The sequence below is a fragment of the Misgurnus anguillicaudatus genome, chromosome 21 (assembly GCF_027580225.2).
Source record: "Misgurnus anguillicaudatus chromosome 21, ASM2758022v2, whole genome shotgun sequence".
In the NCBI taxonomy this organism is placed as follows: Eukaryota; Metazoa; Chordata; class Actinopteri; order Cypriniformes; family Cobitidae; genus Misgurnus; species Misgurnus anguillicaudatus.
In genome coordinates this window covers 24,816,221-24,926,100 of record NC_073357.2, presented here as the reverse complement: position 1 = coordinate 24,926,100, position 109,880 = coordinate 24,816,221, and the positions used below count along the sequence as shown (strand labels likewise).

At 38.9% G+C, this 109,880-nt stretch overlaps 7 protein-coding genes and 2 long non-coding RNA genes across 14 annotated transcripts in view; 3 read left to right on the top strand and 6 right to left on the bottom strand.

Moving 5' to 3' along the window:
- LOC129430398 (uncharacterized) overlaps nucleotides 1-3,873 on the bottom strand; it is a 5,540-nt gene extending 1,667 nt beyond the window's left edge. Inside the window, exon 1 of the mRNA XM_055187557.2 lies at nucleotides 1-3,873. This exon is cut by the window's left edge and continues 1,366 nt beyond it. Coding sequence (XP_055043532.2) covers nucleotides 1-3,636 — 3,636 coding nt within the window. The 5' untranslated portion in view covers nucleotides 3,637-3,873.
- Nucleotides 3,874-35,734: 31,861 nt separating this feature from the next.
- Nucleotides 35,735-48,975, top strand: LOC141352823 (neuroligin-2-like; the record flags this gene model as incomplete). Its single annotated transcript, XM_073858831.1, has 4 exons — nucleotides 35,735-36,046; nucleotides 37,988-38,147; nucleotides 39,752-40,118; nucleotides 40,617-48,975. Coding segments are annotated over 4 exons (1,662 nt in total), but the record flags the coding sequence as incomplete, so codon positions are not given.
- A 127-nt stretch (nucleotides 48,976-49,102) lies between these two features.
- Nucleotides 49,103-61,918, bottom strand: LOC129439761 (interferon-induced very large GTPase 1). Of its 3 annotated transcripts, none has more exons than XM_055198552.2 (8): nucleotides 61,780-61,918; nucleotides 60,398-60,503; nucleotides 59,372-59,413; nucleotides 58,016-58,090; nucleotides 57,821-57,881; nucleotides 54,597-54,854; nucleotides 54,245-54,505; nucleotides 49,103-54,136 (listed from the first exon to the last, which is right to left on the bottom strand). In XM_055198552.2, the coding sequence occupies exons 4-8, from the start codon at nucleotides 58,034-58,036 to the stop codon at nucleotides 49,431-49,433; spliced, it is 5,307 nt and encodes a 1,768-aa protein (XP_055054527.2). In that variant the 5' UTR covers nucleotides 58,037-58,090; nucleotides 59,372-59,413; nucleotides 60,398-60,503; nucleotides 61,780-61,918; the 3' UTR covers nucleotides 49,103-49,430. The 3 variants fall into 3 exon arrangements, with proteins under 3 accessions (XP_055054527.2, XP_055054538.2, XP_055054533.2); XM_055198563.2 differs by having other exon boundaries at nucleotides 58,016-58,076; XM_055198558.2 differs by having other exon boundaries at nucleotides 61,773-61,869.
- A 904-nt stretch (nucleotides 61,919-62,822) lies between these two features.
- On the bottom strand, nucleotides 62,823-63,869 carry ufsp1 (UFM1-specific peptidase 1). Its single transcript, XM_055198485.2, has one exon. The coding sequence runs from the start codon at nucleotides 63,817-63,819 to the stop codon at nucleotides 63,067-63,069; it is 753 nt and encodes a 250-aa protein (XP_055054460.2). The 5' UTR covers nucleotides 63,820-63,869; the 3' UTR covers nucleotides 62,823-63,066.
- A 336-nt stretch (nucleotides 63,870-64,205) lies between these two features.
- LOC129439755 (uncharacterized) lies at nucleotides 64,206-72,798 on the bottom strand. 2 transcript variants are annotated; one of them, XR_012360408.1, is made up of 3 exons: nucleotides 72,201-72,798; nucleotides 67,957-71,858; nucleotides 64,206-65,801 (listed from the first exon to the last, which is right to left on the bottom strand). It is a non-coding gene; the product is annotated as an uncharacterized lncRNA (long non-coding RNA). The 2 variants fall into 2 exon arrangements; XR_008642909.2 differs by having other exon boundaries at nucleotides 71,586-71,858; nucleotides 72,201-72,570.
- Nucleotides 72,799-74,506: 1,708 nt separating this feature from the next.
- On the top strand, nucleotides 74,507-82,904 carry epoa (erythropoietin a). Its single transcript, XM_055198497.2, is given in 6 exon segments — nucleotides 74,507-74,728; nucleotides 74,731-74,754; nucleotides 77,651-77,781; nucleotides 78,253-78,336; nucleotides 80,878-81,042; nucleotides 81,478-82,904. Coding segments are annotated over 6 exon segments (606 nt in total). The 5' UTR covers nucleotides 74,507-74,679; the 3' UTR covers nucleotides 81,631-82,904.
- A 2,629-nt stretch (nucleotides 82,905-85,533) lies between these two features.
- Nucleotides 85,534-87,376, bottom strand: pop7 (POP7 homolog, ribonuclease P/MRP subunit). Of its 3 annotated transcripts, none has more exons than XM_055198508.2 (2): nucleotides 87,253-87,376; nucleotides 85,534-86,965 (listed from the first exon to the last, which is right to left on the bottom strand). In XM_055198508.2, the coding sequence occupies exon 2, from the start codon at nucleotides 86,945-86,947 to the stop codon at nucleotides 86,501-86,503; it is 447 nt and encodes a 148-aa protein (XP_055054483.1). In that variant the 5' UTR covers nucleotides 86,948-86,965; nucleotides 87,253-87,376; the 3' UTR covers nucleotides 85,534-86,500. The 3 variants fall into 3 exon arrangements, with proteins under 3 accessions (XP_055054483.1, XP_055054493.1, XP_055054491.1); XM_055198518.2 differs by having other exon boundaries at nucleotides 87,211-87,350; XM_055198516.2 differs by lacking the exon at nucleotides 87,253-87,376 and adding an exon at nucleotides 87,112-87,251.
- mettl3 (methyltransferase like 3) lies at nucleotides 87,371-96,625 on the top strand. Its single transcript, XM_055198473.2, has 11 exons — nucleotides 87,371-87,788; nucleotides 88,124-88,311; nucleotides 88,423-88,875; nucleotides 88,962-89,137; nucleotides 90,924-91,137; nucleotides 92,750-92,937; nucleotides 93,250-93,288; nucleotides 93,372-93,480; nucleotides 95,952-96,017; nucleotides 96,152-96,264; nucleotides 96,357-96,625. Exons 1-11 carry the CDS (start codon nucleotides 87,686-87,688, stop codon nucleotides 96,466-96,468), a joined length of 1,761 nt encoding a protein of 586 aa, XP_055054448.2. The 5' UTR covers nucleotides 87,371-87,685; the 3' UTR covers nucleotides 96,469-96,625.
- A 1,129-nt stretch (nucleotides 96,626-97,754) lies between these two features.
- On the bottom strand, nucleotides 97,755-108,289 carry LOC129439752 (uncharacterized). The gene is made up of 3 exons (XR_008642907.2): nucleotides 108,110-108,289; nucleotides 99,706-99,801; nucleotides 97,755-98,098 (listed from the first exon to the last, which is right to left on the bottom strand). It is a non-coding gene; the product is annotated as an uncharacterized lncRNA (long non-coding RNA).
- Nucleotides 108,290-109,880: the final 1,591 nt, after the last annotated feature.

Genomic DNA, 109,880 nt, shown 5'->3' with positions numbered 1-109,880 from the left:
AGACACTACTTTGCTGCATCCCACAATCCAGTAACCATTTGATCGCAGCTCATTAATTGTCATTCCTCTTCCCTGGTGATACACTCGTTCATGATAATGTTTGATGAGTAACAATGATATATGACTATGTTGTGGGAGTATTGCTGGATGTTTTACATGTGGGTGTAACGCAGCATGTGCTAAGCGACCTCCCACCCTGAGGATACCATGCTCGTCTAAGAAGGGATTCAGGTGATGCAGTTTGTTTGTGCTGTTGTTGGAGTCAATCTCCTTCTGTTGTTGGAGTCTCTGGATCTCATCATAAAATGCTGATTGTTGGACCATTTTGATTATGGTAAGCTCTGCATTCTTTCTTTCTTCAATACTGGTGGCTTCATTAACTCTTGGACTTACATCTTTGAGTTCCTTGGCACGTCGCTGAAGTCTTGCAATAGCTTTTATCACTCTTGACCAATCCGAAAACTTTTGAAGTCTATCCAGCAATGAACTTTCTTCCTTTGTTTGAGTTTTGTGAACTTGAGCTTTTCTCAACTCTGGGTCATTGTCTACGATCTCTTCCACCTTGACATCTCTGGGCAATTCCTCTTGCCACAGAAATTTTGGTCCTGTAAACCAGTTGGAGGATATGAGTTCTTCTGCTGTAAGGCCTCTGGATGCATAATCCGCAGGGTTTTCTTCAGAAGTCACATATCTCCATTGTTTTGCATCGGTACTTTGTTTAATGCGTTGAACGCGGTTTGCTACAAAGACATGAAATCTCTTTGCATCATTATTAATATACCCAAGGACAACCCTCGAGTCTGTCCAGAAGTACTCATCTAGGTTGTTTATCTCAAGCTCTTTCCTGAGCAAGTCACTTGTTTGTACAGCAACTACTGCCGCTGATAACTCCAGCCTTGGTATTGTTGTAATCTTAGTAGGAGCAACTCTGGCTTTGCCCATAACCAAGGAACAATGAACATTTCCTGATGTATCAATGGCTTTGAGATATGTGCATTCTCCATATCCAGATGCACTAGCATCAGAGAAATGATGAAGCTCATAACGCCGAACTTCCTGAAAGGTTGACGGTAGATAACATCGCGGGATCTTCACATCAGCCAATTGTTGTAGATCTGAAAGCCAAGCTTCCCACTTTGGTCTCAAATTCTCCTTAAGTGGTTCATCCCAACCAGCTTTATCTTGACACATCTGCTGTAGTATTTGTTTACCAACAAGGATAAAGGGTGCTGCAAAGCCAAGTGGGTCATACAAAGATGCCACAGTGGACAGAACTCCTCTTCTGGTGAGTGGTTGTTCCTTAATGAATATTCTGAACTGGAAGCTATCAGATCTGATGCACCATTTCACACCAAGCGCCCTTTCCACGTGAAGCTCACCCAAAGCCAAGTCATGATCTACAGCACTCTGTGCACATTCTTCCTGCGGAATAGATGCTTTCACTTCTTGACTGTTCGTTACAAATTTATGCAAATGAAGCCTTCCTGTGCTACAAAGTTCTCTTGCTTCCTTTATCAGCTTGACAGCTTCATCCACAGTTGAAACACTTGTCAATCCGTCATCGACATAGAAATTCCTTTCTATAAATCGAATGGAGGTTTCGCTGAAGCTGCCATGACCTTGAGCGGCAATATGCTTGAGGCCGTAGTTGGCACACCCGGGTGAGGAGGCTGCACCAAAGAGGTGTACTTTCATCCTATAGATCTGCGGCTGGGATTCTAGATCTCCTTTCTCCCACCAGAGAAACCGTAAGTAGTCTTGATCTTGTTCCTTCACATGGAATTGGTGAAACATGCGCTCTACATCGCACATGATTGCCACCGGACCCTTTCGGAAACGACAGAGAACACCTACAAGGGTGTTTGTTAACTCTGGACCAACTAACAAATGGTCATTAAGGGATGTACCTTGGAACTTTGCCGAGCAATCAAATACTACACGGATCTTCTCAGGTTTTTGAGGATGGTAAACCCCATGATGGGGAATGTACCAAGCAGGGTTCTTGTCAGCTTCTTCAGCTGGGACTTTCTCAGCATCTCCTCGAGCAATTGTCTCATTCATAAAGTCCACATAGTCTCTATAATATTTTTCATTTCTTTTAAGCCTTTTTTCCAAGCATTTTAGGCGATGGATAGCACATCCTTTATTATTGGGCAAGTTTGGTCTGTCTTCTTTGAAAGGCAAAGGCATTTCATAATGACCATCTTCTTTCTGTCTGATGCTTGTTTTCATTTTTGACAGAAAACGTAGGTCTTCTTGAGAAATGCGACTGTCCTCTGCCACCTTTTCATTGAAGTCAGACTCAAGAGCTTTGATGACATTTGGTGGAGTAATGATTTCTTTAATTTGTGTTCTACAGATGTAATGAACTTCCCCTTTAAGATTGAGAGAAGACTGTAGACTTGGTATTACTTGTTTCATTATGATGTGATGACTCACTCCAATAGCATCCCCGTAGTCTACAGAGGGATTTCCACAGCCAACAATGCTCCAGCCTAGATCTGTTTTTTGGGCAAATGGCTGATTTTCTTCACCAGACACTATTTTTCTAGGAAGGAGAGCTTGAGGGCAGTTGTAGCCAATCAGAAGGCCAATATCACAAACTTGTTGAGGAGCAATCTTCTCAGCTATGTGCATTAGATGAGGCCACACTTTTGCCGTTTTTGGTGTAGGAATGTGAGTTCTGTTTGCAGGGATAAACTCTCTTGAATAGGTTACTGGCAGCGCAATCTTCTTATCTGAATAAAATCCTCTCACAATTAAACCAGTTAGCTTCTGGCATGGAACAATGGTGCTCTTTGATACCATCGTTGAGAGCTTCAGCTGCACAGCTTCTTTCTTAGTGTCAAGAGCTTGAGCTATTTCCTCCAGGATGAAGGTTGTATCACTCTGGGTATCTAGAAGTGCGTAAACCAGAACTTCATGATTTGGTTCATTGGTAGTAGAGACCCATACTGGTACAATTGTAGAGGTATGAGTGTTAATCACATCCTGTATTACACGGTTGGATGTTGCTTCACTTGTGGTCTCTTTCATTTGCATTGACTCTGGTTTTCTTTCCATCAACTTGTCCTTTGACTGATCTGATTGTGGGGTCCTCTTTGCTTCTTTGGTACGATCCTCATGTAGACATGAGGGGTGTTTCTTCTGGCACTTCTCACATGCACTTCTATTTTCACAGTGCTTTGAGCGATGACCAGGTTTTAAACATCCAAAACATAACTTGCTCATTTGAACAAACTTGATTCGCTCTGCAACATTTTTCTCCATAAACTTACGACATTTGTGTATACCATGTCCTGATCTCTCACAGAAGGCACATTTTGAAGCATCTGCTCTCTCACTGGACTGGACTGTTAACACTTTTGCTCTAGTGTCTTGATTTCTTGAAACCTTTCCCTTTCCAACCTCATTAGACTTCAGTGCATGAAGTGATGTCACTGGGTTGCAAGCAATTTTAGCTTCTCGTGTTAGAAACTTTACAAACTTACTGAAGGTAGGAAATGTCTTAGTTTCTTCTTCAATTTCTATGACCTGACGATTCCACATTGAGGCTAACCAATCAGGAAGTTTGGAAAGGATTTTCTGGTTCTCATTACAATCATTAAGGACTTCAAGGCTTTTAATCTGCGACATAGCGGCTTCACAGCCTCTGAGAAAGTCAGTAAATTCTCTCAGCTCAACACTGTCCTTGGAACCAATCTTTGGCCATGAATTAAGCTTGTCTCTGAAGGCTTTAGCAATAACAAATTGGTTTCCATATCTTTCTTCTAGTACAGCCCATGCTGCATGATATGCTGACTCTGTGCCTAACAGGAAGTAACTTTCAATGGCCTTCTTAGCTGATCCTTCCACGTACTTGCGTAAGTGTCACACCCAGGGGCTGGCTATGTTTAGCTAGAGCCACGCCCCTTCTCTACTTCCACCTCGAGGAGGTCCCCAAAGCCAACCCAATGACCAGACAACACGAGAACAGGTAAGTATAAAATAATCTTTATTTATTAAATATTTAAAATGTACTGGGGAAATGGGGAAATGGGGAATTAAAACTAATATTAGGCTCTGCCCTCCAGGTGGGCCACGGCCAAGAGTGTGACAGGGAGCAAGGGGGCAACGGGGGTCTAGGGGGCTGAGACCAAGGGGAAGACTTGAAAAGCAGGCTCCTGCCTGTCCCCGTTATCCGTGGCGTCTCCTCTTCTTTCCTGGAGGCAAATGTAAAATAGTGTGAGTATTTTGGGGTTAACTCTCTCCACCTGCGTACCTGAATTTCGCTCTGCAGGGACTTCACCGCTCAGGTTTACACAATGCTTATGTTCAGCTCACTCTCCTTCCTTCCTCGGTCCTCAGGCGGCAGCTAGAACACAAGACCCAGTTAGCTCGTCGCTGGTTACAGCTCGTGGTACGTATAATTTCCCACCGTTCGTTCTCCTGATGTTCACTCTTGTTCTCCGTTACTCCACAGGCAGCAGCTTGGACACAAAGACACTGTTAATTTGGACTTGGGGTGCTTCTCACCTTTCTGCTGTTTACAGCTCTTGGTAGGTATAACTTTCCACAGTTCGTTCTCCTAATGTTTACTCCTCTTCTCTCTTGCTCCACAGGTAGCAGCTTGGACACAAAGACACAGTTAAGTTGAACTTGGGATGCTTCTCACCTCTCTGCTGTTTACAGCTCTTGGTAGGTATCACTTTCCACAGTTCGTTCTCCTAATGTTTACTCCTCTTCTCTCTTGCTCCACAGGTAGCAGCTTGGACACAAAGACACAGTTAAGTTGGACTTGGGTGCTTCTCACCTCTCCGCTGTTTACAGCTCTTGGTAGGTATAACTTTCCATAGTTCGTTCTCCTGACGTTCACTCTGTTCTCCTTTTCCACAGGCGGCAGCTTGGACACAAAAGCACTGTTAATTTGGACTTGGGGTGCTTCTCACCTTTCTGCTGTTTACAGCTCTTGGTAGGTATAACTTTCCACGGTTCGTTTTCCTGACGTTCACTCTCGTTCTCTCTTTCTCTACAGGCGGCAACTGGACACAAAGGCACTGTTAATTTGGACTCGGAGTGCTTCTCACCTTTCTGCTGCTTACAGCTCTTGGTAGGTATGGCTTTCCACCGTTCGTTCTCCTAACGTTCACTCTCGTTCTCACTTTCTCTACAGGCGGCAGCTGGAACACAAGACACAGTTATTTCTGACTTGGTTGTTTCTCACCTCTCCGCTGTCCACAGCTCCAGGTAAGTGCCGCTTTCCCACAGCACACCACACTACGTTCTAAGGTCAGGGATGGATTGACACGTAACGGGGGCGGACTTACGACGGCTGGCATGCACAGGGAGTCGAACGGGCGATGATTTCCCAAAAGGCGCCGGGGGCAAGACCCTCTCGGCGAGTCCGCTGGTCGAACAGAGGGGCGAAAATGACACACCGTCTCACCGGGTCGAGCGCTGCCCTATCCTCGCTACCCGTAGGGCGATCGAATACCGGACAGGGGCGCCCTTTTGTAGAGACCACGGGGCGGCGGAACTCCTTCGCCTCTAACTCTGCAACAAGGGCATACACACAGGTAAGATATCAATGCAAATAGCTCGTATTCGTACTCACACACACTACCAGCTTCCAAATCTTCACCGCCGTTCTTCGAAACCTGCCAATATGCCGACGGGGACGGCTCCCAAAGGCCCACGTCGTCACTTCACACTCCAAACAGCACACTACGTGTAATAGATGGTTCTTCCTAGGACCGTAAGCCTCTCCGTCTCTTCCTCAATGAAATGGATGATGCGGGGTTACGTCTGACAAGACACACAGCACTTGCACAGCAAACCACAGCAAATACACAGCACCACTTCAACGTGAAAAGTTTGCAAAATACAAGGACTCACCCACCACACTACCGGTGAACACAAAGAGACGCCCGACGTCCTCCACTTCACTAGGGTTGGATGAGGGCGATGATAATACGACCTGGAGGTGTTAGTCCGTTGCTGTGGCTGCTTGAAGGAAACATTCCTGCGGCTCGCCTACCACGCTGGTTCAGGGGTAGGGCCGCCCTCCTTCTCCTGGAGGTACTCAATGAATGCACAGGTTAATTTTCTACTTCGTTTTAATACAGGAGCTGATACAGCGGTCCGTAGGGATGGGCAATATAAACAATATGCAATATAAACGATAGAAAATTAGCATACGATAGAGATTTTAAATCTATTGCACTATCGCGATAATGCGTGTTGATGACACAATCTACCCGCGAACTTTAGAGCCACGAGCTGCAGCCGAATAAACATGGATGAAAGCGTCAGCGAAACAGAGGAACTCGTGAAAAAGACTGATGCAACATCTATTTTTTGGATTTAAGCCATAAGTTACATAAGTTAACTGCTGCTCCACGCGCGAAATTGGCATTATGGTCTAGTAATTGTGAAACATGCAGTATATTTATATTTAAAGTGTTTAGTGTTATAAAAATAATTAACTGTGTTTTTTATCAGATAGATCTTGTCGGCTTTATCATTTTAAAAGTAGATCACCACACAAAAAAGTCTGGACACCCCTGCTGTAGAGTGTGTCAGGCAAAAGTTCCAGCTAAGAGTGGTAACAAGACTAATCTGGCCATAACGGTTTAATTTTACTTACTTTTTTAGCAGTTTGGCTTTTGTAAGGGTCTATATAACCTGTTCTGAAACGAGTCTATTGAAATTATTATATCGCAATACATATCGCTATCGCAAGAGGCTGCAATGTATAACGCAATATGGATTTTAGGCCATATCGCCCATCCCTAGCGGTCCGCCTTGTTTACGTTGCAAAACACAATCCGTTTCCTTCCTCCTTTGTTCCTCTGAATGTGTCACTTAGACTGATGTTTCTTCCACTTGTAGGGTTTCCTATTACTCCAGCGTTTCCACCGCAGACTACGAACGAGAGAGAGAGAAAGTATAGACGGCCACCAATGCGTATCGAACGAGCACAGCTCCGCACCTCAACTCACACTAAGCACCCCAAACTGTGATTTAAACTGCTCTTAAATACTCCTCTGTGTGCTTCAGTCTTCCAATCACCCGGCGCTCCTCTTAATAACGCACAGCTGTGCTTGATTTGCTGATTACAGCACTCGCGATGCTACCGGATGTCCGGTGTTTCCTCTTCCTGGTCTGGGCGGAAACATCCGGGCGGAACCAAACTTTCCTAACTTTTGGTTCCGCCCAAAAAGATCGTCACCTTGTGACATAAGTAGTAAAGCTTCTCATTCACTGGTATGTTTTTTCTGTCAATCAGAGTTTGAAACGAGATTTTCCAGTCACTAAATCTGAGAGGGTCTCCATAGAATGTTGCAGGTTCAGGTATAGGAAGACGACTTGAGCTAATAGACTCTGCTAACACCCTAACAAGATCTGCAGTACATTCTTCTTGATGTGATTTTGTCACACTTCCCTGTGAAGGTATGCTCTGTAACACGGAGCTGCTTAACTTTGGTATATTCTTTATTACAGATGTGCAGTCACGAAGTAGCTCTCTTGTTTCTTCCTTGGAGTCTTTGGTCTGCTCATAAACTTGCATTCGTGCTTTTGCAGCATTTAACCTTTTTATTGTCTCCAAGCGCTCAAGCTCTCTGCGCTTGTCTTCCAACGCTTTCCGTCTAGCAGCATTTTCAGCTTCAATCTTAACACGTAGCCGTGCTTCTTCTTCTTCTCTTTCTAGTCGTCGCTTCAATGCTTCAGCTTCTTGTTCTGCTACTCTCTTTTTATCTTCAGCCTCAAGTCTTTGAAGTTCTTCCAGTTCATGCTCTTGTTGCTGTAATATTTCCAAAGTTGCTTTTGTTGCAGCAATTTCTGCAGCAGCCTCTTGTTTCTTAGCAGAAGACAAACTTGAACCTCTGGAGCAGTGTTTCCCAACCACTGTGCCGTGGCACACTAGTGTGCCGTGACAGCTTGTTTGGTGTGCCGTGGAAAAATTAAAAATCACAACTGCGTGTGTCAATGTCACCAATTCCAGCCAGGATATAATCTTTGTGTTCATCAAAACAAGTGTACTTGCATTGAATGTGAGTACTACATTTAAAATATTCCAGTTAAAAAAAATCATCTAAGCATTGCAATAGAGGTCTGTGCGTTTCTTTTAATGCTTTTTGGTATAGTGGTGTGCCGTATGAAAAAAGGTTGGGAAACACTGCTCTGGAGCACACACTTGAATTGTTCACAGACTGAGAAAAGGACCTGGAATGTCCATGACTTGATTTGGAGGCTATGGATGAGAACACTGAACCTGTATCAATACAGCATGCTTCTGGTCTAAGAAGATCTTGACCCTCAGCTTCCTCCCCGAGACGGCTCCATGCAGATTCAACAATCATTTTTGTGACTGCAACACATGTGTCTACTCTGCGGCGAATGTCACTGTCTGGGCTTACATTTTGCCGTAAGTCAACATAAGCAGTATCTACATCCTTTGAAGCATCACTGATGGTATCTATGAGGCTTTGAAGTATGTCATTAGAGAGACGGCCCATCAGTCTTTGTCTAGCATCTCTAGCAGTAGCCTTCCATTTCTCATAAGAACTTTGAAAGTGATTTTCAAGCTTAGTAAGCTTCTCAACATGTAATTCTCTGCCTTTCTCTGTAAACTTGCGTGCTCTTTGACTTCTTCGTGGCTTTTGTTCTGTTGTATTATCAACAGCTACTGATATTTGTGTGTCTACACATTCTTGGGATTCTAACTGCTGCTGTGATTGCACAGTCTCTGTTATATCATCTTTGGCACCTTTAGCAGACTGACCACCCTCTGCCATTTTCTGTATCTCTTAGTTATAATGACTACTATAGTTGACAAATTGCATATGAAACATAAATCATACTGAACTTGGGAATTTAGATTATTAACTCTAGTTAAAGTGGTACTTTAACAGTTCAATCAACAGAAATTTAGCAACACTTAGATTGGATTATTTGTAGGCTTTGCACTTTGCTATTCTTCACAATTATTATCTTATTTACAGCTTGATTCCTGAACCACAATTACTTACACTTAAACCGGTAAGTATATAACATCAGCACTTCTTTAAACACTGCACTGCACAGTTAAAGAGTCTCCTTTCAGCAAATGACAAAATAAGTCCACTTTAAGCACCTTCACTTAAACTTGGTTGTGCTTATCTTCTTGTTGGCCTTAACTTGACAATGCCTTTAAACTCTTTGGATGTACATGTCTCTAGTTTCTTGATTACCGGAGTATGCAGTAGTTGTAGAATGCAGAATTATGGAACTTGGAGTTAACTTAATACTTTGTAGACTGCTGCTTGGAAACTTTTCTTCTTCTACCCGTGAAGAGCAGATGAATTCTCACTGTAGCTCCCCCCAGATACTCTGATGACAGGCTATTAATGGCGCTTTTCCATCGCATAGTACCCCACGGTTTGGTTTAGTTTGGGTCGGGTCAGCTTACTTTTGGGAGCTTTTCCATTGGGATCACTTCGTAGTACCCGATACTTTTTTTCGTACCACCTCGGTTGGGGTTCCAAGCGACCCGAGCTGATACCAAACGTGATGCGTAAACACTGTAGTTCACTGATTGGTCTGAGAGAATCGTCATCGGCGCCGTCATCCTATTATGTAAAATATTAGCTTTAGCTTGCTGCTAGCTTGCGCTGTCTCGAGCAAACATGTTGTCATCTTTGCTCTGTTTTAAGTTTCCAAACACCCTTTTAGCGATTAAAAACATCCACAGGTTGTGAATCAGGAACACATAAAAGTTTTTTCCAGACTTGCAGTTGGTGGCGGCACATTCGCGACGTGCACGTCAGTATTATTTATGCTTTAATGCAACTTCATTGAGGCTCAGCCTGAGCGCCGTCGACAGACGCCACGGGTGTTTGAACAGAAACTGTTATGTGAGACAGAGTTAGTTATAAACGCGATGTGCAAAGTAAACTTCTATTTGTGGTGGCCAATTTTAATTTTGTGGCGGCACATTCGCGACGTGCACGTCAGTATTATTTATGCTTTAATGCAACTTCATTGAGGCTCAGCGGAGCCGTCGACTGACGCCACGGGTGTTTGAACAGAAACTGTCATGTGAGACAGAGGTAGTATTAAACGCGATGTGCAAAGTAAACATCTATTTGTGGTGGCCAATTTTAATTTTGTGGCGGACTAATAAATAAATGTATGGGAATGTACAGGACGCTCTCTCTTGTATGATGTCACAGCCGTATGCAGCGCAAATATAACGACACGCCTATAATTCCTCCCACTGCGAAGTGATACTAAACTCAATGGAAAAGCTAACCACGCCAAAGTGAGGTGAGCTGACCCGACCCAAACCAAACCAAACCGCGGGGTACTATGCAATGGAAAAGCGCCATTATTGACTGCTTCCAACTTAGGATGCCGTGAGAACTAAATACACAAAAAATAAAGTTAAAATAAAGACTGTATAAAGACATAAATAAATAAAACAAATAAACTTTGTCTTTGTAACACTTTTAACAGAGTTAAATTCAATTTAAACAGCACAACTATAGTCTTTGCACAGATATTGCTCTTTTCCAGATAGCAAACAATCCACATCAATCACATACAATATAAATGAAAACTTACTTCATTGGCTGCTTATTACCAAAAGGAGAACTTAATCTTGCATCTGATGGCCTTTTTAACTCCAGATGGATAAAATATAAACATTTAAACATAGAAAAGCTTCATCTTCCATGTGGTGCTGCAGACATCTTTTCTTCCTGAGTCACTTTGAGCTTTTTCATAATAAAAGTCTCTATTCACACAGCACTGGTAAAGCAGTTTCAAATGAAAAGTTCTTTAACATACATTAATAAAAAATGATTAAATAAGCATAAAACATAAACTGACTTCTCTGTCAGTTACACAAGTCAATGGTTTCTTGTTTAAACTTTATGTAAATATTTGGTCCAAAAAATAACAATCCTGAGCACAGTGATGAAAAAATATCAAATCATAACTTCCTAAAATACATAAAACCTGACAGAAAAGACAGAAAACCTGACAGTGGTGACATCTGACGGTGGTGACAAAAACCTAATATAGATTAAAAAAATAGATGAGTTGTTCACATTAGCCATCTTGTTTCCACTCTGTTGCTAGTTACTTCAGACCTCTTCTTAAAAATGATAAATTTATTTCATAATCTAATATAATTTTTTTACAAAGATGACGGTGTTGACATGTTATGGTTGTCACAGTAGCAGTGTCCAAAAATATGAACAAGTTTAAGAGAAAATAGCAAACATACAGGAGCTTGAGTGATCTTGAAGCATGCAGAATATGGAGCGAGATATGTTTCTTTGTTACATGCGATAAATTAAATGATCTGAGAGAAATAAAACTATTTGAAAGAAAAAGTTATCACACTGATAGCAAAGAAGCATTTCATGAGAAAAAAAAGAATATTTGAGAGAAAAAGTTTTCATACCAATAGCAAAAAATAATAATATTTGAGACTAAAAAAAAGTTTTGAGAGAAAGTATTTTCTCATGATAGAACATAAAAAATATAAATTTGAAATTTTTTAAATTATTTCTGAGAAAAAAATATCTCAAGTATATGTTTTTTGCTATTAGTGTGAAAACATTTTCTCTAAAAAAAAAAAGTGTTTCTATCAAAACGCTTTTCTTTGCTCTCGATGCGGTTTCTTGCTCTCGTGTCGGGATTTTGCTTTCTCTGTGAAAATTGTGTCATGGGCGGGGCCACGTTCCTATTGGCCAGTCGGGTAAGCATCGTCTTGTCTTGGGGAATCGAACTGAATCATTACACCGTTGTTCGGTTCACCTAGATAGATGCCGGTGTCATGAGCAATCCAGTCCCCCCGAGCAATTCGGTCTCCCCTAGGACCCCGATTGGTATCTACGCTAATGCCTGCTCAAAAATGTGTCATTGCAATATCTCGTCTGCATACGCGGCTAGCAAGCTAATTATGCTGTACAAAATAGAAACATTACATTTTTTTTAAATAAAAGTTAACTAAAAAAACAATATAATAAACTAATATTCATGTTGCAGACACGTCAGTACTTTTGTGTCATCATCTGCTTTACAAAAACAATACTTTTATTTCTTGTAAATTATTAACATACCTTACGGAATATATATTTTTAATAGTAAAAGTGTAGTAATCATGGCTTATAATTATAATTTAAATGTGTGATTCAACTATGTAGTAATCATGTTTTGTATAAGTAATGAATGAGTAAGTAATTGTATAAGTAGACAGTCAAAAGTGGAAATGGTACAGTATAATAATCTAAATAATAAAATGACACAAGCAATGTGTAGATCTCCCGCCTATAGCCTCATTTATATACTACTATATGAAACATATCATTTAAAATACATCAATTGTAATTTTAACAACGTTCTAACTACATAAATCATAACGCGATTTTGTAGGAATTGTAATAAGGCGCTAAGAAAACTACCCATGAGGAGTTTTTTCAGCCAATGGAGTCGCGCGGGGTCCTAGGGGAGACCGAATTGCCCGGGGGGACCCAATTGCTCACGACACCGTCTCTGCTTTTAGTTGAGCACGGACACTCTAATGTTTGAGTAAGATGATGACACACAACTCGACGGACAGCCGGCTGAGCAAGCCCACAGCACCGAAGATTAAACGTTGAGGAATGGGATGGTGCTCTTGTTCATGAATGAATGTGTGTTGTATTGTTGGCTTGCTGATCGCTAATTAGCCATCATGCTAGGTAAACTTGCAAATGCCAAATGAATGTTTTGATTCACTCCTTATTTAGTGAGTAGTGATCTAGTTTCTACCTTTGCACTTGCTAGCCTCAAAGCACCTGAAGAGTAACTGCTTGTTCATCATATACAACCTCCTGTACAACTTTCAACCAACGCTAGCGCGCATGGAAGGTGGCAATGCCACCCGTCCAGTGAAACACGGAATCGCCCTGTATTTACAGGCAAAATGACGCGTATCAAATCAATACGGGACGCGATTTGTCCCGTATTTTACATACACTCTTAAAACGAATGTATTAAATTGAGATATCTTATAAGGACAACACATCTAGTGTTTTATTTACATGAACTCGAAATCAATACGAAATAACACATAATGTGTTTAATAGTTTAACACAAAACAATGTGTTAAAATTAACACACTTCCAAACATAACACAATGATGTGTTAAATTGTGACAAGTGACAATGTGACAAGAATTACACTTATAAAAAAAAGTAGGTCTGACATGCTCCAATAGTCATCTCTAGTCCTTTCATTTATTTCAGAAAGCCTCGTCTATTTTCCTTATAGTTTCAGGTAAGCTTAAGCTTCTGATTGCAAAGCAGTTGGGGAGTTTTTGAATAAATCAAGTCCAAGTGAATGACATCAGAGGAGGGCAAGAAGAAATCGAGACAGCTATGAACTTGACAGAGAACCTCCCTGCGCCTCGTCCATTAATTGTATATAGCAGGAAAAGTTAAGTCTTCTCAGCGTGAGAAATACAAGGTGTGTGACCATGTGAACTGACTGAAATGCGCGTGTATCACTGTGAATGCGTGAGACTGGATTATTTTTTCCCCAATACTTTTTTGAGTATCAAAGCATATGTTTAATCTATAATTACTAAGTTATGGATCTGTTAATTTAATAAGTTAATAAAAATATGGTTCACATCTCACAAGTTCCTCCAAAGCTTATTTTTTGTGGTGGTGGTTGAGGAGATTCCCCCTTTTATATGTAAAGCGCTTTGAGTGTTGCAGAAAAGCACTAAATAAGTGTAACAAATTATTATTATTATTACTTTGTTGCCCTATTTATTATTGTCATAGCTGTGCATTCAATATGACCACTTAAGTTGTGATATTGAGAGACTGAGTGCATCTGTTCACACTGATTTCAATAGCAGCTATCTTATTATAATTGTATCAATGTTAATATTTTTATGAAAACAAAAAAACACATTTAAGTTATGATATACCACCACTGGCACGTACGACAGCGGGACTGTGGTCACCGGCGTAGCCCCGACGCGTGTGGCCCCCCGCGCTGCGGCAGCTAGGCGTCCCTTATTTTTCTGTACTTCCTCCATGCACACTGGCGTTGGTTGGGGGTTGTACGGGAGGTTGTGTGTGATGGGCAGGCGGTTGCTCTTCGGGTGCTTTGGGGCTAGCAATTGCAAAGGTAGAAACTATCACTACTCACTATATAAGGAGTGAATCAAAACATTCATTTGGCATTTGCAAGTTTACCTAGCATGATGGCTAATTAGCGATTAGCAAGCTAATAATATAATACACATTCATTCATGAATAAGAGTACCATTTCATTTTTTAATGTTTAATCTTCAGTGCTGTGAACTTCCTCAGCCAGCTATCCATCAAGTTGTGTGTCATCATCTTACTCAAACATTAGAGTGTCCGTGCTCAACTAAAAGCAGAGACGGCATCTATCTAGGTTAACCGAACAACGGTGTAATGATTCAGTTCGATTCCCAAGACAAGGCGATGCTTACCCGACTGGCCAATAGGAACGTGGCCCCGCCCATGACACAATTTTCACTGAGAAGGCGAAATCCTGACACGAGAGCAAGAAATTGCATCGAGAGCAAAGAAAAGCGTTTTGATAGAAACACTTTTTTTAGAGAAAATGTTTTCACACTAATAGCAAAAAACATATACTTGAGAGATTTTTTTTCTCAGAAATAATTTAAAAAATTTCAAATTTATATTTTTTATGTTCTATCATGAGAAAATACTTTCTCTCAAAACTTTTTTTTGTCTCAAATGTTATTATTTTTGCTATTGGTATGAAAACTTTTTCTCTCAAATATTCTTTTTTTCTCATGAAATGCTTCTTTGCTATCAGTGTGATAACTTTTTCTTTCAAATAGTTTTATTTCTCTCAGATCATTTAATTTATCGCATGTAATAAAGACACATATCTCGCTCCATATTTCATCACCTCTAAATTGGAGAGTAAGAACAAGAGTAGCATCATTTTCAAACGCTGTTATTTAGGTTAAAGATTTGAAATGGGAACCAATACCTGCTCTCTACTCTCCTATTTTACTGGAGTTGCGCTTTCAGCATCTCTGACCTTCAAAAGTTGAAAATATAAAGTCTCATAAAGACAGTTTGTTCTTAATGACATCCCTTAGGACCATAATTAAATCCACTTGTTTAGATTGATACATGTAATGAATTTATAATTAGTTAAAAACATTTATTTTAAAATGCTAAATTTAAAGGGATACTTCACCGATTTAGCATTCAGCTTTGTATCTGTAGAAACCCGGCAGTATTACTGAATGACCATGTTTCCCTCCATCATTTCCCCCTGAGAGGAGAGATATCTGCATTTTGGTTCTGCAAAAAAGTCCTCCGATGATGCAAAAATCGTCATATTACATCATCGGAGGACTTTTTTGCAGAACCAAAATGCAGATATCTCTCCTCTCAGGGGGAAATGAGGGAGGGAAACATGGTCATTCAGTAATACTGCCGGGTTTCTACAGATACAAAGCTGAATGCTAAATCGGTGAAGTATCCCTTTAAGCATTTGGTAATTGAAGCTTCAATGAACAGTATGTATTAAAAAAAGAAGAAAACAAACAAACAAACCTCAAAGGATGAATTCTCCAAAAGCAGCAGACACTAATGCAAGGCATGACAGGCTAAGTTAAAAATTAATATTAAGTTAGTTTACTTTTAATAATATGGGGGTTTCTATTACATAGGCTATTTCACTAACCTCTGTAAAATCAAAGGTCCCTGTTGTCAGAAAGCTCAGTGAATACTGAAATGGTTTCCTGTTCAATAAAAAAGTATACTTATCAATAACATATCAAAATAGTTTACATTTAAAAATGTATTCTTAGAAAAAAGTCCTATTATACCATGGTCTGTTTAAATACTCAATTCTGATTGGCTGGAAGGTGTTCATTAAAACCGTATAATACGTTACGACACTCACATAGACATCCGTTATAAGAATGGAATGCGGAAGTAACAGCGTTTCATGTAGTGACCGGTAGTGACGCATAGTTCCAAACGCAGCACTGAAGCCTATCACTCTAAAAACCGTTGGGTTATTTGTTTTACTCAACAGGTGGGTTAAACATATTGGGTTGTTGTGTTGGGTTATTCGTAGCTTTTATTGGGTTATTTCTATAACAACCCAGACCGATGGGTTAAAATCGGGCTCACGTCACGCATTTTGAATTTTAATGATCGACAGGTGCCACTGCTGAGTGCGGACAGACACGAGAGGTACGTTTTAAAATATATATCTCTGTGTAATGTTTTATTTGCTACAAAGTGTCTTTAAGCTCTAACACACAGTAAACTATCAGCCACGTTTTCTACAAATACTTGTACAAAAACACTGTTGTCTAGTTTTTGTCCGTTACACCTGTTCCATTAATTAACTGTTAGTGTTACCGATGCCAACACGCGTTTTTAAGCCATCATAAAGGTAGAAAAACATCGCAAATTATTTTAACACTAAACAGCACCAACAGCAACACCCTTACGAAAATGAATCATGTCTTTTTTTAGTAGTATAACGTTAGTTTCATGACGTATTGATTTCCATATTGCTTTAACCATGGCTTCTAACAGACAATGCTTTTTTGTTTAAAGTGTAGTAAAAACCGTTTTTAACTTTTGTAAGGGATGCAACCGGCTGTTTTTTTGCTCCAAATATTTTTTTAGTCGGTCTGTTATAGAAACAGAGCTGTAATATAAATGTGCTTCTGAATGAAAATGTTTTAAGAAATGACTCAATGGCATTTTATTGTCGTTTTACCTCAGTATAATCCCCTGATAAAGCGCTGTTTAATCCTGCACGTCTGTTTACGGTTACCCCGGTAACGGTTGAATTTGCAATTCAGCGCCATCTACTGTCAAAGTAGAGTATTTATTCAGCGTGCCAGATGTGTTTGCTTTGAGATTTAATACATTATTCTTTTCTTTAAATGTAGACATTCTTGGAGATGTTGCATTAAAAACCCTACAAAATGGCCAGCAAGATGATTCAGCCTTCCTACAGTACAAAGAGCCAAAGCAAACATTTATTAATTTTCAACCTGTAAGTATCATTTATGACACTTGTTTTTTTATCCTGTTTATGTGTGCATATTTACATTGTGAAAATTCTGTCTTAAGGTCAGAAAACAAACATAATTCAGTATTTGGAGGAGGACGAAGACCCCATGTCCTGCTATGGGATGAATTCGACTAATCACAAGTCTTTGTTATTGTGGGTAGGCATGGCCCTGGAGCAAGACCAGCAGTTGACACATGCTTTAATATTCCCAAGCCTTTCACTACTGTTAGGTAGTTTCTGTAACACACAATACATTTTGTACCAGGTGATGTTTCCTTAACACACTGTCACCTGCTTAAAGGGACAGTTCCCCCCAATGTTGCGAATTCATTATGGTTTATCTATTATTGTACGTAACTTATCTGGTTAATGTGTTGGGTTACGTGAAATGTGCAGTGCATTGTGTAAAGCATATACGTTTCTAGCGTAAGTGTGGTATTCTCTGTTACGAAAGTATACTAGCTGGAGTTGACGTAGAGTTCGCAAGCTTTTCACTCGTGTGCAGCATCCTTCAGTGCAAGTTAAAGTTTATGACACAGTAAGTTCATATCATTATACCATGTTTAATGATTAATGTTTGTGTGCACTGTAACTATTTCTGGCACTAAGCCAGTTTTGCAGCTGTTTCGTGATCGCTATAATTATCGGTGTAATCGCGCTAACACGTGCGCTAGCACGGGTGCTTATAACACTAATACCTGCAATATATGTTTAGTTCTTCTCATTATGGGCATAATCCTGTATTTTATAGTTTGTTATCTGTTGCTATAATAATGCTGCATAACGTGATTTATGCTATTATATTTCTTTCTGTAGTTTATATCCTTGCTTAGTGTATATATGAGAGTTCATGATGTTTCATTTAAAATACGGTTGAATCCGTATATAGACAGGTTATTTATTATGTCTTATTTGTTTATTACAGAAACTACCTCAGTTGTATACTGACCTGTGTACAAGGTTGAAACTTGCATAAATAAAAGTGGAAACGAAATCTGATGACTCCTCCCTAATCAGAGTACTGAAGTGGTTAACAGCCTTTAAAACTAGCAATCAGTGGGGTAATACCCAACAAATGGTCCTTCGAGCCGGATGTTGACTGCTTCAGAATGTCATCAGATGACAAACCAACGTCACTTCTCCATGCTGATACACGAGCAAGACCATCACGGCAATGTCAGACCCCCAAGCGCCTTGAAGATTACATCCTTGACTTCCATCACCGACCTGCCCTTTCCTCCAGTCCTGTTCAGAGGGACTCAGAGGAGCAGAGAGGAGCAGCAGCCGCAGTGTATAGCAGTCAAGCAGATGCAGCCTTTAGCCAAGGTAGACAACGAAACACGCCCAGTCCAAGTCAAGCAGATGTACTGAGTATGGACTCATTGTCTAAACTCATGGAATCCATGAACGCGAGGGAAGAAGAAGAGACAGTTGAAATGGACAATCTTCTAAGGAAGCTAGGCCGACTTAAGAAACGTAAGCACCGCCGTAACGAAATGATGGAACACATTAAATCTTTCTTGAGGGAAGAGGAGGAACATGATGACGATGAACCAGTACAAGCTAATGCATCATCACCGCCATCTCCAACACCGTTTAGTACATTAAATCCTCTGCCCATACACCCACATGACACAGTGTCACATGTCAGCACACAGGCTTCTGTATGCATCCCAGTGAGCAATGAAGAACAGTCACGTAAGACAGATGCTATTGCTAAAGCAGAGGTAGAGAGTCGCAATTTTGGATTCACTCCAATCCATCCACAGCAATCAAAGACTGCAGGTCTACTGTATTCTCCAATCTCATCTGGCACAGCATCTCCAGTCTCACATCAACCACTACCATCTGAGCCTATTCTATCTCATTCTGCCAGATTTCTGCCTCTTCAAGAACGAATTGTAGTCAATGAGGCAGAACGATCATTTCAGCCTCATGAGCAGAAGCTGATGTCACCAATACCGGTCTGTCAGCATCCCATGACACCTCACAGCTATCTTGCAACATCACATTCACAGATACAGCCAGTGAATGCATTTTCTTCATTCAGTTATGTCCCTCCTTATCAGATGCCATCAACATTACCCTCTCAAGACATGATACCTGGCTTACTTCCCTCCATGAGCCCTGCTGCAGTCCCTCATCCACAGTTGTTACCAGCCCAGACAGCAGCTCCACTGGGGTCAGCTCAGTGGACATTGTATAGCCCCCCTAAACCTAAAATTCCAGACTTCACCAGTGACAGTGAAAGGGAATTTGCGAATATGAAGCTGGCATTGGACAATTTGCTTGAGCCTTACCCGGAACTAACAGAGAAGTATAAATATCATGTACTGTTAGAACACCTTAAATTGCCTGAAGCTCAGATGATAGCACAGTCCTGCCGACATCACCCATATCCGTATTCAGCGGCTATGCAAGCACTTCAATTACAGTACGGCCAGCCACATCAACTGGCACAAGGTGAGATTGCAGCCATCCTCACATCACCAGATGTCAAGCCCAATGATAGCCACAGCTTTCAGAGCTTTGCTTTGCAAGTTCATCTCCTAGTCAGCATGCTGCTGTCCCTAGAGGGACCTAGAGGGATGGAGCTTAATTGTTGCTCACATGTAGACCGCCTACTTAGCAAGCTGCCAAAGTACCTACGAGATGGCTTCATTGAGTTCCTTCAACAGCAGGGAAAGCTTAACTCTATTAGTCTTAATCCCTATAATCTACAGGACTTCGCTGGATGGCTGCAGGTAAAGGCGCAGCAGCAGAGACTGTCCATTCGATTAGTACAGCGTTACCAGCATGAGAGACCTCCTGGGGTCAGTAAAGAGAAAACCCAAGCTAAAACAAAGGGTTCGAGTTTAATTGTTTATCATGGTGCATCCCAAGCCGAGACTGCGCTCCCTACTCGTCCCAAAGAGCTCAAACCGAAGAAACCATTCAAGGTACACTGCCTCTTTTGCAACAGTAAGGAGCACTACATTACTCGTTGTGATAACGTCAAAGAGCAATCGGTTGCTGACCTGCAGAAGTGGATTTCTGATGGAAAGAGATGCTGGCGATGTGCACGATTACATGTGCCCGAAATATGCAACCTCAAAAAGCCATGTTGTGACTGTGGTGGAATACATCTGCAGGTGCTTCATCGTATAGCACGTGATGATCCAACAAACTGTACATCAAGCACATCAGAGAGTCGAATTTACCTTACCCCTGCTAGCGCGACCAGCAGAGTGTTTCTCAAAGTGGTACCAGTGCTGCTACACAGTGGGTTCAGATCTGTGGAGACTTATGCTATACTGGATGATGGAGCACAGAGAACCATGATCTTACCAATAGCCGTCCACAAGCTTCAGTTGGAGGGTGAACCTGAAACACTGGCTCTACGTACAGTACGCTCCGATGTCACCCATCAGTCCGGGCTCAAGATTAACTTGGAAATTTCCCCTAAGAGTGAACCAGGGAGGCGCTTCCAGATACATGGGGCCTTCACAGCTTCAGGTCTGGACTTAGTAGAGCAATCGTATCCAGTGCAGAGACTTCAGAGACGATATGCTCACCTCAGAGAGCTTCCGTTACAGTCATTTCACAATGTGCGTCCATTGGTGCTGATCGGATCAGACCACGTCCATCTTATCACAGCAGATAGGCCGGTCCGTCGGGGATTAAAAGGTGGTCCAGTTGCAATGCACACAGCCCTGGGATGGGCCCTACAAGGGGCAGAGGATTGCATGCCAAGCCACGAATCAGTGCAGCAGTGTCTTTTTGTTTCAACTGACTGTCCAAATGACTTGCTCTGTCGTAATGTTGAGAAGCTATGGCAACTTGACATTCTGCCATACCGGAATGAAAAACTGGTGGTTCGATCAAAGGAAGATCAAGAAGCAATTAAACTTCTCGAAAGCCGAACGCAGAGGATTAAAGTTGAAGAAATCCAACGGTATGCCACACCCCTCCTTCGCAGACCTGGAGCTCCAAAACTCATGAGTACAATTCAATCGGTTATGCCTAGTCTGAGGAGCACAGAGAGGAAACTTCAGAGAGACCCAGATAAAGCTGTTGTCTACTCTGGTGAGATTAATAAGCTCATTAAAGCAGGCTATGTTACCAAGCTCCAACCTGAAGAAGTTGCTAAGTCAGAGGAGGCATGGTACATTCCCCACCACCTTGTGTACCACAATGATAAACCAAGAGTGGTCTTCAACTGCTCGTTTAAGTATCAAGGTCTTTCTCTGAATGATCAACTTCTGCCAGGGCCTGCTCTTGGCCCATCATTGTTGGGGGTCCTTTTGCGATTCAGACAACACCAGGTGGCTGTGAATGCGGACATCCGCGGAATGTTCCATCAAGTCCGCCTGTTGCCTGAGGACAGACCTTTACTCCGCTTTATATGGCGAGATTTACATTGTGAGAACTGTCCAGACGTCTATGAATGGCAGGTTTTGCCGTTTGGTACGACTAGCAGCCCATGTTGTGCCATTTTGATCCAAACTTGCCGCCTGATCTTCGTGCGGCCTGCAGCACCTGGGAAAGTGAGTTACAGCATCTTAGTGCCATAACTATTCCTCGTTGTTACTCATCAGGTCCCAAAGATGATCTTCAAAAGTATGACCTCCATGTGTTTTGTGACGCATCCGAGAGGGCGTATGGGGCAGTAGCTTACTTAGTAGAGTCCACCAAAGATGTTACTCATACTTCTTTTGTTGTGGCCAGATCGCGAGTGGCTCCCAAGAGGCAACAGTCCATGCCTCGCTTGGAACTATGCGCAGCATTAGCGGGAGCACAGCTAGCAAAGCTTCTGAATGATGAAATCACTCTCACTATCCAGCAGACAATTCTTTGGACAGATTCTACAACTGTGTTAGCGTGGCTTCAGTCTGACTCTTGTAGGTTCAAAGTCTTTGTTGGAATGTGAGTCTCAGAAATACAGGAGTTGACAGAGCCCAGTGCTTGGCGCTACGTGGACACGCAGCAGAACCCAGCAGACGATATTACAAGAGGTAAATCACTCTTCAGTTTTACCGAGCCTGGTCGTTGGAGTCAGGGACCATCATTTTTAAAACTGGATTCTGAGCATTGGCCAAAGAGACCTGAACAGGCAACGTCAGATGGGCTACCTGAACTGAAAGGTTTCACTGTATGCTGCCTAACCATTACGGTACCAGATCAAACCCTCCCAGATGCTGCTCAGTTCAGTACATGGAAAGATTTAGTGGAGGCAACTCGACAGACATGTCGAAAGGTGACAGATGATTCTGATAACACCCAGCTCATGGATCACCGTGAAGCAGAATTGGTCCTACTGAGAGAGTGTCAAGCTCAGAGCTTTCCTGAGGAAATAGCAGCTCTTAAAACAAACAAACTCATACCAAGCCACAGTCGACTAACGTGTCTTGCCCCAGAGTGGGATCCAGAAACTAATGTAATCAGAGTCGGAGGGCGATTACGGAGACTGGAGAGCCCAAGTGTAGAACAAATTCATCCGATAGTGCTGGATCCGCAGCATCCAGCAACAAAGCTTCTCATTAAAGACTTTGACGAGCGCTTGTTGCACCCAGGTACAGAACGGGTGTATGCAGAAATACGGAGCCAATATTGGATCTTAAGGGGACGACAAGCTGTTAAACACCATCAGCTTAACTGTGCATCCTGTCAACGATGGGGAGCTCAGCCCAAGGTACCACCAATGGCAGATTTGCCACCTGAACGGCTCAGGCTTCTCTGCCCCCCATTTTATTCTACAGGAGTGGACTGTTTCGGCCCGTATCATGTCAAAATAGGCAGAAGGGTTGAGAAACGGTGGGGTGTCATTTTCAAATGCCTCACCACAAGAGCTGTCCACATAGAGCTTCTCAACTCCATGGATGTGGACGCTTTCCTGCTTGCTCTTCGGCGATTCATAGCCAGACGTGGCAGACCAAAAGAAATCAGGTCAGATTGTGGCACAAACTTTCGTGGTGCCGAACGAGAACTGCGAGAAACCTTTGCAGCTATGGAATCCCAATTAAAAGAGCAACTAGCCGATTATCAGATCCTCTTCAAGTTTAATCCGCCTAATGCTCCTCATTTTGGTGGTGTTTGGGAGCGAGAGATCCGCTCCATTAAAGCTGCTCTCCAGGTGGCAGTTGGAAGCCAGTCTGTCTCTGAAGATGTCCTGTCTACAGTTTTAGTAGAGGTAGAGGGCATTTTGAATTCAAAACCCCTTGGATACGTCTCAGCAGATGTTGCAGACCTTGATCCCATTACACCGAACCTTCTCCTTATGGGGCGGCGGGATGCATCACTCCCTCAGGTGGCATATGCCTCAGGAGAAATGGGGCGGCGCAGATGGCGCCATTGTCAAAATATTGTGGACCAGTTTTGGTATCAATTTACAAGGAACTACTTACTTGGGCTCCAGGTACGTCATTGGTTAATGTGTTGGGTTACGTGAAATGCGCAGTGCATTGTGTAAAGCATATACGTTTCTAGCGTAAGTGTGGTATTCTCTGTTACAAAAGTATACTAGCTGGAGTTGACGTAGAGTTCGCAAGCTTTTCACTCGTGTGCAGCATCCTTCAGTGCAAGTTAAAGTTTATGACAGTAAGTTCATATCATTATACCATGTTTAATGATTAATGTTTGTGTGCACTGTAACTATTTCTGGCACTACGCCAGTTTTGCCGCTGTTTCGTGATCGCTATAATTATCGGTGTAATCGCGCTAACACGTGCGCTAGCACGGGTGCTTATAACACTAATACCTGCAATATATGTTTAGTTCTTCTCATTATGGGCATAATCCTGTATTTTATAGTTTGTTATCTGTTGCTATAATAATGCTGCATAACGTGATTTATGCTATTATATTTCTTTCTGTAGTTTATATCCTTGCTTAGTGTATATATGAGAGTTCATGATGTTTCATTTGTAATACGGTTGGTTATTTATTATGTCTTATTTGTTTATTACAGAAACTACCTCAGTTGTATACTGACATGTGTACAAGGTTGAAACTTGCATAAATAAAAGTGGAAACGAAATCTGATGACTCCTCCCTAATCAGAGTACTGAAGTGGTTAACAGCCTTTAAAACTAGCAATCAGTGGGGCAATACCCAACACCCAAAATAAAAATTATGTCATAATTGTCTTCCTCTCCTGTTGTTACTTACAAACCTGTACATTTCTTTGTTCTGATGACCACAAAGGAATGTTTGAAACCAAGCAGATCATGAGCCCCATTGACTGTCATAGTAGGAAAAAATAATACTATGAAAGTGAATGGGGCTCATGATCAGTTTGATTTCAAACATTCTTTGAAATATCTTCCTTTGTGGTCATCAAATTAAGACTTTTATACAGGTGAGAGGATGAAAATGATGACAAATGTGTGAACTATCCTTTTAAGCAGTTTTTACTTGGATAAGATGGAGTATTTGTTCTGTTCTTATATGTTTTTGTATATTTATGTATGTGTGTATGTATGTATTTATGCTTCTATACATGTATGTATTTATACATTTAAGTGCAGGTGCAAATGACTAAATGGAAATAAAGCATTATAAATGTATTTGTAAGTTTTGTATTATTTATTTATAAAGAAAATAATAGTAATAAATATTAAATAATAATAATAATAATAATAATAATAATAATAATAATAATAATGGGGTTAAAACAGCATTGCAAAAAATAACCCAACAAATTGGTTATTTCATAACCCAACTAATTGGGTAAAACTTTCTACCCAATGCATTGGGTTAAAATAACCGAACAATGGGTCGGTGCTATAGTAACCCACCATTGGGTTATTTATTGGGTTATTTTTAACCCAACTGTTTTTAGTGAGTGTGTTTCTGTTATGCTTCACTGTTACAAATAACCGCGTTGGCGATCTTTTTTGTGATTTTAATATAGTAAAAGTGTAGGAATTATGTTTTTAGCAGATTGATAGCCATTTATATAGCCATATTTTTGCTACAAAAATAAATGATAAACTGTGTTGCTGTGGTTGCTATAGATAACCACAGTTATCTTTGGGTCACCATTAACTGTTTATCTTTATTAACTGATTTACTGTATTTCCATCACTCCCTAGTAAAAAAACGTTATAAACATAGTAAGTATAGTGATCAATTCACATTACAAGCTAATATTTACCTAAAATAGCTGAAAACCTATGCAAACAGATTGACAGCCCTGCTTGGTTTGGAACTGTAGAACGTTACATGAATCACGTGACCGCGCGGCGGCGAGATCAAAGCGTTTCGTAACTCTCTTATTATACGACTCTGATTAAAACCATTTAATGCACAGGTAGTTCCAGTCAGTTTGATTACAGTTAGAAATTAATCTGCTACTATAAACATTGGTAATCATAGTAACACAGTTACACTTGCAGAGAGAGCGAGCGAGACATAAGTGCGTCTCTCTTTAAAGTGCGCAGGTTTTATTTCAGCACTACTTTATTTAAAGCGGATGGAGTGCGAGCCTTAACTTAAAGGAGCATTTAATCCATAGAAACATGAATCTTTATTGAAAGCGTGTCATATTTGTAGTCGAAATGTAACATACATTTAGAATTTGGTGCCTATTTGACCGACAAAAGGGGTGTTTGTAGTCTCACCCCCTAAACAAAGATATTGCACTTCCTTCTTTCAATGATGCAAAATGATGATTTTTACATCATTGAAAGAAGGAAGTGCAACACTGAAATCTGTATTTCTCCTGTCTCAGCGGCAACTGAGGAAATGATGCATGACCATTTAAAAACATGACTGGGGTTCCAACTATACAAAGCTTAATGCAAATGGGTTAAGTGTCCCTTTAAGAAAATCTTACGCGTCTGTTAAAAAATTACACTGTAAACATTAATTACAACTTTAACTTGGCAAATAACCAAGGTATAAGCAGGATAATCCACAGCTAGCCGCTACGTGTCAGGTGGTTCTTCGCCTCTACGTCGTGCATTAAAACCCTTTAATGCATGGCTAACCGTGGATTATCCCTTACGAATATAACTTTGTATGTTGTTCCTATTAACTCTTAAATGCTATATTTCTTCTTTTGGTTCAGTTTTGCCTTGTTTTAACCATAATCACACCAACCCTTACGAAAATTACCCATGGTTGTATTGTGGTAAAAGTGTAGTAACCATGTTTTTTTGGTGAATTGAGTACTATGAGCAAAACCATGGTTTTACTACACTAACCATGGTTTTCACTCTAAAATATTTGCTGTAATTTTGCAGCTGGTTGCCAGTAACTTACTGTAGAAGATAAAGTCAAAAAATGTTTCATGTTCATTTAACTTTGAACAAAATGTTGCCAGTAAATAACATAAATGTAAAATCTACAGTAAGTTACTGGCAGCTAGTTGCCAGTAATACCCAATAATACTGTAATTTCTACAGACATTTTTTACAGAGTATGTTTTTTGAAAACCATGGTTGTCAAAACCATGGTTATTTTGTGGTTACCATGGTTTTACTACAGTAACCATGGTTTTTTGGTTTGAACTGTAGTAAAACCATGGTTAATTTTTGTAAGGGAAACCGCACGCACGCGCGCGCGGTACTAGTTAAGGGCGATTTATAGTCGTGCGTAGGTTCTACGCGAGGGGCAACCGTCCGATCTCTCGAAGGAACCCAAGACCGCAGTGACCTAAACTGCAATTCACCGACTGGCCGCTTGAGACTGGCCAAAAAAGGGAGCCAATCCCACAGACCCCCATGTCAAAAATGCCCAACTTTACAGCAGAAAATAATATGTTTACAGCCTGGTACAAAACGTGTTTTTGGCCTATATAGCTAATTTTGCCCTTCATGACAACTGTGAGGGGGGTGAATTTTTTTGTAACTCACCCGTTTAGATTATATTAAGCCTTAAACTTTTGCATAATTAAGGGCGTGGCCGCTTGAGTGTCGGTTGAACAGCCACTGCTGTCACTAGACTCACGATAGGCGTGCGTGGTTTCACCTCAGCTTCACCCATGTCCCGCCTCTTTACCCATTTTCGGTTTTCCGCGAGTAATTCGCGGAGACGCGCGGCCAAGATGGCGACGGCAGGCAACGCCTACTTTAAGATTCAAAAGCGATCTTCACAAACCAATGGGTGACGTCACGGACACTACGTCCATATTTTTTTACGGTCTATGGTTCGGCGTAGGTTATCCGTAGCCAGTGCGTAGCTCTGCGTAGCCTGACGCGCGCCTCACAAAAAAATTAACAGCGCGTCAGAAAGACCCCATTTCGCGTGACGCTGTGCACGGCATTTTTTGTAAAACTTTCCGCGCGGCTCCGCATCCAAAAATGACCGAACTCGAGACGATTCTGTCCGAGCAGGCAAGCCTGTGACGTATCTCTTTGATAAATCCAAGCAAAACAATGTATATATTTATCTGACACTCTGGAAGTAAAGTTTGGAAACTTTGCAGTTTAAAACACAAATTATTTTACATGATTCAGAATGTTTGGCTTATATTTGTATTGAATGAACCACTGGATGAGGAATAAAATATAAACCTTAAGATGTCTTGTGGCGGTCTGTAGGCTGCATATATCGATAAGGTGCAACATCGTCTGAATAACTTGTGCCATGTAGTTGTCTATGTGGTGACAGTTTAAGGGGTGACTTTCTGAAAAGAAGTGAAGGATTGCATAGTGCCCTGAAGCACTTGTGGATGACCCATTGCTGTTCACAGTTTGACCAAAGTACATCATCTTATGACGTAGTAGCCTACGTTTCTAACCTATGCAGCTTATGCTTTTAATTTGATGGTAGGACAAAGTGTAGCAAAGGTGCCTTTTAAAACTTGAATGTGCCTTAGAGGAGTACTGCTAAAATCTAGCAAAATATGTAATATTGTGTAGAGCTCTGTTCTGCTGTATACATTTTGTACCATAAACTATAATATGAATTGCAGTGAATATAGTCACCTAATTGATTTTTTTCTTACATTTTACAGGTGATTTACATTCATGTGTTACTCTGCAGAACAGGGTATGAGTCTATGTCTTTATCAACCTGTCATACAACTTACAGTCATTATGACAATAATTGATATCACATTCTTGAAATCTCTCTTAATTTGCTGTGCGTTTATACATTTAAAACTTCTCACAACATACATGTATCTCTATCCTCATTCTTATGTAACACATCCACTTTCTCAGCTACTCATCCTGTAAAATGTCATTGGAGAATGTGTTTTCTCTATTTTGCACTTGCATTTCCATAGCTCAGCAGTGCCTTCAGGTAAACATGACACATCTGTTCATACTTTATGTACTACCTAAATGTCTAATGCTCTATATTATTTGGTGTACCACTCTATGCCAAACAGTTGGCGTTTCATACTGTGTTAGTGATGGTCGTTTTTGAAGCACTGCTTCATGAGGCTTCGAAACATTTACGAATCAGTGGTTCGGAGCGTGTTTCAAACTGGCCCAAGTCACGTGATTTTAGCAAACGAGGCTTCATTACGTCTTAGGCCCTGTCCCAAATGGTGCACTTCATGTTGACTTTCGGTCTCGTGGACTTAAATTGCGCGTGCTCGCTTAGTCCACGAGTCCGTAGGGGTCCCATCTGTCATTTTTACGCTTTGAAGTGTGCTCATTAGCGCCTCCTTTGCCCCCTTGATGCGGTCTTCAGCGAAGCCCGCACTGCAGCAGGCTTTGCGCACTTTACCAACCCAGAAGTCCTTGTGAAAGAGCAATCAGACCAATCAGACGACGGAAGGGAGGAGCTCACACTGACGGGCAACTTCTCTACCCATTTCCGGTGTGACGCTCGAGTCTGTCCCAAAATACGACTTCGTTGCACCCACGTGGACTCGCATTAAGGGTCCCCAAAGTTTGGACTACGTGATGTCATCAAAGTGTGGACTCTGAGGAGGACCACAAGTCCGGAGTGTGCCATTTGGGACAGGACCATAACTGTTTCGAAACGTCTCGAAAATCCAACGATTCACCACTAGGGGGAGTTGATCACATGACCAGTGTCTAATATGTTTCGGTGAACTCGGGTCAGTTTTATTATAAAAGTTCATAAAACATTTATCCTTCTGACTAATTACGCTGCCATTTTGTCTATTTATTGTTTATAGACAGATTTAATGACAAAAATGTGCATAATTAAAAGGGTAGTTAGTTTTAATGATTTGTTTGCCCTAAATAAAACTAAAAACACATAATACACTTTTAACTATGTCTTAATTAAGTTAAATAACTTTTTTAAACACATTTTAATAAAAATCTTGCTATTATTTTGTAAAAAAGTCTAAAAATTTTCATGTATGTATCGCTGCAGCCCGGAGACTGCAAGTGGGAGGAGCTTACACCGCAAGTGGGAGGAGCTTACGCCGCAAGTGGGAGGGATTTCAGAAATGTGCAAGTAGGAGGAGTTTACGCCGCAAATGGGACGGCGGTGAATGAGAATGACAGGAAGTAGCGACAGTAATGAAAATAAACGATCAAATATCACGTTCCTCATCATGGTCTGATTTCTTACAGCTTTGTTATTATTGTGTGTGTCCAATACCACTCACTGTCAATGATGAGGTCACGTTTTACACCTTTTTTTACACTTAAAGTGATGGCGTTTTAAATTCATCAGGCTGTAGGCCTTATTCAAACACATTTCTGAAGCTCCATATATCAATATCAAGTAAATGAACATATTTAAATGTGATGCAACTGGACTTAGTGAAGTGAATGTGTAAATACATGAAAAACATGTGGCTAATGTAAAATAAAGTTACCATCCATATTTACTGCATTTTTTTTAAATAGCAGACTAATGTTTTTCTGAACGTGTTACACATATATTACATTTAAATTATTTTTTCAATGAATAAAATCATGTACAAGTCACTCAGAATTGTTTGCAAAAGTGTTTGTTTTCCTTTGTAAGGAAACTATATCAGCTCACTAGAACTGATCTGCATGCAGTCAAATCTGCAAAATCCAGGATGGAAGGTTTTTGAATAAATGCCCTGGAGTTCATCTCGCTTTCCCTTCCCAGCATAACCTGATGGATACACAAGAAGCACAATAAGAACTAGGGTTTATAGTTGACAGTGAACATTTACAAACATTAGGAACAATTTCTCAGCACTGTAGGTCCATGCCATGCAAGTGAATGGTGTCCAGAACTTTTAAACTCCAAGGGATGATATAAGTAAATTAGATTTTTAGCTTTCCTTTAGACTAACAACTAGTTTATTCATCACCAATTTACACAAAAAGTACCAGGTGTGCAGCAAACACGTGGAGAATGAGTACATCTTCCAGAAGAGCTGTTTGTAGTGAGATGACTTTTTTCCAGCATGTAACACCTGAGGTGCAAAAAAATTCACATAACATTTAACATTATCAATGATGTTCTTGTTATGCATTTTATTTTTTAATGTCAATATTTACTTTCTAGCCATAAGAAGTGTGCCTGATTCTTGAACTTGTCATCCCCAACTATGTCCCTGAACCTTGAGCAAGCCAATGACAGGGTCGTGTAGGCAGCATCTTCTTCTTGAAGAACAACTTCAAGCAGTATGTTCTTCAGCAACGCTCCTGATAACTGAAAAGTTAGCACAGGCCGTTACATTTTTTTTTAAAAAGCACATTATATAACATTCAACTACCTTGAAGATGAAGCATGATGGACGGTCATCATCTTTTAACAGTTTATCCTTAAAGAAAAATATAAGTGGATTAAAATTGTTCTATGATACACATTTTAAATCATCATTGCAATTGATTATGCAAAACAGAGGGCACAACTGGGGTTTGGTCTGCTGAAATGAATTATAGTTACATAATTTGAAACCCAGCAAAGTATATGTATTTTGTTTTATAGCAAAGTTCTTACTTTCATATGCAAGTTCAGTTTTTTTCTTCCCCTAGGTTTCAGGGAGTGCAGAGCATTCTTCTTCTTCTTCTGAAAGAGAATTAGAATAAAAACGTGATAAAATTATCCATTAATTTTTTATTTGACATAAAATATCAGCAAAATATAAAAAGCTGACAATACCAGCTACAACAGCTCATTTTCTCTTTCTCCCATGTCCTCCACAATTTGATTGTCATGCAACAAAAACAAATAAAGTAAGAAATAGAACAAGTTCAATATCAAAATTAATTAACTGCAAGGATGTATTACATTGATTACAAATTACAGTAAAGACTTTTGTAAATATAGAAACAATCGAATTAGTGGTCCAATTTTAAATTATTCACCAATGAATACAACAACATTTCAAAATCTTGCCAACCCCTAATAGTATTAAGAACAGCTATTAAAGGAGTTTGATAGAGCAAGTAGTGTTTACACCTGCTGATTTTTATCATCACTGAAACACTCTTTTCACTCAAAGTGTCTGCAGAATATATTTTTACTGAAATAGTGTTATGAGCGAGTCACTAAATCATTCCGTTCCATGTCTTCCCAAAACAGTTTACAGACTGAACAAGATTTCTTCACTTCTTTAAGAGTGTCTTAAAACACCACGAGTGCTAAACACAAACATAACCCTCTCACTAAAATAAAAGTATAACTCTTACATAAATATAAATATAAGGAATGTCAAAATGCATTAGATATGAACCTTTTAAATATATTAACTAAAGCACACCACCTGTTGCCAGAAAGCTGTTTTTATCTATCCGTGTGTCTCAATCAGCTCCCTTGTTCAGTAGTCAGGGCACTGATCAGGGAGTCAGCCATTTTAAGGGCTGTCTCAATCTCAAAATCCGTTTAGTGCACTGGAACGTTCGTTCCCTAAAAATTCCCACAATGAAACGCAAAAACCAGTAAGCATCAATGGTCCCTATGTTCCCTTACCGGAAATCACATGACCTTTTCTGAAGCTCGCCAACCGAACATCACGATCCAACTCAATAAACTTTATGAAATGTTACAGAACTTTTATAAAAGACAAACATTTGTTTAGTTGTAAATATAAACACACATTGCTACACAGTAAGGGACCACAATCTACTCAATATTTAAAATAATAATATTGATTTAAAATTGTAAATATATTTATTACATTTAAAATGTAATTGCTTCCAATTTTAGGCACAGATATGTAAGAGAATAATGACAGCATTTTTCACAATGTACTGTTTTTAAAATTAAGTCGGAGAGATGTTGGTTTTGCTGGTTGTTGATGAGTAACAGCTGTGAGAGATTACAACGCGCTTAAGCAGCCACGTGACAGAAATAAGTGAACATTGTCCCAATGTGAAGTGAGCTAGGGTCCTTACCAGTGCACACATTATACTGATTCACGACCTCGGGAGCTAGGGAACGAATTGAGACACACGGTATATAATTTACATTCAGATGTAACAGTTACACTACCAATGTCTGTGAAATTGTCTGTAGGCCTACACGTTATTTTTCTAGAACAGTAATGACTAATTAGGCTTTAAACAAACTAGACAGCAAGAAACGAATGCAAAATATATTAAATATTTTAAACTTACTTCTAAAACCCAGTCCCGGCGCCATGGGCGGGCTTTAGGGGGCCGGGCCCGCCCTGTGAGTCACCAGTGCCCGCCCTGGACGAGCCTGCGGTCTCCCTTCACCTGTTCATCAGCTCCATGTTTTTATCAATAGGCTACTGTTATTAATTAAAAGTTATTGTTTTGGACATATATAACTCCTGAATAAAAAATAAAATGTGTTTGGTCTAATTTAAAAAATATTTATTTTAAACGTATTTGATTGGTTTGTCAATAGTGAGCGCGGAAATGTTTGGTTGTTTGCTAAGCGCGCCCCACCGCTTAACGTTAAGACACGATTTGTAGTGAGACTGACACGTTATAGTTCTGCTGTTATCTTTCAACTATTTTCGCTGCTGAAACAACAAAATCACAGTCAACATTGCGTCTAAAATGTAAGTGGCTTAATATTAATTACTTGTTTGTTGTTGTCATGAAATCTGTCACATTTTCAACTGTGATGTGATGCTGCTTAACTGTATCATGTTATTAAAAACTCCACATTTTTACCGCAGTATGTTTAACCCACTTTGTTAACACACTTTGTGTTTGCTGCGCTTATTTGTTTAACTTTGCGTTATTACATTATGCATATTCTGTCGCCATTGAGACTAAAGGATGCAGAATCATTATCGTGTTTTGGTGATTGTTATTGCCGTTTTTAATCAGACTAGGCTACTTTTTCGGTCGGGCAAGTAAAATTCTCTTTCACTTGGCCTTTAAAAAATCAACTTGTCTCTGATATTAAGCGGACAAGCGTTGATGTCAAGCCCTGCGACGTGTTTTATTTGCGTTTAGACTGCTTCAGTAGGCTGGTCCAATCTTTACGACTTCTCCGTTGTATTTCGTTAATGGAGAGGTATGTTAGTTCTTCCTCGCTTTTTGTCCATTTAATTCATAATTAATGATATTATGCATTGCAATGAGGTTGATCTCATTTGTGCCCCCCCTGAAAAATGAAATGCCCGTCCGTGAATTTGTGTCTGGCGCCGGGTCTGCTAAAACCCCGCTGTGCTGTTATCATCTTCTCACTTCTGTCAGATTTTCCCGGTCATTTTTGTTCTTCTGCGCTTTTGGTTTGAGTGGCGGTTGGCAACTGAAGGGTCATTAGCGCCTCCTACTGGACTGGGTGTAGCGCATTCAATAGGCAGTGGATGAAATTTTTATTATATGCTATGTTCTTTTGACTATTTATTATTAATTAAGCAATACATTTAACACGATTTAATAATAATAATAATATGTAAATTCGATAAACAAACACTATAATAAAAGATATAAAAGCAACATTAGGTTATTTATTTATTTATTAACTTTACAAATCCCTGCACAAATAAAATAAAAAACTAAACTAAATTAAAATAATAAAATAAAAATTAATAATGTAATTGATTTGTGATTATTAATAATAATCAACTTATCACTGTTTGTTAATATACACAGACTTAGTTGGCAGTTTTCTGATGATGGTAAACTAGATAAAATAGCCGTTGATTCCCCATAATGATCATACATTTCAAATCTTCTTGAACACTCACTTACATATTTAAAGATTATCTGACCAGATATTTTTTACTTGCTGTATAAAAGCAAAAGCTTGTCTGATGGTGATCCTGGGGGGGGGGTCTTTAGGTCACAAAACTAACAGGACTTCATAATATAGTATTTTTAATACAATAATGCAGTGTTTTCTTTGTCATTTTTGACAAATACATCCACAAAGTACCATAACCATATGCCACAGCTTTAAAAATGCATCAGTATCACATGCATGTATGTTTACATACATTTATTAAATATGTGGAAAACAAATATGTATGTCACATATTTATAATTAATGTTGTCCATATATGCGAGAAACCAATACTATACTGTAATATATGCAGATATATGGTATCATATATTGATGACCCCAAATATTTTATTCACATGTTTGGACATATAAATGTTCATATATGTTGCAGGCATATATTGTGTTCTCAGATAAGTCAAAATATATGTATAGATATGTGGAAAACAAATATGTATTTCACATATTTATAATTAATGTTGTCCATATATGTGAGAAACCAATACTATACTGTAATATATGCAGATATATGGTATCATATATTGATGAAACCAAATATTTTTTTCACATGTTTGGACATATAAATGTTCATATATGTTGCAGGCATATATTGTGTTCTCAGATAAGTCAAATATATGAAGAGATATGTGGAAAAACAAATATGTATGTCACATATTTATAATTAATGTTCCCCATATACGTGAGAAACCAATACTATAGTGTAATATATGCAGATATATGGTATCATATATTGATGAAACCAAATATTTTTTTCACATGTTTGGACATATAAATGTACATATATGTTGCAGGCATATATTGTGTTCTCAGATAAGTCAAATATATGTATAGATATATGTCATACTATGTAAAATATAAGTACATATATGGCCATATATTACATTTTTGTATGGGATAACAACCACTACCCCTGAAGAGACACCCATCATGTATATGGGTAAGAAAATAAGGTTGTGTTTTATGAATAAAGCGATGAGGTAATTTTATTGATGAGAAGCAAAAACAGTAGACTAGTTGATAGATGGGTGCATGTTACATGTGGTAATAATAACAGACAGCTTAACTGTGTGCGTGCGTGTGCGTGTGCGTGTGTGTTATGATTGTTAGAGGGAAAAGCGCAGGCGTGTTAGCAGAGACAAAGCTACAATAGCTACATATTGATTTCTCTGGGAGCAGTAACATGTTTTCAATAATTAAAAAGACAGAGAGGGCAGACCAAGAAAGAGAAGAGACCTCTGGTAATGTCTGTCTATTCTTCACTGGAGAGTAAACACTTTGTAAAGTGCTTGTAAGAGAAAGAATACAAGAGAGAGAAAAAGCTTCATTTGGGGTGGAGCGAGACTCTGTGTCAATTAAAGCTGGAGTTAACAACATATTAGCTTTATAATATAGAAAGAAATGTTGTTTTGCATGGATGTGTGGCTCTTTGTTGTATTAATAAAATCTCATATTCTTTTCATCTCTTCTTTGTCTTTGTATTGATGCAATGCCAGCTTTGTATTAAGTTGGAATTGAGATAAATGCTCTCATAAATTCCTTATTCTTACAAACATCCCGATTATCTAATAGTTAATAAAAAAAAATTTGTGTATGTATAACAGTCATCGGTTTGCTTCTGCTCTCTTCCAACGCAGGCCTATTTCAGAGAGCTATTGCTCAGAGCGGCTCAGCCATCTCTAGCTGGTCCATTAATTACCAGCCCTTGAAGTACACCAAGATTCTGGCACGTAAAGTGGGATGCACATACGGCGAGACGGCAGACCTGGTGGACTGTCTCCGCAGGAAAAACTTCCGAGAGCTGGTGGATCAGGACATCCAGCCGGCTCGCTACCATATTGCATTCGGACCTGTTGTGGATGGAGATGTTGTGCCAGATGACCCTGAGATCTTGATGCAGCAGGTGATCATGAGATTACAATTAATTAGGTTGTTACTAGGTTCAAATTCTTTCAAGGATGTTTCAAGGTAATTCTCCATTAATCCCTAAAGCCTAGATTTAGGCTTAAACAATGGCTAGTAAACCACCATAACTGGTAGTAACAAAAAATGTTTCATCTCAAGAAGCAGATGATTTTCAATTAAATAAATCCTAGAAAAAGCAAAGATGTTCCATAACATGGTCACCATTACAATAAATGTTATAACCGTATATACCCGAATATAAGACGACCCTGAATATAAGACAACCCCCCATTTTTCAGACTTATTTTTGGGAAAAAGGAGAAATCTGGTTTTCAACAGAAAATAATTTTATTTGAAAATTCTATGATACTTCATTGGAAAAACATTTTAACACCATTCATTAAATATTTGGAATAATTTGTCACAAAATAAAGTGCACTCTGTCTATGAATAAGTTCACAAATGAATGAATGAGTGACAAAAATGAATAACCTTCTCACAAAAATGCAATAATTATGTAGGCCCATGTAACTGTGGTACTGTAAAGATAGATAGAAAATAACCATCTGCTTTAAATCAAACACATCTAACCTTTCGCGTTGGCGCCCCCTACTGTTTTCCCGTGACTTTGTCTATATCGCGAATATAAGACGACCCCCCCCCACCCATTTTCAGTCTATTTTTAGTACAAAAACCTCGTCTTTTATTCGGGTATATACGGTATATGGTAGACATAGTCTACACTTAAAGGGACAGTACACAGAAAAATGAAAATTCTGTCAGCATATACTTAACCTCAACTAAATGAAAATATTTTGAAGAATGTTAATAATCAAACAGAGTAGGGGCACTTTCAACGTGATCTCACAAAGGGGGATATCATTTTTCCGTGGCATTCTCACGGATTGGTAACTCAACTGCTTTTTCCTATTTTCAAACCATTGTCGCTTCGGTTTAGGGTTAGATTTGATGTTTGTGTTAGTATGTTTATACTATTTTTTCTGATTTATTCTTTTATATTTTCTAAACAATTGTCGCCTGGTGTTGGGGTTAGAGTTGGGTTTAGTTAAGGATGTCATTTTATGTAAATCTAACCCTAAACCGAAGCGACAGTGGTAAGAAAATAGGACAAAACAGTTGAGTAACCAATCCGTGAGAATGCCACAGAAAAAGACAGTCCGTGGCAGGACTACGGAAAAATGCGGAGATCCGTGAGAATGGCACTGAAAAATGAGCAAAAAATTCCGGGACTATCCCACGGAAATTCGTGAGATCTGCCCTGCGTTCCAGTTCGTTTTTTTATGAACTTCCCTCGCTAACTTCCCTCAGTCGCGTTCACTCGGATGTACGTCATTGCTTACGTTGTACGAGTGCCCACTACTGCTAGAACACTTGAAGTGGGTTCAAATGGATCGCCCTAAGCTCTTGATCACATGGAAAGTGGAGACCGCCCCTCCATGTGCAAAGCGCGAGTTGCTGAAGTGACGTCACAATCATGTTGCATTGTGAGATATGAAGCTGCATGAAGTGTACATATGAAGCAGACTCGCTCCCTCGGTCAAAATCGAGGGAGCGAGGGTCTGTCCATACAAACTTCCCTCGTCCACTTGACAAAGTGGAACGCACTTCAAAATGGCGACAGGGATTCCCCCGAGGGGAAGTGCTTAGGGAAGTTTGCGAGTGTGTGTCTAAAACTGGAGTGGAACGCACCCCAGGTTTGCACTATTCACTTCTATAGTATTATTTTTCCCTACTATGGAAGTCAATGGTGCCCTAGATCTGCTTGGTAACAGACATTCTTTAAAATATCTTTATTTGTTGAACAAAGAAATTCATACAAGTTTGAAACAACTTGAGGGTGAGTAAAAACTATCTGTTTAACTGTCAAATTGAACCATGGGTCGGAGTTGGTAAATAAATACATTCCTTTTTCCACTAGGGGGAGTTCTTAAACTACGACCTTCTTATTGGTGTAAACCAAGGTGAGGGGCTTAAGTTTGTGGATGATGGTGGCACTGAGAGTGAGGAAGGAATTTCAGCAGCAGCTTTTGACTACACCATCTCCAACTTTGTAGACAACCTCTATGGATACCCTGAAGGTGAGATCTTCAATCCCAGAAAATCATTTTAAGTAAAAGTATTTTTGTTGAAAACATACCTACTGGATTGTGTCACAATATAATTTATATAATAGTTTATAAATACAGTATAACATAATGTCATTTTAAAATATGTTAGATTTTCAAGCTTTATCACAATTAGATTTATGTGTCCCAGGTAGAAATTTGAAAACAAGTCCATTGTCTGCTTATTTAAGTGCTATTTTCACGTTTTTCCACAAGAGGGCGACAAAAGCCAAGTTATGGCATTATCACTCTACTGAAAAATCCAGCTAAGACCAGCATAAATAAGCTGGTGAGCTAGTTTTAGCTGGTCTCCCAGCTTGGTTTTAACTTGTTTTGCTGGTGTAGCAAGCTGGTCTAGCTATGTTTTGGTCACTTTTTAAACTGGTCTAGCTGGACCTAGCTTGTCAGATCAGCTGATCCACCAGCTTTTCCAGGCTGGGAGGACCATCTTAAACCAGCTACTGCCACCTTAAACCAGCTACCAGCTTATGCTGATTTTAGTGCCTTTATGCCATTTCTTATGTACCTGGATTAGAACAGTTTCAAAAACTGTGAAACCTTTGTATTCTTACATCCCCTTCATTAAGCAAAATCGTATTATACTGGATTTCACTTAGCTTTAGCATTAATATTAATATTTAAAGGAATAGATCACCCAAAAAGTAATTCCTCTAACATCTGTTCATTTAGTTCATTTAGTTCATTTATTTATTTATTTATTTATTTATTGTTAATGCCAATCCAGCATCTATGGCTATATTCATGATGGCGAGAACCAATTATTCCATACAAAAGTTAAATTAAAGGGATAGTAACCCAAAAATGAAAATTCTGTCTTATTCATTCTCATGTTGGTACAAACCTGTATACATTTCCTTGTTCTGCAAAACACAAAGTAGGATATTTTGAGAAATGTTTAACAAACCGTTCGTGGACCCCGTTAACTTTCAAAGTAGGAAAAAGAATACTAAGTAAATGAGGTCCACGAACGGTTTGTTACAAACATTTCTTAAAATATCCTCCTTTGTGTTCATCAGAACAAAGACATTTATGCAGGTTTGTAACAACATGAGAGGGAGTAAATGATGACAGAATTTCCATTTTTGGGTGAACTATACCTTTAATTTGGCATCTCTATTTAACCCAACCTGCATGTTTTTGGAAGCCACTGTGGCTTATTTGCAACTCGTGTATAAGTAAAGCAAAAAAAATATTCTTGTATGGATTGGTATTGAATGTCATGACATTGACACAACCAATGGTATGTGGGCTGTGCAGTTACATTCTGTTCATCATACATAGATTATTACAGGAGACTTAAACCACTTTTACTTTTATTCTTTTTTTTGTCTTTTTGGAATATAAAAGTACTGGACCCTATTGACTTTTATTTTAAGAAATATAATGTGCTTATGTATGTATCAAACACAAATAGGCCTATACTTCACATGTCAATTTCTGATTTCTATTTGACTTTTTACCATTGCTTACTAATAATTCTCACAAATCTGTTTCAGTTGTGCCATCAACTTTAGTCTAGTGTCTTTTACATAAACATTTTTTATGTCTTTTTCTAGGTAAAGACATTCTAAGAGAGACCATTAAGTTCATGTACACAGACTGGGCAGACAGAGACAATGGGGAAATGCGGCGCAAGACTCTCCTTGCATTATTCACCGATCATCAGTGGGTGGCGCCAGCCGTCGCTACTGCCAAGCTCCATGCAGAGTACCAGTCACCCGTCTACTTCTATACATTCTACCACCACTGCCAAACAGAGACACGACCCGAATGGGCAGACGCGGCACACGGGGACGAGATTCCGTATGTGTTCGGCGTGCCCATGATCGGAGCCACAGACCTTTTCCCGTGTAACTTTTCCAAAAATGATGTCATGCTTAGTGCTGTAGTCATGACCTACTGGACCAATTTTGCCAAGACCGGGTAAGTCTGAATGTGCAAGTATATATATTTATTAAAGGGGACATATCATGAAAATCTGACTTTTTCCATGTTGAGGTGCAATAATTGGGACCCCAGTGCTTCAACCAACCTAGAAAATGTGAAAAAGATCAACCCAGTAAATTAGTTTTGGTAAACCATTCTCTGCAAGCATGTGAAAAAATAGGTTATTGAAATTTGGCTCCCCTTGTGATGTCAGAAGGAGATAATACTGCCACTTAATCTGCACTATCCAACCATGGCACTTGTGTAGACATCAACTCATTTGCATTTAACAGTACACACCTAAAAATGGCAAATGTTTGCTCACACTCACAAAGTGGTAATTTTAGCATGCTATAATAAATTATCTGTGGGGTATTTTGAGCTAGAACTTCACATACGTACTCTGGGGAGACCAAAGATTTATTTAATATTTTTAAAAAGTTTTGTGAAATGTCCCCTTTAAATCACCCTGTTTACCTGATTTTTTTTCTCCAGGGATCCCAACTTACCCGTTCCTCAAGACACCAAGTTCATCCATACCAAGCCCAATCGCTTTGAGGAAGTAATCTGGACCAAGTTCAACTCTAAAGACAAGCAGTATCTCCACATCGGCCTCAAGCCTCGCATCCGTGACAACTACCGTGCAAACAAGGTTGCCTTTTGGCTGGAATTGGTTCCTCACCTTCATGACGAGTTCCTTAGCTCCACCACAACTCGGCTGCCTCCGGGGACCACCCGTACCCCACCCTGGAAGGGCACGGGAGCCCGTACGACGCGCCATCCGTTCCCTACCTTCCCTTCGGAAACAGATCCAGATGGCTCGGAGCCTCCCAGATTTTCGCCCTTCCCGGGTGACACTCGCGACTACTCCACTGAATTGAGCGTGACGGTAGCTGTTGGCGCCTCTCTTCTCTTCCTCAACATTCTCGCCTTCGCTGCACTTTACTACAAGCGCGATAAACGGCACGAGATGCGACGGCACCGGCTGTCCCCGCAGCGAGGCGTGCCCGCTAATGATTTAGCGCACAGTCAAGAAGAGGAGATCATGTCTCTCCAAATGAAGCATTCGGAGCACGACGCGCATCACGACATGGAGCCCTTGCGACCGCATGATATTTTACGCCCGGCGTGCCCGCCCGACTACACGTTGGCACTGAGACGGGCACCGGACGATGTTCCGCTAATGACCCCGAATACCATTACTATGATTCCTAGTACCATCACCAGCATGCAACCCCTCCATGCCTTTAACCCTTTTCCCACAACCACCGGCCACAACAACACCCTTCCCCACCCCCACTCTACTACCCGTGTATAGTACCGCTCCCAAAACAAGAGGACTTGCTCTCTTGCATATCCGGTTTTCTCTCTCTGTCCACATTTTGAACTACTCCTGCATACGTTGTATACAGTATGGATGTGTGTTTATTGACTCGACAGCGAGCAACGGTTTTGGCCGGCATACCGGAATTCAACGTGCCGTTTGTTTATCCACAATGCCCTTAAATAGCCAGGGCGACTGACTGGTTAATGATAGACTAATGATCTGATGTCATACAAGGGAAAAAATACACATTTTCCCCACTTTTCTTCTCGTACTGAAGTGGCAGAGTGCCAATATCATCTCTCCATCTACTTTCTTTCATTCTTTTCTTATCCTTCCTTGTTTTTCATTACAGTGCTGTCACAACCAAACCATGCGTCTCTCCTCCTGTGAGCACTGCTTAAATGTGATCTGTAAGCTTTGATTATGTTTTACATGAATTGTAGGGGCATTCGATAAAAAAACAAAACCTGGATATGTTGTGTTTACCTGCAGTCTTGTGTCAAGTATTAAATTATACCTTGTAACAACAGATACAGAGAATGAGAGAACATGACAATGTCTGACAGAAGACGAAAACAAAAGTGCCAACCTGCTCTCTCTATCTCTCTCTTTCTCCCCATCTTATGGTTTGCCTATGTGTTGTTTCTTAGGAAGATTTTTGTATGTACAGATATATAGACAAATATATAAAGAATGATATATATTTACATGGTTTGCTCAGTGGGATCTATGCATGAAATGTTTTTAAAACAAGAAGGACACTGAGCTGTAAACTCTCACAGCACATTATTTGTTTATCCACTTTAGTTTGCGTGCTTAAAACAGGTACAAAAATGATGTCAACATCAGTCAAGCTATTCAAGCGATATTCTCTCGTTCAATCCCAAGCAAATCGAAGGTTACTGACAAATATTTTACTCGTACAGAGTTGTATTACCAGTGACCTGGATAGTGCTGTACAATTTAGTGCACAAGTGAACTACCAGAACTACCAGTTACATACATCTTACATCTCTTTTAAAAGGCCTGTGACGGTGTACATATATAGCATTTAGCTTTTAATTGACATTTTTCAGGAGGCGAGGCAAATTCAAATGATGTTTTTTCACCTGCTCTTTTCATTAAAAACATTTTTGGTATTTGAGGAACCAGCTTAGTATGCATCTTTATATGAATTTGTGTGTACACACAAGAAGAGTGAATTTTTCAGCAACGGTCTCTTGCCATGAAGCGCGTACATTTGTTTTAATGCAATTATGTACAGTAAGTGGCTGATCACACAGAACGCGTTTTTACCCAGTTTCCACCGAAGCAGCTTTCCTGTCAGTCAAATATGAAAGCCTGAAGGCTCTAAACTTTGATTTGCTGTTAACTCTTTCCCCGCCAGCGTTTTTAAAAAAGTTGCAAGCCAGCGCCAGAATTTTTCATGATTTTCACAAAAGTTTAATGCCTTCCAGAAAATGTTGTTCTTTTAATATATAAACAAACAATATATCAATTGCTTTCAAACAAAAAAAGTTTCATCCTTCCTTCATTAGTTCTCTTTTTCTCACCTCTCAAATAGGGCTGTGACGATACATCACGTTCCCCATTAAAAAGACCTGCCTGAAATCGATTATGAATCGCAAGGCTCCGATTCAGTGTTTCATGCACAGCTTGTGCGTGTAGCCGTGTACTACGGCTCTGTGATCAGTAGGAAGTCCTTATCAATCTTTCGTTTATAATGTGAATTTAAAAAAGCAACACTCGTCAAACACAATCATTCAAAATATTTTTATTATCATGAAAATATCTGAAACAATCTGAAGAACAGCGATAGAAATATTCCTTTAGACATTTCCTGAAATATCGTTTGTAATGCTACTTCTTCTATGGTACAAATGGCGTTTCTCAGCGCCCTCTGGCTTTTGGATTTGGCGTAATTCATTCAAATTCATTCATAGAGAAAACGCGCATTTGCACGATTAATCGTCACAGCCCTACTCTCAAATATGGGTTGGTTTCTTCAAAAACACCAAATTTTGAGCAAAAAGCTGAGATAATTCCATTTTTGTGGAGGACTTTTGAGAGCGATCTTTAAAACATACACTGAGTTTTTTCTCTTTCACGTGAGGCGCTATTCCGGGTTGTATAAGTTGCGGAAGTGTGGTGGATAATAGCGGTATTGCGGAAAGCCGGAAATTCTCGGCATTGGCAAGGAAGCGTTTTCTCTTAATTGAGGAGTTATCTCGTCAATGGCGGGGAAAGAGTTAACTGTCATATTAGCAGAAACTTTAAAAAGAGGACGCTTGCTCTGACCTGGATCGAGGTGCACTTACACACAGGAGACTGTGTCTGCGTCCGAAACCGCCTACTTCCATACTATATAGTAGGCGAAAAGCAGTAGGCAAGGCGAGTAGTATGTCCGAATTCATAGTATTCCAAAAACAGTAGGCGAAAAGTACCCGGATGACCTACTACTACTGGCGAGACCCCGCAGTGTTCATGCGATGGACACTTTGCTATCCCATGAGCCCCCAGGAGAGGAGTTATCCAACGAAGAAGATGACGGAGGGGCGTTGTTTTATTCAAAACTGTCTAAAAGCGGTAACGCAGCTCTATTCAAATGCAAGTATGTAGATTAAACAGCTGTCCCTTGTGGTTAAATTGCGGTAGTTTAACGTCATTCCAGTTAATTACTAACTTCTGGTAATGACGACGTATGTCACGTGATGTTTCCAAATTTGCATATGTAGTACGTCTGAATTCATTCATACTATCCATTTTCATACTATACAGAACGTACTGTTTTAACTGTCGATGAGTAGGTACTTCATCTAATTCAGTACCTACTGTCACAGTATGCAATTTCGGACGCAGCCAGTGAGTGAGTGAAGTCTCCGGTTATTCCAAGCCAATGTAAGGTAGCGTGTACACCGAAGCATTTACGCCGGCAGCCGGCGTATGTTTTCAACTGTTTCCAATGGAAGCATGATGCTTTTCAAAAACACCAGCAGCTGGCAGGTTTTGTTTTTCTGTGCTCAGCATTGAGCACTGAAAGTTGAAAAATGTTCAACTTTGAGTGAAACGCTCAGCACGCCTGAAAATGCCTGGCGGACGCAGACTGTAGGTGCTTGCCAGCTTTTTCAACTGAGCATTTTGGTTGCTATAATACTTTGTTTATCAGTCGTTAAATGATGCACCAGTTGGTTGTTGTAATATTTGTCCCACCCCTCCCACAGTGTGATTGGACGGCAGAGAGAGAAGTGACATTGACGAGCAGATTTTTGAAAAGCTCTGCACTTCCTTTGGAAACCTAAATTTCTGTCACCATAACGGAAGGCACGCCTCTTCCACAATTCGCTTGGACAATGGAAAAACGCGAATGACGTCAGACGCTTTATAGCTCAGAGTTGACTTTTTTCAAAAACACGAGGCGTTTGGCACACATTAACAATTAAAAAAAAGGCACCTGCCACTGCCATAAAAGCGTTCTGTGTGATTCGCCTCTCATGTGAGTAGATTTTTTGTGGTAACCAGATGAGTAGATGTGACAGACAGAGAGAGATAAACAATAGATAATTTGGACAAGGACATATCTAGTAAAAAGTCACTTGTTTTTCTGTCTCTTTCTCATTTTTACAGGAAATATCTACCCAGTGTTAGGCCACGAAACATGTTTGTAAGATGTTCTGGGGGTTCATGGTAAGCTCATATATCAGTTTGGTGGGTCTCACGTCTATCTGCACTGCACACCTGACTTTTTTGGTTATGACAAGCACAGCAAAAAGAGGGGCAGTGAACCGGATCTATATACTGTATAGACAAATATAGACAAATTGTGTTTAGAGAATTTCTCTAAAATACATCTTCAGGTTAAAGAACTAATGGTTTCGAATCAGATCACTTCTTTTCATGCCTTGTTAGTCTTAGTTTTCTGTCACCTCCGTGTGTCATGGGAGGACTTATGAGGAAAAGCGTCTCACTGTTGGCTCAGCTGCCAGTGTATTGAGTCTGAGATGGCCGGGATGTTTCTCTCAGCCATACACAGGACAAATATGATGGAGCAAGAAACAATATCGGTATGCTGCACAATACATTACAACATGAAGAAACTATTGAAATTGCTGATCAGGCATATTGGAGTTAACTTCAGTGCATTCAGAACTTTATATGACTTAAAACCAAGTGGAAGACACAACATGATGAAACTGTGGGAAACTACAAGATATTCTTTCTTGATGTCTGAGGTTACAGACGGGACCTCTGAAACTGTACCACCTGTGAACTTTTATGTGGTTGTAGGTATCACTGAGCTCCATTTTAATCGAACTATGAGGAGATACAGAAACTAGATTTGTGTACAAAACAACCTCAATTCTAATAATCCGTACTGATTTAAGAGACAAGTTCAGAATCGTTTGTTATTTTTCTGGTTGGTTTTTGTATGCACATTCATGTTGTTGTACATACAAAATAAACACTACATCCATAATGAGCCATTCATTGGGTCTGCAGTAGGCATACAGTGAGCGAATGAGAAATAGAAGTTATCTGTACATTTTATGTGTAAGAACAAATCAACTGACATTTTTGTAAATATTCAGTTACTTGTATGTTAAACACGTTTTGTTTTTCCTTTATTTCTGGTCCAATGAATTATGAAATACTTTGTGATCATGAAAACAGGTGCAAGTTTTAATTCAGTCACCAGCAAAACTGAAGATATCATTCACAAGAGGTTAAATTATGTTTCTGCTGCTTCATTTATTTTTGGGGTGTTTGGGTGAAGATGGATTTATTGTTCTTACTTAAATGGACACTTTATTTTTTTGAAGATATGCAAATTTTCCAGCTCCCTTGGAGTTGAACATTTGTTTTTTGCTGTTTTGGAGTCCATTCGGCTGATCTCCGGGTCTGGCGCTGGCACTTTTGGCGTGGCTTGGCATGATCCATTGAATCTGATTAGACCATTAGCATTGTGCTAAAAAAATAACCAAAGAGTTTGGATATTTTTCCTATTTAAAATTTGACTCTTCTGTAGCTACATTGTGTACTAAAACCGACAGAAAATTAAAGTTGCGATTTTCTAGGCAGATATGGTTAGGACTATAGTCTCATTCTGGCTTAATAATCAAGGAGTTTGCTGATGTAACATGACTGCAGCAGGCGTAGTGACATTATGCACTGCCCGAAAATAGTCCCCTGCCATTGAAAGTTACTAAGGGGACTATTTTCGGCTTCTGCACGATGCTTATGGTCTAGTCGGGTTCAATGGATTATGCTGAGGTATGCTGGGGGTGCTGGCGCCGGACCCGCAGATCGGCCGGATGGATTCCGGAACGGTGGAGATCAAATGTTTGACTCTAGGGGAGCTGAAAAAATTTGTATTTTTTTTATATACTCTGTATCACGTAGCATAATAATGTCACTAGCATCATCAACTTCGCTCATCTTATTTTGCAGATAGTAAAGCTGACAGTTCACACAAAATATCCTTGGAGAATTCTTTTGATGAAAAATCTGGAGATGGACAGTAAATTCCATTTTATTTATGCAATAGAAACCGAAGGCCATCTCTACTGCAATAACTTCATTGTAGCGTTAAATTCTTACCAAAAGCAGTGGAGACTTTCATATATAGGAACAAGTATGCTTTTATGGTCAAGTTTTTACATCTAGGTAGGAATTTGATCATTTTGAAAGAATTAAAGGGGCAATGTGGGACTTTTAGCGACATCTAGTGGTGAGACTGTAACCATTGCAACCAACGACTCAGTCCGCAGCTCACCCCTTCACTTTGAAATGCATAGTGAAGCTACGGTAGCTGCCACAGGACAAAAACGTCCTCATCGAAGACCAAGACCCTGTCCCAAATGGCACACTCTGAACTTGTGGTCCTCCTCAGAGTCCACACTTTGATGACATCATGCAGTGCAGACTTTAGGGACCCTTGATGCGGTCCACGTGGGTGCATCGGAGTCGTATTTTGGGAAAGACTCGAGCGTCACGCCGGAAATAGTAAGAGAAGATGCCCATCAGTGTGAACTCTGATTGGTCTGATTGGGTTGGTAAAGTGCACGAAGCCTGCTGCAGTGCGGGCTTCGCTGAAGACCGTATCAAGGGAGCAAAGGAGGCGCTGATGAGCACACTTCAAAGTAAAAATGACAGATGGTACACCCTACGGACTTGTAGACTAAGCGAGCACGCACAATTTAAGGGCATGAGTTCGAAATGTAGTGCGCCATTTGGGACAGGGCCAATGTAGTGACAAAACATGCTCTATAGAACAGTTTGTCCATTTAGGGCTACTGTAGAAACATGATGCCGACTTCCATGTAAGACAGGGGTGGGCACTTCTGGTCCTGGAGGGCCACTGTCCTGCAGAGTTTGGCTCCAGCCCTAATCAAACACACCTGAATGTCATTTTCAAGTAATCCTACAGCAGGGCTATTCAAATCTTAGGCCCTGTCCCAAATGGCGCACTTCATGTGGACTTTCGGTCTCGTGGCCTTAAATTGCGCGTGCTCGCTTAGTCCACGAGTCCGTAGGGTGTCCCATCTGTCATTTTTACGCTTTGAAGTGTGCTCATCAGCGCCTCCTTTGCCCCCTTGATGCGGTCTTCAGCGAAGCCCGCACTGCAGCAGGCTTCGCGCACTTTACCAACCCAGAAGTCCTTGCGAAAGAGCAATCAGACCAATCAGACGACGGAAGGGAGGAGCTCACACTGACGGGCAACTTCTCTACCTATTTCCGGTGTGACGCTCGAGTCTGTCCCAAAATACGACTCCGATGCACCCACGTGGACTCGTATTAAGGGTCCCTAAAGTCTGGACTACGTGATGTCATCAAAGTGTGGACTCTGAGGAGGACCACAAGTCTGGAGTGTACCATTTGGGACAGGACCTTACTCTGGAGGGCCGGAGCACTGCATAGGGTAGCTCCAACCCTTATCAAACTTACCCACCTGTGATTGTCTAGTGATCATGAAGACCTTGATTAGCTTGCTCAGGTGTGTTTGATCAGGGTTGGAGCTAAACTTTGCAGTGCTCCGGGCCTACAAGGTAAGATTTGAATAGCCCTGTCCTACAGCCTTTGATAAGGATTTTCAGGTGTGTTCGATTAGGGTTGAAGCTAAACTTGGCAGGAGAGTGGCGCTCCAGGACCAGGAATGCCCACCCCTGATGTAAGGGGACCCGCATTGTATGGAGATAAAAAATACAGTTCATATTGTACACCTCTTATAATATAGTTGTGCAATTGTATTGCATTTCTGTCAAGAGATCCTTCTAAAAGTTCCACATTGCATCTCTTAGCATCTAGTGAAATAAGGCCATAAGAAGATGTGAATTTTTATGGTTTCAAAAACAACAAAATAAATGAAGCACATGCTATTCCTAACAATGCTAAACCATTTCACTGGGTCTTAAAAGTTAATTTACACCTGTTGCCCTGTTTTACTATATGTGTTCAGAATCAGCCACATTTCAGAAGAAGAACATGTTAATAATGGATTTTAAAGAAAGATAAAAAGCTATAAGGTGATGATAGTTCTTATTTAGAGGTTATTAAATACTGTATGCTGTGACTCTGATCTGGGGAATATTAAAGACATTCATAGCCAGACATCAGACTCTGTTTCCTCTCTGCGTAAAAAAGAAAACCATTGAGAATTCAGAATTAACTTTTTATTCATGGTTAACCAAGAAACAAGTATTGACCAGATTTATAATGAAGTAATGTTCTAAGAATACAGTAATGTTCTACAATCACAAACAAAAGAGTACATTTTCACAAAGCACTACTTCTACAAACATTCACATATGAAACATTTTACTATATTGTATTCATTTTTCAAAAGCTTGAAATGGTACATATTATATATTTCAATCAGTTTCGTTTTACATAGGCACAAACAACATCATCTATCACTTTGGTTAGCACTGTTCCAACATGTTAACAATGTGTCGAAAGGAGGTAGTACCTCCTTGAAAAAGCATGGTTTATTTAATGCTAAAAGATTCTTTCAGACTGTCCAATGCTTGACTCTTTGTGATTGTTTTCCATCCAATGGGTATATCAGCAGGGACAGCATTGTATTTTTCAGCAAACTTGGTGCTGAAGCGTGTCATGACATACTTCCAGTAGTCTGAGGCCTGTATACTAGGATCTGCAGGGATGTGCCAGTCAGGAAATATCTCTCTGTATCTTTTGTAAGGATGATATACATAATTGGTCTCAAAACACCTAAAGCTTGCTTCACTGTGGACATCTGTTGAGCAGATGTTAGTCACCAATTTGTTATCGGTTTTATATCTGTATCTGCCGAGTCCCTGAGGTCTGTGTACTGAAGCACAGTGATCAGTGTGCGCCTCTCCACCCGCCTCACATGGAGCTTTGCAGAACGGACATTGTTTGCCACATCCAAACACTCGCTTGAAGAGCTCATCCTGGGGTTTCATTTTGAGCTTGGTCAATTTTAACTGTATGCTGCCTCCTTTGAATTGTTTCTTCAGTGACTGTTCCAAGTCCTCTACAGATTTAGTTAGCCAGCAAGCAAATGGTTCCTGAGAAGCATTGTTTAGGACAGTTACTGTTTCAAGGGCATCTTTGGGTATTACAAGTTTCTGTCCAAGCTTCCTACATATGCAATGTATAAATCCTTTGATGCCATCCTCATCTGTTTCACTCAGTGCAGTTTTGATTGCTTCTTGTATCTCCTTGACGATTCCTCTTAAGTGAAATTCCTCCAAGTCAGACACCTCATTTCCACTAGAAAACTGTTCAGTGATTTGTTCCGAAATCCAACCTTTAACAAAATGTTCATAGTTCATGATGTATTTCACATACTGTGTGAAATTGTCTGTATTTAGAAGTTGCTTTAAGAGCGAGTACTGGAAAAATGCACGAGTACTGAATTGAAAGGCATTTTTACCCTGAAGCATTGCATCAACAATGTCTGGGCCCAATGAGTTGCAGATGAAAGTTTCAACTGCCGGACTCAAGCACAGCTGAGTGAATTCTTCAGCTTTTCTCTGACACTGGTCACGATCATGGAAAAGGTCTTTGAAATCATTGTGATATTTGTCTTTAAACTGATCAAGGCATCTACGTGGATCATTCTGCGCAATGAAACTGTCATGCATGCTTTGAAATTCTCTTGCTGAGAATCCACAAATGTGCAATTTGAGAGATAATTCAAATTCATTTGAAAATCCCATAGTCTTGTTGGCAGCAAGTCTATCATCAATTAGGTTTAAGATCTCCTGAATGTAGGTGTCATGATAATCTGATTGGGTCATCGTTTTTTCCCGGACTAACTCAGAACATGTTTCTATTAGATTGTCTGCCATGACCTGTAGATTGACAGTATGGTTGTTACCCTGGAATAAGCGGTTCCACCATTTTTTGAAAAAGTATTCTTTTTTGACTTGAAATTCCCCTGTGCCAAAATTGTGCAGATTCACTTGAGTTAGTTGCTCTGTTACAGAACCTCCCTTCTGTTTCATGTTCTCACGAAGTTGCCAGAACACACAATCAAATACGTTTCTGCTCTTCAAGCCAGTAAATGACAGCTCATTGACAGTTTCTTGCCAGATTTTTTCAAAGCAATTGTCCAGGTCCTTATCAGTTGTCTGTCCATCTACATCACTTTTGAACCTGTTGCTTCTACGTAACTCTTCAAGAAGACCTAATACTTTTTTCTCCATTGTATCAGTGAAAGTTTTCTTGATGTTGTCCAGATTATTCCTTCCTCTCCTGATGTCCACTACTGCCTCGAGATGTGTCCACAGAGAGTTCTGTGTTTCCCTTCTGAGAGATTTTACACTGCTCACAAAATCTTCTCTGTATTTTTCGACAAGATAGACATTACCCTCTGTTTGGTCAAAGTATTTGGAAAGGTTTTCCATGGTGGTCTTTTCCAAGGCGTCAAGCCTTGCGACAGCTTCTTGCTTCAGTGTGCGCAAGAGATCTTGCAAATCTGACCTGTCTGATTTTAGTTTCATCATCTCAAAATTTGACACTCTAGTTTCAGCTTCTGTTAACCAGGCGTGCATATGCTTCTTAAAAGACCATTCCCATTTATGGAATTCCGTGCACAGCCTCATGTATGCATCTGCCACCAAGCTATTCCTGAAGCTAAATATGAAATTTTCATATTTTACTGCATTCCACAAGCTTTTTGTCCACTCCAAAAATTCAGTTATCCTGTTTCTGTGTGGTTTGAGTTTGCATTTCCCAATTATCTCTATCATTTTCTTTTTGAGGTCGTATACAGCTTCGGAGTAGCCAGCATTTACCGGGGCCATTGGAGGATTTCCATGCCAGAGTCCAGGTATGTACCAGTTGCAAGTCTCTGGATCATATTCCATCATATCAGTAAAGCTTTTATACTCTTGCTTGTTTTCCATTTTAGCTGCTGCTTCGGTCATCTCATTCAGCTGCTCCAAAAGGATCTTCCGATCTCTCATGTTCTTCTCATGTGCTGAAACATCAGCAACATTTTGGTGGACAAATTGACATTTGGGTTTTTTGCCTATTTCCTTCATTCTGAGGAAGGCATGAACGACAATCTGCAGAATATCCTTCATTTCTGTGGAGTTCTCCATTGCAATATTGATGATAGTAATATCACTCAAACCTATAACAAGGGTGGCTAATTCGTTGTCATGTTCATGACTATCATCTAATTTTGCCAGCTCAGGAGATTTTAGGCCTTCTGTGTCAATTATGACTAAGTAATCACAGCCCAGTTCTTCTTTGATGTCCTCTGTAACCTTGATCAGTTGCATAAAAGCTCCTCTGGTGCATCTTCCACTGCTAACTGCAAACTGGACACCAAACATTGTGTTCAGCAAAGTGGACTTTCCTGTGCTTTGTACTCCTAAAACTGTGACCACTATGATTTTATTATTGGGCTGCACCAAAGAGTTTAGATGCTGAAGCACATCATTCACCCATCTGAGAGGAATATTTGATGCATCTCCATCAACCAGCTCCAGAGGAAAGCCATCCAACATCAGCTCAGCACATAGTCTGGGCAAGTGGAGCATTTGCTTATGTGGTGCTAAGTTTTCTGGAAGTGACACTGCCGCTTCGTAAAGTTGTCCCATTTCACGCAAGAAGTGCTCCATTCCTAAAGAACTACCAGAGATCTGTTGGTCGAGCCGTGCAATTTCCTCTTTGTTTTCTGAAAGTCGTTGACACTTTTCTTTGTACTGCTCTCGGAGACTAGAAAGACTTTTGCGAGAGATATTGTCAAGGTTCATCCGCATCCACTTCAAGAAATAAGATCTCTCAAGGGGCGAGCTTGTTAGTGCACTAACAAAGCAGGTCATTGCATCCGAGATATCACACTGGCTTTGCTGTTTCCTGAGTTCAGTCTTCTTGAACTGGAGATCACTCTTGTATGTCTCTATGTTTTGCTCACCAGCCTTCCGGAGCCTGCATTCCTCTTTTTCCAATTTTGCCAAATCTTTCCAGATTTTACCCTGAAGAGGAAGTTGGTCCTCTTTGAACTGCAGCGTGTCCTGAATGTTTTTTGTAATGGCATATGCATTTTCTTTGGCATTCTGACATTCTTTGATGTCTTCATCAACTAGAATTCCAAGTTCATGTGCTACAGCAACCATCCCCTCAAGACATACTTTGTTTGGGAGTTTGTTGATAATGTAATTTATTGTAGAATGCAGCTGTTGGACGAAATTGGCATCATTTTGATTGGTCTTCAGAATGATGTTGTTTTTCTTCAGACTCATTTCTGAGGCCGTCTTTTTCAGATGTTCCAGATCCAATGCTTTGCTTTGCCTGTTACCCACTAAGAAAAACTGTGCTTTAGCATGTTGGTTGGTGAGAAACTTTAGGTTTGTATCCAGGCTGTCGAAGAAGACAAAAATGGCAGTGGAGGTCTGACATAAGAAGGTATACTGTGTTTCAAAGGTACTGATGTCACCTCTCAGGTTTGCGAAAGCCACTGGTTCAGGAAAGACATCAATGTTTTTGTTTCCACAAGGCAGATACCAACTCATCTCCACTAAGCCATCAGAAATCCTTCTTGGAATATCTCCACAATCCATGCCATGATGTACAAATGTATCATGATACTGTTGGGGGTTGCTGAGCAGTTTGTTTAAGAGCTGAGATTTAGGGATGCTGCAATCGCCAAGTCTAACAAAAGACACCAGAGGAAGCTTGGTGTGAACAATTCTGTCTTCCACAAAGCCTTTTTTATCTGACAAGAATTGAGGTCTAAACCTCTTCATAATATCACTCAATGCCCAAAGCATGAATGTGCAGTGTTGAGTGTCACAGTTTGGAAGAAGCATTGGCACAGAGAACTGACACATTGACATTTTCGAGACCATCTCTTGTTGTAGGAAACCATCTGAACAAAGAAAAAGAGCTGTCGCTATGTCCAAAGGGTTCACGCTGCTGTTTTGATCACCAAGTAAATCTGTGGGATCATTGTAAATGTCTAAGCTTGACAAGTCTTCACTCTCATCAGACAGAAGAGAATATTTGACACTTCTTGCAGTAACATTAACCATCATCAGTTTCTTCAGGAACAGCCATGGTAAACATGATAGAGACGGAGCTGGCTCATCTCTCACTGCCCTCTTGTCAATCTGTAGGACAGAGCTGAGTGAGAGTTTGTTTGGGTAGTACTGCTCCAACCCCAAATCCTGTAAGAGGCTCTGCAGCCTGGTCTCTGTTGAAAAAGCAAGTGTTTTATTATTAATTTCAGGCTATATCAGAACTGTCATTTAATATCAGGCATGCTTAATGTCTGTAGTAATACATGCTTAATGATACTAACTGGTTTGAGCATATGTCACAGCTTCTTTACTTCGGTTGCCATTTGAAAGCACTGTTGTAATGTGAAAAGAGTACTTAATCCCAGGACTTAGGTCACTTATAACCACAGTGCCTAATTTTGTTGTCTTCTCCTGAACGATGTTTCTATTCTGGCAGCAGACTACATGAAATGTCTTCTCCATACATCCGGGTGCATCCCAAATAAGAGTGACTGATACAGTGCTGACACTCTCAACCTTGATATTTTCAGGTGGAAGTGGCTCTGCAATGAAAACAAAATCAATATTTTTCTTCATGTTGCAATACGTACTTTATTCAGTTAAGGTCATTCTACGCAGACGAACAAGACTTACTCGTGCACGCAGTCACTTCAACTCCCACACTTCGATCCCCATTTTCTGATACTGCAACAAGGCTGAACGTGTACTCAGTTTCTGGACATAGCCCCTCCACTTCTTTGGCTTTGATGTTTGAAAAAGTAGAGGTATTTGTGGTTGCAAGACTGGAGTAAGTTAACTCAAATGTGGAAATGCTGACTGGGAAATCCCAAGAAAGAGTAACAGAACAGGTCCCAGTACACGTCACAAAAAACAAGCCTGGTGCAGGGACTTCTGTGGAAACATACATTTTGAAATGGCACAAATCAGGAATCAATTTTTATAGTGTTAGAACATCTGCCCTATTTGCATAGACATGGCCCTGAGTGAGAAGCACAGAGTCCGCCATTGCTGTATCATAGCTGTAGCAGCTGGAGTTTTACAGTGCTCTCTGCCAAAGCACTACTATCTAATAATATCATCACACGCCTGAGCTGCACATCAGGAGAGCATTTGCAGGGCAAGTCCATTGTACCTTTACACATGACTTTGAAATTTTTAATTCACGCTGCTTTTGTGCCCTTTATGGTTTGTGTAGTGCACATGTGTCAAATACAAGGTCTGTTGCACATTTGCATCCAGCCCGTGCGATGCTATAAGTTTTTAATTGATCTTGGCACACTTAAATTCGGAATGCGCAGCATTGCACTACAAGTCCCAGTAAGCACTGCGGACACGCTGTGCGCTAAACAAGTGATCTTCCAGCATTACCGTTTCTTTTTTTATCAAAAACGTGACCAGTCAGCCAAAAAAGGCTAAAAGTTTCATGAGTTTATATTAGTTACTTAATTCCGACCCAAAAAGAAAGCACAACAAACAATAAAATAATTGCTAACTAGTATTTTTTGTGATGGCTGCACAGTAAGTATAATGTGTTATATATTTCTGCCGGAGCAGATTGGGAGGAAATCTATTGTATATTTGTTGTTTTTGATATGTGTAGCCTTAATACATGTGTCACCTAAGATTAAGATAATGACATTATTTACATCCCCACCAAGGTCAAAATCAAAATTACACCCTTGCCTTAGCTAATTGTCTGTACTCATTAGTGTTTAAAATGTTTATTTGCAAAGAAAAGTAAATGTTTTTATTTATTACTTAAGTTCTCTTAAAATCAACATGAACAAAGTAGGAAAATTCAGTTCTTTACTTATGAGCAGTTTGTGGCCTAGTTGTATTTTAGTTTGTATGGTTAGTGTCAGCATCATAAAGTTTGGCCCTGATAAGGGGAATTTTTTTTCCAATCTGGCCCTCAGCCTAAATGGTTTTGCATACCTGTCTACATTGGGATTTCAAAATAAGGGAAATTTCCCAACTCGCCTGAAAAGTCCGCTCCCCTTCTCACTCTCATAATGGGAGAGGGAGGGTGTTACTGCGCCGAGTCGAAGTACTCCCAAAAGTGCTATTACGCCATAAAATATAGTTCCTCTTTTAAATCCGCTTAGAAACGCGCTACGTTTTATTTTGTACCACCAAACTTGCTCGTATAACTACTCGTCTTAAATAGGAAAAACGTTGATGTGTTTGGTCACTTCTAACTTTATCTCTAAATGGTAGCATTGAATGAATGGGGCTAAGCTAAATGCTATCGAAGTGTCGCAGCACGCTCCAGCGCTTACGTGCACGCGCACAGATGATAGAGGGATGCATCAACAATTCTTAGTTAAGGTAATAACATAGTTTAATATTGAAAATGAGTAGACTTTTCCTTTAAATGAAGCTGGCAGTGGCTCTATTAGCGTCTTTTCTCTTTGCTTGCCGTGCTAAACAGTCCGCGTGACACACACACACACACACACACACACACACACACACACACACACACACACACACACACACGTGAGGAGGAACTGTGAGGTTGGCAACAGATATGCATACTTCGAGTTGATTGGACAGGTACTCTCACCTAAACACACGCAGAGCTTATTCAGAACCATACATTAGCAGTTTTATGCATTGTTTTTTCACCAAACTATATTAGAAATGTGTGGTCGTATCAAACAAGGTGCATGTGTGTCCCGAACCGTGGGAGGATAACGGGACGATTCGATTCTTTACCGAGAACCGTTACACCTAGTAGTATGTGTATTGTCAACTGACATAAGCAGATAGTGTTGGTTTAGGCATATTGTCCATTGACATGTGTCATTTGTGTATTGTCAACTGACAAATACTGATCTGTGTACTTTACACTGTCATGAGCTTGGCCTGATAGTATTTTTATTGTTGCGGTATATGCGATTTCTTATTATAATCTCGGTTTACTCGTGTTTTATTTTATTTTGTTTTACTTGTTTACCTTGTTCAGCACTTTGGTCAGTCTGGTGACTGTGTAAAATGTGCTCTATAAATAAAAGAACTAGAAGTTAAATAAAAGTGTATATTTTGCAATTTAAAGGTCCTTGTGACTTTTTTACTATTATAAATGAACCAATCAACAATCGATAAACACTGACGATTCTCTAGGGGAGGGGCTTTATTCAGAGTCTTGTGAGGCACTTGACAACCAGTGCACACATACAGTAGCTAAAACAACTTCAAATAAAAGGTGTTTTTAGCGTAATTTGAGCTTTTTAAAAAAAGTTATGCCCCCAGTTTTACAGACAAGGCCTAAGGCTAATCCTAGATTAAAACACGTATGAGGTGTCTCAACTGAAAATAACTTGCACTGACAAATCTTAAAGGAATAGTCCACTCATTTTCAATATTAAAATATGTTATTACCTTAAATAAGAACTGTTGAATCATCCCTCTATCATCTGTGTGTGTGCACGTAAGCGCTGGAGCGTGCTGCGACGCTACGATAGCATTTAGCTTAGCCCCATTCATTCAATGCTGCCATTTAGAGATAAAGTTAGAAGTGACCAAACACATCAACGTTTTTCCTATTTAAGACGAGTAGTTATACGAGCAAGTTTGGTGGTACAAAATAAAACATAGCGCTTTTCTAAGCGGATTTAAAAGAGTAACTATATTTTATGGCGTAATAGCACTTTTGGGAGTACTTCGACTCGCCTGAAAAGTCCGCTCCCCTTCTCCCTCTCATAATGGGAGAGGGAGGGTGTTACTGCGCCGAGTCGAAGTACTCCCAAAAGTGCTATTATATAATCCCTTTAAAGGAAACAAAGTCATTTAAATGATGGCTAGCAAAACAAATTAAATGTGCCTCATAACTGATATGTGGTTTAATTAGTTACCTGGTGAGATGGGAACTTCTGACTCAGAAAGTGCTCCTGAATTCTGTTTATCTTCATGTTCCTTTATATAAAAGTTTTTCAACATTAGTGACACTGAATGTGTTTAAATACTAACATTTGTCTGAAACCTTCAATCTCTAAAATGTATTTAAAGCGAATGCAGAAATCAGCAAAGAACGAGGATGTAATGCTTACTTCATCACTGCAGCAGTCCATTGCAACTTTATTTGCAGCTTTATTTGGCAGCTAGTTGAATCTGCTAACAAAAAACTGATGTGATATATAATATTAATATGAATAAATGAGTTTGAATATTGAACTGATTACAATGATGGCTTAAAGGAAAACACCACAGTTCAATATAGCACTTAGATCTCAGGCACAGTAATATTGACAGAAGTTTAAGTGAAAGGGGGAGTAGTCAGAAGTGATGATGTTACTGCGCACAGAGGTCAAACTAAGTGCTCTTCCGCCATACAATATAGTTCTCATTTTTATCCGCTTAAAAAATTGCCACGTTTTATTTTCTGCCACCATACTTACTCATGTAACAGTCTTTAAATAGGGAAAACATGGAAGTGTTCGGTGGCTTCTGAATTCATTCCTGTTTGGATCCTAAGGAATGAATGGGGCTAGGCTAAATGCAAAGATTAAATGCACACATTCAAAAAAAAAGATAGGTATGTATTAATTTTGTTGAGGTAAGAACATAGTAAAATATTGAAAAACTGTGGTGTTTTTCTTTAAGTTCATGTTAAATAATCTCTTACCTTACATGGATCATATTCATTACATTTATATTATTTTATCCATCAATAATTTATTTAATTGTGAAAAGTCTAAGCTTCAAACCAGAACTGAGGAAGACGTGAAGCAGTAAATAGAAAACACATCATTACAAACATCAACTATCTGATAAAACCAAATGGTACTTTTGGTTCTGGCTCACACATTATTTTTCCTTTTTGTAGAGCCAAAAACATAAGACAATTCATGCCACACTAAAATTACAAATACTTTTATTGTTGTACAGTAAAACACACACTCTTAGAAAGGATGTGTTAATTTTTTACACATCATTGTGCGGTAAGCTTTTAACACATTATGTGTAATTTTAACACATTATGTGTCATTTTGTGTTGATTTTGTGTTCAAGTATAACACATGTTGTGTTGAAAGTAACACAAAATGTGTTGTTTCAATAATAACACAGAGATGGGTGGATTCCAGGACGACGTCCCAGAATCAACACTGTGTTGTTTTTAACACATTCGTTCTAAGAGTGCAACTGATGCAATGTATCATACTTAAAGGCATCAGATGTCCTGGGGAAACGCCTTGCTATAGTTTTCATCTGACTTAGGCTGGACTACATTAGCCGTAGCTAAATAATACGTATTTACGTTTATTAAATGTGTTCATCGCGGAAATAAAGTACGTCCATAAAAATATCAACAAAGGCTGAAATCAGAAGGATTTTAAAAACAAAACAATAATGATTTTCCAGTTAAAGCATCATGAACAGTAATTTTACAATCAAATGGTACTTACAACCGTTATCCATGAATCTGCGTAACGCCACACGTCTTCAGCCTGCCAAAAGGAGACTGATAAGACTACATCAAACACGCAATGTTAAACAGACTGTACCATGTAAACTATTTAAAAAAAAAAATCGCGACAGTGTCTCTTTTTTTCTAATTAGTTCACTTAAAAGCGTTTGTTTTGGTTTCCATTGTCTCGTATTACCAAATGATTTTTAACCTTTCGTGTGTGATAAACGAGCAAATATGCTTTTCAATGGTTTGTTCCAAATCCCAGAAACGAAACTAGTAAAACGAAAGTTAAACGTAAAATCCATTTGCTTGGGATTAGCTGGCTGTCTGTCTGTCTCTTATCTAACGTTAGGATCAAAAAGCACCTGGAGTTTTTCCAACAATTAAGCCACCTGCTCTGAATACTAACTTGTTAAAGATGTTGTGACGGTGTATTTTGAAACCATCAGTGTCTGTCTACATGTATAAAACCCAGAATAATAATATGTTTTTTTTCCCAATATACTACTTTTACTAAGTTAGACCCACCAAACTGGACGGTGTGGGCAATTAAAAACAAATACAAGGTTCGCAGTAGTCACTAAAACTATTCCAAACCATATTTGTGCTCTTCTATATTTGCTCTGTCGAATTTAATATGGCTTGTTACACGCGACGTGCACGTGCCTCGCCTGGTTGTGGTCACGTCGTCATCATCATAACGTTGTAACGTTAAGGTGCAAGTTTTGCTCTCCAACTAACCGCAGCATTATTTATTATTATTTTGATTTAATGTGATCAATAACTCCTAAAAGTATTAAGTATGGTAAAATATACACTCAAAAAGCAGAACGCAAGACAAATCCAAGCCCAGTACATCGTTCATAATATTACAGCTGCAATGGAGAGCAAATCCAGACCGGGATAACTAATTTACATCTTATGAAAAAATTATGCATATTTTCTTAAAAGCCACAATATGTTTTCATTAAAAATTCCAAAAAATAACCAGCACGTGTAATATATTTTGTTGTGTACTTACATTATCCCAACTATGACAGGAAAGATTCTCTTGACTTGATGTTTGTGGATGTTTTCAATCTTCCAAAGCTTGGTTCTGCAGATGAACGTGGAAACACGGGAGCCCTCTAGTGGTGCAACCAGGGGCGTCAGTTTGTGTTGAAAAGTGGTGGGGACAAAAGATCAGATAAAAAAACATTACAGAAGAAAGAATAAATATTGAATAACGGCGCATCAAAAATGGGCATAGCGTAGGTCACACTGCAAAAAGTAACTTTCTTAGTATTTTTGTCTTGTTTTCAGTATAAATATCTAACAATTCTAAAATTAAGATGTATTTTCTTGATAAGCAAAATTACCCAAGAAAATAATTTAAGTTTTTAAACAAAAAATGTAAAATGTAAGCGAATTTGTGCTTAAAACAAGCAAAATAATCTGCCAATGGAATAAGAAATAATTTCTTAAATTAAGTGTTTATGAAAAAAGTAAACTTATTTCCAGAAAATTTTTCTTATTCCATTGGCAAATTTTTTGCTTGTTTTAAGCACTAATTTACTTAAAGTTTATATTTTTTGTCCAAAAACTAGACTTATTTTCCTAGATCATTATGCTCATCAAGAAAATAGATCTTAATTTAAGAATTTTTTAGATATTTTTACTGAAAGCAAGACAAAAATACTAAGAAAGTCAGTTTTTGCAGTACAGTCAACAACACGAAAAAACTCAACAGGAAAAAACCCTCAATGAAATTCATTACGTGCAATTCATTATGTGTAAAAGAAAACACATCATAAGCATACAACACAACATATGTGACCCTGGACCACAAAATACCGACTTGTGGCGGGTCTGTAGGTTGCATATCGATAAGGTGCAACATCGTCTAAATAACTTTCTATGTGGTGACTAGGGTGATCGTTTCAGGGGTGACCATCTGAAAAGAAATTAAGGATTGCATATTGCCCTGAAGCACCTGTTGTCCCATTGCTGTTCACAGTTTGACCAAAGTCATATCTTATGACGTAGTACAACTTATGCTTCGCTTTTAATGAGATAGTACATGGTGTAGCAAAGGTGCCTTTTAAAACTCGATTGTGCCTTAGAGGAGTACTACTAAAATCTAGCAGATGTAATCTTGTAGCCTAGAGCTCTGTTCTGCTGTATACATTTTTGTACCATAAACTATAATATGAATTGCAGTGAATACAGTCACCTAATAGATTTTTTCTTACATTTTACAGGTGATTTACATTCATGTGTTACTCTACAGAACAGGGTATGAGTCTATGTCTTTATCAACCTGTCATACAACTTACAGTCTTTATGACAATAATTGATATCACGTTCTTGAAATGTGTCTTAATTTGCTGTGCGTTTATAAATTTAAAACTTCTCACCACATACATGTATCTCTATCCTTATTCTTCTGCTAAAGTCTGTCCAATCCATCCACTTTCTTAGCTACTCAGCCTGTAAATGTCAGTGGAGAAAATGTTTTCTCTATTTTTATGTACTACCTAAATGTATAATGCTCTATATTATTTGGTGTACCACTCTATGCCAAACAGTTGGCGTTTCATACTGTGCAGGTGTGTTTGATTAGGGTTGGAGCTAAACTTTGAAGGACAGTGGCCCTATAGGACCAGGAATGCCCACCAATAATGATCTAGTGCAGGGCTATTCAAATCTTACCCTGGAGGGCCGGAGCACTACAGAGTTTAGCTCCAACCCTAATCAAACTTAACCACCTGTGATTGTCTAGTGATCATGAAGACCTTGTTTAGCTTAATCAGGTGTGTTTGATCAGGGTTAGAGCTAAATTATGCAGTGCTCCGGCCCTCCAGAGTAAGATTTGAATAACCCTGATCTAGAGGTTCTCAACTCGGACCCTTGAGATCCACTTTCCTGCAGAGTTTAGCTCCAGCCATAATCAAACACACCTGAGCAAGGTCTTCAGGAATAAATTGCAGGCAGGTGAGTTTGATCAGGGTTAGAACTAAACTCTGCAGGAAAGTGAATCTGAAGGTCCTAAGTAAAGAACCTTCAAACACCCCTGTGGAGAGATGAAGTAGATACACTCACTTGGATGGATGAGTAGCACAACAGTTTATGCAATGTATTTATATTTCTTATGTAGATTATTGAGTGTTTAATTCAATCAGTATAAACTGTTACTCAGACATAATGTAAAAAGAGATATCCTTATAAACCATAACACTCAAACCTATTAGCTCCTTTAATGATTTCTGTATACTTACAATTTAATCAAATACTTACAATTGAATCAAACTTAAAAGTAAAAAGCAATGTCGGAAACAAACATCAGAATATTATTGAGAATTTAACTTGTAAGAAAGAAGAATGTAAAAATAAAGTTTATACATGAGTTTGTATTGTCCTGGGGGAAGAAAGTCAATAGAAGTGAATATGATCTAAAAGCAAACAAACATACTTTATTTATTTTATTAATAAAAAAATTCAATAACAGTTTCATGAGTAAAATAATTTTACATTGTCAATAATGTTTTGAGTGCCCTAAAAACAACACTACACATTTCAAAGGCAAGTTGTGTTCAAATAGTGTATAGCTTGAAAAGTTCTGTAATCCATTCTTGTTTCATCTGTCTCTCATGATGACCATGACGTCTGAATTTCCATTGTGATAACAACATTATATAACTAAAAATCCTGTCACTTAACAGTAAGAGGCAGACAAAGGTTGTAGAAAGAGCACTGATCCAGAGAAGCAACTGATTTCCATGAAACCCAGCCCTGTTTTTGCAAAGAGTTTTTGTCTAAGGGACAGCCAAAGTAATGAGGATCCATAACAAGCAGATAGCTCCCCTGTTTCCTTGTGCACACACCTAAGATGCCCTTAGAGGAATTGTCCCGGTCTCCTCCCATCATAACAGGTGACCCATGTGTAGAAAAATAGCTATGAAGATCTTCTACAGCTTGCTCAAGCTCTTTGCCATGCCGCACGTGCACTATGCGGCAGGGAACATCATAGAGCTCGTCAAGAATAAGACTTGCTTCAAACGTGCCTATCCACTCCCTGGAACCCAGGAATGAATCGGGTTTGTCCCCTATTCTTACCAAAATTTGTTGTATTTCAGAAAGACTAGGTGGGGGTCTGGGGCTTACACTGAGAGGTTGACTGAGACACAACCACGAAGCCATGGTCTGAATTGTCCTGTATCCACAGCCCCAACCTCTGTCATCCTTTCCGTCACAACCATAATGATAATAGAGACACTCTCCTGATATCACTGAACATCTGTCACAGTCTGATGAAGGCAAACTCAGTCCGTCATGTGCATTCTTCACTAAAGCATGATTCCAGCTGTTGTTATTGGCCGTCATCTGAGCCTGTCCACAAACTTGTCCACCCCAGTCAATGCCCTCGGTTTTATGAGATAGCTCTCTTTGCTCGGCCTCACCCATTATAGTGCGTAAATGTAAACGATTAATTTCTTACATGCCAAATATATCCATATTTATAATAAATATATTCATATTTACCGTTTACATAACAAACAAACAAAATTGAACGATTGAATGTTTATGAAAAAGTCAAGTCAAATGTACAGCATGACAAATCTCTTACAGAAAACGTCCGTTCGCGAAACTCTTCCGTGTGGTTTATCAGCTCGTTCTAACAGTTCCGCTTTACATTCCTCTCTTTTGAAGACTAAACACATAAGGCAAATAGAGGTTAACAAAACATGTATTGTAATAAAATAATAAAAGCTCTGTTGCCTCCTGGTTTTTCAGATATGACTTAAGACGCAACTTTTATGAAATGTGATGTCTCTTTTTATTTCTAGTAAACGCATTTAGACTTTAAAATTAATAAACGTTATGTTCACCTGAGACCGTGAAGATTGACTTGTTGGACAAAACGTGTCAGTGTCAAACTTTTGTTAAACACAGATCTTATTTTTGCGATAATCCAAAAGTTTATGGGAAAAATAAAATGGACTTTTTAGCAAGAGAACCAGTGCCCCGCTAACTTCCGGAATACGGCAAAAAATATATTTTCAAATATGTTTACAAAAATGTATTTTTCACCCATTTATTTTTTGTTAATTTTTACAAAAATCAAAACATACATTTTAAAGAACATTAAAAAATATATATATTTTAAAGCAGTCGCATTGAAAGACAAACTGTGTATGTTATAAACCTCCCTGCTGAAAAAAAAACAATAAAACCATTACATAATATTCTAATGGTTTCCATTAAAATACCAATAGGAACCATTAGCTTTTACCATTAAAACTACTACACTGTAGTGTGTTTTGCATATTCCATTAGAACCAACCAATAGAACCAATACATACCATTAGAGACCAACAAAGACCATATTCCATTAGAACCAATAAACTTCCCAATAAAACCAATAGAATTTCTGTGATGGTGTCTATTAGTTTTTTTTTTAGCAGGGCTGTAAAGATAACAGGTTTTAAAAGAAGATGAACTGCAAATATATACCTATAATTTTATATTTTATGCATAGGCTACTTATACATTTTATACTTTACTTTACACATTTTATACAAAGTTTTATTTTTAGTCAGGAAAAAATATATATATATATTGCCATATTGGATGTAACATTACAAATTTATTTGTTGCCCCTGAAATACATTTTGAAATATTATGTTAATATGTGAAGGTTAAATCTAAATGTATTTTCAAATTAAAAAAATATTCATTAAGTTTTACTATCTGCAAATGTATTTATTTAGCATATATTTAAACATGTTTTGGCCAAAGAAATAATTTTTTTGCCGTGTGGGAGACATTAAACAAGGTAGGAGAAATGTTTACTTTTCCATTGTTCACAAATAACTTGTGTACAGCGCATACAATTTTTAGTGTAAAGGGCAAAGTGGTAAGTGTATGGTAGATGACACATAGTAGCTATGATAAAGTATGAACTAGAAATGTAACTGCTTAGTTTAACTATACCCGTCTCAGGTGTCCTGAGTGCTACTGTCAGTGCACCAGCAGAGGGAGCCAATGCTTTCGGAGGTTTGGGTTTAAGTACAGCTTCATCTGGCTCAATGCTATGTTGTTCCATCAATTCCGTGACAATATTTAAACATTGTTTTAAAATAAATCTTTAAAAAAGTTTAAGCATGAACATCTCATAACCGACAACATAGATCAAATAAGCAAATTGTAAAATGTTCCTAAAATATTCAGTGTATTGCAGCTTTTGTTTGTGTTGTGTTTCTTACTTTTTTATATTCCAAATGTATACGTAAAAGTTTCAGTTGTAGCTTGCAGTTTTGTTAATCTATAATGTCTTTCTCATGTCCAGAAACATGCTACATATCCTTTTCTTCCATTTCCCACACATGATGACCCAAAATATCTCTGGAGGGATTGGATGCCATTGTCAAAGAAAAGGAAACAACCTGTATGAATGTAAACAAATGGTTTGGTAAACACAGCTGGCTTTTGCCATTATTTAGGATTAGTCAACGCATACTGCCGTGTAGGCACTATATGCATAATTTGCCATAGAGGAATAATATATTGTTTTAAATTAATATATGACCCCTTTTAAGTAAAAAAAAAAATTCTAAAACAAGGTCACTGACATACCAGATAGATATTAGCAACACTATAAACATCAATATAAAATATGTCAAAGAATAGACCACAAAACAATTGTGCATGATGGTATGAATGCTGAAAAAATGTAGTGTTTTCTGTTTTGACCTCAGATATACTAAAGACAAACACTTAAGATCAGCCACAAATCATGAGACAGCATTCCAAAGCTAATAAAATGTTACTGTGGTCAGAATGGGAAATAATCCATTTGAAGAAATCAATCTGTTTTGTTTTAAAACTTTACAGATGGAAGAAGGCAATATCATCCTGTGTTAATTGTAAGGTTCCCACTGGTCTTTGAAATCCTTGAAAGTTTGTGAATCTGGGGGAAAATGCAAGGGCCCTAAGAAGGGAATGAGATGCTGTGTCTCCCTTGCCATACTTCCTGCGTCCCTGTAACGCCGTCTTTGGCAATATTTCAGATAGCGATATACTTCCTGGTTCCCGCGTCACCCTGTCTTTGCCGTTAAGCCTCACCATTGGTTGAATTTGATATACACATTCAGACACACTTACCCCTGGAGGCGTCCCCAAAGTGTTACAGCAGTGACGCAGCGTGAGTTCCCTCGAAAGAGAACTGTAACAATGTATCTTAAAAGGTAACACAATATAACCTTGCTCTCACTTGAAATGTGTTCACATTTAGTCCTTGAATTTGAAGGTATTGGACCTGGAAAGTCCTTGAAAGGTCCTTGAATTTGAAGTTAACTAAGGTGTGGGAACCCTGTGTATAATTAAAATTTAGATTGTTTAAAACTTTTTATGAGAAAGTTTGTACTTAAAATGGCATTCAAATAGAGTATTGCACAGAATAATATATACAGCAATCACTTAAGGAGCTAATAGGTTTGAGTGTTCTGAAATAGTTTTTAAGTTTTTCCCAAAATCCTACCTGGTTCATAAGTGTAACATTTTTGTGGCTGTGTATTATAAGAATTATACTATTTTACCTGTAACTTTGGCTTGTCTGTTAGCTGTACCTCACACATTGTTTAGGTACTGTTGTGTTTATTCAGGAAATGACACCAGGATATCTATTTGCCGACTGGCTGGCTGTCATTACTTTGAATGGTTTAACTGAATTTGGCATAGTGGCACATGCATCTGCTGTCTGTGCAACAGCCAGAACAAGCAGTACCAATCTGACATTCAAGTCCATTAACTACTTATAAATGTTGCCAAATGCCAATCACTGTTTGATGGTTTGTGAGAAGATGTTCTGAAACTTGATGTTCAGTGATGTTGGTGGACGCTGTGAGATTGCTCTATAGCTTTTCATTCCAGTGACTATTGGGCCAGAACACCATTATTTGTCAGGTTGCAAAAGACAACAAGTTTTAGCATTTTTATCATAATGCCATCTGATTAAAACAGCAAGATAATGCTCGGTGAGTCTGTTCTCAACTTGAGCAAATCTTCTATTCTTCAGCACAATGGTAACCTCTTAAAAATCAACAAAATAACAGAAAATCTTTTAAATACCAAAAGTACAGAACAATAATCATTAAAAGTCTTCTCATGTTTTCATCTTGATTAGAAATGCATAAAATAACACCATATTTCTACATTTACTCTCACTATCAAGTCCCATGCAAACCATGCTGGGAACCTGAAGTTATCAAGCTAAATGCATTGAGTTACAACTTAAATAATGTTTTAAACAAACTAACACAGATAATTAATTTGAAGTTACAAACAATAGTAACTTGATGTAACTATCAACATTATTATGTCTGGACAACTCAAAAAAAAAAAGTTTGCAACTTTAAATCTTTCAATAAATTAATTATTTAGAATTTTTAACTTGCACCAATGCATTAAATTAAATAGTGGAGATCCCCTGAATTATTTTTTAAAGTGAACAACACCTAAAAAAATTATAAACCTACATTTTCTCAATTTAAGTAAAGATCTGTTGTATAGGACTTGATGTTGATATCCCTTAATACTTACCTGAGGCTTCGTTAAGACTCCGTGGGATGGTCAATTGAGTGATGGCACCCTTTGGGTTGTCAAGGGGGCGTCCTCCTTCTTGGGTGTTTCGCTGATAGGCCCACGACACCTCCAGAGGGTTCAGCAATGAATCCCAGCATCCCAGGTTCACTCCCTAGGTGCCATCAACTCATTGGAGACCCACGCGGAGTCTTTTCTCTTCACCCACAGCCACTGGCTTCCCTTTTCTGCAGCCGCAGAGAGATCTTTGACTGTCTGCCACTGGGCCTTTCCTCGCACTCCCATCTCCCTGAGTAGCCTGGATGTTGAGGTGGCTACGAACCCTCTGCAACCTACTTCCACTGGGCGTACCTTCACATTCCATCCTTGTTGTTGCGCATCGGTTGAAGTTCAGCATACCTCAGCCTTTTCCGTTCATAGTCCTCCTCCACTGCACCCTCCCAGGGCATGGTGAGCTCAGTGATGTTGACAAGCTTAAGCGAGGCTGACCACAAAACAAGGTCTGGTCGCAGGTTGGTGGCTGCAGTTTCTTGTTCAAACCTGCCAACAATCTCCAGTCCCGTGCTCTGCCCAGCTGACCAGAGTCTGATCTTATGGTGGTGAGGTTGGCTTGACCCTCACCCTCCTGAACAAATGGTGTTGGCTGCAACTGGGATGATGGGGGAGGAAGGGCATTCACACTTGTCCGTTGACTTTCCAACACTGCAGCAAGACACTTCGGCGCCTGGTGTGAGGCTGATCTTGCATCCCACTAAGATGTGCTTCAGTGTTGCTAGACTTGAGCAAAGAGGACACGAGGGGTCCTCGGCATACCATTGGCTTAGGTTTTCAGGAGAAGGCAGGACATCGTAGGCAGCCCTGACGGTAAAGCTTGCCCTGAATATCTCCATCTCCCACAGCTCTTTCCAGGAGATCTTCCTCTTCTCCACTCCTTCCCATGCCATCCACTGCCCTTGCTTTGCCTGTGCCACAGCTTGGGCGCACCTTTTTGCTTCCTTCTCCTGACGTACCTCCTGGACCACCATCTTGTGTCTCTGAGATGGAGGGGCCTTGTTCCACACTGGTGTACTGGCTCCAAGTCCAAGACCACTTCTCCCCTCCTGCACTCGGCCCACAATGTCTTTGTGTTTGAGTGCTGCTTTTGCCTGCTCAGCTGCAGCCAACGGGGTCCATCTTGAAGAAGATTTTTCCCTCCATGTTTAAAAGGCTGATCTGTCTGAACTGCTCGATCTCTGCCGAGTCCTTTTCCTTGGGGATAAGGATCCTTCCAGCTCTCCGCCAGGATGTTGGTATCTTCTTCTTTTCCCATACAAGTCTCATCAGTTTCCAGAGGAATTGCAGGACAGCTGTAGCATTTTTGTAGAGCCTTTATGGAACTCCATTGGGGCCTGGAGACGATTGCTCCACGCACAGTTTGTTCTATCTCACTCCACCTGGGTGTACTGATATCCAGCTCGTGCTCTGGTGGGTTGACTGGTGACATGTCATGTGGGAGTGTAACTTTTACTGGTGTCTGTCATCTGTGCAGAAGTTTTTCAGATGTTCTTCCAGGTCGGCCTTTGACACTGAGAGACTTCAGCTCTTCTCCTTTGTAAAGAGACTCTTCACAAATTTGAAGGGATCTTTGTAGAAGCCTGATCTTGTTTGCTCCTTCCTTCTACGCTTCCTCAGGAGGTTTTCAGCTCTCCTGAAAGAGATTGTTGCAAGCCTGCCCTGAATATCTTTCTGCAACAGATTTATATCCTCCTTCTCCTCCTCTATGGCCTTCCTCCATTGCCTTTTTTCAGCTTATGTTGTTCCTCGTCCAGGGCAGGGGTGTAGATGTCATGCAGACTGTGGTGTGTGTCCTGCTGCTGAACTTCTGTCGACTTACTCGGCCTGCTTCTTAATGCGGCTTCCCTGTTGACCCTTCTTAAGGCACCCTTTTTTGCCCTGGTGTATTTTCAGGCCTTGGGTGGAAGTAACCTTTGTCCAACCACAAATGTAGTTCTGGAGCTTATGTCCTGCTGTCGGAGCCTCATGTTTGCTTATCATCAATCTCGTGGTCAGTTCCATTCCTGTGTTCATTACCGGGTTATCCGCCGATGAGCCATCTTCCGCCCCCGCTGACTCAGGGGGTGTTTTCTTCTTAGGACTTTTCGTAGCTATGTGTGGGTGGGACCTCATGTGCTGGATCCCGCCGCCATGGGTAGCTAGCCCATGGCGGCCCCCGTTGGGGTCTGTTCCCTCCTGTCAGCTGTCTTTCAATGCTGTCGCAAGGTCTTTTTTCCTTGTTGTTAGCTGCCCTTTCACAGCAGTCACTGGTTCACCAGATGATCAGATCTGTTGTATAGTACTTGATGTTGATATCCCTTAATGCATACTTGAGGCACCAATGAGACTCCGTGGGATGGTCAATTGAGTCACCCTCTGCCACACTACTCCTCAGCCCTTCCGTCTCCTGAGGTTGCTCCTTTTCGCGTAACTCAGTGCATATACCCTTGACATGACCTAACCTCAATCTTTAACGCCACAATCTCACCACAACCCGACCATACATGCCACCCCGTTTGAATAAGGCCAGATGCCCCATTGTCTTCGTTAATGCAGGTTCAGTGGCAAACGGTTCTGTATGGCATTCTATTTACCGCAATACACAGTAATGCCAAAATCTCACCGCAACACGAACATGTGTGCCAACCCATTTGACTAAGGCCAGATGCGCCATTGTCGTCGTTAATGCAGGTTCAATGGCAAACGGTGGCAAACACTTTTCACAGTGTGGTAAGTTTGAATAGCTCTTTGAAGGCATTTTGAACACATTTTAAAAATATATTTTGAGTTAAAATATTGTATGCAAGTTTAGCCATTTAAAGGGGACATTTCACAAGACTTTTTAAGACAGGGGTGGGCAACACAGCTGAAAAATCTAATTGAAGTGTTCAGGACTGTTTGGAAATGACATTCAGGTGTGTTTAATTAAGGTTGAAGCTAAACTCTGCAGAACTTGGCCCTCGATGCCCACCCCTGTTTTAAGATGTCAAATAAATCTTTGGTGTCTCAAGAGTATGTATGTGAAGTTCTAGCTCAAAATAGCATATAGATAATTTATTATAACATGTTAAAATTGCCACTTTGTAGGTGTAATGCTGCGTTCACACCAGCTGCGGTAGAGGCGTAAAGCACGAGTGATTTCAATGTTAAGTCAATGTGCGGAGTCGCAGAAGCCCCTCCCATGATGCGAATTTCCACGTGAATGTCACGATGACTAGAATTTCATGCGCGGCTTTCATGTGCGAATTAAGCGAGTAAACTCAAACTTTTCAAGCGGCAAACTAGGCGCGATAGACACGATTTTGACGCCTCAAACACGGCTTGTGTGAACCCACGTTAAGCAAAAATGTGCCGTTTTAGGGTGTTTTCTTTTAAATGCAAATGAGCTGATCTCTGCACTAAATGGCAGTGCTGTGGTTGGATAGTGCAGATTATTATGTTGAGCTAAAATATTGTATGCAAGTTCAGCAATTTAAAATGAAGTGTATTCAGTCTTGTCGAGGTGCCAGATGAGGTTATCTTTTTGTTTCCTGGCTGCTGAGGAGAGCAAAAGTCAACCCTAGAAATATCTTTCCAGTCTATTAAAATCCCCATACCTCCTAAAGAGCAGTGTTATATTTATAGCTGAAGATGAAGGGGTGGGCAGCGGGGTTCAGAGCAAAAGGAAAGGGTCTTCCTGAAGCAATCAGTCCGTTGGAGTTGTTTAGAGCAATAGAGCCATCAGTAGGTTATTTGTGGGAGAAGTCTGCCAAAAATCTTGCAAAGCCTGCAGGTTTCAGACTCTTGGCAGAAAGGAGCTTCACCTTTCAATCCATCCTTATGCATTAACATAATAATGTCTCTGGGGTGATGCAAGGTGCTGAAGTGGCCTGTGGTAGGGAAAATCAGATTACATTAATCAGAAAACAATTTAGATAGGTTTGTTTTGTTTGACTCGTGACTATGATATTATCAATAGAAATTCCATATGTTTGTGTTGTACCGTTTGCTCACTAAGCGATATTTACGTTACAAAAAAGTTAATAAATCTTTAGACTGTACAGAACATGAAAACGACACTATACGTTTATAGCATAACTTGTGGATTATAAAGAAAAACAATAAAAATTAGCATTTTTTTCTTAACAAAGAAATTGCTATACCCGTTGAACCCATATGCTTATTCATTCTTGATACATTTTAGTCTAAAACAATAACTTCCGACAGGTCACCTTAGTGGCTCCGACCTCCCCGTCCCCATTCTTTCATATGAGTTTCCTGTCTTGTGGCGCGCCACTGAACCTGAAACAAGCAACCTTCTCTGGCTCTCTGCCCAAGCAGGAATCACGACAGTGATCGTAGTCCCTCTCTGTTTACTATGCGGACCATCCGCTTATTCTCGCTCTCTCCTCACACTCTTTCTCTACATCGCCTGGGGGTGTCCTTGGGTCTTTCTTCCACACGTAACCCCCCTTTCTTTTTAAATCATCCCAATTTCAAAGACAGGGTCAAGCTTCGGAGTCGCTGTGCCGGGACGCCCCCGCCCTTGCCCCCTCCCCAGCCATGACACATGTTCCAAAGCACGTACCTTGTCTCTCACCGCTCTCAGTTTAGCCCAGGCAGAGAGCAAACAGTAGTTTGCTCAAACAAGACAACAAACAATTCGGAAAGACTTAGAGCCATGAAAACAAACATGGTCACTGTTGGCAGTACAAAACTTTTCTGTGTGTGTGTGCAAACACAGTATTATTCCGATGTTTACTATAACAGAGGAAATAATATACAGTGATTTCTGAATGATTTTTATAGATAAGTGAACAACAGGGCCATGACAGCCAACATGGTGAGACAAAGCTGCTTCCTATTTTTATTTTATCGACCTCCAATTAACCCTTTCACACTTCACCACACTGCTAATTTGTTACTTTTAACCCATACTGGATATCATTTAGCATTATTATTATTATTATTATTATTATTAAATTATAAAATGTGTCCCCCTGAAAGTATCTCCTGTGGTATGCTACCATGTCCCAGTGTGGGAATCACTGCCCACAAAATAAATCTTGTGTTTGTAATCTTAAAATTCTGAGGTTCACTTATAAAAATACATTGGATAAATTATATCAAAAATTTTAGAACACAAAGCATTTTAACAGATTGAAAAATCTAAATTAGATCGATATTGTACCTCCTAAGTTTATATTGAGGAATATCCAACAATTTTTTTTTCTTCTGTCAATGTTTGACTAATAAAGAATCAATAGAGATTCCTCTGCAACTTATCTCTCTAAAACTAACATTTTAGCCTAATGCCTCAAATTTACATTGATCTGCCCTGAATATAAATTGCTCACTTCGAAATTGTGATGTCACTGATTGAGACATAATGCATCAGACATTATTTAGCACGATATAATTTATGTGGCATTTATAATATAAAACATAGCACGTAACTTCCTCAAACAGAATTTTTTTCTCGCAAATGGCCCTTTGATGAATAGATAGATAAACTTTATTGATCCCTGAGGGTACATTGATAAATTTAGGAGCTTTGAACTCTGCAAATACGCTCTTGTCTCAGCAGTGACCAGTAAGTTTACCTGCATGCATGGATAACCTCACTGTATAGATTATTCATTATTCTGTGATGACAACATTTAAAGCACAGTATTGAATATAGTTCTGTTTTGATGATACGATTTGGCAAAACATTGTATGTTTTATAATCAAAACTAATGAAGATTTCTGCCTTTATTGAGATTAATCAGTGCCTCATAGCGTCTAAAACAACTTCCAAAAATATAAAAGCTCAAACTTGGTCTGTAAAAAAAAATCATTATTGGCTATTATTTTTAGTTTATTAATAATGATTCACTTGCTCATAATTTGGAGTGATAAAGTAAATCATTTTTACACACTGTTTGCAATGAAGGGGCTTGTGGGGGTACACAATTATGTTAATGAAAATCTACAAATATAGGTGGAGTTAATATGACAGAGAAATGTCACAGGAATGATGTAATCAGCAGCTTGTTTATATCCATGTGTTGTAATTGACAGTAGTAGATGAAGATGCTCCAAATTGCAGTTGCAGCATGCTTTCTATTCAGGGTTTTTGATTTGGGGTCAGTTTATTTTTGGTGAGGTTCTCCTGGAGCATCTTGAGTGAATGGTTGTCTTCATCAACTTTTTGGTCAGTCAGTTGGCAGTAGTTTCAAGTGCCAATGTTCTTGGTCAAGTATATAAACTGTTAAATGTATATGCTGTATACTGTTAAAATGTGGACAGGAACCAATGCTTATGAATATAAAATATGTCCTTGAACTTTCTGTCTTCATAAATATAGGCTATTTGCATATCTTTTAAAGAGAAACCAAGGAATGTGCACACGTCTTCCTTTTTTCCTCTTTATTGGCACCCCTTATTTAGGAGGCATCCCAAGTGGAAAAAAGCAGCTAAAAGATCATTTGTAGAAACTACTCTGAGAGGAAGCATTTTTGGGACACTATTTACTTTTGTTGACGACTTTGGAGAAGATTAGGCTATGTGAGCAACAATGAAACACCAAAACCTTTCCAAAACAGGAAGTTGATCAGATAGCTATCACTGTTATATTTAATTTTATTTTCAAAGTCATGGATTGGAAAAAATAAATATTACGGAACCGATGAGTGCTGACAATACCTTAAAAAGCTTCGGTTGCAATTAATGGGCAATAGACGGAGCCATGGTCAAAACGGAGAGGATCCTGTAAGGAACTGGATTCTGAGATGCAGATACCCAGTGAGTAAATTAAATCACCTCAGGCTTTTTCACGTGGGCTTCAACATTTCGTGGCTTTCGATCTTTTCTCCACCTCTCGCGCAGCGCGCGTTCCAGCGGTTTCGGCTAAAACCGCGATATCGCTTTCGTGGAGTCATAGTAGATTTACATTCATAGAAAGCTTGCCAATAGGGTGATGCAAAGCCTGGCGGGTCGACGTACGTGCCTCTTCTGTCATTGTATTTGCTCGTGCGTTAGTGAGTCTCATTGACAGTACTTGGAAGCGGCGCGCAGGGTTGGATGCGTTTGTGTTCCCGTCTATCGATGTCTTTTGCACGACCATTTGAGCCGTCTCTGCACCATATTTGTCATTTTTAATCATGTGTTTGAAAAATGCCAAGCTGCTTTGCGAATGTTTCACAGTTCAGGTGAGTTTATTTTCAGAATAAGATCTTTTTTCCAAGTTTATAACGTTTGAATTATCGAGGTCAGTACCTATCAACACAATACAGATCTTGCAATTGCTACTATAAGTGATTTTGCGTGCATGCGTATTTGTTTTAAATAGCTTTTTGGCGTTTTAAAGCTGTTTGGGTTAAGTCTAGTCCTGCTTTAACTATTGGATTTGAATTGCTCAGCTATTGTGTCGTTTATGGCTTCATTTAGCTACGGGTAATATTATTTTAACTTTTAAAGAGTAGGAATGAGACGTGCGAATGTCTTGTGGTGAAGAAGCAAATAGTATATGTTTAAATAAGACAGTGACATAATTGAATCTTGTTAAATGAGAAAAAGAAATTAAGTTAAAAGCTGTGATAACCCCTCACTGAGTCCTTTAACTGATGGGTTGCAGGTGTTTTATTGGAAACATTGTTAAGAAATTTCCCATTGATGACCTCGCGCCTTTGCATGAGCTTTACATGAGAGCTGACTCAATGTAAAAACTGCTGCATCATGAAAACTTTACAATAGACCTGCAAAATGTATGACAGTGACTTTGCAAATATTAACTCTATAAATAGCTTCTCAGATTGTTCCTTTTTAAGAAAAAATGACTTGACTAATAAATAACATTATTACAACATACTGGACTGTATTGAAAGTGATAGCATTGATCAAGGTGGAATGACGTATATTGTGTTTTGCTTTAACTTTCATTGAGTTCCATAATCCTACATAATGTGTACATGCAGTGGATTTTTGTTCACAACAGTCAAGGTGCTGAAATGTTTGTTGATTTTATTCAAGGGTAAAACTTGCTTTTATCTCAGCGCTCTTATTTGCAAGGCAGAAAATAGACTCTAGTTGTTGGCATTTAGCTTTGGCACATTCCCTGTTACCTTTTACATTGGCTAAGATCCTAACTTCAAGTCCTTAAACTTCAAACCCAGCACGTGGTTAAGTGTGCCCTCTGCTGAAAGGCTATTCGGGAGGGTCTCTACCCCTCTTCCTGTTCCTATCACTTTCCCATTCAGTGACAGTGTCAAGTGTATGTGTTTGCACAGGGATATAAAGAGTTAGCACATTCTTCATCAAGTGCCTTTAAAGCTGGTTCCTGTAGTTAACCCATTATTGTATCCAACACCGTTCAAAAGTTTAGAAACGCTCATTCTTTATTTATATATTTTAGCACATTTTAAATAATATTAAACTCATCAAAATTGTAAGTATCCAAAAAGTGGCATTTTCAATAGATAGCTACCCTTGTCTAGAATTTGGCTAATTTTCACCACATTTTTAAGACCGTTAGTCAGGTATTTCAAAAATGTATACATACATGCATGGTGGCCTCTAAATGACCTTATTAGTAACTGGGTAAATGAATGAGTCAGGAGCTGCCCAGGTTAATAAAGCACCATATATCTATACATTTAAGTGTGGGAGGCCATTCTGGCTTTGAACTGTCAGCATTTATTGAAATCATATGACTGTGTAATGCTGGAGGCTTGGTCACACAAAGTATAGGTCTAGTTCCAGGAAAAGCTGCTAGGGATTTGCTGATTAGATGGCGGACGTGCATTCTGTAGCATTCATGGTCTGTGGCTCTGCAACACTTCTTAGTTTTTGGATAGGTCACAGTGTCAACTGAACTTCTGCTGCCTTCGTGACAAGGCACCATTCTCTGCCAAGATAAGAAAAAGCTGTGCGGTGATTTGTCAAACTGAGCCTTGTCTCAGAGTCCGCATTTTTACCCAACCTGTAATGCCTCATGATGCTCAGAAGTACATCAGGACGAGATGACTTGGCATCTCCAGAGGGTGCATTTTGCTTTGATTCGAGTCCTACTGCGTCATAGCCTTCTAATAATGAAAGAGGGCATTCAAAATTTTCCTAGGATAAAAAGAAATGAATGAGTGCAATAGAGACATAGAGCCCTATGGCTTAAGCACAGAAGTAGAAAAAGTAACATGAGAAGATTATTGAATTTGTAGATTACATTGTTGCCACTACAAAGAGACAATTGTCTGTCATTATTTGAAGAGTTTCGTTGCAAAACGAGATAACCACCGTTTTGTTAATTGTTCAGAAATCTTGTTTTTTGGTTGTGCATTCCAATTAATTTAAATTCAACTGCAGTTGGTTTTTTTTTATTTAAAACTTCATAACTTAAAAAATACAGCTAAGTAGCACCATAAAAAAAAATAATAAAATGATAACATAATAATAAACATGTTTTGACAAAAATGTTAAAAAAGGGATTTATCTCGTTTTGCAACGAAACTCTTCATTTGTCTAAAAACTCAGCTTACTTCTAGATATTTAGATGATTTGTATTTAGACAATTATAGGCTTTTTGACACACAAGACCATATTTACATAACAATGAATGGAGAAATAGCATAACTGGTATTGCACATCTCATGATTCTGGTAATATGAGTGCATCTCTCCAACTTATGTTTATTTGTTTGTATCAGGACTCTTTGCCTTACTGCTGATGGTGCTGGAGTGGACCTGTCCAGGCCTGTCCTCCCCATTACGCCCCATCTGTGACCTGCGCGTCCTCGACCATTTCATCAAGGAGGCCTGGGATGCAGAGGCTGCCATGGTAAGACAAGTAATGGATGTAGGCTGTGACCTTTATGACTTTCTTCAGTTAAACATAAATAGGAGTTTATTATTAAAATGCTATTGTGTTGTGTTCTTATGTAGGTGCCAAAATGATAAAGCTCCAAAAACCACAAAAATACATAATTTAAGTAATTCGAATGACTCCTGTGGGTTGTATGCCATATTTTGAGCATATTTAGTGATTGATACATTGCACATTCAAAGCAGAATAGAGATACCGATTAATGTTTTTTTTTTTGCAGATTCAACCTTTTTGACCCCCATATAGGATAGAATTACAGCATTTTAATATAAAATTATTTGTTTGTGTGTTTATTTAAAGGGAGCAGGTCATATACATATAAAATGTCATAAATAATATATGAGAGAAGTTTCATTTTCTTGTGAATGGCAGTACTGTACATTTTTAGAGAATCCTCACCTTGTGCTTGTTCTCTTTTTATCTCAGAGAATTTGCTCTGATTGCAGCATTGTAACAAATCTCACTGTTCCTCTGACGAGTGTTGATTTTCAAGTGTGGGATGCGATGAATGTAAGTAGGGTTTTTTTGTATGCCAAGTTGTGAGAATCATATATAGATTTTATTGCAAATGTTGCCCTAATTTTTTTATTAAAGCTGCAGGCAGTCCATAACCTCTCCTCCCTAATAAACATAAAATTGCAGACTACTTTATGTACGTATCTTTACATGCGTTGAAGCGCGACGTTGACATTAACCATGAAAACGTACCAGACAGTTCAAGTTAACAAAATCGCTGGTAATTAGGGCTGGGCTGATACCACTTTTTTATGTCTAAAACCGATGTCGATAGCACAACCTTGAGTATCTGTCGATACCGAGCCAATACCGTTTCTATCTCCCTTTTAATCAATTAAGCTGCAAATAACAAATTTGTTGGCCCTACAAAAAGCTTAAACAGAGCTACAGAACTCAAATGTTTTACTGTGCAACAAATGACTCAAGACTCAATGAAACATTGTGCATACTGCTGCTTCATTTTTATTTAAATGTTTCAAACAGACTAGTAGCAACATTTTTAGTTAGTCAGCACAAAAATTCAAAATGAAATTTAAGGTGTAACTTTGGACAATTTAAAGTGCAACCTTGTGCAAATTCATGTTGCTCAGCAAGTCGCGCTTTACCACAAGTTGCCAAGGTCTGGGTTGGTGGATGTGTTGTGTTGGTATTGGATCGGATTGTACTCCCCGACTTCTAAAATATTCTATCTGGCCATTTTCGCCAATATCAGACTAATATCGATACTGAATATCGTATCGGCCCACCCCTATCGGTAATATAAGCTTACTTTTGCAAATCAGGGTAAGGAGGCAATTTTTCAAAATACTTGGTTAGTAACTGATTTTTTTCTTAATTTTTAACCCAAAAAGTTATGGATTCCAGCTTTAATGCCACAATTTAATTGAGCAAAAATTCAATTTATATACAGTACATGAACGCAACAGTATGTACTCAAAAACATTCATCTGCACAAGAGTGTTAGTTCTCATACAGTTTGATTTGTTTCATTTAATTTATACCAAATATGTGATAAATATTCAATAAATTGTCCCAGGATATGCCCTAGTGCCTGCCAATTTCACTTTAAAGGGGAAAATCTGACTTTTTCCATGTTTAAGTGCTATAGTTGGGTCCCCAGTGCTTCTATTAACCTAGAAAATGTGAAAAGATCAACCCAGTAACTTAGTTTTGGTAAACTATTCTCTGCAAGCAAATGAAATAATAGGTAATTTAAATTTGAAAAACTTCACATATGTACTCTGGGGACACCAAAGATTTATTTTACATCTTAAAAAAGTCTTGTCACGTGGCACCTTTAAAAGAGAGTTGTTCACACAAAATCATTATTTGCTCACCCTCCGGTTTTTCCAAACCTGTATAAACTTCTTTTTTCTGCTGAACACAAATGAAGATATTTTAGGAGTTATTTTTGGAGCATCAATGGTATTTTCCTACTTGTAAATGGTTCTCCTGCTTCATGCTTGATTACAAAATCTTCCTTTGTGCTTAGCAGAACACAGAAATTTATACATATTTGGAAAACCTAAAGGGATAGTTCACCCAAAAATGAAAATAATGTCATAAATGACTCACCCTCACGTCGTTCCAAACTCGTAAGACCTCCATTCATCTTTGGAAATACAGTTTAAGATGTTTTATATTTAGTCTGAGAACTTTCTGACCCTCCATTGAAAATCCACGGTATACTGTCCATGTCCAGAAAGGTAATAAAAACATCATCAAAGTAGTCCATGTAACATCAGTGTGTCAGTTAGAATGTTTTGAAGCTGGAAAATACATTTTGGTCCAAAAATAACAAACATTACAACTTTATTCAGCATTGTCTTCTCTTCCGCGTCTGTTGTGAAGCGCATGCGCAAGACTAAAGTCACGTGACTGCAGTGAAGCGAATGACGTGTTATCCTCAGACATGTTTGTGAAGTTTTTTTTTTCAAACTTACAGCGTGCGTCTCCCTCTGTAAACTGTAAACGAAGCCTGGGCGCACAAAAAAAACAAAAAAGACCAACTGGGGCACACCAGATAACACATTAGCCGCGTTGTATGTCATCAACGTCACTGGAGTCCTGAGACTTTGGTCTCGCGCGTGTGCTTTACAACAGACGCGGAAGAAAAGAAAAGTTGTAATTTTAATTATTTTTGGACCAAACTTTATTTTTGATGCTTCAACACATTCTAACTGACCCACTGATGTCACATGGACTACTTTGATGATGATGATGAACTTTCTGGACATGGACAGTATACCGTACATAGATTTTCAATGAAGGGTCAACAAGCTTTCTGACTAAATATAAAACATCTTAAACTGTGTTCCGAAGATGAACAGAGGTCTTACAAGTTTGGAACGACATGAAGGTGAGTCATTAATAACATTATTTTCATTTTTGGGTAAACTATCCATTTAAGTGTGAGTAAAGGATGACAGAAGTTTCATTTCTTGGTGAAGTATCCCTTTAACAGATGCCATTAACATCCGACTTTGTTTTTATATGTTTTTATAAGTGGATTTTTATGAATGTCTGTCGCTTCAGATACAGGAGCAAGCGCAGGAGGTCCAGTCAGGCCTGCAGGTGCTAAACGAGGCCATCAGCTCACTACAGGCATATAATCAAACTGACGTACTACACACCTACATAGAGTCCAGTATAAGAAATATTGGCAGCATCAGACAGGTGCTGCGAAGTCTCAGCATACCGGTGAGTCATCCGTAAAGCAAACAAACAACTGATTTATAGTCTCTGTTGTGGGATGCAATTTAGCATTTTTCATTGACACTGAACTACATTTAAGCACTACAACAATGTTGTTTTTCAAATGGATCACATTTTAAATGCGATGATTTAAGTGCCTTTCAATGCATTTAAGATGTACATAAGTTTGTGTGTTCCTCTTACATGCCTGACTTTGGCAGTGCAAACTCTGTGCTCTACCATTCAAGCCACAGGAACTGGAAAAGTGCATGGGTGTCATACAAATAATGTGCAGTGTGCAGTTGTACACTTATGACAGCTTGAGAAATAGTGCATGCCCCTTCACCCTGTGGTTGAGTCATAGTGTATACAATCAGTGGCTGTTTGACTTGGGTAAATAGATATAATGGTGACTAAAGATTTGTACTCTCTGTTCCACAGGAATATGTGCCTTCAACCAGTAATGAAGAGGGTCCGGAGACACAAAGAGTGTCCTCGGTTTCAGAGCTGTTTCGGGTCCACATCAACTTTCTGCGGGGAAAGGTGCGCCATCTGCTTGCCAATGCACCTGTCTGTGATCAGGCTGTCAGCTGATAAAACTTAAGGGAAAGGGCCAAATAAGTTGGAGCTCTTATATGGACATGGACTTAACTTCTTTGGATATATTACCAAAGTTTGGAGAAACGACCGGAAGTTGTAGCACTTTTTGAAAGAGATATTTTGAAAGATGTACTCGTAAGGGGAAAGAGACAAACCTCTGTATACCCCCCACACACTACATCCCCCAGAATGCCTTAACCGCGTGGCATGATTAAGGCGGTCTACATGTGTTGAGCATTCGCAAACCCATGCACCTGCATCGACTGACAAAATCAACCAGGAACCAAACAACTGTCAAATATCACTCCTCTTTGCCCATACAAAAGATGTTGCCCAGCAATAAGAAGATTCATCCCAGACTCTTTACGTGTTTTGTGTTGCTAATGAAATTGTCATTATTTATATAGATGGTGTATTTCTTAGAGCTGGAATCACTGGCTTTGCAAGTTCTTCTTTGAAGATGTTTATGTGAAGATGTCTTTTTCTACTTCTGCCTCAAGCACCTCCAAACAATGAACTGTTCATAAAGAATATTTATCAGATTGAATTATGCACTGTGGGTTTTATATTAATTTCACTGTGTTAAAGTGTATGTGTTTAAGAATGCTGCAGGGACTGTATAAATGGTCATGGGAGGAAGGTTGTAAAACGGGGATTTGTTACGGGTCATTTTGGGTGAAAAGGAGGAAGGACTGGATTGCTGCTTTTGTTGGGAATCGGAAAATATCGTGAGAGGCTGATGAGGCTCTGCGTTAGTTATCACTGCTCACGTCTGAATTACGTTGAGGAGCACAGTCTTGTGCAGATAACGCCACTGCCAGGAACAATATTGATTAGTGTGTGACGAACATCCTGCCTCACTTCCACTGGACTCACGAAGCTATTTGCTTTCATGGGACATGATTTTTTTTTGTCATTTCTGTTTGTTTAACTTGTTTGTGTTTGTATTTTTGCAAAAATACCCTGTTTTTTACATCTGTCAGTCACTGCCTGGAGGCAACAAAGCTGTTTTTTCCTGTTATTTTGCTGTTCCGTCACAATGTAATTTGCTGTTAAACTACAAAGTATTTTCGTAGCTAAGATCTAATTATAAAATCAGTGAGAAAGGAAGTTCGTCTTTCTGTCTTATAAAGCATCTCTCTGACTGCTCACCATTCTGTAAATACACGATTCAGTGAAATAACCTTTTTGTAGGAATGGTAGAGAGAATGTAAGGCATATATTATGCCAAAGCTGTAAATGGATTAAAAAGCTGCAGTTTTGCCATATATTGTGTCCCTCTTCTGAATTAATGGTTTTAGTCGCACTACAAAAAATGAACCACCACTTTGATAAGCTGTCTGCTACAGACCCAAACTAGTCACCAACAAAATATCCACTCTGTACATGGTTAAAGGTGCAGTGTGTAAATTTTAGTGGCATCTACTGGTGAGGTTGCGAATTGCAACGGCTCAGTTAACTGCTCACCTCTCGCTTTTAAAATGCATAGAGAAGCTACGGTAGCCACCAGCAAACAAATATGTCATCTTCGGAGACAGCTTCATAAGAAACATTTGACCGTTAAGGGCTTCTGTAGAAACATAGCGGCACAAAGTGGCGACTTCCATGTAAGGGAACCCTCTGTTTATGTAGATAAAAATGTCTCATTCTAAGGTAATAAAAACATAAGGGTTCATTATAAAAGGTCTTTATACACCCCTGATAATATAGTTTTGTATATTATTTTGCATTTCTGTCAAGAGATCCTTCTAAAAATTACACACTGCACCTTTAAAAATATAATTGCTTATACCATAGGGCTATTGAATGCTTTATTCTGATTGGTTGAGAAATGTTCCACAGGTATGCATTATTTTTTGATAAACACACACCTGAACAGTCAAATGTCTTAAAGGGGACATATCATGAAAATCTGACTTTTCCATGTTTAAGTGGCAGTTTGCCGGACAGGGATTAGACTAGTCCTAGACTAAAATAAATGTAAGAGCTGTCCAAACAGAAAACAACTTGCACTGACATATCTTAAAATACATCAGTACACTTAGTTTGGCCTCAAAATGCACACAAGTTATGTTTTTGTAAGGTATGTTTGTTCAAACTAGTTATATTTTCTATTTAAACTAAGGTCTAGTCCTGTCATAAGATAATCCCTGTCCGGGAAACCACCCCTAAGTGTTACAATTGGTCCCCAGTACTTCTATCAACCTAGAAAATGTGAATAAGATCAACCCATAGTTTTGGTAAACCATTCTCTGCAAGCATGTGAAAAAATAGGTCATTGAAATATGGCTCCCCTTGTGATGTCAGAGTGGGATAATAACTCCCCTTAATCTGCACTATCCAACCATGGCACTGCTATTTAGTGCCGACGAGATCAGCTCATTTGCTGAAGCTAGAAATTCACATATGTTAAAATACATCAGACTTTTTAAATATTATTAAAGCAAGCTCTATACGGACAGGATATATTTTACAAATAACATGTACACAGTAAAGTCCCTGTCGAAGAATTATCTTATAAGATCATGATCATGGTCACACTGCATGACATAGATCTAATAAACATAGGTATGACATGTATGTAGCCTGTACAATGATGGTACCTAAATCGTTTTCTATGGCCCAAGTCAGTAAATGTCATCAGGGTTCACTGGTTGTAAACACAGTCATAGACGTAGGACCAACGTTTAGGAGCCAGGACCACAAAAATTGCCATGACGGTTTCACAATGGTCATTTTATCTCAGGATAATCATAGTATTTCAACTTGGCAGAGCGCTTTCTGCTAACGAAAACTTTTTTAGACAAACTCTAAATGTGATTGCTTGTTACTTAAGGGGATAGTCCATTAATAACAAAAATTCTGTCATCAGTTATGTAACCAAACAGACCTAATTTTACTGCTATCGTAGGTAAAATAATTACTGATATAATATATAATAAATAAATAGATCTGTTTGGTTACTCACATTCTTCCAAATATTTCCTTTGTGCAGAACAAAGAAATGTATATAGTTTGGGATCAATCTGCAGCTCAGTGAAGGTCAGGTCAGGGATGGGTAGTTTTCATATTCTAATATTTGAGCTCATAAAAAGCGAACATTCGTATACTTATTTAAATTAAGATGTCATTTTTTTACATTTTTATTGTCACAATTTAACATCATGCTTATTATTATCATTGAATAGTATCATCAAAAACAAACTATATAGAGAATATAATATTGGTGTATACCGAGTCTGTGGTATATAATTCTCTTGTTTATTTCATTTTCTTGATCAGAAAAATTTGCATATAGGCCTATTTACTGAAAGTCTGTTCCTCTGCCAGAACAAGCCAACAGATAAAAAGCGCTGCCAACTCCCTGTGACAAACCTGATCCGACAAGAATATCTGCCTTCATAATGATAATAAATAAAGCAAATGGTTGGATACTTTCATGCCGACTGTTCAGATCCTAAAAACAATGTGCTTGTTGTGCTGTTTATTACGTGAACATCATCTGAGGAAGATATTTACTAATCCTGCTGATTACTACACAAAAACCGCTCCAATTGGTTATGGTAATACATTAAGTTAAATATTACATTTTACATTACTTTATTGCATAAAAAAATAATACAATGTTATTGAATTCTGATGCTCACCAGTTATATCATGCGTTCTTTGCAGGCCGCTGTGTGTATTTAATACGCATTTGGCAGACATTTGAACTATAGCTTGAGATGTTAGTGAACAAAGATTTAGGAACACATAGCCTACAAATGATTTTTTTATATTCTATATATTATAAGTCATTACATATGAAGTAAAAAACGTGTTACATAAGACGAGACAATTCTAATAAAGGCTTAACCCTGGTGACTTGGTAATTTTCGAAGGATTATTTTTCAGAAACGAATATTCGAACATTTGTGCACACCCAGTTCGAATTGGACTGACTGAAGTGCCCTTGAGCAAGGCACTTTACCCGTTTGCTTTGCAGTGCTGCCCGGTGCATACTAATTGTAGGTCGCTTTAGATAAAAGCATCTGCCAAATTATAAAATGTAAATGATGACAAAAGTTTTGTTAACTATCCCTTTAAATAAGAACGCTTTTTAAAATCCAGGACAACTTCAAGATTTTCCAGTACAATTTATGTATTACTCATTCAATTTAGGAATTCCAGGTTTTCCAGGACGCGTGGGAACCCTGTTAAACGGCATTTAAAGGGGTAGTTCACCAAAAAAAGTACTGATGAATTTCTGTCATAGGCACACAGTGGAAGTCAATGGGTAGTGGAAACTATTTGCTTGCCATCACATATCAAAATATCTTATTTTGTGTTCAACCAAGTAAAGATACTCGTACAAGTTTAGAACAACACAAGGGTGAGTTAATGATGACAAAATTTTTATTTTTGGATGAACTATCCCTTTAAATGCCTTCAGTACTTTTTACTAGATTACCTTGTGTCATCTATCTATCTGTTTCTGCATAAATATTAGGGGAATGGTTCAAGTAAATATTTTTCAGTGATACGAGAGACTCATTGTTTGTTAAATATACTGTGTATTTCAGCAACAATGTTTTGGTTGTTTTAACTTTACCATGCCAGTTCTCACTATCCAAAACTATTTTGCTAAATACTATCTAAATAAATTGTTACAACACAAGATCTATGGTTTTCTCTTTACTTTCCACTTAAATAATCTTCATGACTATATGTATGGCACAATTTGCATTTTTTAAACAAAAAAAGACCACATGTATTTGTAATACGTAAAGGCATAACATTAAACAGCACCGATTCACAACATCGAGATGAAATAATGTTCATGAAGTCCTTGCTTCACTTGTAATAAAAAAAAAACATCCTGGCTTTACGCACTTGGATAAAACACTTTGATGTGGATGGCCGAATTATTGCGGGTGCGTGTGAGCGGCTCTCCCGCCTCATCCGGATCTTCAGGCTCCAGATCGTCGATCAGCTCAACGGTGGAGGTGTTGGCCGCCAGCTGCAGCGCACCCTGGCTGGACGTCTGAAGCTGCAGGGCGATGTTAATGGCCCGGTTGATCGCCAGTCCCAGCCCGTGTATACAGATTTCCCTGTGAGTGTCCAGAAGTTTCTGACACCTCGCCAGCTGGGCTTTAAAGTCCGTTTTCATATTGACATAGACGTCGTTCCGCCGTTTGGGAAGTTTGCGGGGCAGGCGCTTGCGGAGGGTGTACTCCATCGGGTCCATCTCTAGAGAAGAGCCCTCGGGGGTGGGCATCGCGATCGGATTGTGGGGTACAGATGCGGACACCGGACTTCGTGGCTCGGCCATGTTAACAGATTAGTAATGCTGGGGAAACAGTACGCACAGAATCAGACATCCAGGTTAATCAAGGTTTAATAATAATCTGATTTATAATAAAGCTCTCACGGTAATCACGGTACACAGCTGACATGTAAGAAAGGTGTGCATTTGTAAATATATTTCACATTTACCTTAATTTCAAGTAAAACACATTTATTAAACATTATTTATGTCGGAGAATGCGGTTGGTCGTATAAATATCATTTTATGACAACTGTGAGATAACTAACATTGCCGTTTAAATATTTAGATCGTTCTTTTTCGATTTGTACCTTGCGATTTGCAGAACTTGTCTTCAAAATGCACGTTTAACACCTGGTAAATAATATAAACTGTCAGCGTGTTAGCGTTGCGGATGTTTTCGTTTCCCGGAAATGAACTCGCAGTCACCGGAACTGCTTCTATTGTTCGATTTACTGTTAAAGTTTTATACTTAACATTTTACGATTTAATAAATAAAACATACATGTATGCATTAGCATATAAAAGAAACATTAATTTTACAAATTTTTATCAGTATCATTATAAAGCTAAAATGTGAGGTCGTTGTTTTGTGGCAGGAGTCTTTTATTTTGAAATAGCAATTGGCGGTGTGTTTACGAACCCCACAGGCGCAGCGGTTATTTACTCTGCGTAAAAAACATCAATGAAAACTAGTTATTTGTAGCTTTTTCTGGTTGACGTTTATGTGGCTGAAATTAAGCGATGTCTGACACGTGGAGTCACATCCAGGCGCACAAAAAGCAGCTGGACTCCCTGCGAGAGAGGCTGCAGAGGAGAAGAAAAGACACCAATCAACTGGGCATTGGTATGTTGGTGTGCTAAATACAGTCTAGATCTTCAGTCTAGATAGGGGTCTGCAAAACTACACTGTGTTTTAAATTGTATATTAATAACTTGCTATATAAATCGAATTACTTCTGAAATTAATGGAAGAATAACATTTGCAAACAGCTACGTGGTTGATCATACTAAACACTAACATTTGGAAGAATTTTGAACGTACGCAAAAAAAGAGTGTAAAGAGTTTAAACCACTAGTACTGTAACACTGTGCAGATTAATAAACTACAATTGAATAATATCAGCTACTGTGCAAATGTACAATTTCCAGCATTAAACTCCTTTCCTGTCTTCCTAACAGAAATTGGAGGTGCTGAGGGAGCGTCCGCAAGGAGTGATAGCCCTGGACCAGCCGTCCAGAGTCAACCACAGGTGGAAGTTGAACAGCCTCCAGATCCAGAACTAGAGAGAAGGCTGCTGGGATACCTGTCCGAATTGAGCCTTTCTCTGCCCATTGATTCCCTCGCAATTACTAACCAGCTAAACACGGTAAGAGAGCAGTCCACAATTTTACATGAACGCGTGTTTTCAATTTATTATGTATATTCCAGAAACACTCACAATATTTTCTTTCTTTCCTTCCTCTTTGTTTTTTCTCAGTCCGATTCTCCAGTTTCCCACCCCACCATCCAGAGTCTCCTACTCAAATTTTCTGCTCAAGAGCTCATTGAAGTTCGCCAGCCATCCATCACTGCCCCCTCATCCTCATCCTTCACCCTCGTCACTTCTGTCGATCACACCAAACTATGGGCTATGATTGGAAGTGCAGCACAGCCACAGAGAGCTGGCATCAAAAGGAAAGGAGATGACATCATTCATCAAAAAAGACCTCGGGGTTCGTCTCCTTTGCTCCAAGCCCCGTCTTCCCCACCCAAGAAATCTTCTGTCTCGCTGGCTCCGGCCTCAAACTCGCAGCATACTGGGTCATCTGGAGGAGGAGGGGGCGGGTCTGAGAAAAAGGGGCGGAACAGTAAGGGACCAGCGTCTCACCTGGACATGGAGATTGAGAGTCTGCTGAGTCAGCAGTCCACAAAGGAACAGCAGAGTAAAAAGGTGCAGTAATGAAGCGGCTAGTCAGAGCCTTTTCCAGATTTCATGCGTGATTTGTATTTTTATGTATGTGGGGTTTTGTTTGTCAGGTGAGCCAAGAGATCTTGGAGCTTTTGAACACGAGTTCAGCAAAGGAGCAGTCCATTGTGGAGAAGTTTCGCTCACGAGGCAGAGCTCAAGTGCAGGAGTTCTGTGATCATGGGACTAAAGAAGAGTGTGTGCTGTCGGGGGACACACCTCAACCCTGCACAAAGCTGCACTTCAGGTCAGCCCCCACTCACACACCGGGATGGATTAGGATAGTCAGATTGACTAGTGCTACAACAACCAACTTGTTAAAAACTAGCTGAAATGTTTATGGTTGCAGACAGTGTTTTAGCATGCTAAAGCCTGGAGTAGTGTTGGGCGATATGCCCCATTTTGAGATCTTCCTATTGTCAGCCTGTGAGATTGCCGAGACACGATATTATCGGGGCAGTAGTTTGCTCATTTATTTATTTGTTTACTTTTTACATGCATATGACTTATTTAAGGAAATGTCAAAGCAGCGCGTATTACAAGTTTAGGTGCTTGAAGGAGTCCATGCCGCACACATTCAGGTCTGAGCAAGAGTCCAAGAAGGAATCCCTGTGCATTACAAGCTCTCTCGCGCAAAGTCAAGCCCATAAACCTTCTCATGCAAGGAAAAGCACGCAATGTGCATGTTAATGTGAAACTATGATGATAATAAAAATAAATATCGTCATGAAAGCCCGTTATTAGCGATATGTCTGAAGATCGTCGTCTATTGGCACAACCCTAGCTCGGAGGGTAGTCTTTTTTAGGTGTACACAGCTTTGCAAAGCATAGTTTATTTGACTCGTACATTTACACAGACGTTTGATGCATGCACGTTGTGATAAAATGCAATTCATCTCCTGGGCTACATACTACATTCTCCTATATGCGTGACCTACGCGGTAAAAAAAAAATGGTGAGTGTACTTGCTGTACACTGATCCTTGCGAATGTGTAAAAACGAGACTATACTTCTAGCGTAAAGAGCAACTATGGTCCGATTCACAATTTTGGTGTGTAAGTGTGTATTTAGTACATGCAAAAGGTACATAGCCCAAAGTAAACAATGACACGAGTTATCGTCTCCAACGTAAATCTATTTTCTTGGACTACAACAAACACACGGATTGTAGGCAACAGTACTTCCTGGGCTTGTTGACGTAGAGAAGACCGACATTATCATAATTCCTCATGCTTTGGACTCAGCCTGTAAGTTAAGTCCTGTTAACATTGCACTGTGAGAAAATCTTTCAAACATGGTAAGGAGCGTCACATTTCCTGCTTACGTCAGAAGTATTCAGGACAATCACATCGTACAGATTAGCTGGCCAATCAGGGACACAGCGCTTTTCTTTTGCTTTTTTTGTAGGAAAGCTACAAAAATGTACGGTATGTGGAAAATAATGTGTTTTTTTAACCATAAACCACGCAAACACATTGTATTATACCAAATACACAAAATAGCGTTGTTTTTTAACAATGAAATAGGTGCACTTTAACAGTCAACAATAAATTAGCACCACTGTCAGGCTTAATATCACACACAGTAATCAGCTCACACTGTTATGGAGCGTACGCACCAAACGCGTATTTAACGATTTGCGCAAGTAAATTACATAAAAAGTCAATGCAAAGATGCAAATTCGCGTGGAGCGATGGGAATGATGCAAATTGGGCAGCGCAACTGCTGCAAAAACATGCGTTATTCGCCTCAAACGCTTCTTTCGTATGGCGCAAAGTTAAATTCGCATGACACAAAGTTAAATCCTGCGAGGAACGCGATGCTTTGCGTTTGGTGTGTATGCAGCATTATGCATAATCCACAGGTCTCAAACATACAAAATAGCCTCTGTATTTGTTATAATATCTGTTAACCACTAATACAGATGTTTTGCACATAATCATAAGTACTACTGAATATTATAATAATATCTGAGCAAATAATTTTTTGTAATTGCTCATTTGTTGATGAATGTGTGTAACTGTTCCTCGCAGGCGAATAATCAACAAACACACAGACGAAAGCCTTGGTGACTGCTCCTTTCTCAACACTTGTTTCCACATGGACACTTGTAAATATGTGCATTATGAGATTGACAGCCCCCCGGAGGCAGAGGGTGACACACTGGGGCCACAGGCCGGGGGCACTGAGCTTGGGCTTCACTCCACTGTTGGAGACAGCAATGTGGGCAAGCTGTTTCCTTCACAGGTATCAAACATATTGACCTTCTCCACAGCATCCTCAGTGAATATATAACATCAGCCTTTAAGTATTTATAAAATCATATTCGTTATGATTTAAAAAATTTAATCTTATGGGGCGGTTTCCCAGACGGGGCTTCAGTCTAGTCCAAGACTAAGGGCCTGTTTACACGAGGACGCTCGAGGGTGAAAAAGTAAAAATATTTTATTGGATGTGCTTTTCGTTTACACGGCGACGGCGTTTTGGGGGCTTAAAAATGCAAAAAAGTGAAACCACCCTTCAGAGTGCAAATCTTAAAAACGATCTACCGTCGCATTCTCGTCTAAAGAGTAAAAACGCAAAAGTCTGCTCACTGTGGCTCTCGTCGCGTACGCGTTTACGTCACAGGCATGCGCCAGTTTAGGAAAATAACAACAAACATGTCGGATTATTTCCATACGTCGGACCTTCAAGTTGCCATAGCAGCTCTGATAAATATACAAGAGTCTTTCCAGCAGTTGTACGAAATATTCAGAGCTAGTATTACTGATCAGAGAAGACGCATTAATTACCTCAGTGAAACTGTTGATGCACCAATTTCGTCAGAGGCAAACCAGACGGCTTTGGACGAGACCTGGGAGAACCAGAAAGAAGGTTGTACGCAGGCACACAGACTTGGTGTTGTTGTGTGTCAGTGCTTCACATTGCCACCTAGCTGCCTGGAGTGCATACTACATCGAATATCACCCACTTTTGCGTCACCATATGCACGCAGATTTCCCCCTCAAAACGCTCGTATGAACGCGGAATAAAAAGTGATAACGCAATGCCACTTTTGCGGTTTCTTTAAAGATCGTTTCCATGTAAACGTAGCCTAAAATGTAAGTTTGAGGTGTCTAAAAGGTCACGTTCTTCCTGATCCCATTTTTCAAACTTTAGTAAGGGTGTAATGTCGCTATAACAGCATAAATGATACCTGCAAAATAATAAAGTTCATTGCCAGGCGATATATTTTCTTTAACAGAATTCGCCTTTCAAAGCCTACAGCGAACGTCCGGTTTGGACTACAATCCTTTACTTTCCGATTGAATGGCGTCAATAAAACAGTTTTTGACTAAACTCCGCCCACAGGAATACGTCAGTCGCCAGCTTTGGCTCAAACGGCTCTGCTAAGCTAAGCTGTTGTCGATTTACAACACACTAAACAAACTACACAATCAGAACTCGATACGTATTTCTGAAGGAGGGACTTTATAGAACAAGGAAGACATCAGCCTGTTTTGAGGACAGTGAACATACAAATAAGTAAATTGTGTGGAAAAAGATTGCGTTTTTTACACGTGAAACATGAACACGTGTTATATTGTGCACTGTAAACACAATCAATGCTTCAAAACACAGAAAGAACGGGAGCTTTAATTGAAAACAACTTGCATTGTAATATCTTAAAATATATCAGATGCACACCAGTAATGTTTTTTCATGTTTTAAAATAACTAAGGCCTGATTCTAAATTTATCCAAACCCTGTCTGGATATCACCCCATTATAATTTTTTTATAAATATATACGTTTTTGATAAATAAAAAATATATATATTTTTGAGATGGTTTCAAATATAACCTTTCTCTTCAACTCAGTGGATTTGCTGTGATATCCGTTATCTGGATGTGTCCATCTTGGGGAAGTTTGCCGTGGTGATGGCCGACCCACCGTGGGACATCCACATGGAGCTTCCATATGGAACGCTCACAGATGACGAGATGAGGAAACTCAACATTCCTATTCTGCAGGATGACGGTTTCCTCTTCCTCTGGGTGACAGGAAGGTAGGGGCTCCTGGGGGATCGCAGCACACAAAGATTATCTTTGCATGCTACAATCTCAGTGTAGTCAGACTTTTACTCAGTAGCGGAATGTAAACTAAAATGCGTCATTAAATGATTATTGATCATTTATTAATTAGTGATCATAACATCTGCAGAAGCTCTATGTTTTATACACGGTACCTGTATTATAAGCTTCATATGATAATATTGTCTATAAATAAATGGTGTGGATATGTTGAAAGGAAACTATGTAATGGTAGCTTGGCAACAATCCAAGATCAGGTCAACCAGGTTCAACTTTTGTTTTTGCAGAGCTATGGAACTGGGCAGAGAGTGTCTAAGCTTATGGGGGTAAGCGCTTATACATTTAAGTATAACAAATGCAAAGATTGACATTTTGAAATATTTGTACTAATTTCCGGTTACTGAATTAGCTATGAACGAGTAGATGAGATCATCTGGGTGAAGACCAACCAGCTTCAGAGAATCATTCGCACTGGAAGGACAGGCCACTGGCTGAATCATGGCAAGGAGCATTGCTTGGTATGTTAGAAAGAACAACTTTTAGGGGTGGTTTTCCAGACAGAGCTTAAAGGAATAGTCTACTCATTTTCAATATTAAAATATGTTATTACCTTAACTAAGAACTGTTGAATCATCCCTCTATCATCTGTGTGCGTGCACGTAAGCGCTGGAGCGCGCTGCGACGCTTCGATAGCATTTAGCTTAGCCCCATTCATTCAATGGTACCATTTAGAGATAAAGTTAGAAGTGACCAAACACATCAACGTTTTTCCTATTTAAGACGAGTAGTTATACGAGCAAGTTTGGTGGTACAAAATAAAAGTAGCGCTTTTCTAAGCAGATTTAAAAGAGGAACTATATTTTATGGCGTAATAGCACTTTTGGGAGTCTCTTTCTGAACTTTCTAATACCGCTGCAACCTAAATGGATGCACGTGAATGTGTTAGGGGAGGGGTCATGCTCGGTGGCTCCAGTCCGTCATTGAACCACTGTTTTAGCCCTGCTAAAATAATCCTGAAAACAGAAATGTGGAAAAACTGTTTAAAGTAAAACACCACCGTTTTTCAATATTTTATTATGTTCTTACCACAACTTAGATGAATTAATACATACCTTTTTTTTTCAATGCATGCACTTTTAATCTTTTGTACAGCGTTTCGTGATTGTGTTAGCATTTAGTCTAGCCCTATTCATTCCTATGGCTACAAACAAAAGTTTTATTTTGTGCCACCATACTAACTTGTGTAGCTACTCATGTAACTGTCTTTAAATAGGGAAAACATGGAAGTGTTGGTGGTTTCTAAAGAGGGTCGCACACCGGCCGCGCAGCTCAGCGCCGCGCCGTTCTTAAAAACTCGAACACATTGCTTTCTATGAGTATACGCACACCGGTGCCGACAGGTGGCGCCTGTCCACGCCGCCCAGCTACGACTCAGGAAATTGCTCAAATCCCTGTCGCGCCACAGAGCGCCACTCACATAGTTTAACATTAAATAACATCATATTTGTCCCAAATCATTAACGATTAACATTGGCTGCTAACGTATATTTAGCATTTTGAAGTAGACGCTATCTGACGAAGCTCGTGCTATTTAATGTGCACTTACGGTTTACGATACCTCCGAGTTGTGCTAGACACAACCCTGAGCTGCGCGGCCAGTATGCAACCCCCTTAAATTCGACCCTGTTTGGAGCCATAGGAATGAATGGGGCTAGGCTAAATGCTAACACATGCACAACGCACTGTACAATGATTAAGTGCACGCATTGAAAAAAGATAGGTATGTATTAATTCGTCTAAGTTGAGGTAAGAACATAGTAAAATATAAAAAAGTGGTGTTTTCCTTTAACGGTGTAACTCCACAAATCAGTACCGCATAATTAACACATATAACGTGTTTCAGCAAAACATTTCTTATGATATGTTTAGAAACAATTCTCTGAAATTATTTTGCTAATTGATAATGAAGTAATTTGATATCTTTTGGTAATAAAAAACACCCAAGTGAGCAATATCCTAAAATTACATAATAATGACGACGCAATAATAATTGGTTTAAATAAAGCATCAAAACAAGTAAACACATTACAGTAATAAGTAGGTAGCCTTTGTAATAAAAAACAGTATTATGTATTATAACAAATGCCTGCAGGGGGCGCTACACAGACACTTCACAGACGAATATTATTGAAACCCAAACAAAAACGCACACACAGTAAAAGACAGAATATAATGCATGCACATTGCATTGGAAAAGGTTAAGCCAGAAACGTAACTTTGTGCTGATATTAGGACAGTGGCCGTTTCTCAAACAGAAAGCTGCATCCTCCGGAGGTCGCATATGCAGGATGGATACATCAGCAAGCCTGGTTTATTTTAGTTAACTGAGCATTACATTCGCAAGTCATGAGCATATTACAGCAATTTACGATTAACTAAGTAATAGTAAACTTTATAATGGATATTATTCTGTAATAAGGCAGTTTTTATGTAGCAGTCTACAAAGAGACCTCCTAAGGATGTAGCCTTTTGTTTGAGAAACGGCCAGCATTTCACCTCCATGAGAAATCTCGTGACAGAATTAATTTCGCAATACATATTTAAGAGATCTTGTCACACCCATAGAAGATGTACAGGCAGCCAGCTGTTATCACAGAATAAATCCCGACAGGGTGATCAGGACTCCAATGCGAAACAAATCCTGAGGGGGATTATTACATTATCCTGCTTAACACACAGCTTGCCACGTGAGCTAATATTTGAACACAAAATATTGATTTGAAGTATTTTATTTGTAAGAAATGCAAACCTTCCATGAGGAAAAGCGTTTAAGATGCTTTTAAGTTCCAGACAAACATATGCTGTTTTTTTCCTTAGTAGCTATGTTAATGATGTTACAGCTGTTACAGTCAGCTTTAAGCATTTAATTGCGATATTGACTGGCTGACTGCTTATAATAGCATACATATACTCTTTCTCTTTATTCTAGGTGGGAGTAAAGGGAAACCCTCAAGGGTTTAACAGAGGCCTTGATTGTGATGTCATAGTGGCAGAGGTTAGTCATAACCAATTATCACTGAGCTAAATATGTCGCTTGTGTTTGATTACTCTATAATAAATCTTAAATGAATTCACAATTATAGTGAATACATTTCTTAATCTATATCATTTTGTATGTCAACATGAAAGGTCCGCTCCACTAGTCATAAACCAGATGAAATATATGGAATGATTGAACGTTTGTCACCCGGCACACGAAAGATTGAGTTGTTTGGCAGACCACACAATGTGCAGCCTAATTGGTGAGTCAATTTAAATGTTTCATTTAAGGTTAATTCACTTATTATATCATTTTCTCACTTGTTATCTAACTCACTCCCATTTTTGCCTACAGGGTAACTCTTGGTAATCAGCTGGACGGTATTCATCTTCTGGACCCTGAAGTTGTTTCACGTTTTAAGAAGCGCTACCCTGATGGGGTCATCTCCAAACCTAAAAACATGTGATGACTGAACTGATATGAAGATCAGATGTACAGCTTATTGGTCGGGACGTGCCATGGGTCTCAAGATTCTCAATATGAGAATATGTTTTCAAATGATACTGTACCACACTTTTGTACCACTTTACTTTTTTAAAATAAAACAATGACCCATGTTTTCATTTGTCTACATGGATCAATTCTTTTAAAAAAAAAGCACTTTTTTGTTTTAAAGTTTTTTTTATTTGTTAGTTTTTTACTGTTGACAGTTAAAACAAAAGTACATGTTTTGTTGACTTTATTATAATTGACTCTTTTTAATTGTATGTATCTTTAAAAAAAACATACCCGGTAGCCTATACAAAAGAGACCAAAATATCTTCTCCAGAAATCGTTCATAGTAGTGTTCAGAGGTGAAATTCAACTCTGTACTTGGGATACAAAGAACCGTATTTTAAGGAACAGTATGTAAGAAATTTATATCAATTAATCATAAAATGGCCCTGATATGTCAGTAGACAATAAGAAATCATTTTAATTTCAAATACTTATATCACTGACAACAGTGGTCCGGCCAGGATATTGTCATTTCAAAAGTGGAGTTGCAGCCCTCAACTGATGTTTATGTTGTCATGTTGTGTATTGGCCACCAGTGGTGTGATTGCAGTACCAGTTTTAGCCACAAATTGCAGTACCAGTTTTAGCCACAATCCTACATACTGTTCCTTTAACATGTAAACTTGAACACGGCTAGATGCACAATTGTTTGTAATAACAAAAGCAACGATTAATTCTTGACAGATATCTCCATTTGACTCTGTACGTTTATAAATGCAATGCAAAGAAAAGCTTCTAAAGAATAAGAAATTCTTGTGCATATTAATGCATTAGTTAGTAAGGCTTAAACTTCACAGAGCCCATGAAACAGTTGTAAACCCTTCTTGGGCAAATGCTTTCAGATCTATAAATGAGATTAAAGTTCTCACATATTGACAAACCTTGGTACAGCTTGTAGGGTAAATGGCACTAGTACACAAAGTAAAATTTACTTTTATGTGAAAGGAAAACAGTCACTCGCTCTTATAGTGTACACTAAATTTATGATCAATTATCAAACCCATGATCGATCTGATCCAGCTGCATTTGATCTTGTTCTCACGCTACAGAAAGCACTTGTTGGTAGTCATGTAAACATCACTCACGCATTTCCCCTTATATCATTTTACACATAGCTGTATCATTATGTTAGAGGGCTCTAAACACTGATCTTCACATCGCTACAGTGTATAGCTCACATTGTGTGTCCCCGTGAGCACGCTCAATAGAGGTGACGGCACGCATGCGAATAGCTCTCATGCTGCATGTTCCATCCTCTCAACGCCTCATCCTCCAGTTCCCCTCAATCTCAAAAGGGATGTAAACTGTATTGGGACTGAAAGGCAGAAGTTTACTTTCAAGGATTCTCAACAGACCACTTGGAAGACAAAGTTAGTACGTGGCATCCACTGCATTGATGTTGCTGTCCAGCTGGTGTCGGAGAGAGAGTCGGGCCTTGGTGGAAAAATAGGCCTGTGGACACAAACTGCTGCCGCTGTCCCCTTCGCTGCCCCAGGAGGTAGTGGATAACAACCGTGGTTTCACAACTTCTCTTTCTACTGTGAAAGAAATAGAGCAATGGAAATGTGTTTTAAAAATAAAATGTTACGATGTTAAAACCATCCATGACCTTTTTAATATCTAGATATTATGTTTTGCTATAATGTGATTGTCTAAGAAAATGTGTACACTTCATGTCAAGTCACTATTTCACCACTTTAAATAATTTTTGATCTTCATCGCAGTTAACTTCAATATATCTGTGGAATAATGTTTAGTGTGGACTTTATTGGGCGGTTTCCCGGACAGGGTTTATTCTAGTACCAAACTATAAAAAATTCATGTTTGAGCTGCTTTAAAGGCAGGGTGCATGATCTCTAAAAGCCAATATTACATTTGAAATCACCTAAACAAAAACGACCCTACCCCAATAGAATCTGGACCTTCATTTGATAGACCCGCCGCACACATACGCAAAAGATACATGTTTCTAATATTTTTACAGGCAACGATGTCGGTTAGTAGCCCCTTACTGCTGATTGGCTACAAGTGTGTTTTGGTAGTCGGCCCGACTTTTTTCAAAAATCACGCACCCCACCTTTAATTTAAAAACATCTTGTACTGACATATCTTAACATATATCAGTGCCATTGTTTAACATCAAGATGCACACCAGTATGTTTTTTTTTTTTTTTGTAAGCTATGTTTGTAAAAACTTCTTGAATGTTCTAATATATTTAAGGCCTAGCCCTGGATTCATTAAAAAACCTGTACGGGAAACCGCCTGTCCGGCAAAATATCTTTTTTTTTAAATGTCCAAAAACATATATTTGCTGAAATATATTTTGGAAATATATATATATTTTTATTCATATTTTGTATATTTTGAAATATATATATATCGCATTGAAAGAAAACCTTACATTAAACATAACAGGCTTGTAAAGGTTAAAATTATATATATTGTCAAGTTCAAAAATATACTTGATACAGTTATATTGCAAAATATATTTTAGCCAAGAATACATTTCTTGCCATATGGGTTGTAAAATAAGAAATATATTTGCTTGCCCTTAATTTTTTTTTTTAAATAGGTTGAGTTTTAACCATATCAACATATATTTTCAAATTTAAAAATATATTTAGCATATATTTAAAACTTTTTTCCACAAAAATGTATTTTTGCCGTATGGAAAGCATATAAAACTGCAAGAAATTGCTGTGAATTGTGATGTCACCTAATTTCATCGTTTGACTTGATTAAGATTATTAAGTGTCTTTTTGGTTTAACCCTTATGTGTTGTTGGGGACATACAGTCAGTATGCTGCACAAAACTAAAAATGCATCAAAGCCAATGTTTTACTAATCTTTGACATGCCCAAGTGAAAAAGGTGATAAAAATCCAGTCCACAATCACTTTTTACATTGAAAATTAGTCATTTTAAAATCATGGTTTTTTTTTTTTAAACATTTGGTCGTTTTGATCAGTACTAAAGTTGATTATCAGATTCATGCAAACAATTTGAAAGAAATATTAATCTGATGCATTTTTACAGCCGTTTAATTTAGTGGCTTTTTTGTACACGAACAACACAAAAGGGTAGTGAATTTGAACAATGCACAAGGGTTAAAGAACATTGTCTGTGAACATTGAAAATGTGTTACCTGTCTCTGGAGGGCATTGTTTTTTGCACCTTTCCCTGAAGCGTCTGTAGAATGGGAAGCACTGAAGCATTTTCACACCCATATCAGCAGAGGGCGCTAAAGGACAAAACAAAGACCTGTCAGCAAACTCACTATATTTATAAAAAATTTTCGTAACACTGATTTATCAGAAGAAATGTCAGCGAAGTTCTGTCTAATCTTAATTTCATTGATGACGCGTTCAATAATTGTTTGGGTTAAAGTAGGCTACACATCTCTTTGCTCTGCTAATCCCATAGAGACTACACTGAGACTTCCAGTACATCTGAAAGAGGACATTTCACAAGACTTTTTTGAGATGTAAAATAAATCTTTGGTGTACCCAGAGTAAAAGTACTAGCTCAAAATAACATATAGATAATTGTTAAAATCGCCACTTTGTAAGTGTGAGCAAAAATGTGGCGTTTTGGGTGTGTCCTTTAAAATGCAAATGAGCTGATCTCTGCATTAAATGGTTGGTGTCGTGATTGGATAGTGCAGATTAAGGGGCAGTATTATCCCCTTCTGACATCATAAGGGGAGCTAAATTTCAATTACCTATTTTTTCACATGCTTGCAGAGAATGGTTTACCAAAACTAAGATACTGTGTTTTTCTTTTACACATTTTCTAGGTTGATAGAAACACTGGGGACCCCCTTTAATTGCTATTACACGGCAGGTAAACTCAGTTAGCCACTTCTTGGTTTAGCCCTGTTGTCAGTGTAGGCGACGTGTCACTGTTTAAATACATTTGCATTTTAACATTTGCATTTTATTTTTACATTGTTCAACAATTTTTGTAAAAACAAAACAGCTAAAACTGGTGTGCAGGTTTTAGCTGGCGTTGGCTGGTTTAAGATGGTACTTCCAACATGGCAAAGCTGATCAAGTCAGTGAGTCAGCTAGTCTTCAGCCATAACCAAAGTCCAGTTTGACTATCTTAAAAAGTGATCAAAGCATATCTACTGCTTGCTACACCTGCTTAAATCAGGCTGGAAAACCAGCTAAAACCAGCCCCCTTGCTTATACTGGTTTTAGTTGTTTTTTCAGTAGGGCAATTGTATTATGATCCATTTCTAAACTCAAGTTCACATTACTACTGATGATTTGCAAATATTATACTGACTAATATAAGAGTTAAACTGGAAACAACTAAATTCATCAGAGAGGGTCAAAAGCAAAGCAGAGTAGTCTTGCCTTTCCCCATTTCCACCTGCTATATGCTTTATAAATCCAATCTGTCAGAAACCAATGCAATAAGGCACTTTAGTGGTACACCTGCATGTATATCTTGGAAATTTTGTGCAATCAAATGATGATAAGACTTGGGAGGTGCATATGAACACAAACAACACAAAGTTAAATATCTACAGGAGTAGGCCATAATTGGTAATAAGATCAAATGTATTCAAGTCATAAGTATCAATGATAAAATGTCATGCCATATTTTCTACTAAGTTCACCTTACACCCACATTTTTCACCACACATAATAAACTCTGTGCGTGTTGTGTCACAAAACCATGTCAGCACATGCCATAAAATGTTTTTTTTTTTTCATTTTTACACAACTTTCTGTTCCCACCTGTTTAGCTCTGTGGTAAACTCTCAATGCCTAAGTATATGCCTGAAGACAAAATCAAGTTGAAAGCAGCATGTTTTCTTACATTTGAAAGCAAAATAACCCTTGATTGAACTGATTAACTTTGAGAAATAAATGATGTTGAATTAAATACATTGGAGATGTGAGAGCTCCTTGTTTTGCGGGGAAAATAATGTCAAATAGATCTCCTTGCATTCATTCACATGCTTTAGTTATGATCACGATTTGAGTTGCAGCACTTTGTATCACTCATGGTTATTTAAAGCGTCAAACTTATAATAATTGTCTTTCAGCAGCTCAACGGGTAGAACATGATGCTAAGAACACCAAGGTCAAAGGTTCAATTTTTGGAGAACACACACTCTAAAAATGGCTGGGTTATTTTTGACCCCTAATATAAATATTGGACAGAACACCCCGTGGGTTAAAATTGACACAATGCTGGGTTGTTTTAACCCAATTGTCGGGTTATTATAATTCATGGTTGCATATAACAAAATCCAGCATGGGGCCATTTTTTACCCAGCATGTGTTCTGTCCAATATGCACTCTGCGTTACATTAAATAAAAATCTGGGTCAATTACAAAACAAGCTCCTAAAAATGTTTTTGAGTCAGGAAAGTTTTGTTTATTGAACAACATTTAGTACATTTTAATAATTTTTTTACAATATCTTTGATATCCCATTAAAAAAATGTCAGGTGGTGCAACAAATAATTGTTTATTTGCCAGATATGTTTATTGCGCTCCCTGTGTCATGGTGATTGTTTGTTTGTTTGATAGTGGCATTTAAATTTATAATTCTAAAAATAGTTTGAAAGTGTAAAAAAAATTACCATAAAACTGACATTTAAGAACTATAAAAAAACTATAATTAACAATGACATATTTAGTAGTATAATAAGAATCACGGACAACCTATTAACATTTTTAGCTACATTATTATCTTATACTAAAATTATTTAGTTTAATGTTTTTTATTTCTTAGAGACATTCAGTTGCACCCTTTGACTGGTTGCACCACCTGACCTCTGCAATGAATTTACATTCTTACTTGGATGCTTAGATAAGTATACTTTTAAATACAATTAATATGTGTTTCATAAAATATAATTTTTTCTAGTTTTACATTGGTTGCACCACCTGACACAGAAAGTGTACTAGCCAGTGGTGGTTCGGGACTGCTCCTCCGAGGGGCGCAAATTCAAAATATGTGTTCGGAGTGTCATGTGTGGTGCTCGTGTTTTCAATATGTGTTCGTTGCGTCATGTGAACCATGTGCATCACGTGTTTTGTCAAAACAAGTGGCTGCTGCACACGCGTCAAAACTGTTCCTGACAAAAGAGACGCTCACATTTACAAAACACACGCAAGGCACTCACTTAACAGTAAACTCTGATTACGCATGAGATTATGCAAGTATCTGGCAAACATGAGCGTCTTTGTTATCACAAACCCTTAAGACGCGCCCGCAACAGGCACCCACTTTGACAAGACACGTGATGCAGGTTCACTCAACGCACAGAACACATAGTTGACGAACTTCGCATCGTGCGCCCTCGAATAAAGAAGTCACCGGCCGCCACTGGCACTATAGCCACCCATTATTGAAGTAGCTATTTTTCAGTATTTGAAAGAAATATTCAAACTTTTCACTCAGCCATGAAGACCACCTTGTTTCACTGGATGATAGAGTATTATGTTTACTGTTGTTAACTTCTTAATAAACGGCCTATGATTGCAGTTGTACTATACTTTTCAGAACATTCAAATTGTTGGACAAAAGTTTTTCACTTATCCTAACATCCCATCAATACTGATATTCAAAGGTTTCGAAACATAAAATAATCCAAAAAGTATCTTATTTTGAATTTTTACTCATTTAAACACCAATTTTAACAGTTGAAAAAAACTGGGACTGGGCAGACTGGGACTAAAAATTTGCACTGGACTTTCTCACCACACCCTGTTCCCAACATAGCATACTGGATCATTGGTGCACAGGCTATTTTTAAACACCATCATTCAGAAACATAAATGCTACTTAAACCTCTAAGAAAGTCACATTTATTATGAAATTATGCAGTTGAACTAATTGCCAATGGCATCTTACTAGCCATAACATAACATAAAACAAAGTAACACCTGTAACTCCCAGTGCTCCAGATGGCCAGTCCGCCACTGGCCCTGCCTGCTATTTTACAAGTTTGAGATACCAAACAATTAATTATATTTATTTTTAAAAATACTGAAAAAATATTTAAATTAAATAGGTTTATAATGTTTCAAGTTATTTTTATAGTAAATAATGCTCCCGGACACAAAAAAATGCATGTCATGTTATTGACCTATCAAATTAATGCATGTAAATAAATGGGAAAGTGTCTTATTTTACATTCACAGATTCCAGGTCCAATTATCACTATATGTCTATACTGTATATAAAAACAAACTCTATTACGAACAGATTCAAATGGTTGTCATTGATCAAGTGTGGAGAACACTGTGTTCAGGGATTTTCTCCAAAATCTTTTCCAGTACTTAAGTTGAGAAGCCAAAGAAGATTTTTTACATTTCTCTTGGTAGCACTAAATCCCCACACAAATATACATATTTCCAGTGCAGTTTTAGATTTCCAAGTCATGAAAAACTAAATGCAGCATGATGAAAAACAAGGAGTTCTGCAACCACTGGCCTTAGCTCTCCAAAAGCTTGAGACGTTAAAAATGCACAAGTGTACTCAAGAGAAGAATTCTTGCTGTTTTTGGGCAAAGGATTGTTACCGATCTTTTAGTAGATTTGATTTTTTGAAAACATCCCCATTTATGTGCAAAATATTTCTCTTAGAACTCTAAATAAACATATGGAAGGGCTAAAAGGGTTCTGAATAAATTCCCTCAAGTGCTTAGTCTCTGGCAAAATTTGTATGTAACAAAGCCCAAAACATATCTCATGGCGGAGAAAAACACAAGTAAAGAGAAATGAAAGAGATTTGAAGTCAAGAAACAGATCTTTTCTTTCTTCTTTCTTTTGATGTTACACTCAAACAAAGGTACAAGAAGGTACAAAGTTGTCACTGGGTTGGATATTGGTATCCCAAATGTAGAGTTGTATAGTACTTAAGTATTTTTACTTTCTACATAAAAGTAAATTTTCAATTATTCTTATTATATTAGTGTTTTTCTTTGGAAAACAAACATTCCAAAACATATTATCATAATTTTTACTCCACTACATTTCATTATTTCAAGTTTTTGGTTTATATTTAATATTTAAGTACATTAAATATCTAGTAATTTTTTGTACTTTTACTTAAGTAAAAATGTTTTTCGTACTTTTACTCAAGAAAGTAAAAGTACACAATTTTTATGTAACTAGGCATTAAATCAATTTTAATATGCAATATATAATGAATACACAGTAGGATTTTATGCTTTAGAATGTAGTGAACATTTTTTAGTAAAGAAAAGTTAATTTTTTCCCAAGAAACACACTCTGATAAAGCATAGATGCTTGGAAAATGTAACTAAAACACTTAAGTATTATACACCTCTGCCCAAATGTACCGATAAACTGATATCTCAAAGGTACACATCTGTACTAGAATGGTACATATTAGGAGCCTTTTAAGGGTACAGTCCAAGTGAACTTTTGTTCATTTTTTTTCTGAGAGTACACCTTTAAAAAGGTTTTTGAAACTTAGACATAACATAGGCTATACTATTTAGAACTGTTTTTGGCCACATATTTATAAATATATTACAAAACAGGCGTTTTACACACACACACACACACACACACACACACACACACACACACACACACACACACACACACACACACACACACACACACACACACACACAGAGAGAGAGAGAGAGAGAGAGAGAGAGAGAGAAACATCCTTATAAGGTCTTTAATCTGCAGACCAAACATGATTACTCTTTCAATATGATTTACTAAACAGACTAAGAGATCGGTTTACATGTTCACAAGTGTTGTAAACAAAGCATAGAAGGCTTCAAAATAACAGCAGAGTATAGTGTAATTTATTCCATTTTATACAACAGTTCTTTCTGGTTCTCGAATCTGATTGGCTAAGACCTATGCGATATTGTGCTGATAACAGCACTGTAGCCGCTTCACCTTTAGTATTATTCCGCCACCTAGTGAATGGAGGTCCTAAGCAGGCTCATCTCTGAATGGAAAAACACATACGCGCTGTTTGAATCACTCTCCGTGTATCTCATTAGTTTACTAGCTCATAAATCAGTCTGAATCCCCAATCTGAAGTTATTAGTCAAAGATCGGCGCTCTTGGATGTTACGTTACAGTTAATGGGAGAAATGTCTTGTCACATCGTGTGGATTATTAACACTTGGAAAGAGGAATATAAACACTCGTTTTTTTCCTGGAGCTATATTTCTTATCAGAACGCGAAAACACCGTGAAACAGCAGGTAAGCACCGCAGCTTTTAAATGTGGACATTGATCATTTACTTTATCGTGACCTGACTATTAAAACATGTTATGAGATATCGCCACTGGTATATTTATAAGCAGCATGCAAAAACATATCTCTGACACTTATAAAAAACAGTTTTATATAGTACTGACAAGAACAAAGTTTAATAATAATAATCGAGTGCTCGTATCACGTTAAGAATAAATGAGAAAGCAATAGTAACGTTATACAAATAGTTTTATTAACTTTTACCTCGCGCCAAAACAATAACAACACAAAAGACACTAAATATGAATTAAAAAACAAGTAATAGTTTGATCATGACACCAAATACTGCTGATTTGATCTCATTTTGACGATCATAAACAAACAAGGCCAACATGAGAGCCGGGGTATCTCTGTCAGAAATGTAGCCCAGAGAGGGCGGTGGTCAGCGGGGCGAGTGAACACTGATGTCCGCTCATGCTTTGGTTCTCATTCGTACCGAATCTCACTAAGCAAACGTTCAAACAGGCGCTATCTTTACTAATCGACTGCAGATTTAAATATAATACATATACATTCTCGACTGAACTAATCTTAAAACTACACTTTGTGACCAAGAAACGGTAATATAAAGTAACGGCTTTTCCGTCCATTGAGTTGTTATGAGTTTCAAAGCAGCCGAAAGTTTTACCTGTCATTCTGGCCGCCCTCAAATCCGTGGCGGAAGAAGTAGTTCTCAAACAAAGAGGTTTTTAAAATAACTCCGTTGTTGTTTTCTAGTTTTCGTTTTTCAAACGTGTGCCGTCGAACTGTTGTATAAAAGCAATATCGCTCTCGGAGTCGTGTGATATAGCTCTATATCATCACGGCTGTGATTGCCTCCGGCACTCGGCCTGCGGCCTCGTGCCTCTGGCCTAGTCACAGCCGTGATGATGTAGAGCTGTATCGCACTCCTACTCGAGCGATATTGCTTAATTATCTCCTCTCACTTTTCTGGGATTAAAGGGATAGTTCACCCAAAAATGAAAATTCTGTCATAATTTTCTTTGTTCTGATGAACACGAAGGAAGATATTTTGAGGTATGTTTGTAACTAAACCGATCAGAGGCCCCATTCACTTCCATAGTATTCATTTATTCTACTATAAAAGTGAATGGGGCTCACTAAGTTTGGTTACAAACATTCCTCGAAATTTCTTCCTTTGTGGTTATCAGAACAAAGAAATGTATACAGGTTTGTAACAACATGAGAGTGACTGATGATGACAGAATTTTTATTTTTGGGTGAACTATCCCTTTAAGTCTCTGTCACGCATTCAGTAGCACAAGCTTCAGAGAAAAGCAAAAGCTGTCACAATCCTGTCTCTCATTGATTTACTTCACACAGTCATATGCTGTTCAAGAATTCCAGAAATGACTTATCAAAACATCAACACTGTTGAAGAATGTTTGCTAAGGCTATAAGCCAATACCCGCCACGGCAGCACAGCATGAGTTCCTGCTGCGATTTAATCGTAATGTACTACTGTATAGAGAACAGCCAATTAATCAGTATTTTCACTGCCCCTCCCACAAGCCCTTCATCATCAAGCTGTTTGCGCTCGCGCGCGCTCTGTCCATTGACTCGCGTTGCGTATGTGCAGTACGTGACGCGCTCTGGTAGAGGGGCGACTGTGGGTTCTTTTATACAGTACAGGCGAATGAATATAAATTATTGAGTATGAAAGGATGTTTACAAATCCACTTGTAATTCTCCGTGCAGACTTCAAAGCTATTTGTGGCCTGGACTGCATCATTGGTGGAAAAGTACGTTACATAAAATCTCAAGAGATCAGCGAGAGTTCAGGCAGGGGAAGAGTAAATCTCTAATGCAAAAAAGAGAGAGAAACTCCTGGGCTGAATAAAACCTTCAATGTTTTTACTTTAAAGTTCACAAGTATGCGAGCTGAATGCAAATTTAATCGAGTTCATCAAATATTTAATGCTGTCTAAACAATACTGAGATACTAGCAGAGATGTTTCGGTTTAATTACAGCATTTATTCACAGTGACACTCAGCAGTGTTTTTATTAGGAAATCTTATTCCCAGGAGCAAAGTTTGACTTGAATATGTGTTATGAGACACTCCCACTTTGACACACTTGCAGTGTTTAACAACCTACACTGTACAACAGCGAACATACAGCCTACTTAGATTTAAATTGCCCTTTAAAATATATTTTAACGCAATGGATTAAATCGAATATATTATAAATTTAAAATAAACATAATAGGCTATATAAATGCATAATAAATATTATAAACAATACATAATCCATTTGTCAGTAAACTCACCAGTCGTTTTCCTAACGCACGCGTATTCTGGCTGTATGTGCAGAAAGTTCTTATTCAAACTGACTTGCGATGATTGAGATCTTCACACTGACAGTTCACTGACGATAGGTAGCCTACAGTATGTATACAGTTCAGCTATGACAGCATGGAAAGCTTCAGGTCTGAGCGCACGGGACGTTCAGCTTTAAATAGCTTATCTGAGAAGCACGCCCTCCTCCTCTTTCTCACCCTCCTCCTCCTCCTCTTTTACGCGGTAGCTTTGTACTGGCAACTCTCCAGAAAATATTGTGAAAACATTCTCGCTATACAGGGACAGTTTACTAAACTATGAAGGAATTTTACGTGTAGTTGGTTTTTTTCCGTTAAACAACTATAAGCTTCTTAAAGTTCTCCTAAAATTTATTTTAGTACCTATATAAAGGCACAGAGGAATAGATGATTAATTCAATTACTGGAGACATAAAGAAGTGAATGGGCAATCTCTCAAGAGATAGAACAGATGGGATTATAATTCTTTTGGAAAGCCATTGTGACACTTCACACAGTTAACTGCTCTGCTACAATTTGGCATACATGCAAATACAAGCTATCATCTCCACCTGTCTATTTCCCTTGCACTGCAATTTAAATCTTAATGCAAAAGAAGTCGTTAATACTTTGGATTTACTGTGACTTTAATTTTCTATAGTTAATAAAGTTTTCCCCTAATCACAGCTCTGCCATTCATAGGCCTACCAGAAAATATACAAGTATTGTATGTACATTACGTGAAAGCTTTTTAAGAATATATAGATGTTGTTTAAAAAGAACTTGAGCCTGAAGTCTTAACTTGTCTTTAAGTAAAAATAAAGAAAAATATAATAATCTTTTGTGTGTGTGTAACCAGCAAATTAAAGGAAATGTATTATTATTCACTTTTATTTTCTGTTGTTAGTGATTTTTCACCATGCATGCAGTGGAAATTTACAGAGACAAATTCCAAAGGAGAAACAGATTAGAATTCTGAACAGCAAGCCGGTTGCAAAATCTGGGTTACAGGGTAGGGCCCCCCATTGCCCGTCATTACTATTGTGTGACTGCGTACCAATAGAATTAATCCTTTTGCCACTGATCAGAGAGCAGTTTGAAGTCTTTGCTTTTTGTGAAGGTCTTTATGTCTTGCGTTCAAAGGCTGATCTAATAACAGTGTTTAACTATGAATAAATCACAAGGTTCCTTTACTTTGTATCATCCATGTAGGACTGCAAGAAATTTTCCTTTTTAACTCTTAAATCATTAACCGAGGTTAATGGTTTGGTGAAAAAACCTTCTTTTTAAATGTTGTTCATAACTTCAGCTCTAGTCCCACATGTAAACATTTGTGGTTTCATAAATAAATACGCTAAATATAGTTTGCTATATTATACAAATATGCTATAGTCTATATTGTACGCCTCAGATTCAATTACAGTCGCAGAATATAGGTACATGAAGGTACAAAAGTTGTAACTGGGCGGTACCTTTCAAAAAGTACACTTTTATAAAGGGAACAAATTGGAACACCCTGGTACCTTAGAGGTACCTCAAAAGTATACATAAAATGGTACATATAAGGACCTTTTTAAAGTCTTCAATATTTTACTATGTTTTTACCTCAACTTAGACGAATTAATACATACCTATGTTTTTTTCAATGCGTGCACTTAATCTTTGTAAAGCCCCATTCATTCCTTAGGATCCAAACAGGGTTGAATTTAGAAGCCACCAAACACTTGTTTTGCATATTTAAAGG

Bases quoted from the DNA above. Each gene is read 5' to 3' on its own strand.
- mettl3 (XM_055198473.2), top strand. From the start codon at position 87,686: ATGTCTGACACGTGGAGTCACATCCAGGCGCACAAAAAGCAGCTGGAC. The intron at 92,938-93,249 runs GTAGGGGCTCCT...TTGTTTTTGCAG, and splicing joins TTCCTCTGGGTGACAGGAAG to AGCTATGGAACTGGGCAGAG. The intron at 96,265-96,356 runs GTGAGTCAATTT...TTTTGCCTACAG, and splicing joins CACAATGTGCAGCCTAATTG to GGTAACTCTTGGTAATCAGC.
- pop7 (XM_055198508.2), bottom strand. From the start codon at position 86,947: ATGGCCGAGCCACGAAGTCCGGTGTCCGCATCTGTACCCCACAATCCG.
- ufsp1 (XM_055198485.2), bottom strand. From the start codon at position 63,819: ATGGGTGAGGCCGAGCAAAGAGAGCTATCTCATAAAACCGAGGGCATT.
- LOC129439761 (XM_055198552.2), bottom strand. From the start codon at position 58,036: ATGGACTGCTGCAGTGATGAA. The intron at 57,882-58,015 runs GTAAGCATTACA...TTTTATATAAAG, and splicing joins TGGACTGCTGCAGTGATGAA to GAACATGAAGATAAACAGAA. The intron at 54,506-54,596 runs GTAAGTCTTGTT...TTTTCATTGCAG, and splicing joins TGAAGTGACTGCGTGCACGA to AGCCACTTCCACCTGAAAAT.